Genomic DNA, 144,179 nt, shown 5'->3' on the forward strand with positions numbered 1-144,179 from the left:
AACCGTTTAGTTTTGGCATGAGAGGTAATAACAGATGTTGTAGAGCTACAGGTAATCTCCAAAATTTCCAACATCAACATCGTCTAAAACTCCACCGTTTTCAAACTATGAGGCACCAAAGTACACTACACGAAAACTGAAAAACGTTCAAAGACTTAGAAATATTTCCAAGTTTTCAAACAGCAATACAATGATCTTTGTGATTCAAATTCAAGCATGTTAGGAGCTTAATTAGCCTATGACTCAAAAATAAAAGTTGTTACTCTACTCAAATACTACAATTTTTCTTAAGTGAACACCTCCATGCAAAGTCTCTATGACATAGTTCAAACTAGGTCAAACATACTATATTTAAATGATGACTTACACTGAAACTATGACTTAGCGACCAAATTAGCCCTAGCCATGTATACCAAAGTTGTTCATAATGACACTCTAAACATGTTTAATGTATTCCTAAGGTCACACAAGCACTTTATACATTGGGTACATATTTTACTTTCTAGGTCAACCTACATATCATCACTTAGAAGCTTAATTATGCAAAGTGATCTACATGAACAATGTTCCATTAGCCATCCTAAGCATAGCTAAGGTGTTTTAGTGACTAACATGACCCACTTGCACTCATTCATACATGATCATAAGTATACACAAAGAAAACATGAAATAACAAAGCATGTTTCATATGTTTCCATCATATGTTTCCAATATAAAAGCTTATATATGAATGCCTGATGCTCATGCTCATGCAATGCAAGTCAAATTATGCAAGCCTAATACCTAGGGTGTTACAGCCGCCAGGCCCTCGGGTCTTCAGCAGGGCCATCCGCGCGGCTCCTTTCCCCGCCCAGTTCCGACAGCCGGCCAATCTCGCGAAGTACAGCGGCGAGACCAACCCAGAGCTCTGGCTCACCGATTACCGCCTAGCCTGCCAGCTAGGCGGCGCGGACGATGACCTGCTCATCATCCGCAATCTCCCTCTGCTCTTGTCGGACTCGGCATGAGCCTGGCTCGAGCATCTCCCTCCCTCGCAAATCCACGACTGGCGCGACTTAGTTAGGATCTTCGTCGGGAACTTCCAGGGCACTTACGTATGCCCTAGGAATTCCTAGGATCTTAAGAGCTGCCGCCAGAAGCCGGACGAGTCTCTCCGAGACTTCATCCGGCGCTTCTCCAAATAGTGCACCGAGCTACCCAGCGTCAGCGACTCGGAGATCGTCCAGGCTTTCCTCTCCGGCACCACTTGTTGGGACTTGGTCCGAGAGTTAGGATGCAACGTCCCGCGCTCTGCTGCCGCGCTCCTCGACATCGCCACCAGCTTCGCCTCAGGGGAAGAGGCTGTCGGAGCCATCTTCCCCGACGCCGATTGCAAGGGTAAGCGGAGGGAAGAGGCCCCCATGGCCTCAGCCTCCCACCTCCCAAAGAAAAAGAAGAAGGGTCGCCCAGGGAAGCAGGAGGTCCTCGAGGCCATCCATGTCGCCACAACAGATCGCAGGAATCCCCGAGGCCCCCGTGGCCTCGGGCTATTCGACGACATGCTAAAGAAGCCCTGCCCTTACCATCAAGGTCCGATGAAGCATGCTCTCGAGGATTGCACCATGCTGCGGCGCTACTACGCCAAGCTCGGGCTCCCCGACGACGACGCCAAGCAGAAGGGCGCCGGCGGTCGGAATGAGGACAAGGACGACGGGTTCCCCAAGGTACGCAACGCTTTCATGATCTTCGGTGGGCCCTCGGCATGCCTTACGGCACGGCAGCGCAAAAGGGAGCGCTGAGAAGTCTTCTCAGTCAAGGTGGCCACCCCCCAGTACCTCGACTGGTCCCGGGAGGCGATCACCTTCGATCGAGGTGACCACCCTGACCGTATTCCGAATCCCGGGCAGTACCCACTGGTCGTCGACCCGATCATCGGCAACACCCGACTCTCCAAGGTGTTGATGGACGGAGGCAGCGGCCTCAACATCCTCTACGCCAACACCCTGGAGCTCTTAGAGATCGACCGGTCGAGGCTACGAGGCGACATTGCACCCTTCCACGGCATCGTGCCGGGGAGGCGCACGCAACCCCTCGGGCGCATCGACCTTCCCGTCTGCTTCGGCACCCCTTCCAACTACCGAAAGGAAGTCCTCACCTTCGAAGTAGTCGGGTTCGGGGGAGCCTACCACGCCATCCTGGGGCGACCATGCTACGCCAAGTTCATGGCAGTGCCCAACTATACCTACCTCAAGCTCAAGATGCCAGGCCCTAATGGTGTCATCACAATCGAATCCATGTACGAACATGCATACGACTGCGACGTCGAGTGCATCGAGTATGCCGAGGCCCTTGCGGAGGCCGAGATCCTCATCGCCCACCTAGACCAGCTCAGTGGCGAGGTGCCTGACTCCAAGCGTCGCGCGGGGGCATTCGAGCCCGCTGAAACCATCAAACTCATCCCAGTCGACCCCGCATGCCCCGACGACCGGGCGCTGAAAATCAGCGCCACCCTCGACATCAAATAGGAAGCCGTGCTCGTCGACTTTCTCCGTGCGAACACCGACATTTTCGCATGGAGTCCCTCGGACATGCCGGGCATACCGAGGGAAGTCGCCGAGCACGCCCTGGACATCCGGGCTGGATCTAGACCGGCGAGGCAACGCCTGCGGCGCTTCGACGAAGAAAAACGCAGGGCCATCGGGGAGGAGGTACAGAAGCTCTTGGCGGCCGGGTTCATCAAGGAAGTATCCCACCCGGAGTGGTTGGCTAACCCCGTTTTAGTCAAGAAGAAAAATGGGAAGTGGAGGATGTGTGTAGACTACACCGGTCTGAATAAAGCCTGTCCAAAGGTCCCCTTCCCATTACCTCGAATCGATCAAATCGTTGATTCCACCGCAGGGTGCGAGACCCTGTCCTTCCTCGATGCGTACTCCGGATACCATCAGATCAAGATGAAAGAGTCCAACCAGCTCGTGACTTCCTTCATCACACCATTTGGCATGTACTGCTACGTGACGATGCCCTTCGGCCTCAGAAACGCAGGTGCCACGTACCAGCGGTGCATGACCCAGGTCTTTGGTGACAACATTGGGCAGACCGTCGAGGTCTACGTAGACGACATCGTGGTCAAAACCAGAAAGGCCGAAAATCTCGTGAATGACTTGAGGGTGACCTTCAAATGCCTTAGAGAGAGGGGCATCAAGCTCAACCCCGAGAAATGCGTGTTCGGGGTCCCCCGAGGCATGCTCTTGGGATTCATAGTCTCGGAACGCGGCATTGAGGCCAACCCAGAGAAGGTCTCAGCTATAACTAGCATGGGACCAATCAAAGACCTCAAGGGAGTACAGAGGGTCATGGGATGCCTTGCGGCCCTAAGTCGCTTCATCTCGCGCCTCGGCGAAAAAGGCCTGCCCCTGTACCGCCTCTTGAGAAAGTCCGAGCGCTTTTCTTGGACCGCCGAGGCCGAGAAAGCCCTCGCCAAGCTCAAAGCACTGCTGACCAACCCCCCCGTCCTGGTACCGCCCGCCGAGGGCGAGCACCTCTTGCTCTACGTCACCGTGACAACCCAAGTGGTCAGCGCGGCCGTAGTAGTCGAGAGGCAGGAGAAGGGACATGCTCTACCCGTCCAACGACCTGTTTACTTCATCAGCGAAGTGCTCTCCGAAACTAAGACGCGTTACCCCCACATCCAGAAGCTGGTTTACACAGTAGTCTTGGCTCGACACAAGCTACGTCACTACTTCGAGTCCCACCCGGTGACTGTGGTGTCGTCTTTTCCTCTGGGAGAGATAATCCAAAACCGGGAGGCCTCGGGTAGAGTAGCCAAGTGGGCTGTCGAACTCATGGGGGAAACCTTGTCCTTCGCGCCTCAGAAAGCGATCAAATCACAGGTCCTATCCGACTTTGTAGCCGAATGGACCGACACACAGCTGCCACCCGTTCAGATCCAATCAGATTGCTAGACCATGTACTTCGACGGGTCCCTTCTGAAGACTAGGGCTGGCGCGGGCCTGCTCCTGGTCTCGCCCCTCGGAGTACACATGCGCTACATGATCCGGCTTCACTTCGCCGCCTCCAACAATGTCACCGAATATGAGGCCCTCATCAACGGCCTGCAAGTCGCCATCGAACTTAGAGTACGACGTCTCGACGTACAGGGTGATTCGCAGCTCGTCGTCGATCAGGTGATGAAAGAGTCAAGCTGCCATGACCCCAAAATGAAGGCATACTGCGCGATGGTACGTCGCCTGGAGAACAAGTTCGACGGTCTCAAACTCAACCACGTTGCACGAAAGTTCAACGAGGCCGCGGACGAACTAGCAAAGATGGCATCTGCACGGACCCCGGTCCCCCCGAACGTCTTCGCCAGAGACCTCCACAAGCCATCCGTCGACTATGCCTCAGCGATGGAAGAGGGCCCATCGGCTGAGCCCACCGCAGGGCCCGAGGCCCCCTCTGCCACCGAGACCTCGCTCGCCGAGCCCGAGGCCATGGCGATTGACGCAGAGCCTCCCAAGGTCGACCAAGGAACGGACTGGCGAGTCCCTTTCCTTGATCACCTCGTTCGAGGAGAACTACCCGCTGACAGAACCGAAGCCCGACGGCTTGCGCGACGCGCCAAGACTTACGCCCTCTGCGACGACGAGTTGTATAGGCGTAGCCCATCTGGTGTTCTCCAGCGATGCATCACCACCGAGGCTGGCTAATCCTTACTTTGGGACTTGCACGCGGGAGTCTGCGGGCACCACGCGGCGCCTCGGGCGCTCGTAGGTAACGCCTTCCGCCAAGGTTTCTATTGGCCAACGGCGGTGGCCGACGCCACGAAGCTAGTACGCTCCTGCGAGGGATGCCAGTACTATGCTCGACAGACGCACCTTCCGACCCAAGCCCTCCAAACCATCCCCATCACATGGCCATTCGCTGTGTGGGGGCTGGACATGGTTGGGCCTCTGCAGAAGGCATTCGGGGGCCATACCCATCTGCTGGTAGCTATCGACAAATTCTCCAAATGGATCGAGGCTCGTCTGATCACTCAGATCAAATCCGAGCAAGCGGTGCTGTTCTTTACCGATATCATCCATAGGTTCGGGGTTCCTAACACCATCATCACTGACAATGGGACACAATTCACTGGACGCAAGTTCCTGATGTTCTGCGACGACCACCACATCCGGGTGGCTTGGTCAGCCGTAGGACACCCAAGGACGAATGGCCAAGTAGAGCGTGCCAACGGCATGATCCTACAAGGCCTCAAGCCAAGAATATTCAACCAATTGAAGAAGTTTGGCAAGAAATGGCTTGCCAAACTCCTGTCAGTCATCTGGAGCCTATGAAATACCCCAAGCCGAGCCACAGGATTCACACCGTTCTTCCTGGTCTATGGAGCCGAGGCCATCCTCCCCACTAACTTAGAATACGGTTCCCCGAGGCTACAGGTGTACAACGAGCAAAGCAACCGCACTGCCCACGAAGACACCCTCGACCAACTGGAGGAAGCCCAAGACGTCGTGCTGCTACACTCAGCCAGGTACCAGCAAGCCCTACGACGCTACCAAGCCCGGCGCGTCCAAAGCCAAGACCTGAAGGTGGGCGACCTGGTGCTGAGACGGAGGCAGAGCAACAAGGGCTGCCACAAGCTGACCCCACCCTAGGAAGGGCCGTACATCGTCGCTCAAGTGCTGAAGCCTGGGACCTACAAGTTGGCCAACGAGAAGGGCCAAATCTTCACAAACGCTTGGAACATAGAACAGCTACGTCGTTTCTACCCTTAAATTTCCAAACGTTGTTTACATTGTTCCTCGAAATACAATAAAGAGGCGTTCTTAGTTGTTATAATCTTTCGAGGAACCCCCCCCCCCTTATAGACAAATCGATTGTATAGAACCTAAGGACCGTACGATCACCTCAAAGGCGAAAAGGCTGGCCGAACCGTGAGAACGGCCTACGCCTCCGGGCTACGGCAGCTCCCTCACCACCTTTTTCACCCAAAGGATAGTGTAGGCTCTGAGGAGGCTCTATGCAGAGGGCGGGGCTCGACGTCATGATAGCGCTATAAGGGAGACTCGGCTCTGCCTCTGCAAAGCCGAGCCTCCCTCGGGGGCTAAAAAGGGGAAACCCCCTAAGTCCCGAAACCCCCTAAGTCTCGAACACCGTTTGTTAATGGTCTTTCAAAAAACTTCTACGCCAAACTCTCTCGTGCTCCGATGGGACCTTCACAAAAAACCCAAAAGACCAAAAGTTTGTCTAGAGGCCAAAGGGCCGGTCGAGTCGTGAGAACGGCCTACGCCTCTAGGCTACGGCAGCTCCCTCACCACCCTTCGCCGAAGGACGGCTTAAGTCCCGAGGGATTTCTTTGCGGGTTCCCAAGATCGAGACAGAGGGCATAGGCTTGGAAGTAGAACAGAAAACGGTTAAAAGATGCACATACGCAAATACTTTAAAAGGCCTCAACAGCCACAAAAACGTCACGATACAGCAACTAACTCAATCCGGTTACATGGCCCCTTTTGGCCCAGGTCAAAGCTCAAGGATCGGTGGCCGGCGCGGGAGGGACCACCTCTTCTTCAAATAGACCAGCCAGCGCCGTGCCAGGTGCCTCGGCCGCCTCCAATAGCTTCACGACCTCCACATCAGCCTCCTCGTCATCCTCTGGCAACACATAGCCGTCACTGACAGCCTCGAGGTTGATGGCGTAGTGCGAAGAGACGACGGCCAGGGCGCGCTTGACACCCGTGTGCAACGCCCCCCGGAGCCTCTCGCGGACGCGGCCGCTCAACGCAATCAGGCGGCTCCCAAGGGAGCTGGCTGATTGGACCTCCTTGACGTCCAGGGCCTCGCAGGCGGTACGGACAGCGCTACGTAACACCTCATGCTCCCGGACCTCAGCATCCAGTGCCGCTTGCGCTGCAACGGAGGCCTCAGCCGCCTGGGAAGCTTCTTTTTTTAGATCTACGTCGCAACGAGGGGTCAGAAGTCAAACGCGAACCAGAACAAATGGAACAAGGAACACGGTTCAGCGGAACTTACCCTCGGCCTTGTTCTTCCAGGCTAGGACCTCGACCCGAGAGGCCTCGGCCGCCTTGGTAACCTCTGCCAAGGCGACTCTCGTCGCCTGATGCTCGCTCTGCTCTGCACCCAGCTGCCCGGCTGTGGCCTTCGCAGAGGCCGTCGCTTCTTGGGCCCGAGACCTGAAGGAGTCTCGCTCCTCCTCTAGTTCCTTGATCTTCGCTTCCAAGGGGGCAGCCTGCCCCTTAGCCATGACCAACTCGGCCTGAAGGTCAGCGCAACGAAGGCAGAGGTCCTCCACTTCCGCACTCTGCGCTGACAAAAGCCCCTGGGCATCGGTGAGCAGGCCCTTCTGCCGCCAGAGCTGGTCCCAGATATCCCTCTCCCTTCGTAGGAACACCGATTTCCCAAGGGACTAGGTCTCGAGCTCCTATAAAGGTAAGAAACGCGCGTCAAAACACTGCGAGGGGACTCGAAGAGAAAACAACTCGGCACGGGAGAGGAAGGTACTTACCTGGGTGACACCGGGCAAGTCCCGTCCCATAATAGTCATCGCCGTCTGCAGCGACCGCACTGCCAGTTGGCGGTACTGCTCGAGGGTATCCCACCGCCCCCCCTCTGTGATATCTTCAAGAGCGAACACAGGCTCCCCCTCGGGATCAGCCTGGTTCTGCCAGAAAACATGTGGGAAGTTCCACCCACGGGGCTCGGGCCGTAGCCGGGCAAGGGCCGAACTCCCCTCGGTGGGATCTGGGACCGGCTGCTCCGCGGTACTGGCCTCCTCGACGTCCACCGCCTCCTTCCCTTGGGAAGAATCATCAGACGAGATTGTCTGAACCAGGGGCGGCGCCAAAATTTGCTCCGTCTCCACCTCCATCGCCTTGGCCTCGACGGACCCGGGGGCTCTGGCCTCCGCCATCTCTACCTCGGTGGCCCCAGCATCCACCGCCCTGGCTTCAGAGGTCTTGGGGGCTCCGGCCTCACCCTCAACGGCCTCGGCAATGGTGGATGCCCCAGCCTCCTTCGCCCCAAGACTCGCGACATCGCGAGGCGTGGGCTCCTCCTCCTCCACCCGCTCCGCGGCTGCCTCGACACCCTTTTCCTGGGCAGCCGCCTCCTCCAAAATGGCCCCGCCGACGCCGCGCCACGCTGCACGCCAGCCTACGCCTCCGCTGCCTGATGGGCGGAGGAGCTAACATTCACCTTGAGCGCCTTACGGGGCGCCAAGGGAGGATCTTCCACCAGATGCGTCTGGCTAGAAGCAAAGACACTCCCAAGGTCAGCATGCGACCGAGGGGCAAACAAGAAGTACTACGGACTCCACCAGAAAAAACGCTTACCGCGAACGGGGATGCAGCCGCTTCGACACCGCCAGCCTCCTCTGCAACGGCAGCGGTGGTGGCAGCAGCGCGGCCTCGGTGTCCACCGGTGCCAGCTGGCCTCCGTCGGGCCCCGGCACCTCCTCGACCCTTCGCGGGGACGATGGGGTCGCCCCCACCGTCGCCGGCTCCACCTCCACCATCGAACCCGTCGGGCTGACGGCACGCTCCTCCAACACCCGTGCCTCGGGTGTGTCGGCCTCGGCCCTAGGCTGAGCCGCCACCGGCCCCGGGACACCTCCTCCTCCTGGGAGCGTCAGGCTCCTTGCCGGCGCCCCGGGCACCATCTCCCTAATGTCAGGGAGGTGTTCCAGGCAGGCCGTCCCCACCTCGCGCCCGCCGCCGTCGCCCGAAGAATCCGACATCGACGACGAGGGAGACGGCTCCAACGGGAGACCGTTGAGCTTCTGACGCCGGCGACGGGCGTCTAGCTTTTCGCGCGTGAGGAGCTTCTTCGTGCGCTTCGCCTCCTTGGCATCTTTCTTCTTCTCCTCCTCCTCGGCACGCGCCCTGTTCACGGATCGCCGCCGGGCGTCCTCGGGAACAGGCGGCGGGGAGCCTCGCACGTCTCTTATCCCCTGTGGGAACAACGAAGTAAGACAACAGACAAAAAAGAAAAAGAAAAACGAAAAACAAGAAGGCCGCGAAAGCCTCGACAACATCCAACTTACCAGCGAGACATACCCCCGCGACGGGCGCATCGGGAACGGCATCAAATCGTCAATCTTTGGCTTCCCGTCTACCGCCTCTCTCACCTGACGCAGGATCTCATCGTCGGTAAGGGTGAAGGCGGACATCTTGACGCCAGCGATCGGATCGCCCGGCGTCATCTCGAACAACCGCCACCACCGGGCCATCAGCGGCAACACCCTCCGGCGGTGAAAAGCCGCCACGACCACGGCCGCCGAAAGGCCGTGGTCACGCAGCTTCCCCAAGGCCCTCAAGAGCGGTTCTAGCCTAGGCTGATCGACCTTGACGACGCCATATCCCCATTTCTCTGGTTGACTCTCTACAACCCGCCCGGTATAAGGGGGAAGTCCTCCACCGTCGTTACGGAGGTAGAACCAGCCGTCATACCAACGACGGTTGGATGAGGACAGCTAGGCCAGGATGTAGAGGGACTACCAGTCTTGGCGTACGTGAAGGGTGCAGCCGCCGGCCCTCTGCACCTTCCGAGCCCCCCTCGTTCCCCCCGGCTTGGTGGTGAACGTCGCTCGGAACAAGTGGAGCCACAACTCCCAGTGGGGAGCGATCCCCAAGTACCCCTCACAGACGGCGACGAAGATGGCCGCCTGCGCGATGGAGTTGGGGCTGAAATTGTGAAGCTCCACACCATAGTAGTGCGGGAGCGCCCGCATGAAGTTATCCACCGGCGACCCCGAGGCCTCGCTCGTGGAAGACGACGAAGCTCACCACGTAGCCGTCACGCGGCCTCGGCTCCGACTCGTTCCCCGGAGCAATCCACTCCGGCTCGTCAGGGTCGGTGATCGGGCGAAGAAGGCCGGCCTCCACGAGCGACTATAGCTTCTCCTTGGTGATGTCGGACCGCTCCCAGGGATCCGCCGGGAGGATGACAGGACCACCAGCCATTGCGCGGCGGAGGACGCTGCTACGGCGGTAATCTCTCTCCCTCTCTCTTTTAGTCTCTCGCCCTTCTCCTTCTCCTCCCCGGTGCTCTATGCTCTCAGCAACGGCACGGAGGCAGCAAAGGCGAGTGCGGAAAAGGTAAGAAGGGGAAGGGTGAGGTTCTTCGCGTATTTATGCAGGGATAGGGCGAAACCGCCGGGCGACGAAATCGGGGAAGTTTCCCCCAAAAGATCCGGCGCGGTTATCCAGATCCGGTTTTACCGCCCACGTGCCCACTCCCTCCTCATTAAATCGTGCGTGCAGATACGTCCCGTCGGCAGACACCACGTCACGTCCAACCGCAGCAGCAGCAGGCGCCGTTTCACTGCCCCAAAAAAGTCGCCTCAAAAGACGCGCCTGCCATTGTTAGCCATAGGGAGAGAAATAACCCCCCCCCCATTCCTTTCAGGCAAAGGAACTGGGCACCGAGCCCGCTACGGTCCAGGGGTTCGAAGGCTGGGCCCTTTGGGGTTTCGACAGCCGCCCTAGGGCAACAGAGTCAGGGGCGACTACGGGCGAGCCTATACGAGGCCGAGGCCCAAGCAAGCGAAACGCTTGGGACGCCCTGTGTCGTGTCCGAGACCGGTAGGGAGGTCTCCGAATGGGATCCCACCGTAGGGAGGCATCGAGCCACCGAGGCCCAGCGAACGGCCTCGGCACCCACTAGAGAAACCCTCCGGCACTCTTGGAGCGCGTCTCCGGACCGCTAGCCGACCCCCAGCGAACGGGGTACGGGCCTCCACTCGGACTTACCCGATAACAGCTCACCGGAACTGCCATCGCTCGCGCCCACCGAGGGTAGCGTGGCACATTCCACCCCTCCTTCCGAGTGAAAAGGAAGCGCGAGGGTCGAGTAAAAAGTCAGGAGAATCCCTGACGGCCCTCTTGCTCCGTGCAGAGGCTAAGGGACTCTTCCTGCAAAAAACATTGCCGAGACCCAGCGACTTAGGCTCGCACCCGAGGGGGCTCGGCAAAACAAACCCTCCTTCCGAGCGAAAAGGAAGCGCGAGGGTCATTCAAAAAGCCAGAAGAGCTCCTGACGGCCCTCTTGCTCCGTGCAGAGGCTAGGGAGCTCCCTCTACTAAAGACGCCGAGACCCCGCGACCTAGGCTTGCACCCGAGGGGGGCTCGGCAGACAGACCCTCACACGCGAGGGGCGAACCAAAAAGCCAGGGGGACCTCTGATCGCTCTCTCGCTCCACGTGAGAGACTTGGGGGCTCCTCCTACAACTTTGCCAAGACCCAGCGGCTCAAGCTCGCACACGAGTGGGCTCGGCAAACAGCCCCCCGTCCGAGCGAAAAGGACGTGCGGGGGATGGACAAAACAGTCGGGAGGACCCCTGACCACCCTCTCGCCCCGTGCGGAGGCTCGGGGGGCTCTTCCTACGCCCAAGATAAAGACAAAAGCAACCCAAGCCCGTTACGGTCCAGGGGTTCGAAGGCTGGACCCCCCGGGGGTTTCGATAGCTGCCCCAAGGCAAAAGAGTCAGGGATGACTACGGGCGAGCCTGTACGGGCGCACCCTGTGTCGTGTCCGAGACCGGCAGGGAGGTCTCCGAATGGGATCCCACCGTAGGGAGGCACCGAGCCACCGAGGCCCAGCGAACGGCCTCGGCACCCACTAGAGAAACCCGCCGGTACTCTTGGAGCGCGTCCCCGGACCGCTAGCCGACCCCCAGCGAACGGGGTACGGGCCTCCACTCGGACTTACCCGATAACAGCTCACCGGAAATGCCGACGCTCGCGCCCACCGAGGGTAGCGCGGCATCTTCCACCCCTCCTTCCGAGCGAAAAAGAAGTATGGGGGTCGTACAAACAGCCGGGGGAACCCCTGACGGCCCTCTCGCTCCAGGCGGAGGCTGAGGGGCTTTTTCCACAGCATCGTCAAGGCCCTGCGATCCGAACTCGCACCCATGGGCCCGGCAAACACCCCTCACTCGAAGGAGAAAAAAGCCCCTGAAGAAGTGAAATCACTCCTCCAGGGCCTCGGGGGCTACACCCGGCGGGTGCGCTCGCGCGCACCCACCAAAGCCTCGAGTACAAACACCATCCCAACAGGAACTGTCGAGAGCCAATCCTCGTCAGAACCTTAGGGGGAGTACCTTCACTCCCCCCAAGGCTCGGGGGCTACTGTCGGATGCCGTGAGAAGGGGTACCCTAAGCAAGACCCAAAAAACGACTGCGTAGACTTTGTAAAGATCGAAACCAGCTAAACACCGCTGGCCTTGGCCGATTCTCCGACTCGCCCGAGGCCCCCTCACCACTGACCTCGAGCGACTCCCCGCCAAAGGCCTCGGTCGAGCCACTGACCCTCCGTCTCGTGCGAGGCAGGCTCGGCAGCACTCCGCTGCCTCTTCCTTCTCCCGTCCCTCTGACAAAACGTCGTGTCGCATTAACTCAGCCAACTGCTGCCCCTGACATCGGTCGCATGCTCGGCACAGCACAGCGGAATGGCAGACGGGACAGGAGGCAGGACGGGGCAGGGGTTACCCGCCACTGTGCTAACCGCTATGCACATGGTTGACGCCCATGCCTCACTGAGCTGCCATCTCCTGCTCCAAGGACAACGCAGCATGGGGAGCCATGTCTAGGCTACTGTGGCCTCGGAATCAGTACCCAGGACCAATAACTCCCTCCAAGGCCTCGGTAGTTTGCTTCAGGGGCTCGGCAGCCTGAGGACCCACGTCCGCCAGGGCCCCCCGCGATGGCTTGGCCTCAGCACTTGCAGAGCCACAGCTCCCCACGACGTCATCATACGATGACCTGCACGTCGCCTGGACTGGGCAGGGGTTACCCGCCACTGTACTAACCACCATACACATGGTAGACGCCCATGCCTCATTGTGCTGCCAACTTCTGCTCCGAGGACAACGCAGCGTGGGGAGCCACGTCTGGGCTACTGTGGCCTCGGAATCAGTACCTAGGCCCAATAACTCCCTAAGGCCTCGGTAGTTTGCTTCAGGGGCTCGGCAGCCCGAGGATCCACGTCCGCCAGGGCCCCCCGCGATGGCTCGGCCTCGGCATCTGCAGGGCCGCTGCTCCCTATGACGTCATTGAACGGTGACCAGCACGTCGCCCGCCATGTCCTGCATCAAGCTGTACTGAAGCCCCATGACGCACAAAATCAAGAATGACCGGCGCGTCACTTCTGCACGACAAGGACGGGGCCACTCCATCGACCATACCACAACAGTGGCTGGCTACAGGGCTCGAACACGCCACCCCCTTTACAGAAGCGCTGTGTAGCAATCTATGTACGGTCCCAGGTCTCCCTTGGGGTATAAAAGGGAGGGACCGGGGCCATTTCTAGAGGCGATGAAAAGAGAGGAAAACACACCGCTAGAACTACGCACTCCTACGCTGCTTGGGAACAATGCCTCAAGTAGCTCGCGCCACCCACGCCGAGACCTGGGACTAGCTCCCTCTCTCACCTAGTTTGTAACCCCCTACTACGAGCACTCCGGTGCAAAGAATACGAGATCGATCTCTCGGACTGGACGTAGGGCCTCGATGGCCTGAACCAGTATAAACCTTGTGTCTCTTTGCATCACCATCCGGGATTAGGGGCACGCGGCACAAATTCACTCGTTGGTTGAGGGACCCCTAGTTCCAAAGCACCGACACATGAGAATATGGATGCCACTGCTGGAGGTGCAGTTTTATCACTCATAATCACACAAGCAATAGCTCTTGTGGAGAAGATGTCCTCCAACCAAGGTTGGAATGAAGAACGTCTTCAAACCCGCAAGAGAGGTGGAGGTATGCATCAACTCAAGGAGGTAGACATGCTATCTACCAAGGTGGACCTGCTCATGAAGAGGCTTGAAGACCAAGCCAATGAGAAGCAAGAAGTCATGCACATTCATGATTCCTGCACGACATGTGAAGAATGTGGAGACACTGGGCATTCAAGGAACAACTATCCTAAAACTGATGAGGATGTGAACTTCATCAACAACAGCAATTATCATCCTCAATAGAATCAAGGATGGAATCAGTAATAGAGGCCAAACTACCAAGGTAACTATCAAGGTAGTAATTACAATAATTTCAATAACCAGCCATCTTTGAGAGATTTAGTTTCTAACCAAGCTAAAATTATGGAGGACTTATCTAGAAAACTAGCTTCTAATGATAAAATCTTAGAAAATAGAAATAATAGAATGGATAGTTTCTCATCAGCTATTAAAAACCAGCATAGCTTTAATAAAATAATAGAATCATAAATAGCTTAGCTGGCGGCTATTGTTTCTTTGACTGACAAAGGTAAGATTCTAGGGCAATCAGAAGATCTTGAAACTGCAAATCTTGTTGATATTCACAATGCTATAGGATGCTACATAGAACAATTGATAGGAAGATGGGAGAATTATTCCTTGCCTGTCAAGAAAGGAGATCTAGGAAGACCTATCATCCCCATAGCCATTGGACCTCACATATTCCAAGAAGCTATCTATGACTTCAGAGCAAGTGTTAACATCATGCCAAAAGTAATTTATGATAAAATTAATGGAGATACTTTGTTGTACACAAATATGCATTTTAGCTTACAGATCAGTCACTCTGCTACCCTAAGGGAATTCTTGAGGACATCTGTGTACAAGTTGGGAGTTGTACGTACCCATAGACTTTATGGTTTTGGAGATAGGTAGAGATGTAAGGGCACCCATTATCTTGGGCTACCTTTTCTGAGCACTGCAAAAGCCATCATCTACGCGGACAATGCCAAGATCTATTTCACCATAAAGGATAGAAAGGAGAAGTTCACTTTCAAGAATCATATACATTACTCTCCTAGTCATCCACAAAAGGCGTATCTGCCTAAAAAGACAATAGTGACCAAGAAGAGAAACAATCGAAGAAGGAAGAACAGGGCTAGGCAGCCACAAGAAGAATCAACCAAGATGATCAAAACACTTTGATCAGAGTACGACCACCTGAAAGCTCTAGTTTGGTTTTGGTTAATTAATGAAACCCTAAGTGCTAACCTAGTTTATCAAGATGATTATGAGATAGGTAGCACTACTCCAAGTGATGAAGCAATAGTGAAGATCATGACAATGGTGATGGCATGGTGATGGTCAAATGCTTAAACTTGGAAAAGAAGAAAGAGAAAAACAAAAGGCTCAAGGCAAAGGTATAAAATGTAGGAGCCATTTTGTTTTAGTGATCAAGACACTTAGTGAGTGTGATCACATTTAGGATAGATAGCCATACTATTAAGAGGAGTGAAACTCGTATCAAAATGCGGTTATCAAAGTGCCACTAGATGCTCTAATTCATTACATATGCATTTAGGATCTAGTGAAGTACTAACACCCTTGAAAATGTTTGTGAAAATATGCTAACACATGTGCACAAGGTGATACACTTGGTGGTTAGCACATTTGAGCAAGGGTGAAGAAGACAGAGGTGATGCCAGCGTCGATCGTATGACCGGACGCTGGATCTAATTGCACTGGACGCTGACTGCCTATGTTCGGTCGCGCCGACCTGGTGGCATAGTGCCTAGGGTTAACCACCGGACGCTGGACTATGTCCGGTCAAGGTGGACCAGACGCGTTCGGTCGTAGAAATATGCCTCGGGCAGCTTACTAGAAACGACCGAACGCTGAGGCTTTTGCGTCCGGTCAGTTTTGCCGGAGCGTCCGGTCAGCTTTGTAGCCGTTGAAATCTGACGAATAGCGTTTGAAGCTAGTGACGTGTGGCGTCCATCGGGCGACCGGACGCTAAGGTCCAGTGTCCGATCAGTCTGATCGGAGCGTCCGGTCAGCCCGCGTTGTGCCTAGTGAAGGGGTACAACGGCTCTAATTGTTGGGGCTTCTATTTAAAGCCCCATGGCCGGCTCAAGCTCACTCTCTTACACATTTTCATTGACATAGCAACCTTGTGAGCTTAGCCAAAGTCCTCCCACTCATCTTCATCATTAATTCATCATCTTTGTGAGATTGGGAGAGAATCCAAGTGCATTGCTTGAGTGATTGCATCTAGAGGCACTTGGTATTCGTGTTGCGCTGCGGATTTCGCTTGTTACTCTTGGTGGTTGCCACCACCTAGATGGCTCGGTGCAGCGGTGGAGGATCGGCATGAGTTGGTGATTGTTTGTGGCCACCTTCGGTGATTGTGAGGGGAGTTGTACCTTCCCGGCGGAGTGCCAAAAGGTAACTCTAGTAAATTGCTCGTGTCATTGAGTTACCTCACTTGTGGGTTGGTTCTTGCGGTGTCCTATCATGTGGACGAGGTTTGTGAAACACCTCTTAGCCGCCGAACCACCAAGTGTTGGTCAACACAACGGGGACGTAGCGTGTTGGAAAGCACGTGAACCTCGGGAGAAAATCGATTGTCTCTTGTCTTTGGCATTCTCCCAGTGATTGGCTATATATTCATCTTGTGATTGGTTCATTCCCCACACGTCGGTATAATCACCCTACTCACTTATTTACATTCTTGCAAACTAGTTGATACAAGCTCTTTAGTGTAATTAGAATTGAGAGCTTGCTTTATTATTTACATTCATCTAGTTGAGCTCTTTAGAGTAGCAAGGTTGAGAGCTCTTAGTGAGTAATTACATAGCAAGTTTGTGTGCCTAAATAATCATTGCAACTAGAATTGTTGAATAGGTGGCTTACAACCCTTGTAGAGCTAGAGCAAGTTTGCATTACGCTATTTGTCATACTAATCAAATTGCTCTAGTTGATTTATAGATTTTTAAATAGGCTATTCACCCCCCCCCCTCTAGCCATATTAGGACCTTTCAAGTGGTATCGGAGCCATGGTCACCATTTGATTGAAGGCTTAACAACCTCGGTGTCAAATTATGGCTCAAGTTGTGTTCAACCATGTGGGGGGCAAACCACCGTTCTTTGATGGCACATGCTATGATTATTGGAAGAGAAAGATGAGGATGTATCTTGGTTCAATCAATGATCAAGTATGGGAAGTGACCGGGAATGATTATGCTATCATCGATCCCGACAATCCCACCAACCAAGACAAGACCAACAAGCAATGCAACACAATGGCTCTCAACACCATATACAATGCCATTGATTCCAAGGTGTTTGAGCAAATCAAGGATTGTGAAAGAGCTAATGAGGTGTGGACAAGATTGGAGGAAACTTATGAGGGCACACTGGAGGTGAAGAGTGCCAAGTTATATATTCTCAAGGACAAGTTGACAAGCTTCAAGATGAAAGATGATGAGAGCATTCTGAAGATGTTCCATCAGTTATAAGTAATTGTCAATGACTTGAAGGCTTTGGGAGAAAAGATCAAGAATGATGATGTCTCTCACCGGTTCTTGATGTGCCTACCTCCAAGGTTTGAAATGTTGAGATTGCTCATCATTAGTGGAGGATTGAAGGAGATCACCCCTAACTAAGTACTAGGTGATGTCATGACACAAGAGACATACTATGTGGAAAGGGAGGGGGATGACAAGGAAGACAAGAAGGAAGAAGAAGACAAGAAGAAGAAAAGCATAGCATTCAAGGCTAGCTCCTCATCATACAAGAACAAGGGCAAGTCCAAGAAAGAATCAAGTGATGATGAGGATCTTAGTGATATTGATGATGAAGCTATGGCTCTCTTTGTTCGCAAGATGGGCAAGTTTATGAAGAAGAAGGGCTATGGTGCAAGAAAGAGAAGAGATCACACTAAGAGCAAAGAATATGTGAGAAGATGCTATAATTGCAAGAGCCCCAATCATGTTGTAGCAAATTGTCCTTACAATAGTGACAATGATGAGGATGAGAAGAAGAAGCACAACAAGGATAAGAAAGAAAAGAAGGAGAAGAAGGAAAAGAAGATGACCTTCCAAAAGAAGAAGAAAGGTGGAGGCTATGTGGTCACATGGGATAGTGATGGCTCTTTGGATGATGATAGCTCTAGTGATGATGACAAGAAACATCTCAAGAGAGCATTAGCAAGCATCGCCATCAACAAGAAGCTATCCATCTTCAACACTCCATCAACATGCCTCATGGCAAAGCCTACCAAGGTAAAATACGATGAGAGTGATGATGAATGTGAAAGTGATGCTTGTGGGAGTGATGATGATGATGATGAGTACTCCAAGGAGGAGCTCATGGACATGTGTGAGCAAGTGCATACTTGCTTTGAGATAAAGAGAAAGGAGTGCAAGGAATTGAACAAGAAAGTCAAATTTCTTGAGCAATCCCTTGATGAGCTCAATGCAACTCATGAGAGGCTAATGGAAGCCCATGAGAAGCTTGGCAAAGCTCACTCTAAGCTTGAAAAGGCTCACTCCTCTCTCATTGAGCAAGTCAAAGTGGAGGAAGCCAAGAAGGAGCAAGTGATCATAACATGTGATGTGGGACTAACATGTGATCTTATTGATGAATCTTTTCATGAACCCATTATTGTTGCTCCTACTAACACTTCTTGTAGCACTACTACTTCCACTTCACCCTTGGGTGATGGTCTCACTTGTGATGCCTCACTTATGGTGGAAAATGAAACCCTCAAGAAGGAGGTGAATGAGCTCACTCATGCCTTAGGCAATGCCTATGGTGGAGAAGCCCACTTGCTAAAGTGCTTGGGTAGCCAAAGATTTTCTCTCAATAAAGAGGGATTAGGCTATACCCCAAGAAAGGCAAGGCGGCCTTTGTCACTCCCAAAGCTAGCTTTGTGAAGGGCAATGGTTGGTTTTGCAATAGATGCAAGCAAGTTGGGCATATAGAGCAAAATTGCAAGACTAACAAGAACAAGCTACCTAATGTATCCTCAATCAAATTTGATTCTTGTTACATGCTTTATAAGGGTGCCAATGGTGTGAAGGCTAAGTTCATTGATACACCAATTGTGGGCCCAAAGAAGAAGGCCATTTGGGTACCAAAGACCTTGGTGACTAACCTACAAGGACCCAAGCAAGTTTGGGTACCTAAAAAGAATTGATCTTCTTTTGTAGGTAAATTATAAAGCCGGAGGAAGGCATTGGGTGCTTGATAGTGGGTGCACACAACACATGACTGGTGATCCAAGAATGTTCAATTCAATCAATGAAAGCAAGAGCAATGGGATTGATAGTATCACATTTGGTGACAATGGCAAAGGCAAGGTCAAAGGGCTTGGTAAGATTGCAATATCCAATGATTTAAGCATTTCCAATATGCTACTAGTAGAGAGCTTGAACTTTAACCTATTGTCGGTAGCTCAATTGTGTGATCTTGATTTCAAGTGCATATTTGGTGTGGATGATGTAGAGATCATAAGTGTAGATGGCTCTAACTTGATATTCAAAGGATTTAGATATGAGAATCTATACTTAGTTGATTTCAATGCTAGAGAAGCTCAATTATCAACATGTTTGATCACTAAGTCTAGCATGGGTTGGTTATAGCATAGAAGGCTTGGTCATGTTGGAATGAAACAATTGAACAAGTTGATTAAGCATGACTTAGTTAGAGGCTTGAAAGATGTCACATTTGAAAAGGATAAGCTATGTAGTGCATGTCAAGCCGGAAAACAAGTTGGTAATACACATCCTAAGAAGAGCATGATGAGTACATCCAAGGCATTTGAGTTGATGCATATGGACTTGTTTGGACCAACCATATACACTAGCATTGGTGGAAACAAATATGGATTTGTGATTGTGGATGATTTCACTAGATACACATGGGTGTTCTTTCTTGTTGATAAGAGTGATGTGTTTGCAATATTCAAATTATTTGTCAAGGGCATTCACAATGAGTTTGAAACAACCATCAAGAAAGTTAGAAGTGATAATGGTAGTGAATTCAAGAACACTAGAATTGATGAGCTATGTGATGAATTTGGAATTAGACATCAATTCTCGGCCAAGTATACTCCTCAATCAAATGGGCTAGTTGAAAGAAAGAATAGAACCTTGATTGATATGGCAAGATCAATGTTGAGTGAGTACAATGTGAGTCATTCTTTTTGGGCCGAAGCAATCAACACGGCTTGCTACTATAGCAACCGACTCTATTGTCACCCTATGATGGAAAAGACACCTTATGAACTATTGAATGGAAGAAAGCCCAACATAGCATACTTTTGGGTCTTTGGTTGTAAATGCTATATATTGAAGAAAGGCACTAGATTGAGCAAGTTTGAAAAGAAATGTGATGAAGGTTTCTTGCTTGGTTACTCCACTACTAGCAAGGCTTATAGGGTTTGGAATTTGGCTAGTGGTACTCTTGAGGAGGTTCATGATGTGGAGTTTGATGAAACAAATGGTTCCCAAGAGGAAGATGAGAATCTAGATGATATAAGAGGCACTCAATTGGTCAATGCAATGAAAAACATGGACATTGGTGAGTTAAGGCCTAGAGAGGTGATTGATGTTGAAGATGACAAGAACCAAGTGCTCTCTAACTCAAATATGCAAGCTAGTGGTTCTCATGATCAAATCCAAGCAAGCACTAGTGATGGCAATGTGCAAGATCAACAAATAGCTAGTTCATCATCTCAACCTAGTGATCAATCTAATGCAAGCAATCAAGTGCAAGTGCTTCAACCAACCAATGTTGCAAGAGATCATTCATTGGACACTATCATTGGTGATATTTCAAGAGGTGTACAAACAAGATCAAGATTGGCTTCATTTTGTGAGCATTTCTCATTTGTGTCATCCATTGAACCTAAGAAGATAGATGAAGCTTTGAAGGATGTTGATTGAATCAATGCTATGCATGAAGAGCTAAACAACTTCACAAGAAACCAAGTATGGGATTTAGTTGAGAGGCCTAAGGATCATAATGTGATTGGAACCAAGTGGGTCTTTCAGAACAAGCAAGATCAAGATGAGATAGTAACAAGGAACAAAGCAAGATTAGTGGCTCAAGGTTATACTTAAGTTGAAGGTCTTGACTTTGGAGAAATATATGCCCCAGTTGCAAGATTGGAAGCAATTAGGATGTTGCTAGCTTATGCTTGTGCCCACAACATCAAGTTGTACCAAATGGATGTGAAAAGTGCATTTCTAAATGGGTACATCAATGAGCTTGTGTATGTTGAGCAACCTCCCGGTTTTGAAGATGAGAAGAAACCCAACCATGTCTACAAGTTGAGAAAAGCTTTGTATGGATTGAAACAAGCACCTAGAGCATGGTATGAGAGATTGAGGGATTTCCTACTCTCTAAGGGATTCAAGATGGGAAAGGTTGACACCACTCTCTTCACCAAGAGGCTTGGGAATGACATGTTTGTAATGCAAATCTATGTTGATGATATCATCTTTGGGTCAACAAATCAAGAATTTTGTGAGGAGTTTGGCAAGATGATGGCAAGTGAGTTTGAGATGTCCATGATTGGAGAGCTTAGTTACTTGGTCTTCAAATCAAGCAAATGAAGAATGGCACATTTGTAAGTCAAGGCATGTATATCAAGGATATGCTCAAGAAGTTTGGAATGGATGATAGTAAAGCTATTAGTATACCAATGGGGACAAGTGGAAGCTTGGATAGTGATACTAGTGGCAACATGGTGGATCAAAAGATGTATCGGTCTATGATTGGAATCCTACTCTATGTGACCGCATCAAGGCTAGATGTGATGTTTAATGTATGCATGTGTGCTAGATTTCAAGCCTCACCAAGAGAAAGTCATTTGAAGGCAACTAAGAGAATATTGAGGTACTTGAAGCATACACAACATGTTGGATTATGGTATCCCAAAGGAGCAAGATTTGAGTTGATTGGATATTTGAATTCCGATTATACGGGATGCAAAGTTGAGAGAAAGAGCACATCGGGCACATGTCAACTATTGGGAAGATCACTTGTATCTTGGTCATCAAAGAAGCAAAATAGTGTAGCACTTTCAACTACCGAAGCAGAGTACATTTCGCCCAGTAGTTGTTGTGCTCAATTACTTTGGATGAAGGCTACCTTGAGTGACTTTGGAATCAAGTTAAAGCAAGTACCATTGCTTTGTGACAATGAAAGTGCCATAAAGCTCACCAACAACCCGATTCAACACTCAAGAACAAAGCATATTGATGTCCGCCATCATTTCATAAGAGATCACCAACAAAAAGGGGACATTTGCATAGAGAGTGTGGGCACCAAAGATCAACTTGCTGACATATTCACCAAGCCACTTGATGAGAAGAGGTTTTGCAAGCTAAGGAATGAATTGAACATACTTGACTTCTCCAATATGTGTTGATGCACCCCCATTATATGACATGTCTCTCCTTCGAGCAATCCAAGGTAAAAGTTGATTGGCATGGCATACATCCTTGCTAAGGACATGATTAGTGCATCTAGACATATTTTACATTTGAATAGGCTCATTCATGAAAATCAAATGAATTGGATGCTTGTATGGTACCACTATTGCTTGTATGTTTGAAATGATCTAGTGGTAGCATATGACATGTTTATGGGCTTGCAAACCTAGTGTTTGATTTAGAAAATAAGCTATAAGTGTTTAATTCAACATGGTACAAGATAACCCTTATTTGGAGGTGTGAAGAAGCTTGTCCTTGGATCAAACCGAGTTAAATATCTTTTGCAAGTAATCTAGATTGAACCAAATTGGGAAAATGATCCTCATTTCATATGGTCTCACCCCAACATATCTATAATTGGAGGCCACCTTTTGTACAAATTGTTGACATTATTAATCCTACCCTATCTATACTTTAAGCCTTTGTGGTCATTGATGACAAAGGGGGAGAAATAGTGTACAAAGATAGTGAAAAAGAGGAGAGTTAATATATGACAAAAGAAAGGGATCAATTAAAATTTTGAGCATATAAATAGGGGGAGCAAGCTCACAAACTTGTATGGTGCATTTGAATGAGCATTACATATGTTTGCTTGCATGGCATAAGTTTTAATTTCAAATATCCATGCTTGTGTGGTGTATGCTAGTTGTAGGTTTGAATGTTGAAATGAAAAACTAGCATGCATAGGCTAAGTAACTAGACTTATGTTCATTCTATAGAAACTAGACCCTTGCATGTAATGTTGATCTCATGGGGTATTCTAGTTCTTATATATGTCTAGTTACTAATAGTGCTAAGGATGGTATATTGGTGCACTCCAATTGGTATCACGCTTCAAAGGTCCATCTCTTATACCTTAGCATCATTTAGTAGAAATTGACTCCTATATTTCCTATCTAATCATATGTGCAAAGCTACAATCCAAACTCTTAGCACATATGTAGGGGGAGCAATTGCTACCATTTGGAGTTCATGAAACTTGTCCATATCCTTTACACATGGTAAATATGCTTGGGCAAGCAACATGGATTCAAATGAACTTTAATTCATATCTTTGTATAAGGGTTGTCATCAATTACCAAAAAGGGGGAGATTGAAAGCTCTAGTTTGGTTTTGGTTAATTAATGAAACCCTAAGTGCTAACCTAGTTTATCAAGATGATTATGAGATAGGTAGCACTACTCCAAGTGATGAAGCAATAGTGAAGATCATGACAATGGTGATGGCATGGTGATGGTCAAATGCTTAAACTTGGAAAAGAAGAAAGAGAAAAACAAAAGGCTCAAGGCAAAGGTATAAAATGTAGGAGCCATTTTGTTTTAGTGATCAAGACATTTAGTGAGTGTGATCACATTTAGGATAGATAGCCGTACTATTAAGAGGAGTGAAACTCGTATCGAAATGTGGTTATCAAAGTGCCACTAGATGCTCTAATTCATTGCATATGCATTTAGGATCTAGTGAAGTACTAACACCCTTGAAAATGTTTGTAAAAATATGCTAACACATGTGCACAAGGTGATACACTTAGTGGTTAGCACATTTGAGCAAGGGTGAAGAAGACAGAGGTGATACCAGCGTCGATCGTATGACCGGACGCTACATCTAATTGCACCGAACGCTGACTACCTGCGTTCGATCGCGCTGACCTGGCGGCACAGTGCCTAGGGTTAACCACCAGATGCTAGACTGTGTCCGGTCAAGGTGGACCGGACGCATCTGGTCATAGAAATATGCCTCGGGGAGCTTACTAGAAATGACCGGACGCTAAGGCTTCTACGTCCGGTCAGTTTTGCCGGAGCGTCCGGTCAGCTTCGTAGCCGTTGAAATCTGACGAACAGCGTTTGAAGCTAGTGACGCATGGTGTCCATCGGGCGACCGGATGCTGAGGGCCAGCGTCCGGTCAGTCTGACCGGAGCGTCCAGTCAGTCTGACCGGAGCATCCGGTCAGCCCGTGTTGTGCCTAGTGAAGGGGTACAACGGCTCTAATTGTTGGGGCTTCTATTTAAAGCCCCATGGTCGGCTCAAGCTCACTCTCTTGCACATTTTCATTGACATAGCAACCTTGTGAGCTTAGCCAAAGTCCTCCCACTTATCTTCATCATTGATTCATCATCTTTGTGAGATTGGGAGAGAATCCAAGTGCATTGCTTGAGTGATTGCATCTAGAGGCACTTGGTATTCGTGTTGCGTTGCGGATTTCGCTTGTTACTCTTAGTGATTGCCACCACCTAGACGGCTCGGTGCAGCGGTGGAGGATCGGCACGAGTTGGTGATTGTTCGTGGCCACCTTCGGTGATTGTGAGGGGAGTTGTACCTTCCCCGGTGGAGTACCGAAAGGTAACTCTAGTAAATTGCTCGTGTCATTGAGTTACCTCACTTGTGGGTCGGTTCTTGCGGTGTCCTATCATGTGGATGAGGTTTGTGAAACACCTCTTAGCCACGCGAACCACCAAGTGTTGGTCGACACAACGGGGACGTAGCATGTTGGAAAGTACGTGAACCTCGGGAGAAAATCGATTGTCTCTTGTCTTTGGCATTCTCCCGGTGATTGGCTATATATTCATCTTGTGATTGGTTCATTCCCCACACGTCGGTATAATCACCCTACTCACTTATTTATATTCTTGCAAACTAGTTGATACAAGCTCTTTAGTGTAATTAGAATTAAGAGCTTGCTTTATTATTTACATTCATCTAGTTGAGCTCTTTAGAGTAGCAAGGTTGAGAGCTCTTAGTGAGTAATTACATAGCAAGTTTGTGTGCCTAAGTAATCATTGCAACTAGAATTGTTGAATAGGTGGCTTGCAACCCTTGTAGAGCTAGAGCAAGTTTGTATTATGCTATTTGTCATACTAATCAAATTGCTCTAGTTGATTTGTAGGTTTTTAAATAGGCTATTCACCCCCCTCTAGCCATATTAGGACCTTTCACCACCTCCTCGCTTGACCATTCCTTACCAAGAAGGAAGATCCTGACGTACTGACGATCGAGTGCACAATTGGACAAAGAATCTTCTACAATACCTTCTGCGATATTGGATTGGGTGTCAACATAATGTCCAAGGTAATGTATGACTATTTGTTTGGTGATGAACCTTTGTTCCCTACATATTTGTAATTGCAGATGGAGGACCAATCAATCCAATTTCCAGAGGGAATAGCAAAAGACATCATGGTCAAAATACAAGATCACTATGTCCCTGCCGACTTCATGATTCTAGACATGGGAGAGACAGAAGAAGGCATACCTATCATCCTAGGAAGATCGTTCCTCGACACTACAAATGCTATCATCTACATCAGATCAGGACAAATCCACTTCCAATTCCCTAGACAAAAGGTGCGATGTTATTTCAGTAGTTATACAACTTATGAACAGTCGAAGAAGATCCGATCCAAGAGGAGACGCTGATCGTCCCAACGCCGAAGGAATCAATCCCCAAAGAATGAAGATGAAGATGAAGAAGTTGCGAAGAATGAACTTACCACGTTGAAGTCAAGTCCATAGACCAAGCAGGTGTGAAAGGAAAATGTGACATCATCATCAGAGTCACCATCACAAGAGGTGCAACCATCAAGGTCTCCATCTTCGGGATTGACAGATGCACCCGAAGAATGAATAAGAATGGAGAAAGTCCTATTTGGAGGACTTAAAACACTGAACCCTCGTCAGAGGTAAAATCGGTAGTTATCTATATTTACCTTTTCGCATTGAATGAATTATTTTTACTTTAGCATATTTAATTTTCTGCACGTGTATTGCATTTAGAAAAAGAAAATAAAAATTGCATCACTACATTATAAAATCCTAAGCCCCATGTGAATAATTTTTACAGTGCGTAAAAACCCTCAAGAATATTCATCGTGGTGGCGTAAAAAATAAAAATATCTTGCATACATTTAGTTATATTCCAGTATATCAGAAAATCTAAAAAAATATTAGAAAGACATCCTGCTAAAATTCTTCCAATTCAAGAATATTTTTAGCCCCAAGAACGACTAAACCCTGGATGATTGACTACTAATCCTTTTATCCTAATCTATTTCATGAGCTTTGTTGTTCTTGTTGACATTTTACAGGATGACGCACAAAATTAAGAGCAGGTTCACTCGGTTGTTTCCATCTCACTCCACCTGAAGTACAACCTCCCAAGAGGAACTCAACTTCCTGATGGACAAGAGGGACATCTATTGATAAGACTGCTCTGAGAAGGAAAGACAACTCAACATTCGACCACACCAACAACTAGCTTGGGGGAAGGGCATCCCTATGTATCTAGATAAGTATTTTTCCCTTTTATTTCTAAGTTTGCTTTATAAAAAATGCATAATTAAAAACAAAATAAAAAATTATCTTTATAGTAGATTTCTATATGAGTAATGTGTGATCTAAAAAATAAAAACCAAAATAAAAAGTGTGTGTCTAGTTTTCTGTCTTTAAGAGCTGAATAAATAAAAAGGACTCTGAAGATAATCTCTTGAATGGAAATAATGAATAGTTGCTCTTTTATAATTCCTTTCAAGTACCTAGTTTTCAGCCTTGAATTCTCTCAAGTTTTAGATAAGACTATTTTGATATAAGAATTTACTCTAAACTTGAAACTCATGGGTAGCATATGCTTGATCTAAGTATAGGTAATTGATGGATATGATATGAGAAGGTTTGAGCTGCTGTTTATCTTGTTCCAAGTGATACTAAAGTTATGGAGATTTATCTTTTGAAAAACATAAAAATACTACATGATGAGTTTCTGTATGACAAAGCTTGAATTCCTACCAGAGCCATATATGATATTTAAACTAGGAAAACTTCCACTCATATCTGCTGCTTGTTTTGCATTGAGTTTAGTCAAGCTTTGTTGACCTTTATGAGATGTTTGTCATGCTCTTAAAATTAAGATCACATACACACCACCCACATATGCACTACTCCTACATTGGGGGTAGGCACAAAGACATGCAATTCCATTTAGATCCATCCAGAAATGTTTTACTCCTACATAGGGAGTAAACACCAAAAACATTCTTGATAGGTTTTTTATCCACCAAATAAATGCTCTAAAAGTTCTTGTTGCCATCTCTCAAAAGTTTGTTGCAGAAAAGAAGCTTGGGCTATGCAAAAGTTATTCATAAAAAGAAAAGAAGAAGAAGAAGAAGAGAAAAATGGGCAAGTGTCCGAGATATCTAAAATAATGTGTACTCAGATGCTCGCCTAAAAAAAGAAAAGATGAATAAGATAGCCCATGTTTTCTTGCAAAAATATTTCTAAGTTTTAAAAGAGAGATATGTTTTCAAGGAGTATAATAGAATTAGATTAGCCACCATACATATCCACACATATGCATATCTTGATTTGATTGTATGACTCAACTCTATTTAGATCCGAGGTTTGACTTTACAATATATGTATTGCAAGTATGCTTTTTCATGCTTTATCCCCTCCTATGAGCTCTATATAAGCCTTAGTTGTAGGAAGAGAAAAAGCATAACATCACTATTGCCTTGGTGAGGATCCACAAATACCACATATACTGAGAGACTTGTGAGTGTCATATAATGGAAGCTCTGAGTTTTATTTTGAAAATCTATAAAAAACTTCGGAATAATGGTTGAGCGAAGAACTTGAGACATAGTGCTTTACTTGATTGTTCTATCTTTCAATTGCTCAAGACCCAAGTGAAGGCTAAGAAGCCCCATGGTTAAAGGTAATATGAGTAAGTTTGAAAGTTAGATCAGTTTGCTCTAATATAGAGGATAATTCTTGTTTGAATGCATGTGTACTTTTAAGAAGTTGCTGCAATGTTTTCAAAAATCTTAAAACTCCTAATTCATTGCTAAGTTTAGCATTACTTAGGGATGAGCAAAGGTTAAGCTTGGGGGAGTTTGTTGACGGTAGTTAACAATCATTATAAACCGTCAATATAACTTGTATAAGGGCATAAAATAATCATCAATAAAGGTTTAGTGGTTTAAACTAACAAATTCCATAAGTTTTGGTGAATCTGTGTTTTCAGCAGGGTTTATCTAGAAAACCGTCAAGGTGGACCCAAGCATCAGAATTAATCATAATTATCCATGCCAAAAACAACTCCAGAAGGTTTCAGAGGACACTAGAAGGCAAACCACAAAGAAGACCGTGAGAGATAGCCCCCACCTATAGGCCGGCCGGCCCTTAGGCCCACCTGTCACCCTCTCCTTCCTACCTCAGTTCTTCATCATCTTAGGGTTTGCATCTACGCCATTCTTTAAAGTCGGTTTGATCTGTGGGTTTAGGATTAATACTCCCCCTATATATACCAGCCCCTGCCACCCCAAGGGTATCCTCCATCATTCAAGAAGTCATTCAATCAAGAGATCAAACCCTGATCATCCTTAGAGCTCCACTATATTTTAGGGCATAGCTAGCTAGGCTAGATCTAGAGGGTGGCAAGCTTCGCTTGGATTCCTGATCTTGTCAAGAGCGTGGTTTGGTATAGCCCCTTGTATCCTCTTTTGTATCTTTCATTATTCATATGTTTGCTACAATTGATTCGACATTGTTCTTAATATTATTCATGTTCCTAGTTATCATGTTCATCGTCTGCTTTGATTATATGCTTAGTATAGCTAGATTATCTTTATGTTCAAGCATAAGTTCGTATATCGCTCGCTCTAAAGTACACGGGGTGAGTGGTCGACATTGTGTATGCGTGGTGCTTATACGTTGTTTACCTGCGGATGCACCCTATATTCTGGGTCATGTGGTAGATCGCGAGTGTGACACTCTCATTGAGTCCTTTGTAGTCCTCTCCTTGAATGTAGGTCAAGTAGAATCTAGTTACAAAGGAAGTCATGCTTTGTTCTTGATCTTCCTTAGTAATATCCCTTATGTGTAGATATGGAGTTGATCTTAGCCATGATTATTAAGTGTAATTGGACTAATCATAGTACGCTTTGACTTGTAATTAAGAATGACTTAGGAATTATTTCTCTACTATCTACTTAACCATGCTAGTGCCATCTAAAGGAGTACTATGAGTGTTCATTATCATTTGTCATTTAACATTCACATTTGATTTATCTCTTTACTTACCCCTGTTATGAGTAGAAGCATGGTTATGGTTTATCTCTCCATCATATGTATTAGTTATCAATATATTCCATCCATCGTTTCTTCCCTGTGGTAAAAATATAAATAACGATACCTGGAATACTCCTAGGCGAAATGCTACAATGGTAAATTATCTGTGCGCTTGCAGATCCCTTCATATACATATTTGTATTCTTTCTAGTCACAATAAAATACTTAAGTATTTCTTAGTGTCATTCTAGAAGTGACGCTAAAAAGTACCAACAAGCATTTCTGGCATTCTAGCTAGGGATGACAACTTAGCAAAAGTGATGTTAAGAAATATCAACAAACATTAGGTGGCTACTTAAACAAGTGACAAGTTAATAAATACCAACAGATACCATGCTTTATTGCCACTGGTGTTAGAGAAATGTTGCTAGTTTCATATTTTAGTTTGCTTCGTCTTTGTAAAAATGGAGCCAGGCTTTGTTTTGCGAGGGATTATTTTATTCTAGAATTATTTTATTCACAAAATTAATTAATTCTGAAAATAAATAATATATCTCATTTTCCAACCAACTCTCAAAGCTCATGTGCAATAATCCTACTAAATCTCAAAGGCCCATGCATTTATTTACTAATGGGCTTTAATGCTTATTTAGGTCCATTAGTAAATGTGGAGGGTGTAACATCAGTTAGTATCATATTGCTAGTTGATGTAGATATGGGGAGTTTTCTCCCTATAAATATGTACCAACCTCTTGGGTAAAGCAGACCAAAACTACCATAAGGAGAGCCCTTAATTTGGGAAATCCCTCGTGTAGTAAATAAGATTTTTCTCCTCCTTCTCTCATCGTCGCTGTCGCCATCGCCGTTGTGCTGCCCAACGTCGTAGACCCACCGTCGACCGCAAGAAGGCCCTAGGTGAGTTCACCGTCTTCTCCTCTTGTTCCCTGTGCTCTCAGCTCATCAAACCGTGGCCTCTAGGGCCCAAACCGAGCGCTTCGAGGAGCTTCTCACCGCCGATAATGGAGCTCCGCCGCGCCGGTTTTCCTCTCCGGCCGGTGCTCTCTCTCCCCCTCCTTTCTAATCTAGGCCGTCTAGATTCAATCCAACCGTCCAAGATCGTCCGTACCCCTTCGCTGGGTTTATTTGCAAAAGAGCCCCTACAGTTTCGCGTAATATAACCCGTAGTCCATGGCGCACTTATAGAATACGTTTTCCTATTCCGAAAGCGTAGTTTCTTTCTAGTAGATTCAGAATACGTTTTCTCTTTTAGAAAGCGTAAAATCCCTCTGTTAGATTCAGAATACATTTTCTTCTTTTGAAAACGTACTTTCTTATGTTAGATCCAAAATACGCTTTCATCTATTTACAGTTTTGCCACTAATGTTATTTAGGCCGTAAAATCTTTGTTTTAACTCTGTTTTGATCCATTCAAGTTGCGTTAGATTCGTAATTGAGTAATCTACATGTTCATCCTACTGTTAAATATATTTTCCACTTTTGAAATTCGAGGTTAGATTTAATCTATTATTTTATTAAAGGAAATCTTGTTTAATTCATAACTTTTTCGTTATAGCTCTGATTAGAGTGTTTTTTGCGTCTGTGTGTTCGTAGCGAGACGTAGATTCATTTTACAAACTTTTTATCTTGATTTTATGTTTGGTGTACTATTCTAATTTAGATATATTATTTGCTTCGTGTATGATTGCATGGATGCTTGTGTGGTGCTTTATGATCATGTACAGTCGGTGAGCTTTGCGTTGGTGATATAAAAGAAGTTGGTGATCCAGAAGAAGTCCTTTGGAGGTTACAATTCAATAGAAGAAGGATTTTAGTTTAATGCAAGTATAGCATGGGATCATCCTTGTTATCCTATTCACCTTAATATCATTTTAATCATATGCATGTGTCTACCTTGGTAACCGTAGTAATTTTACTAGCTATTTGATATCCTGGATTCCTTGATTCCTATGGGTTATTGCATTGGGTAGTATGATGCTAATACTCAACTACAACCATGATCTTGTAACTTGACTAATGGTATATGCAATATACATTAAAAGACTTTTTAGCAACATGAAACAAGGGGGCTAGGGCATTGGGCTATTTTATGGTGCTCTAGATTTCACTCCCTAAGGACTTATCTATAAGCGAACATCTGGGACTTACAGTATAGTTGTGAGGGCTATATGGCTCTGGATTTAGCTCAGTATGAGGACATTTTCTAACTTGTTAGTGGTTACCTTTATGGCGTAAGAGAGGCTCCGACATGTATGATCTTAGCCTGCTAAGAAGGTGTACTTTGGTTTCTTGGTATTTTGTTAGTCACTCCTTAGAGGGGAGTTCATGCTTATTGATGGGGAAATCTTAGCGGCCCTAACTTGTTAGACGAACCTTTGAAATGCTTCATAGTGAACCCTATCGACCTTCCTTGATAGTGGGTCAAGAGGTTGGCCGCCTCAGGCGAAAGGGTAAATCACGACTTATAGTGAAAGTATACAACCTCTGTAGATTGTAAAACTGGTATATCAGCCGTGCTTACGGTCACGAGCGGCCTTGGACCCTTACGAAATAGATGATGAACACCGATGATACTGATGATGAAGATGCTCACTAATGATTACTGTTTATGCTATTCATTATTCATGTTTACCTGATCATGTGTTTATGTGGGCTTGTGGATAAACTTGTTGCCACCCTATTGCTAAAATCACGACTCATTAAAAGCTAATCGCAGTTAACCAGTGTCAGCCTTTTGAGCCTCATGAACCCCATGTTATATTTGTTGAGTACGACATGTACTTACACTTGCTTTATTTTTTAAATCTTTGAAAAAATCCTGGATGGGTACTAGATTGCTTGTCTGGAGGAGTTAGGCTTATGATCAACCAGTCAGTTATCCCTATGGATTGGAGTCTTCACCCGAAGATCGGAGTTGTCTTTCCGCTGTTTGCTGTCTAAAGTTATATCCTTTATACTAAGTACATTATATATTGAGCATTGTCTTTTGATATTACCCTTATTTGTAGTTATATGTGAGATTTGACTTCTTGGACTCATATATTTGATATTACCCTTATTTGTATCTGGTTTTGTTCTTAAAACCGGGTGCTACAAATGCTGTCCTCTTTGATTTATTTAAGGCAAAAACACTGTACTGCATGTGTAACTGTGAAAAAATGGATGTGAATACTAATTTATTTAATGTAAAAAATCTGTGGTATACATTGATTCCTGAGTCTAGTTCTCCAACGATAGATATTTAGAGCAACTCCAAGAGTTCATCTAAAATTAATAGCCAAATTCCTTGTTTTAGCCATTGTATAAAATAGAAAGTCTAAAAAAAAGAGAGGACTCTACAACAATCTAGCTATTTTGCCTCTTGTATATTTGAAAACATGTTATTTCTAGACAGCGAGAACAGAAATTCATGCAGAAAGGGGAGCGCCCAACAGAAATTGACGCAGGGAAGAGGAATAGCGAGCGGCCACGGCGTGCTATTTCTAGATAGCGAGAAATATTGGGATACATGGCTTCTTATTTTGGATTCCCGGATACAATACTTGTTGGAGGCCTGTTTTTCCTAAAACAATCTAAATTTAGACTCCAAGACAAATATACGCCATCTGTTGGAGTTGTTCTTAGAGATGGAGGGAGTAGAGCTATATCAAATAAACCATTAAGCTCACCAAATTGATTTTAACATCAGAGCTCGGCTACCCAGCTATAAATAAGATTAAGCCTATCCTACCATGACACAGATAATATCAATTAAATATAATTTTTTTTCCATTTTTTGATACACTTTTATACGAGAAAAATATACTGCTGGACTTCTCAGTTCTCACGTACTCCCTTCATCCAAAATAAGTGTTGGTATGATATTTATGTCTTTAAAACTTTTTAAATTTAACTAGATTTGTAGAAAATATTAGCAATATTTGTATCTCCAAATAAACTTATATTATAAAAATATATTCAACTTTCTAATGATTAATTATGTACTATAGATATTTATATTTTTATATATTTAGTTAAAGTTAAAAACGTATTTTAGGGAAAAAGTTAAAATTATTTTATTATAAGAGCATCTCCGAGAGTTCCCTATTTATCTTCCTAATACTTGGTTTTTAGAAAAATCAGAAAAAATCTCTCTTCAACAGTTCCTAATCCACCCTCCTAATATTTAGGCACTTGGGAAAACTGACTCAATTCCGCGTAACTTTACGCTACTCGAGTCGCACGGATCATCTCCCGCGCGGTTTCCGCCGTCGTAGTCGCTGTAGTTGATGTGCTGGACGGCGTCGGGCCCGACCAGCTCATGCTCCACGTCCTGGTACAGCGAGCCGCCGCAGGCGACGTTGAGCACCTGCGAGCCGCGGCTGATGCCCAGGTAGGGGATGTTACGCTCTAGGCAGCAGCGCGCGAGGCGGAGCTCGATCGAGTCCTTTTCGTGGTCGATGGCCGCTTCGCTCGGGTGCAGGCGCCGCATGGCCTCCAGCTGCTCCGGCGAGAGTGAGCCGTCGGTGCCGGCGTCGGCGGAGTCGTAGAGTGACGGGTCGATGTCCTTGCCCTCGCAGAGGAGCACGCCGTGGATGGGCTCGAACGAGTCCACCAGCGCGTGCACCCCCGCCACGCGCGGCACGATCACCGGCACCGCGCCATAGCCCACGATGAGGTCCAGGTGGTACTCACCTGATGAGGACACAGACAAACAGCGCACGCATGCGCCATGCAGGGGCGTCGTCAGTTGCATACGAGTACCGTCCAACAAAATTCATGACCATTTGTTCTACTGTACGAGGCTAAATTAATGACGAAACCTCTCTGTCTCCGTGATGCCGCCGGCGGCAATCGGAAAGGAAAACTCACCGACGAAGTTGACAAACTTGTTCTTGCGGACTGTGACGTCTGGCGACAGAAAAAAAAAAGCCGTAAAAATATATGTGAGACCCAAATTTGATTTTTTTAAAAGCAATTTATTAGAAACTCTTGGAGATGGTTTTCTTTTTTCTCTCCCAATATTTTTTTTAGGAGTTATAAAACTTCAAGTTTTAGGAGAAAAAAAATAGAAAACTCTTGGAGATGCTCAAAGAGAGGTGAGAATGACACTTATTTAGAACGGATGGAGTACCATCTTTCTTTTTTAGAGCTGCGGCTGCGCCCAAATTGCGGCCCTGAATACATCCGCCGCATTTGCGCCATATTTTGGTATCAAAATCAACTAGAATACGATGGCGAGGCCGTGACCTGCCGCAACTAGCGCAGCTAAACAAACGCACGCCGAAAATGGGGAGCAGAAGGTGCGGTGCGGAGCTGTGCTTCCTGCTTTGCAATTTGCTTACCATCTCGCGGCCTCCTCACTTCCCACCTCGGAATTCGAACTCTGGTTGCCGCACATTAGCCTCCCAAGGGCAGCGCTGTAGAATCGCCACTCGTTCCCGGAAATGGTTAAAGGCAAAGCCTCCCCTCCCACCTGCCTCCCTCGCGTTTTTTTACCCGTTTTGGCCGTCTCGTTCCGTTTCCCCTCCGCCGCTCACCTCTCTCCAAAACCCAGGCCATCGTCACGGGAAGAGGAGGGTTCGAGCGATCCGGCCGCCACATGGTAATCCCGGGCGCCGGCGCCGCCGGCGCCGAGCCGTGCCGCCCGCGTAGTGCGCGGTACGCCGAGAAGGGGTACCCCAACTACGCAGAGGACGACCAGTGCCTCGCGCCTCGCTGGAGAAAAGACGGTACTGGCGGCCGGGCGAAGGCGAACAAGCCGGAGGCCCGACGCGGCAGGAAGAGGGGGCTCGGGGATGCTGCAGCCGAGGAGGTGGTGGTGGCGGCGGGCAAGGCTCCGCCGCCGATCCTGCAGCGCGAGGAGGCGGTGGCGCAGGATCAAGGGAGGAAGCGGCGCATGACGGGCGCCGCGGCGAGCGTGGCGGCAGCAGGAAAGGCGTTTCCTCTGATCGCGGACGAAGACGACGAGAAGGTGGAGGTGTCAGCCACGGAAGGAGGGGGCGACGAGCGTGGCGCCGCTGGAGTCTGCAGCAAGAACCCGAGGCTGCGGGTGATGAAGACGCTGCGGGCGTTCAGCACCAATTACCTTCATTTTGTTCAGGTTTCCCTCCTTACTCTGATTTTCCCATTGAAAGGCAAAGAGAAATCGGAGGGAGTTTGCCAGGCTGGTTTTGGAATTGGGATTTGTTATTAGTTCTCTATCTATTGTCTGTTGTATTCGGTCTATTTTTAGACTGACAGTTTGTGCCACACATGCAGGAGGAGCAGCGCAGAGCAGAGTCTGTAATGCAAGAGCTCAAGGCGTGCGGGACCCTTAAACGAAAGGTGTGTGTTGTTTGTTGTGTTTTGTTAATTAATCATTTAGGTTGTGATACTAAGCTCTGTTACCTAGATTTGACTCAGCAGACTAAGATCTGCGCCCTGTTCGTTTGGGCTGGTTTGGCTTATAAGCCATGACTGAAAGTACTGTTGGCTGGTTTGGCGTGAGAGAAAAATACTGTTCGTTGACTGATAAGCCATGGCTGATAAGTCGTGGCTTATAAGCCAAATACGACCAAGCGAACATGCTGCTGACCCATCGGTTCAGCACGAAATATATACAGGTTGAGTAGGAGCCATATATGTGTGCTTCGTTCAGTTTTTTGTGGTATACAATTAAAAAAGCAGGGTTGTGTAGTTTCATTCAGATTCTTTCATGTGTTTCAACTACAGTTACATGTCAAAGGCCTCTTTGGAACGTGAGAATTTTTCCTGTTTCGCGTGTTTTTCATGTGAAATATCCTGCTCGATTCCTATGAAATTCCTGCTCGATTCTTGTGAAATCTTGCATTCCAAAGGCCCCCAAATTTTAATGACACACTATTATAGCAGCCGCCTTTGGAATGCGGGATTTTTCGATGTTTTCTATGTTTTTTCTGTGAAAATGAACTGATTTTAGTGAAATTTCCTGCGTTCCAAAGTGGCCATAAATCTTAATGACTGTACTATTATAGCAGTCACCGTGTTTGATATTGAGCTACTATGCACCGGCCTGTTGGTCCTAACTAGTTAAACTTATGGGAAAAGATGCCAATGTACTTAACTACTTATAACTCAATAAATAAATACTCCCCTCATGTGCATCCTCACCTCACCTAACCCCAATTTAGAAAATAGGAGTAGGTTGCAATTAATTATTTAAGTTGTGCGAGCTAGGATTTGAACCTGAAACCTTTGGCTCTAGTACTACATTGAACTACAATGCACTAGTTAGTTGACCTTAAAAAAACTTGTTTGGTAGGGAAAAGTGGACATTAACTTATACTTCAACACCTAAGAACATGGTGGCTTAAACTTACAATTACTTGTTTTCTTACATGTGCTGCATCTACTTATCTTATTATGGAATGTGCTATGTACAAAAAACGTAATGAATCATATGTTGCTTGTGCTGCCTTATCTTACTCCAGATTCTAACAAAAATAGATTGATCATAGTATGATTCCGATTTTGCATATGGTCGCACCCCCTCTAATTTGCTCTAGCTTCGCCATATAATCTTCATTTTGAAATGGTCTGGTCGAACTATTTATTTGCTTATAAGGGGCAGATTAGCCTATAAGGCCTTGTTTGGCTGCACATGTATTCACCTTAATCCACATGTGTTGGGGTGGGTTCGGGTGGAAATTAAACTAACTTACGTCCCAATCCACCCCAACACATGTGGATTGAGCTAAATACGAGTGCATCCAAACAAGCGCTAAGTGTTTTTATGTTGTGATCTTTTGACTTGAACGTAACAACCAACAGAATGGAGGCTACCAGGAAGCAAAACGGCCATCAAAACGACCTGATCTGAAGGCACTAACAAAGGCATGTTCCTATGAATGATGTTTTTCAGAATTAATTTTATTCATCTGTATTCTGTTGATTAATGATATTCCTAAAAATAAAAACAGATGCAAAAAAATGGTGCCGTACTTTATCAAGATAAAAGGATAGGGCATCTTCCTGGTTAGTGTATCTTTCATTTTCAAATAAGAAATACATTATTACAGAAAAATGAAGTAGTTTTTTTGCTTGTGTTGGTACTTGCCTTATACCAATTAATTATACAAGGTAAAGGTTATAACTGTCTCCATTCTTATTAGGGACTGAAGTTGGGGATCAATTCTACTCACGTGCTGAGATGGTTGCCCTAGGCATTCACAGCCATTGGTTGAAAGGTATAGATTATATGGGTATGGAATACCGAGATAAGGTAAATTTAGTTGAATCAATATTCATACTTTAGCTGCAGATATATAACAAATCATGATATTGATAGTTATAATCTATGCTGTTACATTGATCCGTTTATATTGTTGTGAAGTATTAGTGGATTTCCCACCTCTTCCCAATCGCTTAAGCTTTTGGGTTCACTTGGTTAGTGCATGAAACCTAACATGATATCAGAGCTAGAGGTTCTCGAGTTCGAGTCCTGGTAGAGGAATCTTTTAAGTCCTCCGCTCCCTTCTTTATTTCCACGTTTGCGCCTTGTTCTGGCTGCACGTGAGTGGGAGTGTTGTGAAGTATTAGTGGATTGCCCACCTCTTCCCAATCGCTTAAGCTTTTGGGTTCACTTGGTTGGTGCATGAAACCTAACATATATATGAGTTGAAATCAGTTCAATGGCACTTGTGAAATTTGATATCAGCAGATAGACTGCTTCAGTATGTACTTGATTCATTACATATTAGAAGGGAAAGTAGGTTAATTATAGGAACCAAGCTTAGTTCTGTTGGTTCAGGGTGTGGATGTATACCTAGACCTCCCAAGTCCAAGTCCTCGTTAGCGCGAACTTGGATGCCAACTTTTTTCTTCTCAAACTACACAGGAGAACTGAATGCCATCTTATTAAGAAGAAGAGAGAAATACAAAGGAAAGAGGTGAAATGCATTTTCCAGACCCACAACACACACTCACACATGAACAAACAAAAGCTCACCACACAAAACAGTAAGCAACTACCAACAGCCCTTCAGTTAAAAACACACACACTTTGATGCCTATTTATGCTTTATTAATTATTAATTACACATGTACTTCCTCCAACATGTGTTTTATTTTTTGTTCCCTTTTTTTATTAAAAAAGGGGTTCAGTATGAACTTAGATACAACACATTCAGCAGTTAGAGGTTACTAGTTCTGAAACTTTTGCATTTACGGCTTATTATAGACATTGACATTAATGAGTTTATTCCACAGTGGTGAATTTGTTTTAGACTTCAAAAGTAGTCTTATCACATGGATTTTGTATATATAGTGTGAATCACTAGTTAATAACTTGTCATTATGTAACTTATTAGTAGTCATGTGCATATATTGTATATTTTTGTCATGTGCCTTGAAAAAACGAGTGCAGAAAACTAGGTTTTTTTTTTTTGAAAACACAGGAGAGCTGCGTTTCATTGTATTAGAGAGAAAAGGAGGGTTCCCATACAACTCCCTCTCATACGGGGACCGGATATGAGAGTCAGGGATCCAGAATAAAAATTCTAGCCTTAAAGAAAACAGAAAGAAACCAAGACTTGACCACACCTAAGGAATTAGGTGACCCTTCCATGGCCCAGACCTTGCAATTTCTTAGCGCCTGCTAAACACCAGAGACTGTGTTCATCCTTTAGCATACTCAAGATTGAGTTAACTGAAGGAGAAACACCCTAAAAAACACAAGCATTCCTATGTTTCCAGATCATCCGAGCACCCAAAATGATTAGGGAATTAACACCCTTTCTGTCCTCTTTCTTCACCCTTTTAATAGTCCTGTGCCACCAATCAGCGAAGCTAGATTCATGCTGACGCGGAACCGACCCAGAAAGATTCAGCGGAGCAAAGTAAACAAACTGAACCAAACTTGTCTTGCTACAACACATGAAGTTAACAGGTGCTGTATCGTCTCCTCTTCTTGATCGCAAAGGGGGCACTTATCTGGATGGGGCAGACCCCTTTTAGCCAATATATCTGCTGTCCAACACCTATTACGGATTGCCAACCACAGAAAAAATTTGCACTTGTTCGGGGCCCAAGATTTCCATAGACATCTCCAAGGTTGAAAACTAGGATAATGGATGGTTGATGTGAAAAGAGCACTGATTGTATTGGCAACGAAATCCATTAAACCTGATAGCTTAATCCTAATGCCTTTTTACTTGATCCTATCCAGTAGAGATCCAATTGATAGTTATAATACACAGGGTCCTCCCTAAATTGGAATATGTTTGCTACAAGTGCACAATGCATTGGTATATAGGGCATGTTTGGCACAGCCTAGCTTCAAAAATTTGTGGCTCTACACTGAGTATATTTGGTTAAATCATCTTGTTTCTGTGTTAGTCTTTTTTTAACACAATGGTAGGAGCTCTGTCTTTCAATTAAGAAGAGAGCAAATAGAGCTAATTATAGGAGTGTTAAAAGGGCATGTGACAGGCTCCCCCAGCCTACCAGAGCAAAGGGGCACAGAGAGCCCAATGGCCAAAATAAGCTGAAAAGACATTGCCTTTACAATACAACAACAACAACAACAACAACAACAAAGCCTTTACAATACCTGAGCAAAAGCCCTCCTTCTCAACATTAGATCCTCCCAGACTTTGGTAGCGACCTGTTGCGCCGTTTGAAGCTCATTGTTAAAGATTCTTCTATTTCTCTTGTTCCAAACATTCCACCAAGTGTATATTACTACTCCATTAAAAGTGCGTTTTTGGTCTTTGGGTATGGTCCTCGCTGCAGCTCCCCACCATTCAGCTATGTTGTCGAAATTTGATTGCTGAGCTCTAAATATAAACATTAAATCACTTCAACTTTGCATACAAAATCGAGATCTAGTGCTGGAGCTCTGCCAAAACATACTCTTAGTTATGTTTTTTGAGCAAGTTAATGTTAAACTATGAGTTAATAAAAATTATTTATAACTTATCTTTTCACGTCGATTCATTCATATGAAATGTAAGTGGCTACATTTATGTTACATTGTCTACAACTTTACCATAAGAAAGTTTTATTTACACTTTACACAATAGTGTTTTCACTTGATTATGCAGAAAGGGTGCGAGAACTTTACGTTCCCACTTGCAATCTGCATTGTGATGTCGGGGGCATATGAAGATGATGTTGATAACGCAGACGAAATTATATACACTGGCCAAGGTGGGAATAATTGGCTTGGCAACCGCCGCCAGAAAGCTGAGCAAACATTGTTCCGTGGAAACTTGGCATTGAAGGTTTGTTCTTATGGTATCTTTGATCTTTTATATAAGAAGTAAAATGCATGATGTCCTTTTATAGTTGCCCTGTTGACTGAGCTCATCTTTGCACTTCCGTTGAATTGATTCTACTGTTGATATATTTGCAATTCAATCGGAATGAATATATCCAAAACTTTTTCTCTCTCCCACCTCCCTCTTTCCTTTTTTAGAGTATTCAAAATCATACTATAACGCTTGATATTCATTATTTTTTTCTAAGCTGAATTAGAAATTTCATTGGCTATGGTTCTATCTTCTCATTAGTGAACTATTTATCCTTAAATAGTCGGTTGATTACCCAAGTGGGACGTGATATGATATTCCTATGTTATAAATTTGTTCTAGAGCCACGTTTCGTTTGGGGTGTTTGGTTTGAGAAATGGGTGGTCTATCATCTTCTCACTCTTCACTTTTTTGTTTTGTTTGTGGAATGGAATGAGTTGATCCATTATCACCTCATCCCTCAAAAGCAAATAATTAGTACAAGCATGAGGAATATGGTCATTCCACTAGAATCATGGAATGAGCTCATGACCCACCACCTCATCTGGAATGAGGCCGTTCCACAAGCCAAAACCTCCCTTAAATTATCTCTCTCTCTCTCTCTCTCTCTGCAAATTTGTAAATATTGGGCTTCTAATTGTCCACAACAACCTTTTTTGTTGACCCTGCAGAACAGCAAGGACAATGGGAATCTTGTACGAGTTATTCGTGGACATATAGAAAAGAACAGCTATTCTGGAAAAATTTACACCTATGATGGGTTGTATAAGGTCTCATCTCCCAAATGATCTCATTGGAGCATATTTGTCTAATGCTAAGTGTTTATTTTTATAATATAAACTAGCTCTCTAAGCTGGCCATTCTATTTTGTTTTATCATGAAATATTTGCATCTTCATCCAACTATTTCTTACATTAAGCTTACCTATTAATCTTATTTTTTAAAATAAAAGGTTAGATAGTACTCCATCCGTTCCAAATTGTAAGTCGTTTTTAGCTTTGCTCAAAATCAAACTTGTCTAACTTTGACCAAGTTTATAGAAAAGTATATTAACATCTATAAAATCAAACAAATATACTATCAAAATATATTTCATGGTGTATCGAATGAATCTAGTTTGATGTTGTAGATGCCTGTGCATTTTTCATAGATAAGTTTGACTTAGAAACTTGACCTGCGGGGAGTAAGACAGGCCCCGGGCATTGCATTAAGAAGAAGACCTTGTCACGCAGGTTGAGAAAACCCTCGAATCCCTGCCCCACCCATACACAGCGGCACCATAGCCCATGTGAGAACGACCGCGACCGAGGCCGGGCCTTAGACCTGTGCTTTGGCATGGGACAGTCGAGGGGATTTTTTAATCCCAGTTTGAAATTCGCTCCCACGGGGAGTCGAACTCAGGACCTGAGGAGTGCTACTCAGACCACCTAACCAACTCAGCTAGAGGCCCTTTCGCATAAGTTTGACTTAAAGACAAACCTAGAACGACTTACAATTTGGAGGGAGTAATATTTTTCTGAACAAAAAGTTTGGATATCAATCTGAAGGTGACTAAACTAATGCATTACTCACTGAAACAAGCAAATCTATAATGTTTTTTGTATCATGCATATGTTTACTAATTCTGAAACTTATCTCATATGTGATCCTTGAGAGTGACTAATTGGTAACTTTCAATGTTACGATAGGTTGTGGACTACTGTCAAGAAAAAGGAGTGCAAGGACATTTAGTTTACAAATATAGATTGAAACGGCTTGAAGGCCAACCACCTTTGACAACTTCTCAGGTATATTACAGCAAATCTTAATTTCAGCCCTTGGTTTCTTGTTGCATTAATATTGTATCAGCATTACAGTGTAGATTGTATTGACTAGAATTGGGTTGAAGATCTGGTTGCAACCATCTAGTAAACCGTGAATTGTTGTATCCTCCATTCCAAAATGTAGGTCGTTTGAACTTTGTCCTAAGCAAAACTTCTCTAATTTTGGCCAAGTTAATAGAAAAATATGTTAACATCTAAAATACCAGATAAATGCACTATCAAGTTATTTCATGGTGGAATGAAATTAATTTGATGTTGTATATGCTGGTGTATTTTTCTATAAACTTAGTCAAAATATATGTTGGTGTATTTTTCCATAAACTTAGTCAAAATTAGAGAAGTTGGACTTAGCGCAAAAATTAAAATAGCATAAATTTTGGAATGGAGGGCATATAAAAAGCTAAATTTGATTAGAATATATTCCCTCCATTCTAAATTAAATGTTACTTTAGCTTTGTCCTAAGTCAAACTTCTCTAACTTTTACTAAGTTCATAAAAAAATGCACCAACATCTACAACATCAAATTAGTTTCATCAAATTCTTCATGAAATGTCTTAATAATATATGCACTGTACTTTCGATGCTAATATGTTTTTCCAGTTTCTTGATCAAAGTTTGAAAAAGTTTGACTTATGACAAGTCACCCATTCGGAGGACGACTAGCACAGCCTGGACGGGCGATTAATCGCGGCTGGACGACGATTAATCGGACGACTAGTTTTCTGGACGGTCTGGCCTATTCGGAGGCCCTGGTCGAGTTGCTAAAACCGTCTAGGACGATTAGTCGCGATTAATCGGACGTCCTGAAAACAGGGTCAGTAACACACTAGTTCTCCATGATAATAATGCTGTTGTGACAAGATATAGCAGGCAGCTCTCCTGCCAGTTTGTTTTTCTAGAAAAAGTGAAGCTAAGGGATTACAGCCTTGAAAGAAGATCCCTCTACAATTCATATAGATTATAATATCCAGTGTGGATTATTGTTACTGTACCAATGTTTCAAATTTCAGTGCAACGTTTGTAAGCACTGATTTCTGTTCCACTTCTTAGTTTGCTTTGACATTATGCTTTTTGTCGGCGTTTTGGACTGGGGATCCTCAACCAACTAGTAAATTTGTACTGCGTGTTCCCAATCCCGGATGGTGATGTAAAGAGACACAAGGCTTATACTGGTTCAGGCAATTGGTGCCCTACGTCCAGTCTGAGAGATCGATCTTGTATTCCTTACACCGAAGTGCTTGTAGTAGGGGGTTACAAGCCAGGTGAGAGAGGGAGCTAGTCCCAGGTCTCGGCGGGGTGATGTGGGCTACTTGAGACGTTGCTCTCAGGCGGCAAGGAAGTGTGCGTGTTAAAGGGTGTTCTTCATGAGTGTCCGTCTCTCCCAGAAATGGCCTAAGTCCTTTCCTTTTATAGTTTGAAGGGAGGACAAGGGTAGTACGCGTGCTAACTATACGGCGTCGTGCGAACAGAGGCGGCGTGTCCGAGCCCTGTAGCCTGTTCCTGTGGCGGTGTGGTCGTCGGAGCAGTCCGTCCTTGGAGCACTGGGGCGACGTGCTGGTCACATCCGATCCTGTGCGTCATGGGAGTTCCAGGGCTGCCTCGGAGCGGGCGCGGCGGTCAGCGTGCGGGTCACTGTGGATTGACTACGCGCGAGGTCGAGGCTCGGTTGGTGCCAAGGCCGAACCGCAGTGGGGGTCTCGGCAGACATGAATCCCGAGATAGCCGAGATCCTGGTGTAGAGTGCCGAGGCCCGGACGGAGCGGTTGATCTGGTATACTGGTTCGGAGGCGATGATGACCCGGGTCAGGCTTCCCATGCCGCGCTGTTTTCGAGGCGGGGATCGCGGGGCACAGTGTAGTGCGGGCGCTGATCGTGGGCACAGCGCCAGAATACAGTGGCCAGTAATCCCCGCCGTGCCTTGTCTCAGCCGTTATGGCGCTGATGCGACCTTTTGTCCCGTCGGCCACTCCACGGTGTCGAGCCGTCGTCTGGCTGAGATTGCGGGAGTGGTTGACGCATTAATGGGACGTGACATGCTGTCGGGAAGACCGGTCGAGGCGAGAGCGATAGGTTATTGACAAGCCAGCCTTGAGCGATACGGAGAATAGCTGTCTCATTCGAGGCTGTCCGCACGGGGCCTCGAGCGAGACGGAGATTGGGCTCCTTGTCGAGGCCTTCCACGAGAGGCCTCGCGCGAGGCGGAGATTTCGTCAGGGCGCCGAGACCTCCCGCGTGAGGCCTCAGGCGAGGCGGAGAGCCGGTGGGCTCGGACGGGGCCGGTGATGAACCCATGGCTTACCTTCTGGCTTCGTTGTTGATGTGATTTAAGTGACTCTTTTGGTGTACGCTCGGGGTACCCTGTTCTATGGTACCCGACAGTAGCCCCCGAGCCTCGGGGGGAGTGTGTGCACTCTCCCTGAGGGTTTGTCGAGACTTGGCTTGCAGCCGCTCCTGTAGGGATTGTGTTTTGCTTATTAAGGTTTCGGTGGGTGCGCGTGAGCGCACCCGCCGGGTGTAGCCCCTGAGGCCCTAGAGGAGTGGAGTCATTCCTCTAGGGGCTTTTTTCGTGTTTTGAGTGAGGAGTTTTTATCGTATTTGCCGAGCCCACAAGCGCGAGTTCGGGTCGCGGGGTCTCGGCAAGGTTGCAGGAAGAGCCCCCTAGTTTCTGCACGGAGCAAGAGGTCCGTCAGGGGTTCCCCTGGCTTTTTGTATGACCCTCACGCTTCCTTTTCGCTCAGAAGGAGGGGTGGAATGTGCCAGGCTACCCTCGGTGGGCACGAGCGTTGGCACTTCCGGTGAGCTGTTATCGGGTAAGTCCGAGTGAAGGCCCGTGCCCCGTTCGCTAGGGGATGGCTAGCGGTCCAGAGACACACTCCAAGAGTACCAGAGGATTTCTCTAGTGGGTGCCGAGGCCGTTCGCTGGGCCTCGGTGGCTCGGCGCCTCCCTACGGTGGGATCCCATTCGGAGACCTCCATGCCGGTCTCGGACACGACTTAGGATGCCCCGAGCGACTGTTTGCTCGGGCCTCGGCCATTCGTGGGCTCGTCCATAGTCGTCCCTGACTCTGTTGTCCTGGGGCGGCTGTCGAAACCTCAGGGGGCCCAGCCTTCGAACCCCTAGAACGTAACGGGCTCGGTGCCCTTTATCGTATTTGTAACGAAACTTCTAGCGCGGGCTTAGGTCGTTTGTCTTTGTCTTGGGTACAGGAGGAGCCCCTGAGCCTCCGCCCGGAGCGAGAGGGCGGTCAGGGGTCCCCTGGCTTTTTTGTTCGACCCTCACATATCCTTTTCGTTCGGACGGAGGGGTTGTTTGCCGAGCCCATTCGGGTGCGAGCCGGAGCCGCTGGGTCTCGCAAGGTTGCAGGAAGAGCCCCGTACCCTCTGCACAGAGCGAGAGGGCCGTCGGGAGTTCCCCTGGCTTTTGTACACCCCTCGCGCGTGAGGGTTTGTTTGCCGAGGCCCCTTTGGGCGCGAGCCTAGGTCGCGGGGTCTCAGCAAGGTTGCAGGAAGAGCTCCCTAGCCTCTGCATGGAGCTAGAGGGCTGTCGGGAGCTCCCCTGGCTTTTTGTACGACCCTCGCGCTTCCTTTTCACTCAGAAGGAGGGGTTGTTTTGCCGAGCCCCCTCGAGTGCGAGCCGGGGTCGCTGGGTCTCGGCAAGGTTGCAGGAAGAGCCCCCTAGCTTCTGCACGGAGCGAGAGGGCCGTCGGGAGTTCCCCTGGCTTTTTGTACGACCCTCACGCTTCCTTTTCGCTCGGAAGGAGGGGTGGAATGTGTCAGGCTACCCTCGGTGGGCACAAAGGTTGGCACTTCCGGTGAGCTGTTATTGGATAAGTCCGAGTGGAGGCCCGTGCCCCGTTCGCTAGGGGATGGCTAGCGGTCCAGAGACGCACTCCAAGAGTACCGGAGGGTTTCTCTAGTGGGTGCCGAGGCCGTTCGCTGGGCCTCGGTGGCTCGGCGCCTTCCTACGGTGGGATCCCATTTGGAGACATCCCTGGCAGTCTCGGACACGACTTAGGGTGTCCCAAGCGTTTCGCTTGCTTGGACCTCGGCCCCGTATGGGCTCGCCCGTGGTCGTTCCTGACTCTGTTGTCCTGGGGCTGCTATCGAAACCCCTGGGGGCCCAGCCTTCGAACCCTTGGACCGTAATAGGCTCAGAGCCCGGTTCCTTCATCTGAAAGGAATAGGGCGGGGGGAATATCTTCCCCATCGGCTCGGCAACGGCTGGCGCGCCTTTTGAGGCGGTTTTCTGGGGAGACGGAACGACGCCTGCTGCCGCAGCAGTCGGGCGCGACGTGGTGGATGGGACATAACTGTTCCCGCAATTAATGAGAAAAAGGTGGGCGCGTGGGCGGTAAAATCGGATCGGGGTTAACCGCGCCGGATCCAGGGGAAACTTCCCCGATTTCATCGCCCGTCCGTTTCGCCTTCTCCCCGCATAAATACGCAAAGAGCCTCGTCCCTCCTCACGTTACCTTGCCTACGTTAGCTCTGCCCCCATCGAGCCGTCGCTAGAGCAGCGGGTGCCGGGAAGAAGAAGGGAGAAGAGCGAGCCAGGGAGAGAGCGAGAAGGAGAGAGAGAGCGAGAGAGAGCGAAAAAAACTCACCGCCGCATTTGATCCCTCCACCGCATCCATGGTCGGCGACATCGTTGTCATCGAGGCGGACCCTTGGGATCCATCTGACGTCACCGCGGAGATGCTTCAGTCGCTCGTCGACGGCGGACTCCTTCGTCCGGTGACGGACCCCAACAGGCCGGAGTGGATCGCTCCGTCGGGCGAGCCGGAGCCGAGGCCTCGCGACGATTACGTCATGAGCTTCGTCTCCTTTCACGAGCGCGGCCTCGGCGTCCCGGCGGATCGGTTCACGCGGGCGCTCCCGCACTACTATGGCGTGGAGCTCCACAACTTCAACCCCAACTCCATCGCACAGGCGGCCATCTTTGTCGCTGTCTGCGAGGGGTACTTGGGGATTGCTCCCCATTGGGAGTTGTGGCTCCACCTCTTCTGGGCGGGGCATACCACTAAGCTGACGGGCATGTCGAGCACGAGGAAAGCAACAAGGGCCGGCGGCTGCACTCTCCAAGTGCGCCAGGACCGCCAGCACCTCTACATCCCGGCCCAGCTCGCGTCATCCAATCGTCGATGGTACACGAGCTGGTTCTATCTTCGCAACGACGACGGAGGACTCCCCCCTACACTGGGCGGATTGTGGGGAGCTGCCCGGAGAGGTGGCGCGCCAGGTAGGGGGCTCTTCGTGTCAGTTTCGTCATCCCAACAAGTTTCGGATGGCAGACCCCGTACGACCGCTGCGTCTCGGCACGGTGGTCTGGTTTGGGAGCCTGGAGTTCATGTCTCTAGGGCATGAGTACGACATGGTACTTCTCATACCCCGAGCCCTGCCTGCCGACGACGACGTCACGCACCGGCAGCCCAGGCGCAGGCGGCGCCCGGGCGGCCGCTCTCGCCGGGCACGACGTGAGCAGGATCACCCCGATGCTACGCGAACCCAGGGCGACTCGCCGCTCTCTGTTGGTATCCTACGACCAGCTGTTGGCGCAGGGTCCCTGGTTGGGGATCTGTCTAGCCTGAGCCTGGACAAGGGAAAAACGCCGGTGGCACCCGGCGACGCCCCGACATCAAGCTCTGCTCCACCACTCCTTGAGGAGCCAACTCTGGCGGAACAGAGCCCGGCGACGGCACTATCTCCATACCCCTTCGGGTTGAGAAATGCCGCCGCCTCTTACGCTTATGCCTACGCTTCCGCTCACGCGGATCTCTCGGAGCGCCGCCAGCGCTTCGCTCTCAACTTCGACACCACCGCGTCGACCCACACCCACGCCGACTCCTCGGAGGAGGACGAGGCATGGGCCGGAGTGGATTTCTCTGACCTCCACGACCGTGAAACCATGCGCCGCTTCTTGGCCGCAAGTGACTATTGCTTTGGCTACTCTGATTCCGACAATGAAGATACTTACGATCCCACTCGTGAGTGCTTCCATGTCGGACTTGGGATGCCAAGCACGGGCGACGAGGACGAGGGGGTAGGCAACCGCACTCCGCTTCATCAGGGAACAGGCAATGCCACGCCTTCACGCATTGTCCCACCGGCAGCACGGAACGAGAACCTTGCCCGCGGACAATTTCGACGCCCGGACCTGGAGCAACTCCGCGAGCTTCAAGCCAAGGTCGAGCAAGATCGACTCCATCTGCAATTGCTCCGAAGCACTCTCAAGCAGGAGCAGCAAGGCCGTGGTGACGGCGGAGGAGCCCGGCGACGGGCTCGCGACGTGCACCACCGCATCAACGATGACGAAGGGGACGATCGTCCCCCAATCTTCAATCGCGCTAGCCAGAATGTCGCGGCTGTGGCGATGCTAGTGCGCGCGATGCTCGAGCCCTCCACCATGGAAGGACGACGGGTTCGCGGCGAGCTCCGAGATCTCCTCGAGACAGCCGCAGTGCAGCAGGCTGAGAGTTCCGCCTCCCGGCGGCACGGTGCCGTCTTGGACCCCCCCTCAGCACCGCATCGGCAGGATAGGGAGGCCTCGGTTCGTCCCGAGCCCGCTCGGGTGCCAACAATCAATAAGGTCCCCCGGTCCACGACCGCCTCGATAACCAACGTGAGGCGAATGGTGACCACGAGGTGGTTGGCCGCCGACGACGCCACGACAGTGAGGGGCCTGCCCGAGGCTACCATCCGCATCGGGGCGGCCGCAACGACAGCGAGGAGGACCGCAGTCCTTCTCCCGAACCGCCCGGCCCCCGAGTCTTCAGCAGAGCCATCCGCAACGCCCAGTTTCCAGCCCGGTTTCGCCAGCCAGCCAATCTCACAATGTATAGCGGCGAGACCAACCCCGAGCTCTGGCTCGCCGATTACCGCCTGGCTTGTCAGCTAGGCGGCGCGGACGATGACCTGCTCATCATCCGCAACCTCCCCTTGCTCGTGTCAGACTCGGCGCGAGACTGGCTCGAGCACCTTCCTCCCTCTCAGATCCACGACTGGCGCGACTTGGTTAGGATCTTCGTCGGAAATTTTCAGGGCACATACGTGCGCCCTGGAAACTCCTGGGACCTTAAGAGCTGTCGCCAGAAACCAGACGAGTCTCTCCGAGACTTCATCCGGCGCTTCTCTAAACAGTGCACCGAGTTGCCCAGCGTCGGCGACTCAGAGATCGTCCAGGCTTTTCTCTCTGGCACCACCTACCGAGACTTGGTCCGAGAATTAGGCCGGAACGTGCCACGCTTGGCTGCCGCGCTCCTCGACATCGCCACCAACTTCGCCTTAGGCGAAGAGGCTGTAGGGGCCATCTTCCCCGAGAACGACGCCAAGGGGAAGCGGAGGGATGAGGCCCCCGAGGCCTTGGTTCCCCGCCTCCCTAAAAGAAAGAAGAAGGATCGCCAGGGGAAGCAGGCCGTCCTCGAGGCCGATCTGGTCACGGCCACAGACTACAAGAATCCCTGAGGCCCCAGGGGCCCCAGATCTTTCGACGACATGCTTAAGAAACCCTGCCCTTACCACCAAGGCCCGGTAAAGCACGCCCTCGAGGATTGCTCCATGCTGCGGCATTACTACGCCAGGCTCGGGCTCCCCGACGACAACGCCAAGCAGAAGGGCGCCGGCGACCGAGACGATGACAAGGACGACGGGTTCCCCGAGGTACACAACGCCTTCATGATCTTTGGCGGACCCTCGGCATGCCTTACGGCGCGGCAGCGAAAGAGGGAACGCCGAGAGGTCTTCTCGGTCAAGGTGGCCACTCCTCGGTACCTCGACTGGTCTCGGGAGGCGATCACCTTTGATCAAGATGACCACCCCAACCATGTTCCGAATCTCGGGCAGTACCCACTTGTTGTCGACCCGATCATCGGCAACACCCGACTCACCAAGGTGTTGATGGACGGAGGCAGCGGCCTCAATATCCTCTACGCCAACACCCTAGAGATCTTGGAGATCGACCGGTCGAGGCTCTGAGGCGATGCCGCACCTTTCCACGGCATCGTGCCAAGGAAACGCACGCGACCCCTCGGGCGCATCGACCTTCCCGTCTGCTTCGGCACCCCCTCCAACTACCGCAAGGAGGTCCTTACCTTCGAGGTGGTCGGGTTCAGGGGAACCTACCACGCCATCCTAGGGCGGCCGTGCTACGCCAAGTTCATGGCAGTCCCCAACTATACCTACCTCAAGCTCAAGATGCCAGGCCCCAGCGGTATCATCACAATTGAGTCCACGTACGAACATGCATACGACTGCGACGTCGAGTGCATCGAGTACGCCGAGGCTCTCGCGGAGGCCGAGACCCTCATCGCCAACCTCGACCAACTCAGTGGTGAGGCGCCTGACTCCAAGCGTCGTGTAGGGGCGTTCGAGCCCGCGGAGGCCATCAAGCTCGTCCCGGTCGACCCCGCCTGCCCCGACGACCGGGCACTGAGGATCAGCGCTACCCTCGACATCAAATAGGAGGCCGTGCTCATTGACTTCCTCCGTGCGAATGCCAACATGTTCGCATGGAGTCCCTCGGACATGCCGGGCATACCGAGGGAGGTCGCCGAGCACGCCTTGGACATCCGGACCGGCTCTAGACCGGTGAAGCAACGCCTGCGCCGATTCGACGAGGAAAAGCGTAGGGCCATCGGCGAGGAGGTGCAGAAACTCTTGGCGGTCGGGTTCATCAAGGAAGTGTCCCACCCAGAGTGGTTGGCTAACCCCGTGTTAGTTAGGAAGAAAAATGAGAAATGGAGGATATGTGTAGACTACACCGGTTTGAATAAAGCATGTCAAAAAGTCCCCTTCCCATTACCCTGAATCGATCAGATCGTTGACTCCACTGCGGGGTGCGAGATCCTGTCTTTCCTTGATGCGTATTCTGGTTACCATCAAATCAAGATGAAAGAGACCGACCAGCTTACGACTTCTTTCATCACCCCATTCGGCATGTACTGCTACGTGACTATGCCTTTCGGCCTCAGAAACGCGGGGGCCACGTACCAGCGGTGCATGACCCAGGTCTTTGGCAACCACATTGGGCGAACCGTCGAGGCCTATGTGGACAACATCGTGGTCAAGTCCAGAAAGGCCAAAAATCTCGTCAACGACTTGAAGATAGCCTTCAAATGCCTTAGAGAGAAGGGCATCAAGCTCAATCCCAAGAAGTGTGTGTTTGGGGTCCCTCGAGGCATGCTCTTGGGATTCATAGTCTCGGAGCGCGGCATCGAAGCCAACCTAGAGAAGATCTCGGCCGTAACCAGCATGGGACCAATCAGAGACCTCAAGGGAATGCAGAGGGTCATGGGATGCCTTGCGGCCCTGAGCCGCTTCATCTCGCGCCTCGGCGAAAAGGGCTTGCCTCTGTATTGCCTCTTGAGAAAATCCGAACGCTTTTTCTGGACCCCCGAGGCCGAAGAAGCCCTCACCAAGCTTAAAGCACTACTCACTAATCCTCCTGTCCTGGTACCCCCGGCCAGGGACGAGACCCTCTTACTCTACGTCGCCACAACGACCCAAGTGGTCAGCGCTGCCGTAGTAGTAGAAAGGCAGGAAGAGGGGCATGCTCTACCCACCCAACGACCTGTTTACTACATCAGCGAAGTGCTCTCCGAGACCAAAATGCGCTACCCCCACATCTAGAAGCTGGTCTACGCCGTAGTCCTGGCCCGGCGCAAGCTGCGTCACTACTTCGAGTCCCACCCAGTGACCGTGGTATCGTCTTTTTCCTTGGGAGAGATAGTCCATAACCGGGAAGCCTCAGGCAGGATAGCCAAGTGGGCCGTCGAGCTTATGGGGGAAGCCTTGGCTTTTGCGCCTCGGAAAACGATTAAGTCTCAGGTCTTGGCCGATTTTGTGGCTGAGTGGACCGACACCCAATTACCGCCTGCTCAAGTCCAGACAGAATGCTGGACCATGTACTTCGATGGGTCTCTGATGAAGACCGGGGCAGGCGTGGGTCTCCTCTTCATCTCGCCCCTCGGAGTACACATGCGCTACATAGTGCGGCTCCACTTCGCCGCCTCCAACAACGCGGCTGAGTACAAGGCCCTCGTCAACGGCTTGCAGGTCACCATCGAACTTGGGGTACGGCGTCTCGACGTCCGGGGCGACTCGCAGCTCGTCGTCGATCAAGTCATGAAGGAGTCAAACTGCCTCGACCCCAAAATGGAGGCTTACTGCAAGTTGGTACGTCGCCTAGAAGACAAGTTCGACGGTCTCGAACTAAACCACATCGCGCGGAAGTACAACGAGGCCGCCGACAAACTGGCAAAGATGGCCTCGGCACGGGCTCCGATCCCCCCGAACGTCTTTGCCAGGGACCTACACAAACCTTCCATTGACTACACCTTGGTAGCAGAGGAGGGCCCACCTATCGAACCCACGACGGGGCTCGACGCCCCCTCTACTGTCGAGACTCTCTCGACCAAGCCTGAGGTCATGGAAGTCAACACCGAGCCCCCCCAAACCGACCAGGACACGGACTGGTGAATTCCGTTCCTTGATTGGCTCGATCGGGGGGAGCTTCCTAGTGACAGGACCGAAGCCCGATGGCTTGCGCGCCGAGCCAAGACTTATGTCCTCTGCAATGACGAGTTGTACAGGCGAAGTCCCTCTGGTGTCCTCCAACGATGCATCACCACCGAGGCAGGCCGAGCCCTACTTTGGGACTTGCACGCAGGGGCCTACGGGCACCATGCGGCGCCTCGGACGCTCGTAGGAAATGCTTTCCGCCAAGGGTTCTACTGGCCGACGGCGGTCGCCGACGCCACCAAGCTAGTACGCTCCTGCGAAGGATGCCAGTACTATGCTCGACAGACACATCTCCCGGCCCTGGTCCTCCAAACCATTCCCATCACGTGGCCGTTCGCCGTATGGGGGCTTGACATGGTCGGGCCTATGCAAAAGGCCCCCGGGGGCTACACCCATCTACTGGTATCAATCGACAAGTTCTCCAAATGGATCGAGGCTCGTCCGATCAATCGAATCAAATCCGAGCAAACAGTGCTGTTCTTCACTGACATTATCCACAGGTTTGGGGTTCATAACACAATCATCACCGACAACGGGACACAGTTCACCGGCAAAAAATTCTTGACGTTCTGCGACGACCACCACATTCGTGTGGCCTGGTCGGCCGTAGGACACCCAAGGACCAACGGCCAAGTAGAGTGTGCCAACGGCATGATCTTACAAGGCCTCAAGCCAAGAATTTACAACCGGTTGAAGAAGTTTGGCAAGAAATGGCTCGCCGAACTCCCATCGGTCATCTGGAGCCTGAGGAACACTCCAAGCCGAGCCACGGGGTTCACGCCTTTCTTCCTGGTCTATGGGGCCGAGGCCATCCTCCCCACCGACTTGGAATATGGCTCCCCAAGGCTACAGACCTATAACGAACAAAGTAACCGCACCACCCGAGAGGACGCCCTCGACCAACTGGAGGAAGCCCGAGACGTCGTGCTGCTACACTCGGCTAAATACCAGCAAACCCTACGATGCTATCAGGCCCGGCGCATTCGGAGCCGAGACTTGAAGGTAGGCGACCTGGTGTTGAGGCTGGCGCAGAGCAACAAGGGTCGCCACAAGCTGACCCCGCCATGGGAAGGACCATACATCATCGCCCAAGTGCTGAAGCCCGAGACCTATAAGCTAGCCAACGAGAAGGGTCAAATCTTCACCAACGTTTGGAATATAGAATAGCTACGTCGTTTTTACCCTTAAAATTCCAAGCATTGTATATATATTGTTTCTCGGAATACAATTAAAAAGCGTTCTTTAGTTGTTCTAATTTTTCGAGAAACCCCCCCGAGCCCATCGTTGGTCTTGACAATATGATGACACTGTAAGGGAGACTCGGCTCTCCCTCTGCAGAACCGAATCTCCCTCGGGGGCTAGATGGGGGATTCCCCCTAAGTCCCACGCACCATTTTTTAGTCGTTTTTCGATAAAATTCCTACGCCAAACCCCTTAGTACACTCTGACGAGTCGGTTGCGAAAAACCCAAGGACCGAAAGCCCGTCTCAGGGCCAGAAGGCCGGTAGAGTCGCGAGACAGCCTAAGCCTCCGGGCTTCGGCACTCCCTCACCACCTTCCGCCCGGGGGACGGCTTAGGCTCCAAAAGGGTTTTTTTGCAAAGAAATCAGATCAGAGGCAACAAGAGGGCAGAGGCTCAGAGATACAAGACAAGCGATTAAAGAAACACGAGTACTTTAAAAAGAAAGGCCTCGACGGGCACAAGCGTTACGATACAAATTTAATTCCTACTCTATTTACATGGCCGCTTGGGCCCAGGTCAAGGCTCAGGACCTTCGGCATCGGCAGACGGTGGGGGAGGGACCACCTCCTCTTCAAACAACGTTGCCAGCGCGGTGCCAGGGCCTTCCGCCGCCTCCAACAGCTTCGTCACCACCTCGTTGGCCTCATCGTCAGCATCGGGCAAGACGTAGCCATCGCTGATGGCTTGAAGGTTAACACCAACGTAGTGCGAGGCGATGACGGCCAGTGCGCGCTTGACGCCCGTATGCAGCGCTCCTCGGAGCCGCTCACGCACTTGACCGCTCAGCGCAATCAGACGGCTCCCAAGGGAGCTGCCTGACTGAACCTCCTCGAACACCAGGGCCTCGCAGGCGGCACTCTTCAACGCCTCGTGCTCCCCGATCTTGGTCTCGAGCACCGTCTGCACCGCGCTGGAAGCCTCGTGTCGGGTATCTTAGAATGGGGTACCCCAAGCAAAACATCAAAATGGGTTGCTAAATCCCCATCAAAAAAGAAAAAGCTAGAAGGTAAGTCGTGGGCCCCTCACCCGCCACGGCCAAGCCCACCGGGTCCTCCCCCTCCTCGCCTCGAGCCTCGAGCAGGAGGTCTCGGCATCCTGACGCCAACTCCGCTTCGCGCGAGGCTCCCCAGGGAAGGCCTCGGTAAAGGAATGTCGTCTCCGCCCCACCCGAGGCTCTCCACGGAAGGCCTCGGCAGGAAGCGCGTCCTCCGCATCGCGCGAGGCCTCTCGCGCAAGGCCTCGGCAAGGAGCCTGATCTCCGTCTCGCGCGAGGCCTCATTCTCCGTATCGCGCGAGGCCTCTCGCGCGAGGCCTCGGCAAGGAGCCTGATCTCCGTCTCGCGCGAGGCCTCACTCTCCGTGTCGCTCGAGGCCGACTCGTCCGCGGTCCGTCACCCCCCGCCTCGGCCGACCCTCCCGACAGCGCGTCACGTCTCATTAATACTTTCAACCACTCCCACAATCTCAGCCAGACAGCGGCTCAATGTCACAGAATGGCCGACGCGACCCGAAGTCGCATCAGCGCCGTACTGGCTGGGACAGGGCACGGCGGGGGTTACCGGCCACTGTGTCTCAGCACTGTGCCCACGATCAGCGCCTAGGACAGGGTATGACGGCTGGGACAAGGCACGGCGGGGGTTACCGGCAACTGTGTCCCAGCACTGTGTCCACGATCAGCGCCTGGGATAGGGTATGACGGCTGGGACAAGGCACGGCGGGGGTTACCGGCCACTGTGTCCCAGCACTGTGTCCACGATCAGCGCCTGGGACAAGGTATGACGGGGGTTACCGGCCACTGTGTCCCAGGACTGTGTCCACGACCCGCCACCCGCCCAAGGCCTCGGCACCGTACACCGGGGCCTCGGCAATCTCGGGGTACGTGCCTGCCGAGACCCCCCCACCGCGGTACAAGCCTCGGCACCGACCAGGCCTCAGCCTCGCGCACAATCTGTCCACCGAGGCTTGCACGTTCGCCGCCACGTCCGCTCCGAGACATTCCCGGGGTTCCCACGACGCACAGGACCTGATGGGACAACCACGCCGCTCCAGTATTCCAAGGACGGATCGCTCCTACGACCACGCCGCCACCGGAATGGGCCACAGGGTTCGGACGTGCCACACCTATTGGCACGATGTCGCATAGTGATACATGTACTACCCTCGTCCTCCCTTCAGCTATAAAAGGAGAGGACTTGGGCCTCCTAGAAAAGAGGAGAAAGAAGAAAGACCGGATAACACAGACACACGCACACATTCCAGCCGCTTAAGAGCAACGTCTCAGACGGCCCACTCACACCCTGCCGAGACCTGGGACTACTTCCCTCTCTCCCTTAGCTTGTAACCCCCTACTACGAGCACTTCGGTGCAAGGAATACAAGTTCTATCCCTCAGACTGGACGTAGGGCGCCGATTGCCCAAACCAGTATAAACCTTGTGTCTCTTTGCATCACCATCCGAAATCGGGAGCACGCAGAACAAATTCACTAGTCGGTCGAGGACCCCCCGGTCCGAAACACCGACAGTTGGCACGCCAGGTAGGGGGCGTCTGCGTGTCAGTTTCGTCATCCCAGCAGGTTCCGGATGGCAGACCCGGTACGGCCATTGCGTCTCGGCACCGTAGTTTGGTTCGGGAGCCTAGAGTTCATGTCCCTAGGGCATGAGTATGACATGGTACTCCTCACTCCTCGAGCCCCGCCGTCCGACGATGAAGTTACGCACCGGCAGCCCAGGCGCAGGCGGCGCCCGGGCGGCCGCTCTTGCCGCGCTCGCTAGGCACGACGCGAGCAGGGCCACCCCGACGCTACGCGAACCCAGGGCGGCATGCCACTCCCCGCCGATATCCTACGACCAGCTGTTGGTACGGGGTCCCTGGCCGGGGACCTGTCTGGCTTGAGCTTGGACAAAGGGAAATCGCCGGTGGCTTGCGATGGTGCCCAGTCGTCAAGCTCTGCTCCACCACTCCCTGACGAACCGACCCCGGCGGAGCAGAATCTGGCAACGGCACCATCCTCATACCCCTTTGGGTTGAGAAATGCCGCCGCTTCTTACGCCTACGTATACGCTGCCACTCACGAGGATCCCTCAGAGCGCTGCCAGCGCTTCGGTCTTGACCTAAGCACCCATGCCGACTCCCCGGATGAGGACGAGGCATGGCCCGGAGTGGACTTCTCCGGGCTCCACAACCCTGGGGCTTTGCGACAGTTCTTGGCCGCAAGCGACTACTGCTTCGGTTGCTCCGACTCCGATGACGAAGGCACTTACGACCCCACTCGCGAGTGTTTCCATGTCGGGCTCGGGATGCCGAGGGCAGGCGAAGAGGATGAAGGGGCAGGTAGCCGCTCCCCGCTTCGTCTAGGGGCGGGCGCCGTCACACCCCCACGCAATGTCCTGCCGGCCGCACGAAATGAGAACGTAGCTCTTACACGACCCCAGCGCCTAGACCTAGAGCAGCTCCGTGAGCTCCAGGCCAAGGTCGAACAAGACCAACTCCTTCTGCAGCAGCTTCGGGACTCTCTCGAACAGGAACAGTGAGGCCGCGGCGAAGGCGGGGGAGCCCGACGAAGAGCCCGCGATGTGCATCACCGCATCCATGACGACGAAGGGAGCGAGCAACCTCCAGTCTTCAATCGCGCCAGCCAGAACGTCGCGGCTGCGGCAATGCTGGTCCGCGTAATGCCCGAGCCTTCTACCGTGGAGGGGCGGTGGGTCCGCGGCGAGCTCCGCGATCTCCTAGAGACCGCTGCGGTTCAGCAGGCTGAGAGTTCCACCTCCCGACGGCACGGGGGCGCCTCAAACCTTCTCACAGCACCGCCTCGGCAGGACAGGGAAGCCCCGGCTCGTCCCGAGCCCGACCAAGCGCCGATAGCCCACAGGGTCCCCGTGCTTCTGGACCACCTCGACAATCGACGCGAGGTGCAGGGAGACCATGAGGTGGTCAGCAGACGACGACGCCACGACAACGAGGGGCCCGCTCGGGGCTACCACCCACACCGAGGCGGTCACTACGACAGTGGTGAGGACCGCAGTCCTTCCCCTGAGCCGCCAGACCCTCGGGTCTTCAGCAGGGCCATCCGCGTTGCTCCTTTCCCCGCCCGGTTCCGACAGCCGGCCAATCTCGTGAAGTACAGCGGCGAGACCAACCCGGAACTCTAGCTCACCGATTACCGCCTGGCCTGCCAGCTAGGTGGCGCGGACGATGACCTACTCATCATCCGCAATCTCCCTTTGCTCTTGTCGGACTCGGCACGAGCCTGGCTCGAGCATCTCCCCCTCGCAAATCCACGACTGGCGCGACTTGGTTAGGATCTTCGTCGGGAACTTACAGGGCACATACGTGCGCCCTGGGAATTCCTGGGATCTTAAGAGCTGTCGCCAGAAGCCGGACGAATCTCTCCGAGACTTCATCCGGCGCTTCTCCAAACAGTGCACCGAGCTACCCAGCGTCGGCGACTCGAAGATCGTCCAGGCTTTCCTCTCTGGCACCACTTGTCGGGACTTGGTCCGAGGGTTAGGTCGCAACATCCCGCGCTCTGCTGCTGCGCTCCTCGACATCGCCACCAGCTTTGCCTCAGGTGAAGAGGCTGTCGGAGCCATCTTCCCCGACGCCGACACCAAGGGTAAGTGGAGGGAAGAGGCCCTCGAGGCCTCAGCCTCCCACCTCCCTAAGAAAAAGAAAAAGGGGCGCCTGGGGAAGCAGGAGGTCCTGGAGGCTGATCTGGTCGCGGCCACAGAGCACAAGAATCCCCGAGGCCCCAAAGGCCCTAGGCCCTTCGACGACATGCTCAAGAAACCCTGCCCTTACCACCAGAGCCCGGTTAGGCATGCTCTCGAGGATTGCACCATGCTGCGGCGCTACTACGCCAGGCTTGGGCTCCCCGACGATGACACCAAGCAGAAGGGCGCCGGCGGTCGGGACAAAGACAAGGACGACGGGTTCCCCGAGGTACGCAACGCTTTCATGATCTTCGGTGGGCCCTCGGCATGCCTTACGGCGCGGCAGCGCAAGAGGGAACGCCGAGAGGTCTTCTCGGTCAAGGTAGCCACCCCCTAGTACCTCGACTGGTCTCGAGAGGCGATCACCTTCGATCGAGATGACCACCCCGACCGTATTCCGAATCCCGGGCAGTACCCACTGGTCGTCGACCCGATCGTTGGCAACACCCGACTCTCCAAGGTGTTGATGGACGGAGGCAGCGGCCTCAACATCCTTTACGCCAACACCCTAGAGCTCTTGGAGATCGATCGGTCGAGGCTCCGAGGCGACGTCGCACCCTTCCATGGCATCGACAAGTTCTCCATGGTCGACATGGTCGGGCCTCTGCAAAAGGCCCCCGGGGGCTACACCTATCTACTGGTATCAATCGACAAGTTCTCCAAATGGATCGAGGCCCGTCCGATCAATCGAATCAAATCCGAGCAGGCAGTGCTGTTCTTCACTGACATTATCCACCGGTTTGGGGTCCCCAACACCATCATCACCGACAACGGGACGCAGTTCACCGGCAAAAAGTTCCTGACGTTTTGCGACGACCACCACATCCGTGTGGCCTGGTCGGCCGTAGGACACCCAAGGACCAACGGCCAAGTAGAGCGTGCCAACGGCATGATTCTACAAGGCCTCAAGCCAAGAATTCACAACCGGTTGAAAAAGTTTGGCAAGAAATGGCTCGCCGAACTCACGTCGGTCATCTGGAGCCTGAGAAACACTCCAAGCCGAGCCACGGGGTTCACGCCTTTCTTCCTAGTCTATGGGGCCGAAGCCATCCTCCCCACCGACCTGGAATATGGTTCCCCGAGGCTGCAAGCCTATAACGAACAAAGCAATCGCACAACCCGAGAGGACGCCCTCGATCAGCTAGAGGAAGCCCGAGACGTCGCGCTACTACACTCGGCCAAGTATCAGCAGAGCCTACGGCGCTATCAGGCCCGACGTGTCCGAGGCCGAGACCTGAAGGTAGGCGACCTGGTGTTAAGGCTAGCATAGAGCAACAAGGGTCGCCACAAGCTGACCCCGCCATGGGAAGGACCGTACATCATCGCCCAAGTCCTGAAGCCCGGGACCTACAAGCTGGCCAACGAAAAGGGCGAAATCTTCACCAACGCTTGGAACATAGAACAGCTACGTCGCTTTTATCCCTAAATTTCCAAGCATTGTATATGTCGTTTCTCGAAATACAATTAAAAAGTGCTCTTTAATTGGTCTTTACTTTTCGAGAAACCCCCCGAGCCCACCGTAGGTCTCGGCAGTACAATAAACACAACAAGGGAGACTCGACTCTGCCTCAGCAGAACCAAGCCTCCCTCGGGGGCTAGATGGGGGACTCCCCCTAGGTCCCACGCACCATTTTTTAGTTGCTTTTCGAAAAAATTCCTACGCCAAGTCTCTAGCAGGTTCTGACGAATCATTTGTAAAGACTCGCCGGACCAAGGTCTGTTTCCTAAGCAAGAGGCCGGTAGAGTCACGAGACGGCCTACGCCCCCGAGCTACGGCACTCCCTCACTACCTCTCGCTCAAGGGACGGCTTAGGCCCCACAGGGGTGTTTTGCAAACGAAATCTGATCAGAAGCAACAGAGGGCAAAGGCTCAGAAACATGAGAAAAACAACTAAGAAACACAAATACGCCAGAAATAAAGGCCTCGACGGCCACAAACGTTATGATACAAAAATAACCCCTATTCTATCTTTACATAGCCCCCGGGGCCCAGATTAAGGCCCAGGGCCTCCAGCACCGGCAGATGGCAGGGGAGGAACCACCTTGTCTTCAAAGAGCGTCGCTAACGCCGTGCCAGGGCCTTCCGCCGCCTCCAGCAGCTTCGCGACCGCCGCGTGGGCCTCCTCGTCATCATCAGGCAGAACGTAGCCATCACTGATGGCCGGGAGGTCGACGCCAAGGTAGTGAGAGGAGATGACGGCCATCGCCCGCTTGACACCCGTGTGCAACGCCCCTCAAAGCCGCTTGCGCATCTGGCTGCTCAGCGCAATCAAGCGGCTCCCAAGGGAGCTGCCCGACTGAATCCCCTCGACCTCTAGGGCCTCGTAGGCGGAAAGGGCAGCACGCTTTAGCGCCTCGTGCTCCCCGATCTCGGTCTCCAGCACCGTCTGCACCGCGCTGGAAGCCTCGGCGGCCCGAATGATCTCCGCCTCAGACTCTGCACCACGGAAAAATGGAATAAGGTCGAGCCAGAGAAGAAACAACCTAAGTTAGGGACGGAAGCCCACGGAGCTCACCCTTGGCCTTCAGCTCCCAGCGTCGGGTCTCAGCCTGACAGGCCTTGGCTTTCTCCTTCAACCGCTGGGCCTCGACCCGAGAGGCCTCGGCCGCCCTGGAAGCTTCACTCCCCAGCTCTGCATCATACAAGGAAGTTAGGGAGCGAACATAAGAGGAAGAAAACAAAACAAGGGGACTCAACTCACCCTCGACCGTCCCCCTCAAAACCACAGCCTCGATTTGCGAGGCCTCAACCGCCGCAAGGGCCTCGTTCAGAGCGCCTTTGGTCAGCCGGTGTGCACTCTCCTCTGCCCCCAGCTGCCCGGCGAGAGCCTTGCCCGAGGCCATCGCTTCTTCAGCCCGAGATCTGAAGGCATCCCGATCGCTGACAGCGCGGGTAAGCTCCTCCTCCAGCTCCTTGATCCGCGCCGCCAAGGGAGCGAGCTGCATCTGGGCTGTGGCCGCCTCGACCTTCGCATCGGCACAGCGAAGGCGGAGGTCCTCCACCTCCGCGCTTCGTGCCGACAGAAGCTCGTTAGCATCGGCAAGAAGGCCCCTCTGCCTCTAAAGCTGGTCCCAGATTCCCCTCTCCCGCCGGAGGAAGACCGACTTCCCGAGGGATCGGGTCTCGAGCTCCTGAGGAAGCAGAGCAGAGGTCGTCGATTGCGACAAAACCAAGGAAAGAATAACGTCGCGCGAGAAAGTAAAACACGAACCTGGGCGACTCCAGGCAGTTCGTCGGCCACCACAGACAGCACCGTCCGTAGCGACCGCTCCGCTAGCTCGCGGTACTGCTCGAAGGTACTCCAGCGCCCGCCCTTGGCCGTGTCCTCGAGGGCGAACAGAGGCTCCCCCTCAGGGTCATCCCGGCTCCGCCACAGTACCCGCGGGTGATCCCACCCGCGGGGCTCGGGTCGCACCCGCACGAGGGCCGAGCTTCCTTCGTCTAGGAGCGGCGCCGGCTGCTCCACGGCATTGGTCTCCTCGGCGCCGACCACCTCCCGCGCCCGGGAAGTGTCGTCGGAGGAGATCGGATAGACCTCCGCCTCCCGGGCACTCTCCCGCAACAACGGCGGGCCCTGTGCCAAGGGCACGGCCGAGGCCTCCGCCGCCTGCATCTCCGCCTCCCGCACAGACGGCCTCGTCGCCATCACGATGGCCGCGGTGACCTCGGGGGCTCCACCCTCTGCAATCACGGCCTCGGCGGTCTCGGGGGCTCCGGCCTCCGTCATTGTGGCCTCGGCAGACGTAGAAACGCCGACCGCGGACACTGCGGTCTCGGCGGTCATGGGCGTAGCGGCCTCCTTCGCCTCAGCCCCAGAGGCCCTGGGAGCCTCGGCAACAAAGGGCACGATGGCCCCATCCGACCGTGCAGGGGCCGCCTCGGCAACCCCTCCTTGGGCGACCGGTTCCTTTGGATCGACCCTCGCCAACGCCGCGCCGCGTTGGATGGCGGCTTGCGCCTCCGCCACCCAGTGGGCAGAGGAGCCGGGGCTCGCCTTAAGCGCCTTAAGGGGCGCCAAGGGGAGGTCGTCCGTAGGCCATTTCTGACTAAAGAAAATTAACCTACAGGGTCAGCGCGAGACCAAAAAAGCGAACAGAAGACACCATAACCCAGCCAAAAATACACTTACCTTGAACGGGGCAGCCCCAGCTTCGCCACAGCAAACCTCATCCGCGACGGCGGAGGCGGCGGCGGTGGCATCGCATCCGTATCTATCGGCGCCGGTCGGTCCTCAGCAGACCCCGACGCCCCTTCGGTCCTCTGCGGGGCCGGTGGCGTCGCCTCCACCGCCACCGGCTCCGCCGCGACCGCTGAGCTTACCAGGCTGACGGCGCGTTTGCCTAACGCCCGCGCCTCGGGCGTGTCGGCCTCGGCCCCGGAGGGGGGCACCGCCGGCCCCGGGTCCGCTTCTCCTCCCCTTCCCGATGGTGCCGGGCTGCTTGCCGACGCCCCGGGCGCCACCTCCACGATGTCAGGAAGGTGGTCTAAGGGGCCTCGCCCTATCTCGCCCTTGTCGTTCCCGTCCGAGGCCTCCGTCGACAACGACGTCGACGGGGACTCCTCCAACGGGAGACCATCCTTCCGTTGCTGACGGCGGCGCTTATCCAGCGCCTCACGCGCAAGAATGTGCTTCGTGCGCTTCGCCGCCTTAGCATCCTTCCGCTTCTTCTGCGCGTCGGCATGAGCGTGGTTGATCGCTCGCTGCCCCGCGTCCTCGGGAACGGGCGGCGGGGAGGAGCGCACGTCCCTCATCCCCTGAAGAAACGACAAACGCTCATAAGGAAACAAGGGATAAAGGGAGATTGAGGAGGTTCAGAGGCTACAGCGGCACTCGACTTACCAGCGAAAGGAACCCCCGCGACAGTCGCATCGCGAAGGGGGTGAGGTTGCCGCCCCTCAACTTCGCGTCTACCGTCTCCCCCACCCGACGATGAATTTCCTCGTCGGAGAGGGCGGAGGAAGACATTCGGGTGCCTTCGACGGGCTCACCCGGCCTCATCTCGAACAGCCGCCGCCGCCGAGCCATCAGCGGCAGCACCCTCCGGCGGTGGAAGGCGGCCACGACCACAGCGACGGTGAGGCCATGGCCCCGCAGCCTCGCCAGCCCCTCCAGGAGCGGCTCCAGCTTGGGCTAGTCGACCTTCGGGACACCCCACTTCCATTTCTCCGGGCAACTGCCCACAATCCGCCCAGTATAAGGGGGAAGCCCTCCGTTGTCGTTGCGGAGGTAGAACCAACTCGTGTACCATCGGCGGTTGGAGGACGCGAGTTGGGCCGGGATGTAGAGGCGCAGGCGGTCCTGACGCACTTGGAGGGTGCAGCCTCCGGCCCTTGATGCCTTCCTCTTGCCCGACGTGCCCGTCGGCTTGGTAGTATGCCCCGCCCGGAACAGGTGGAGCCACAAATCCCAATTGGGAGCGATCCCCAAATACCCCTCGCAGACGGCAACGAAGATAGCCGCCTGAGCGATGGAGTTGGGATTAAAATTGTGGAGCTCCACGCCATAGTAGTGCGTGAGCGCCCGCATGAATCGGTCCGCCGGAACACCGAGGCCGCGCTCGTGGAAGGAGACGAAGCTCACGACGTAGCCGTCGCGGGGCCTCGGCTCCAGCTCGCCGTACGGAGCAATCCACTCTGGCCTACTAGGGTCGGTCACCGGGCGGAGGAGTCCACCATCGACAAGCGACTGGAGCATCTCCTCGGTGACGTCCGATGGATCCCAAGGGTCTGCCTCGACAACGACAACGTTGCCGGCCATGAGTGCAACGGAGGAATCGGGCGCGGCGGTGAGTTTTTCTCTCTCCCTCCACGCTCTCGCTTTTTTCTCGCTTTCTCCCTAGGCTCGCTCTTCTCTCCTCTTCTCCCCGGCACCCGCTGCTCTGGCGACGACTCGACGGAGGTGGCAGGCAAGGTAAGACGAGGGGCAAGACTCTTCGGGTATTTATGCAGGGAGGAGGCGAAACGAACGAGCGACGAAATCGGGGAGATTTTCCCCGTCCGGCGCGGTTAACCACGAGCCGATTTCGGCGGCCCACGCGCCCACGTCTCCCGCATTAAATGCGAGGACAGTTACGTCCCGTCCATCGCGTCGTGCTCAGCCACTATGGCAGCAGGCGTCGTTTCGCCTCCCCATGAAACCGCCTCAAAAGACGCGCCACCCGCGGCAGAGCCGATAGGGAAGATATTTCCCGCGGCCTGTTCCTTTCATAGGAAGGAACCGGGCTCTGAGCCTATTACGATCCAGGGGTTCGAAGGCTGGACCCCAAAGGGTTTCGACAGCCGCCCTAGGATAACAGAGTCAGGGGCGACTGCGGGCGAGCCTGTACGGGGCCGAGACCCAAGCGAGCGAAACGCTTGGGACACCCAAAGTCATATCCGAGACCGGCAGGAAAGTATCCGAATGGGATCCCACCGTAGGGAGGCACCGAGCCACCGAGGCCCAACGAACGGCCTCGGCACCCACTAGAGAAATCCTCTGGTACTCTTGGAGTGTGTCTCTGGACCGCTAGCTGTTCCCTAATGAACGGGGTTCGGACCTCCACTCGGACTACCCGATAACAGCTCACCGGAAGTGCCACCGCTCGTGCCCATCGAGGGTAGCGAGGCACATTCCACCCCTCCTTCCGAGCAAAAAGGAAGCGCGAGGGTCGCATAAAAAGTCAGGGGAACCCCTGACGGCCTTCTCGCCCTATGCAGAGGCTAGGGGGCTCCTCCTACAAATATGCCGAGACCCCACGTTCCGGGCTCACACCTAAAGGGGCCTCGGCAAACAAACCCTCACGTGCGAGGGGCGTACAAAAAGTCAGGAGAATTCCCGACGGTCCTATCACGCAGAGGCTAGGGGCTCTTCCTGCAACCTCGCCGAGACCAGAATGGGCTCGGCAAACTAACCTTCCGTTCGAACGAAAAGGACATGTGAAGATTAGATGAAAGGGCCAGAACACCCAAGACAAAGACAAACAGCCCAGAACCGCGTTAGAGGTTTCGCTACAAACACGATAAAAGGGCGCCGAGCCCGTTATGGTCCAGGGGTTCGAAGGTTGGGCCTCCAAAAGACTTCGACGGCCGCCCCAGGGCAACAGAGTCAGGGACGACATCGGGACGAGCCTACGAATGGCCCAGGCCCGAGCGAACGGTCGCTCGGGGCGTCCCAAGTCGTGTCCGAGACCGGCGGCGAAGTATCCGAATGGGATCCCACCGTAGGGAGGCACCGAGCCACCGAGGCCCGCGAACGGCCTCGGCACCCACTAGAGAAACCCCCTGGTACTCTTGGAGTGCGTCTCTGGACCACTAGCCGTCCCCCAGCGAACGGGGCTCGGGCCTCCACTCGGACTACCCGCTAACAGCTCACCGGAAGTGTCCACGCTCGTGCCCATCGAGGGTAGCCTGGCACATTCCACCCCTCCTCCCGAGCGAAAGGAAGCGTGAGGGTCATACCCAAAGTCAGGGCCCCCCTGACGAACCTCTCGCCCTGCACGGAGGCTAGAGGGCTTTTCTTTTGCAGCCTCGCCGAGACCCCCGCAACCCGAACTTGCGCTTGGGGGCTCGGCAAATGCAATAAGAACTACTCGTTCAGACACAGAAATGAAGAAAGCCCCTGGAGGTGTAACTCCACTCCCCCAGGGGCTCGGGGGCTACACCCGGCGGGTGCGCTCGCGTGCACCCACCAGAACCTCGAAAAAATAAACCCCAATTCTTATAGGGCAGGTATGAACCAAGCCTCGGCAAACCCTCAGGGGGAGTGCACGCACTCCCCCTGAGGCTCGGGGGCTACTGTCGGGTATCTTAGAATGGGGTACCCCAAGCAAAACATCAAAATGGGTTGCTAAATCCCCATCAAAAAAGAAAAAGCTAGAAGGTAAGTCGTGGGTCCCTCACCCGCCATGGCCAAGCCCACCGGGTCCTCCCCCTCCTCGCCTCGAGCCTCGAGCAGGAGGTCTCGGCATCCTGACGCCAACTTCGCTTCGCGCGAGGATCCCCAGGGAAGGCCTCGGCAAAGGAACGCCGTCTCCGCCCTGCCCGAGGCTCTCCACGGAAGGCCTCGGCAGGAAGCGCGTCCTCCGCATCACGCGAGGCCTCTCGCGCAAGGCCTCGGCAAGGAGCCTGATCTCCGTCTCGCGCGAGGCCTCGGCAAGGAGCCTGATCTCCGTCTCACGCGAGGCCTCATTCTCCGTATCGCACGAGACCTCTCGCGCGAGGCCTCTCGCGCGAGGCCTCGGCAAGGAGCCTGATCTCCGTCTCGCGCGATGCCTCATTCTCCGTGTCGCTCGAGGCCGACTCGTCCGCGGTCCGTCGCCCCCCGCCTCGGCCGACCCTCCCGACAGCGCATCACGTCTCATTAATACTTTCAACCACTCCCGCAATCTCAGCCGGACAGCGGCTCAACGTCACAGAATGGCCGACGCAACCCGAAGTCGCATCAGCGCCGTACCGGCTGGGACAGGGCACGGCGGGGGTTACCGGCCACTGTGTCTCAGCACTGTGCCCACGATCAGCGCCTAGGACAGGGTATGACGGCTGGGACAAGGCACGGCGGGGGTTACCGGCAACTGTGTCCCAGCACTGTGTCCACGATCAGCGTCTGGGACAGGGTATGACGGCTGGGACAAGGCACGGCGGGGGTTACCGGCCACTGTGTCCCAGCACTGTGTCCACGATCAGCGCCTGGGATAGGGTATGATGGGGGTTACCGGCCACTGTGTCCCAGGACTGTGTCCACGACTCGCCGCCCGCCCAAGGCCTCGGCACCGTACACCGGGGCCTCGACAATCTCGGGGTTCGTGCCTGCCGAGACCCTCCCACCGTAGTACAAGCCTCGGCACCGACCAGGCCTCAGCCTCGCGCACAATCTGTCCACCGAGGCTTGCACGTTCGCCGTCACGTTCGCTCCGAGACATTCCCGGGGTTCCCACGACGCACAGGACCTGATGGGACAACCACGCCGCTCCAGTATTCCAAGGACGGATCGCTCCTACGACTACGCCGCCACCGGAACGGGCCACAGGGTTCGGACGTGCCACACCTATTGGCACGACGTTGCATAGTGATACATGTACTGCCCTCGTCCTCCCTTCAGCTATAAAAGGAGAGGACTTGGGCCTCCTAGAAAAGAGGAGAAAGAAGAAAGACCGGATAACACAGACACACACGCACACATTCCAGCCGCTTGAGAGCAACGTCTCAGATGGCCCACTCACACCCTGCGAGACCTGGGACTAGTTCCCTCTCTCCCTTAGCTTGTAACCCCCTACTACGAGCACTTCGGTGCAAGGAATACAAGTTCTATCCCTCAGACTGGACGTAGGGCGCCGATTGCCCGAACCAGTATAAACCTTGTGTCTCTTTGCATCACCATCTGAAATTGGGAGCACGCAGAACAAATTCACTAGTCGGTCGAGGACCCCCCGGTCCGAAACACCGACACCTCGGCTGCCCGGGTAACCTCCGCCTCTGACTCTGTACCACAGAAAACGGAATGGAGTTGAGCGAAAGAAAAAACAAGCTAAATAGGGACGGAAGCCTACGGAACTCACCCTTGGCCTTATGCTCCCAGTGTCGTGCCTCGACCCGAAAGGCCTCGGCTTTCTCCTTCAGGCGCTGAGCCTCGACCCGAGAAGCTTCGGGCGCCCTGGAAGCTTCACTCCCCAGCTCTGCGTCACACGAGGAAGTTAGGGAACGAGCATAACAAAAAGCGAATAAAACGAAGGGACTAGGACTCACCCTCGGCCTTTCCCCTCCAAACCACAGCCTCGGTCCGCGAGGCCTCAGCCGCTGCAAGGGCCTCATCCAAAGCGCCTTTCGTCAGCTGGTGCGCATTCTGTTCCACCCCTAGCTGCCCAGCAAGAGGCGTGGCCGAGGCCGTAGCTTCTACGGCTCGAGACCTGAAGGCATCCCGATCACTGGCCGCGCGGGTGAGCTCCTCCTCCAACTCCTTGACCCGCGCCGCCAGAGGGGCGAGCTGCTCTTGGGCCGTGGCCGCCTCGACCTTCGCGTCGGCACAACGAAGGTGGAGGTCCTCCACCTCTGCGCTCCGCGCCGACAGGAGCTCGTTGGCGCCTGCAAGAAGGCCCTTCTGCCGCTGAAGCTGGTCCCAGACATCCCTCTCCCGGCGGAGAAAGACCGACTTCCCAAGAGATCGGGTCTCGAGCTCCTAGGGGAAACAGAACAGGGGTCAATCCCAACAAAGAAAACTTGGAAAAAGACCACCGCATAGGAAAAGAAAGCGCGAACCTGGGCGACTCCGGGCAAATCGTTGGCCACCACGGACAGCGCCGTCCGTAGAGACCGCTCCGCCAGCTGGCGGTACTGCTCGAACGTGTCCCAGCGACTGCCCTCGGCCGCGTCCTCGAGGGCAAATAGAGGCTCTGCCCCAGGATCATCCCGGCTTTGCCACAGGACACACGGGTGGTTCCACCCGCGGGGCTTGGGTCGCACCTGCGCGAGGGCCGAGCTTCCCTCGCCCGGGGTTGGGACCGGTTGTTCCACGACACCGGCCATCTCGGCGCCGGGCATCTCCTGCGCCCGGGAAGTATCGTCGGAGGAGATCGGAAGAACTTCCACCTCCCGGGCGCTCTCCCGCAACGGCGGCGGGCCTTGAACCAAGGGTGCCGCCAAGGCCTCCGCCACCTTCATCTCCACTTCCTGGGCCGGCAACCCCGCCACGATCATGTCAGCGTTGGTGGTCCCAGGGGCTCCGGCCTCTGCCGCCGTGGCCTTGGTGGTCCTGGGGGCTCCGGCCTCCGCCATCGTGGCCTCGGTGGTCTCAGGGGCTCCGGCCTCCGCCATCATGGCCTCGGCGGTCGCGAGGGCTCCGGTGCCCGCCGCAGCGGCCTCGATGGTCCTGGGCGTCGCAGCCTCCGTCGCCCAGGCCTGTGAAACCCCGGGGACCTCGGTCCCGGTGGTCTAGGCGGCCAAGGAAACCTCGGCCGCATCCGACCCACGGGCCTCGCCATCGCGGGGCGGAGGCGCTCCCTCCCCCTCCTGTGTCAGGGCCGCCTCGGCAGCCCCTCCTTGGGTGGCCGGCTCCTTCGGGTCAGCCCTCGCCGACGCCGCGCCACGTTGTAGGGCGGCTTGTGCCTCTGCCACCCAGTGGGCGGTGGAGCCGGGGTTAACCTTGAGCGCTTTAAGGGGCGCCAACGTAGGCACCTCCGCAGGTCGCTTCCGGCTAAGGACAAGACGATCACAAGGTCAGCACAAGACAAAAGAACGAACGGAAGGCACTGCGACCCCACCAAAAATACACCTACCTCGAGCGGGGCGGCAACCGCTTCGCCACGGCGACCCTTGTCCGCAAAGGCGGTGGCGGCGGCAGAGGCATGGCCTCCGTGTCCATCGGCGCCGGTTGGCCCTCAACGGACCCTGGCGCCCCCTCGGTCCTCTGCGGGGGCAGTTGCGTCGCCTCCACCGCCACTTGCTCCACCGCCGCCGCCGAGCCCACCGGGCTGACGGCGCGTTTGCCCAACGCCCGCGCCTCGGGCGTGTCGGCCTCGGCCCCGGAGCGGGCAATTGCCGACCCCGGGTCTACTCCTCCTGGGAGCGCCGGGCTGCTGGCCGATGCCCCGGGCACCGTCTCCCCTACGTTAGGGAGATGGTCCCGGGGATCCCGCCCCATCTCGTCATCCCCGTCCGAGGCCTCCGTCGACAGCGACGACGACGGGGATTCCTCCAACGGGAGGCCATCCTTCCTTCGCTGCCGGCGGCGCTTATCCAGTTCCTCGCGCGCGAGGATCTTCTTCGTGCGCTTCGCCGCCTTGGCGTCCTTCCGCTTTTTCTGCGCCTCGGCGTGCGCCCGGTTGATCGCCCGCCGCCTCGCGTCCTCGGGAACGGGCGGTGGAGAGGCGCGCACGTCCCTCATCCCCTGCAGGAACGGCGAACGCACATAAGGGAACGAGAAGTAAGGAGAAACGGAGGAGGCTCGGGGGCTACAGCGGCGCACGACTTACCAGCGAGAAGAACCCCCGTGACGGGCGCATCGCGATGGGGGTCAGGTTGCCGCCCCTCAGCTTTGCCTCTACCGTCTCCCCCACCCGACGAAGAATTTCCTCGTCGGAAAGGGCGGAGGAGGACATCCGGATGCCCTCATTGGGCTCACCCGGCCTCATCTCAAACAGGCGCCGCCGCCGAGCCATCAGCGGTAGCACCCTCCGGCGGTGGAAGGCAGCCACGACCACAGCCACGGTAAGGCCACGGCCCCGTAGCCTCTCCAGCCCCTCCAGAAGCGGCTGCAGCTTGGGCTGGTCCTCCCTTGGGACGCCATACTTCCACCTCTCTGGGCAGCTCCCCACAATCCGCCCAGTGCAGGGGGGAGTCCTCCGTCGTCGTTGCGAAGATAGAACCAGCTCGTGTACCATCGACGATTGGATGACGCGAGCTGGGCCGGGATGTAGAGGTGCTGGCGGTCCTGGCGCACTTGGAGAGTGCAGCCGCCGGCCCTCGTCGCTTTCCTCATGCCCGACGTGCCCGTCGGCTTAGTGGTATGCCCCGCCCGGAAGAGGTGGAGCCACAACTCCCAATGGGGAGCAATCCCCAAGTACCCCTCGCAGACAGCGACGAAGATGGCCGCCTGTGCGATGGAGTTGGGGTTGAAGTTGTGGAGCTCCACGCCATAGTAGTGCGGGAGCGCCCGCATGAACCGATCCGCCGGGACGCCGAGGCCGCGCTCGTGAAAGGAGACGAAGCTCACGACGTAATCGTCGCGAGGCCTCGGCTCTGGCTCGCCCGACGGAGCGATCCACTCCGGCCTGTTGGGGTCCATCACCGGACGAAGGAGTCCGCTGTCGACGAGCGACTGGAGCATCTCCGCGGTGACGTCAGATGGATCCCAAGGGTCCGCCTCGATGACAACGATGTCGCCGACCATGGATGCGGTGAGGGATCGAATGCGGCGGTGAGTTTTTCTCTCTCTTTCTCGCTCTCTCTCCTTCTCGCTCTCTCCCTGGCTCGCTCTTCTCCCTTCTTCCCGGCACCCGCTGCTCTAGCGACGGCTCGATGGGGGCAGAGCTAACGCGGGCAAGGTAAGGTGAGGAGGGACGAGGCTCTTTGCGTATTTATGCGGGGAGAAGGCGAAACGGACGAGCGATGAAATCGGGGAAGTTTCCCCTGGATCCGGCGCGGTTAACCCCGATCCGATTTTACCGCCCACGCGCCCACCTTTTTCTCATTCATTGCGGGAACCGTTATGTCCCATCCACCACGTCGCGCCCGACTGCTGCGGCAGCAGACGTCATTCCGTCTCCCCAGAAAACCGCCTCAAAAGGCGCGCCAGCCGTTGTCGAGCCAATGGGGAAGATATTCCCCCCGCCCTATTCCTTTCAGATGAAGGAACCGGGCTCTGAGCCTATTACGGTCCAGGGGTTCGAAGGCTGGGCCCCCAGGGGTTTCGACAGCCGCCCCAGGACAACAGAGTCAGGGACGACCACGGGCGAGCCCATACGGGGCCGAGGCCCAAGCAAGCGAAATGCTTGGGACGCCCTAAGTTGTGTCCGAGACCGACAAGGAGGTTTCCGAATGGGATCCCAACGTAGGGAGGCGCCGAGCCACCGAGGCCCAGCGAACGGCCTCGGCACCCACTAGAGAAACCCTCCGGTACTCTTGGAGTGCGTCTCTGGACCGCTAGCCGTCCCCTAGCGAATGGGGCACGGGCCTCTACTCGGACTTACCCGATAACAGCTCACCGGAAGTGCCAACGCTCGTGCCCACCGAGGGTAGCCTGGCACATTCCACCCCTCCTTCCGAGCGAAAAGGAAGCGTGAGGGTCGTACAAAAAGCCAGGGGAACTTCCGACGGCCCTCTCGCTCCGTGCAGAGGCTAGGGGGCTCTTCCTGCAACCTTGCCGAGACCCAGCGGCTTCGGCTCGCACCCGAATGGGCTCGGCAAACAACCCCTCCGTCCGAACGAAAAGGATATGTGAGGGTCGAACAAAAAATCCAGGGGACCCCTGACCGCCCTCTCGCTCCGGGCGGAGGCTCGGGGGCTCCTCCTGTACCCAAGACAAAGACAAACGACCTAAGCCCGCGCTAGAAGTTTCGTTACAAATACGATAAAGGGCACCGAGCCCGTTACGTTCCAGGGGTTCGAAGGCTGGGCCCCCTGAGGTTTCGACAGCCGCCCCAGGGCAACAGAGTCAGGGACGACTATGGGCGAGCCCACGAATGTCCGAGGCCCGAGCAAATAGTCGCTCGGGGCGTCCTAAGTCGTGTCCGAGACCGGCAGGGAGGTCTCCGAATGGGATCCCACCGTAGTGAGGCGCCGAGCCACCGAGGCCCAGCGAACGGCCTCGGCACCCACTAGAGAAACCCTCTGGTACTCTTGGAGTGTGTCTCTGGACTGCTAGCCGTCCCCTAGCGAATGGGGCACGGGCCTCTACTCGGACTTACCCGATAACAGCTCACCGGAAGTGCCAACGCTCGTGCCCACTGAGGGTAGCCTGGCACTTTCCACCCCTCCTTTCGAGCGAAAAGGAAGCGTGAGGGTCGTACAAAAAGCCAGGGGAACCCTTGACGTCCTCTTGCTCCGTGCAGAGGCTAGGGGGCTCTTCCTGCAACCTTGCCAAGACCCCGCGACCCGAACTCGCGCTTGTGGGCTCGGCAAATACGATAAAAACTCCTCACTCAAAACACGAAAAAAGCCCCTGGAGGAATGACTCCACTCCTCCAGGGCCTCGGGGGCTACACCCGGCGGGTGCGCTCGCGCGCACCCACCGAAACCTCAAGAAGCAAAACACAATCCCTACAGGAGCGGCTGCAAGCCAAGTCTCGACAAACCCTCAGGGAGAGTGCACGCACTCCCCCCGAGGCTCGGGGGCTACTGTCGGGTACCATAGAACGGGGTACCCCGAGCGTACACCAAAAGAGTCACTTAAATCCCATCAACAACGAAGCCAGAAGGTAAGTCATGGGTTCATCACTGGCCCCGTCCGAGCCCACCGGCTCTCCGCCTCGCCTGAGGCCTCGCGCGAGGCCTCTCGCGGAAGGCCTCGGCAAGGAGCCCAATCTCCGTCTCGCCCGAGGCCCCGTGCGGACAGCCTCGAATGAGACAGCTATTCTCCGTATCGCTCGAGGCTGGCTTGTCAATAACCCGTCGCTCCCGCCTCGACCGGTCTTCCCGACATCATGTCACGTCCCATTAATGCGTCAACCACTCCCGTAATCTCAGCCAGACGACGGCTCGACACCGCGGAGTGGTCGACGGGACAAAAGGTCGCATCAGCGCCATACCGGCTGAGACAGGGCACGGCGGGGATTATCGGCCACTGTATTCTGGCGCTGTGCCCACGATCAACGCCCGCACTACACTGTGCCCCGCGATCCCCGCCCCGAAAACAGCGCAGCATGGGAAGCCTGGCCCGGGTCATCATCGCCTCCGAACCAGTATACCAGATCAACCGCTTCCTCCGGGCCTTGGCACTCTACACCAGGGTCTCGGCTATCTCGGGATTCACGTCTGCCGAGACCCCCCACCGCCGTTCGGCCTCGGCACCAACCGAGCCTCGACCTCGCGCGCAGTCAATCCACAGCGACCCGCACGCTGACCGCCGCGCCCGCTCCGAGGCAGCCCTGGAGCTCCCATGACGCACAGGATCGGATGTGACCAGCACGTCGCCCCAGTGCTCCAAGGACGGACTGCTCCGACGACCACACCGCCACAGGAACAGGCTACAGGGCTCGGACACGCCGCCTCTGTTCGCATGACGCCGTATAGTTAGCACGTGTACTACCCTTGTCCTCCCTTCAAACTATAAAAGGAAAGGACTTAGGCCATTTCTGGGGGAGACGGGCACTCATGAAGCACAACACCCTGTAACACGCACACTTCCTTGCCGCCTGAGAGCAACGTCTCAAGCAGCCCACATCACTCCCCGCCGAGACCTGGGACTAGCTCCCTCTCTCACCTGGCTTGTAACCCCCTACTACAAGCACTTCGGTGTAAGGAATACAAGATCGATCTCTCAGACTGGACGTAGGGCATCAATTGCCTGAACCAGTATAAGCCTTGTGTCTCTTTACATCACCATCCGGGATTGGGAACACGCAGTACAAATTTACTAGTTGGTTGAGGATCCCCCGGTCCAAAACGCCGACACTTTTATTCTATTCTATCTATTTTTTTTGCTTTCAAATTCTTTTAAATACATATGCATGCAGGTACTATTTGCCCATGGAGATGTTCCCATGCCAATATCTGAATTGCCTGGGTGTGTTACTCAATCACTCATCATATCAATGTTACAGTCTTTACTATTCAATTATCGATGTTTTGTCTTTTGTTGTGAGTTTTAAATTTCCATTTTACTTCTCAAGCTTGCATTTCTTTCATTTTATTGTTTTAATAGGTTGGTTTGTGAAGACATTTCAAATGGTCAGGAGAACTTTCGGATTCCTGCTACAAATTTAGTTGATAATCCTCCTATCCCTCCATCTGGTATGCTACATACCTTAAAGGAAATTTCTTACCCACTGTTATTAGCTCTGTTGCACATTTTTTGAACTTCATTCATTATTAAGTTATGCAATTGTCCTTGTTTTCTGCTACTTGTGTTGGAAGATCGATTGCTTCTTTTAATGTTTGAGGTTATTTGATCTTTTCTCTTCTTTTACTACAACTTGGATTTTGAGTAATAAGTGTTGCTTGGCTGTAACATAAATGTTAAAAACTAATGAACAGAGTTTGATCTATTTCGTGCCTTTCACACATTGTAGGTTTTGTGTACTCTAAGTTGCTGCAGATTCCAAAAGATATCAAGATACCAATTGATAGAACCGGTTGTGACTGCAGAGATTGTTCTAGCTCTAAAAATTGTGATTGTGCTAAGCGCAACGGTTCTGATCTACCTTATGTATCCACGCAAAGGAAAAGTTCTAAGCGCAATGGTTCTAAACATAATAGTATTGGAAGGTAAGATTTCCTGCTTAAGATTTTTGTTGTGTTTTGCTGGCTGGAAACATGTTGACTGAAAACAGTTACTTTCATTGTCTGTGGGTGGTTGGGCCGTGGGCCGGTGTTGCGAGGTGGGTGGGGGTGTTTTTAATTTTTTGGGGGGGGTGGGGGTAGTGCCCTAATTGGATATTAAGTTTTCTTTTTCACTTTCTTGTATCGCACTCTAAATTTTTACCATTTGGTTAACATTCAGGTTAGTGGAGCCAAAGCCTGTTGTGTATGAGTGTGGTACTACTTGTACCTGCCACTGCAACTGTGTTAATAGAACCTCCCAGCAGGGATTGAAGTATCGCCTGGAGGTTATTATTTTCTTTAGTCTTTTGTGTTGGTTATCATGCTTCATTTTTCTTTACAATGTTTAATGAATTGTGAATCCAGGTATTCAAGACAAAATCAAAAGGTTGGGGTGTTAGGACCTGGGACACTATTCTTCCTGGGGCCTTAATTTGCGAGTACACTGGGGTATTAAGGAGGACTACAGAAGTCGAAGGATTGTTGGAGAACAACTACATATTTGATATAGATTGTCTTCAAACAATGGAAGGGCTGGATGGAAGAGAGGTATTGGATGTTTTCTTTGTTTGCTGGTTAAACGGAACTGTTCTATTGGACCCCCTTTTTTGTGGTGGATTTTCTTTTTGGAAGTGAAACCATTCTAACCTTGATTCTCATCTTTTGGACAAATCTTAACTCTTAAAAGAGCCATTGATACTTTGTGATAGCACAAGTACCTGGTCTTATGTTGATTTTGGTTGCTTCACAAGTAATTTTTATTCATTGATATCGACGAAGCAGCAGAAATATTAGAAAAATGCTGAGCTGCTCTGTCCCTGCTTGAAGTTGTCATTATTTTTCTTCTAAAAGGAAAATATTGTCATTCTTTCCCCTTGTTGAAATGCCATGTGGTGTCTGAACACATATAGTTACAATGCTGTTTTTTTTCTTCGAAAACGCAGGAGAGCTGCGTTTCGTTGTACTAGAGAGGTGATCTCAATGCTGTTTAATTGTTTTTTTTACAGCAAAGGGCTGGCTCGGAACTGCACTGCGTTTCGTTGTACTAGAGAGGTGATCTCAATGCTGTTTAATTGTTTTTTTTTTTACAGCAAAGGGCTGGCTCGGAACTGCACATGGCATCACTTCATTCTGAGCATGGCTCGGAGGTGGCATCTCGGACACCTGAATATTGCATTGATGCTGGTTCTGTTGGCAACATTGCAAGGTTCATAAATCACAGTTGCCAACCCAATCTTTTCATCCAGTGTGTGTTGAGCTCACATAGCGACATCAAGCTAGCAAAAGTTATGCTTTTTGCTGCTGATACCATACCCCCGCTTCAGGTGAGCCTTCATCACTAATCACCCCCCCCCCCCCCCCCCCCCCCCCGGTTGAAAATGCCAAAACATGTTTAGAAATTCAGTTAGGATTAAATCATACATGTTGAAGCGACAGCATTTAGTTATTAGTAATTTGACTTAAAAGTAGTAATCATTTAATAATGACTGGTTCATTTATTTCCATGTTACATTCTTTTCTGTTCAACCATGTTTTTTCTCGGCTTTCAAAACATAATGCAGTTGCACTCATATATTAGGCCTGTTGGGCATCGCTCTACCTCCAAGATCCATGGAGATAAAATTAAGTGGTCTAGACTAAGTCCAAAATAAGATTAAATTTGTTTAACAAAACACCTTTAATGTGCCCTGAGCTCCGGCCCTATCCCTATCTTTAGAAATTCTTAGAGCTGGAGTTGTACCAAACAAACACATAAGATACAGTTATGTTACTAGAGGACTACATATGTAAAGAGAAGTTCTTTAAAGAAAAAGAAAAGGTAGACCAAGCTAGGAGAAAATAGTGGTTTTATATTAAGAACAAGATTGGTACCTAAATTCGCCTTAACAAGGACTTCAATCTAGATGGTATGGACGTACATCATGTACACCCTCAACCAAACTGGGCTAGGCTTGTTAAGTAGTAGTTGTTTTATTAAAAAAAAATGCACTAAAAGCCCCCAAACTTGCAAGATTGTTTCACGACCACACCCTTTGAACTTACAATTTCCTTTAACAGGCCCTTGAACTTGCATGATTGTCTCACCTAACCATAGTGAATTGAAAAACATATGATCATGTATCATTTGTGCAACCGGTGTACCATAATATGCCTTCTATCTTCCTGCTGTTGGTTTGCTGACTTTGGTCAAATAAAATGTTTTGCCGATCTAATGTATTCCTTTTCCCCCAGTTTTTTTTAACCAAGATTACCATGTTACTGTTGCAGGAGCTCTCGTACGACTACGGGTATCGGCTGGACAGTGTCACTGGGGCAGATGGCAATATTGTGAAGCTGGCTTGCCACTGCGGTGCATCTGATTGCCGCAAACGACTTTACTAGATTCTCAGCCATGTTGTGTGATTAAACTCAGACACTATACTCCATTATGCCCGTCCTTTTGGATTATACTTCAGTCTTCAGGATGCTTCATAAGAGAGTGTTATGCTCATTGTGCGGCATAGTAGAAGTAATCCTGATGAAACTTCTCAATGCATGCTCTGGGTAGTTGAACATTCTATCCATTGGAATTCCATTTCGATATGAGGCACTCTTGCTAGTTTGCGAACATGTGGTCTTCACTGATGAAACAAATTCGTATTATTTGGTATGGAATTGTGCATTATGGCCTACTACTTTAGAAAACGCAAAGTTTATTTCGTGACAGTCGCGTTTCGTCGCCACCGTGTGACTCCTCTGCGGAGTCAGCCTCTCTCTTCGTCTCCATCTCCAGCGGCTTTAGAAGGGGCTCGGGAGGTAGGCCGGCTTGGTGGTGGGGACGGGAGAGAGGCAGAGGCGGTGGTCGGGCAGGGCAACCATGGCCATGGTGGCGGCGGGAGAGGGGGAAAGGAGGGCCATGGACATGTCTCGCCGTCCCAACCGGCAGCGGCGGCGGCGGGTCGTGAGCTCGCCAATAGTGCGACCCATCGCGCAATAGCTGCGTCCGAAAGAAAACATGTTTTTCTTTTTCAGTTGTGCTTTCGCTGCATATGTTCTAGACATTTTTTGTGTTCACCAGATAACCCGGCCTTCTAGGGTGACACGGTAACCATGATCCATGAACAAAACATTATTAGTATTTTAATGACCGAACTCAAACCAAGTGGATGGAGAATTTGGGAGAGAAGATGTATGCGCATGATCAGATTTGTTGAAGCAACACAAAATCAGAGGCACCCAATGGCCAGCCTCAGAACCATGCACATCAAACCGCTTGCTGCTTGCCTACTTCGTGGACCCAAATTTCCGGTAAAATCCGGGCGGCGCGTCTGCAGGGACGCCGCCTTCGGCTGCCGGCACGGCGCGGATCTCCTGAGACGCCATTTCCTCGTTGACGTTCCTGAGCAGCTTGGTCACGCCGTCCAGGAACTCGATAAGCACCGGGTCTCGCACCGGCGAGGACTGCACGCAGCAAACCCGCTCAACGCCGACCACCTCCCGGCTCCCGGCGCGCGGTCCCTTCGACCACCGCACCGTGAAACTGCACGAGCACCGCTCCTTGCCGTCAACGATCTCGTGAGCCGCCGTCAAGACCTGCATCAGCGTGTCCAGCTTTCACGGTCAACAAACACCAAACACCAGCATTGTCATTTGCATGTGCGTATTTGTGTAAGGATGGAATGAAAGGAACGTACGGACTCGAGGACGGCGTCGTAGAACTTGAGGTCGCCGCCATCGAGCGCGCAGGAGACGCAGAGCAGCGCGCCGGCTCGGAGATCGCGGCACTGGGCGTCTTCCAGGGGCGTGGACCGCGCACGGAACCTGGCGCGGAGCGTGGCCACGTCGCGCGCGGAGGCGGAGGCGGCGGCGAGCGCTGCGGGGTCGTACCACTCGTCCAGCTCCTCGAGGAACCCCTCGTACATGACCCGCAGCGCGCCGCACTGCACCGTCACGCGCGCGTCGTACCACGCGCCGTCCACTGGGGCACGGAACTCCAGGAGGGACGGCGGGCGCCGCCGTGGCTCGGGCTCGGGCGCCTTCCGCTTTCGCGGCGTCGGCGGCATTGCTGCGACGCGGTGGGGTGGGGTGGCGCAGTGGCGGAGACTACTGAGTAGTACTAGTAGCGAAGAAGAAGGAGCGGGGAGCCGGAGACTACGGAGTAGCTAGTAGCGAAGATGAAGGAGCGGGTAGCGTAACTGAATGCTGTGCTCTTTGGAAGCTGCGATCGTAACGCTCTGTTATTAGTCTCGTTTTCAGCTTTGACTCGTGCGGTTCGGTCTAGTTCCTCCATGAAAGTTTACACCTTATCCCATTAAATATTTAAATCCCATTAAATATTTAAATACATAAAGTATTAAATATAGACTAAAAGATAATTAATTATATAGATTACGATTACTTTACGAGATGGGTCTTTTAAACCTAATTAATTCGTTATTTGACAATGAAGTGCTCCCATAAGACATGTGCTAATAATAAGTTAATTAGGCTGATAGATTAATTAGGCTTAATAAATTTGTCTCACAATTTATTGACGAATTCTATAATTTATTTTTTTATTTATTTTTTTATTAGTATCAAACACCACCTAACACCCGCCTCGAAACTTTACATACCGCAACTAAACAAGCCCTTAACCATCTATTCCGTGGTGCAATTAAAGCTCGGAGGAAAACCAGGGGGCAGCCCGGCAGACGGCAGTGGCCCTCAATCTGCAGCTTTGAGGGCACGTACAAGGCGTCCCTTAACCCCCTCCCTTTGATGCAATTTTTACGGAAAACACCCGTACGAGCCTGAAGATGGAGCGGGCGTCGCCTCGCGAGGCGACGGGAACGTCCCGTGCTCCAAGGCGAAGAAGACGGCTCCAGCAGCGATGTACAGCCCGCCTCCTCGACTCGTCGCTGTGCGGATCCCGGGCGCTCACGCGCACGGGGAGGTGCTATCGCTGTTGTGGCGTTGCGCTGCTCCTCGGCGAGCTGCGACGGCTGGACCCTGTTGACGGCGGCCGTGGCCAGGAGCGCCCCGCCGGAGGCCTTGATCGCGGCCCATGGCCGGCGCGGCGGGCGCTAGCGCGGCCATGACGGAGGCCGCCAGCGTCAGGGAGTTGGTTGAGGAGCAGGTCGATCGATTTCTTTCCTCCGAGATGTATTCTTTCCATGATTTACACCTGATGGATTAAAGAGAGCTTGGAATGGAATTAAAGTCTGTGTCTTTTTCTGATGAACTATCTGCTGTCATTCTGGGCTTATCTATCATGTTACCTTGCTAGATGATTCCGTACTATTATGTCCTAAAACTTTTGTTCAGCTAAGCTTCTAAAAATTGGATGGTGTGTTACATTCTTTGATTTACAGTAATTTCAGCTGCTATCTATCTGTGTGAGCATGTGATTGCTATCTGAATGCTTTCCAGTTAATTTTTTGTGTGACCATGTTACTGCTATCTGAATTTCCCGGTTAAATGTCTCACATGTGTAACTGAAGCACTAGTGAGTGTAATCATGTTGCTCTTATTTATCCTTTTATATATTTTCTATCAAATAGTAATATAATGGTATATAAAATTTATTTATAGTTGATCCTAGCTACATACAAAACATTAAACAACTTAGAGACGGATCCTCTGTCTGTGGGTTGTATGACTTATCTTTATACTCGTTCGTATGATAGATTCGAGCTGTTTAAAGACAGACCGGGTCTGGGGGTTGTACACACCGTGCGTCCCATCCATTGCGTCGCCCCCGGCGGTGCCAGCCGACAGCCGTTGCTCGCGGGCGGCGCGCATGCATCCTCTCCGGCCAGCGCCCGTCTCCGTGAAACGCGTGGTGCTCGGTCGCAGACTCGCAGCCGCAAGCAATAGTACTCGGCTACAGTGCTCGCGTGGCCCGACAGGGAAAAGAAAGAAGCACGGCTTGCTCAGCTCGTGATACCGACCCGCACAGAGATCGATCGAGCGAAGCGGCAGTCGGCAGCCGCCGCCTGAAGCCTGACGGCCTGACGGGCGCGCTGCTCCAGGAAGGAGGCTCGGCGTGGAAGGAAAGGCTGTGCGCATGCAGCTGCCAACCGAACCGAGGAGAAGCAGCAGAGCAGAGCTCGAAATCGAATCCACTGCAGCAGCTGGAGCTGGAGTGGGACAGCGCGAGAGAAAAGAGACAACGTGACCCGCGCAGGAGACAGCGCGACATAAATGGTCAATGGAGGGCTGGAGAAGCCATGGAGTAGTGATCTGTGACGGTCTGACCTGCAGCGGCCGCACCAGCCAGCAGCCAGCAGCAGCGCGCACTGATTCACGGAGGCCGGCCCCGGTCTGTCCTGGCGGACGCCGGACGCCCCACGCGCTGGCGCTGCGCGCCAATGGCCATTCGGCCACGGTTGCATGCTGCCGCACCCAGCGACCCACAAAAATTGGCCGTTGCAAAACTTGCAATATTTTCTTCCTGCAAAAAATTGATCACAAAAATTAGATCACCCCAACAAGACCATTTCAGGTCAGCATTTATCCGAGGTGCAGAAGAGAGAATCGATGAGCCTGCTAACGAGCTGTCAGGCTGTGATTTAGACTGAATCCATCGTGCGAGATTGGTAAACCCGCACCATGCAACCATCTCTCCATATGCGCAAATCACCACATACCAAACCATGTTTCAGTTTCAACCCATTCTAAACCAACTCGTTGGCCTATGGATTCAACCCATCTGAGACTTCCCAACCCATGATTCTCCAATCAAATCAAACCGCATGCAACCTGTAAGGCAAGATCCTTCTCTTGAAAATACGTACTGCAATAAAATTGCATGCAACATGCAAGGAAGGTTGTGACATCAACAAGATCGAGAGAGATCTAATTAAACTTCCAAAACTGTTCCGGAAATTCAAAAAAAAATAATGATACAAAGGGGAAATGGTATAGAAATAGTATCAAACCACGACAGCAACAAAAGAGGTATATCATTTATGAGTTTGACATGATACTCCCTTTGTCTTTTTACATGTCACATTACCATTGTTCTAAGTCAAACATTATTATCTTTGATTATCTATTTTAAAAAAATCTTTATAGTTGACAACATATGAATTACGTTATTAAATTATTTCTTATAGAGAATCTAAAACATAAATCTTATGTCAAGAATCTATATATTATTTTTTTTAATCGATGGTCACATATACAAATGTTTGACTTAAAATCAAGCTAATACACCATGTAAATAAAAACGAACGAAGTACATGTATAGTCAATTTGTCGTGTCTACTCCACCCTCCTTGTCCATTTTGAATTCTCTTATTGAACTATGAGCAAATGGACGAACACCATTCTGCTGATGACTGCATGAACGGGACAGGTAAATTGGTTAAAACTTTAACCAAACAATATTGACGCGACTTAAATAAAGGAGCCAAAGTTGACAGACGCGATAGCAGTACATATATGGCCAGACAATGTGCATGGTTGATACACCCGCAATTTGATTCGAGAAGAAGGCAGTAATATACTTGATACCACTAGCCCTCCTCGTCCTCCGGTTCCAGGTATCACTACTACGTAATCGATTTTTAGAGACTGGCTCGTAATTCTTTGTAGGAGCAGTTTGGCCAGCCATTCCTATTAAACTGTCTCTATAAATTATGTATTTATAGGAGCGGTTCTTAGGCCGCTCCTACAAATATCTGTTTGTAGGGGCGGTTCAGTACGTTTTCCCGCAAAAAAAATCAAATTTACAATTCAAAATCGCGTTGTCGAATGCCCCGTGACCAACGTTCCGAACCGCGTTCGCGTTGCCGAACGTCCCGCGACCAACGTTCCGAACCGTGTTCGCGTTCGCGTTACCGAACGCCCCGCGACTACAAGCACAAGAGTATTATATAAACTACAATTACAAGTCTAATTCACAAGAATATATACAATCCATCATTAAATATATAAATTCCATACACATTGTTATCAACGTTCTAGAGCTAGCCTTTCAGTCTCACGAAGGTGTTGGTATTGAGGATTTGTACCTAACTTAGACTCTCGGTAATAGTAGGCGCCTTTGACGTGTACAATCTGGTCCAATATAAATTTTCAAAGGTCGCCGACGAGCTCTAAGAGTTGGTCATCTTTGTATGGGTCTCTTTTCATTCCTTTCTCTTCTCTCCACTACAAGAGAAGTTTCGGTTTAGTATTTCATATCATGTACGAAGTTTTTATACTACGGGTAAAGAGGTTCAAACTTACCTTTAAGGGGTGTCTCCTGTAGGCACCGGTGTTACTCATCATAGAACATATATAGTATCCACAATGTACACTCCCAGGCTTCTGCTTGGGGCACTGTGTGTTTTGCATATAAAAATATTAAGTAATGCTTTTGACAGCCATGTAACGGAGTACTGAAGAAGTAAGTTACACTTACCGTATATAGTATTTTTATAGCCAGCTTTTCCTTCCTTACTAGATCATGTCTTCCGTGATGATTAGTGACATAGAACCTAAATGTCATGTTCGAATTATTTTAGCAAATACAACTTGCTAGTATCCAAAAGTGAACTTTATAAGTACGTATACAAACATATAGGCTAATGAGGATTGTCGATATGTATACGTCTTGAGAATCGATATGAAGTCTTTGTATGTCATCGGGTCCCTATCTATTGAATCAAAGACCCATGCCATGCTCCTCCCGACATCGACGGCTATACAAATCTAGTGGTTGCTGCATGGATTTAATCATAGAACTAGATAAGCTCTTTTGCATCAAATAAAATATATCGAACAAAGCTTTAAGTATAGAGTTGAACTTACTCGAAGTTGTATGGTAGCCATATAGTAGAGTGTTGTTGGAGAGTTTTGAAAGCTAGGGCAATGTATGCCGCAACCTTAAGGGACTCTTCCCTTGGTTTCGCCGTACGGATACGCTCTTTCTCCCGAAGAGTCTTTGCAGCAGCTAGCTCTTTGGCATCTAGTGTCCACTGTTTAGGGTAATTAAAATTTGTTTGGGCTATAGCTTGAGGGTCTAGATACCCGGCTTTCACACTTGGCATTTGTTTGACAATGTGCACTTGCATTCTACAAATCACGGCGTGGGTTAGTTACAACAAAATTCAATGATTACATTCATATCATATCGGAAGGACAAGGACTTACAAGCACCACGTGTGAATTAGATTCATCTCCATTTCTCCCAGGTGAAAGCATGTGTGCATGTCATTGAAGTCAAAGACAATTTTCTCGGTTGGGCTTCCAAATGTGCCGGTGGGGAAGCATGCTTGTATGAGATCTATGCTCGTTGGAAGAACACGCAAGGACCAATCATGGAACCTTCTCATTCCAAGTGGTAGGCGCTGAATGTCCTGGTTTGGTAGGAAGGGCTTGCCTCTTTCATATGTTTTCGGGCAATCCTTTGACCATTTGATAGCATCAATATTTGGATACTGCTTTACAATTTGGTGGAGTTTGCTAGTGACGGCCTCCTCAGAACCCCATGATGGGACTTTTTTAACTTGGTTCTCATGCTTAAACTGGTCATGGGAAAACCACTTGGACATCGACGAGACATCTTTCATCAGAACATAAACTGGCCTTATGGTAATTGGATGCTTCTTTTGAAGTTCTCATTCAGGCATGTCTTCATCTTCTTGTGGATCACCTTCTTCAGGAGACACTCGTTGTTCATATATCGGCTGTGCTTGTTGAGAACACTGTGGCATCTCATCATGCACTTGCTCGGTATGAGCTGGAGAAGGTTGTGGCATCTCATCAGGCACATGCTCGCTAGGAGGCGGGGAAGAATGTGACATCTCAGAAATGTGGTGGTCACGAGACGATGAAAATATCTCCCTGACCTCAACAACTCGCTCCAAATTTGGGAGAGGGGGAGGCGGTGAAGAAGCAGTCAATATAATGTCCCATTTGTGCCAGATGATGAACTACCCCATAACGTCTCTGAGTAACACCAGCCCCTCGGGAGTTGCGTAGTCTATCCTCCACTACATAAACTTAGGCTTCACTGTATGCACCTCGACCCTAGTGTAGTCCGGTGGTATCTTATTATTGTGGTGTAAGCCACCGGGAGGATGTGTCACACCCATTGCCACCTCCATCACAATGTTCTGCTGACCGCTGAGAAACACCAAGGTGCAACTAGTTGGTTCCCGTATGCGATCGACGGGGGTTGTGGCTGCTAGGAACTTTCGGAGGGCTGCCAACTAATGCCAGTTCTTCCGGCGATGTCACTAATATCCGTGGCTCCGTAGATAGTCATTGCTCCTCTAGCGCCTTCGCAACTAGAGCCTTCACTTGGAGCTCAAGACTAGTCTCATGGTCTCTGCCATGTTTCTTGTACATGTGCTTGTCCTCTTCGAATCCTTGCTTCTAGGTCGTCCTTTTCCCTAGCCCCCTGGTGCAGCCTGTGTGCTCCTTGTTTCCCAAGCCAAGGCTAAGCTCGTCCCTCTCTCTGGAAGGATTGAATGAGCCCTTCTCCTTGTCTTCAGCATATTTTAGTATCCTTGATACTGCCTCTTGGGTCTCCGGCTTATCAAACTTAAGATTACTGCCAGATGATTCTGTACTCCTCGCATATATCCAATTCCTTAAGCGTACCTTCAAATTCATCACATCGATAATCCCAGCAGCTATGGTCTCTTCGTCCATCTTCCTAAACTGCTCTTCCTTGGCATAGTAGCCACCAAGGTCTAGATGATGGTGATGTTTGTTCCTCTTCGCTAGCTCGGTGTTACGGGCACTGAGCTCTAATGCCTCCGGTGAAGTCTTCTGAGTCATGAGCTCCTCCCATTGACTAGGAGTTATTTTGTCAAACTCGTTGAAGGGAGTTAACCCCTTTTGGATATACTTCATGTTGAGCTCTGACCTCCAATGTCGGAATGACTCTCCCATCATCCTAAAAGCATTTTTTACCAGTTTGTGCTTACCCTCTAGAAATCTAAAATTAAGCTTCAACTGTCTATCCCATAGTTCATTCTTTTTGTTCTCTAGTACCTCTTTCTAGTTAGAGATTGCTGGGTTTAATTTATCTCTTACTAGGGCCCTGATCGCATTACGAAATCATCCTCTTAATTCCTTTGGCTCAAGGATCTCCCCTACTAGCCCAACCTCCGTTATCACATAGCATGCCTTATCTGGATATAGATTTCCTTTTCTATCCCCTTGTTTCCTCTTAGGCTTGGTAGTCATGGTTGTGTCTTGAGGTTGTGGAGCAGAGGCATCATGATCCATCTCTGTGGTTGTTGCCTCTGCTCTCCTTTCCTCTACTCCATCTTGTCCAGTGAGATGTCGTGGACATCGACATCGTCTTTTCCGAGTTTTAGGAGGGACCTGTATATACAACAGGTCAAAGTGTTAGCAGAGGTAATACAACCAAAGCTTTAGCAAAATTTATAAGCTAAGGCTTTTTCTCTACCTCCTCGTTTGGGTCAAAATCCTTGTCCAAATCTTCCTCCGTTGGCCTCCTTCTGGCTTCACATAGGAAAGGATCCTCAGGACTTTCATATCCCTCTTCTGAGTCATCATCATCATCATCCTCTTCTTCTTCGCCTTCAGTAGCCTCTCCTGCTCTTCCTTCTGCTCCCCCTTCCTCCTCGTCACACTACTCCTGAGTAAGCATCACTTCTAGATCCTTTTCTAACTCGTTATTGAACTACTCCTGAGTTAGCTGGTCCTCTAGTGCTTGCTCATGAGTAAGCATCACTTCTAGATCACTTCTAGGTATAAGAAATAAAAAAGGTCTATAAACCAAAGTAGTCCTATAAAACAACAATATATAAAAAAATGAGTAGTAGCAGTAGTAGAGGCCTCAGAAACATGTCAATCATCATTTGATCATGAACTTAGAGCATCAAGGCATCATAACAGAGAAGAGAGGAGAAGGTAATGTAGGGGTGGCTGCTAATGATGCCAAGTTTCTCACAAGTTCTTGATCATCAACTCATATTCCATATAATGTATGGACTGGGACAATTTCATCATCAGCAAAACAAAGGAGAGGAGAGGGGAGATTCGGCAAAACATATGGAGTTGGAAATTTCATCATAGGCAAAAGAGAAGAGAGGAGGTGAGAGTTTGCCTAAAAAAAGGCAGCTGCTGGTTGCCAAATAAAATAGAGCAGCTGCTAGCCAAACATAGAAGTAGTAGACAGAAGACCAGAAGTAGTAGTAGGGAAGTAGTAGACAGAAGTAGTAGGGAAGTAGTAGACAGAAGTAATAGAAGTATTAGACAGTAGTAGTAGGGAAGTAGTAGACAGAAGTAGAAGTAGTTGACAGAAGATAGAAGTAGTAGAAGTAGTAGATAGTATTAGTAATGAAGTAGTAGAAGTAGTTGAGAGAAGATAGAAGTAGTAGACAGTAGTAGTAGGGAAGTAGTAGAAGTAGTAGACAGAAGTAGAAGTAGTTGACAGAAGACTAGAAGTAGTATACGGTAGTAGTAGGGAAGTAGTAGAAGTAGTTGACAGATGTAGAAGTGGTTGACAGAAAACAGAAGTAGAAGTAGTAGACAATAGTAGTAGGAAAGTAGTAGAAGTAGTTGACAGAAGAAGTAGAAGTAGTAGATAGTAGTAGTAGGAAAGTAGTAGAAGTAGTTGACGAAGATTTGGTAATGCAATTTGCAAAAGACTGGAATTTTAGGCAGAAATCAGTCAAGGTTCCTCTTCCTCAGACCCAAGAACTCAGTCGAACAGGAGGAAGGGGTTGCATGAGTTTTATAAATTACTTGAACAGAGATATAGGTGACTGCTAAAGTTGCACTAGTAGTTCCATTAAACATGACAGAGAACTCGGTGCAAGATGATTTCAGATTATATAATGAAAAATGGAACTAGAAAACATGACTAGAGATTCCTAATTTGAGGTCAAAGGGTGCCACAAAACAGGAGAATCCTGGCAAAAGATGGTACAAAAATTCAGGAGTAGTAAGAGAATAATCTCATTCTCCGCTCAGTTTGCTAGGATGCAAACAACATAATCCCTTGATTATGAACAGCCTAAAAACGATTTTATTTACGAGAAAATCAGTAACAATATACAATAAATTGATTTGTCTGAGTACCACCTAGGGAAAACACAATAAAGGCAACTAGATGACCACAAAAAATTAAAAAAAATTTAAAAATGCAGCAAGACTGGGAACTGGATGACCACAAAAAATTAAGGAAATGCAAGCAAGACAGTACCTACAGGGTATATGTGATGCAATGATCTGTGGCTAACTAAATATGACTGTGTGAAAAGATGTGACAAATAGAACCTAAATCCCATCCTAAGGGGGAATATAAACCACATACAACTCAACCTCCATCTATTTTTAGAAAGTGTTGCCACATACACTGTTAATGGAGTTAGCATGAGATGACATGTATCCTGAATAAACTAACATTAACTCTAGAACTGCTAGACATCGATAATGTTTTAGCTAGGTGTAATGAAGCATAAAAAGTTCTTAGTTGGTCCTATGCACAACAAGGCTATTTGAAATAACTACGGAGATATTATCAATTAGTCAATTAGAGAACAAAAAAATGATAAGATTATACCCATATGTTCTATTTGAGATAACTGCAGAGATACATTACACATACACATGGCTAAAAAGAGAAATTAGATTACCACTATTACCACTAGTATTCCTACAGCTACAGAGTCCATAACTACTACTAGTGGTGGCAGCTCTACCTTCAAGCATACTTAGTTGCAGCACTAGATGAAGCGGATAGGCACACAACTCATGTGAAAAATGCTAAAATGAACCATACAGGATGCATACTGAATCACTGAATGTGTGCATGACCTAAACAAGTTACTTATTTTAACTATGCACTAAATTTGTAAATAATCAGGGCTTAAGTGCCATCTACCTGAACACCCACTTGGAACTTGAATTGTTCTTTTTTTGTAAAAAACATTAGCACAAAATCATTTGTCATACGACATATAGATTCCATCCCAAGAGTACTTTGTTGAGTAGATAAAAACTCATGCTCTCATGCATCATTAAAATGATAAGACCAGACAAACCTAGTCAAGAAAATCATATTTGACCAAAAAACATTAATTCTAGCACATGGCTAAATGAAAAGGCATTATCTGAATAAAGCATACTTCATCATTGTGAGCCTCACACCAGAAATGCAGCAAAGCTTTTCATTGTTTAAGAGCACTACAAGGTCATGCTATCCGGGCAACACAAACCGCTACTACATCTTGAAGGCAGAGCTGCCACCACTGCTAATGAAGCACTATGGCTAGTCAACCAAAATAGATACCTACTGCAGGAAACTGCCCAAGCATGTCTCACACAACCGCCTCATAAGTAGTTGTTTGCCAGTGAAAAGATTAAGAAGATGAAAGCTCTAGTTTGGTTTTGGTCAATTGATGAAACCCTAAGTGCTAACCTAGTTTATCAAGATGATTATGAGATAGGTAGCACTACTCCAAGTGATGAAGCAATGGCGAAGATCATGACAATGGTGATGGCATGGTGATGGTCAAATGCTTAAACTTGGAAAAGAAGAAAGAGAAAAACAAAAGGCTCAAGGCAAAGGATATAAAATGTAGGAGCCATTTTGTTTTGGTGATCAAGATACTTAGCGAGTGTGATCACATTTAGGATTGATAGTCGTACTATTAAGAGGGGTGAAAACTCGTATCGGAATGCGGTTATCAAAGTGCCACTAGATGCTCTAACTCATTACATATGCATTTAGGATCTAGTGGTGTGCTAACAACCTTGAAAATGTTTGTGAAAATATGCTAACACATGTGCACAAGGTGATACACTTGGTGGTTGGCACATTTGATCAAGGGTGGTGAAGTTTAGGTGCAAGGGTAAGAAACTCCACCGGCGGAGCGTCCGCTCGTAGAGTGCGGACAGTCCAACGGTGCCATCCGGTGCCCTAGATAGAAAATTTGGAGGTCACTATAAGTGACCAGACGCTGGCCTTGGTTGGATCCGGAGTGTCCGGTCAGTGGTAGTAGAGGGCGCGTGTTTTGGTCTTCGATCGGACGCTGACGCTAAAAGCGACTGGACGCTGGCAAGGTGCGTCCGGTCAGTGCTGACGTACGCTGACGTAGGGTGTATAGAAGAGAAGTTGAGTGACCGAATGCTAGGGTGAGTCCTGGTCGAGCATGACCGGACGTGTCCGGTCGTGAAATCTCACATTTGGAACCTTACTGGAAACGACCGGACACTGAGTTCCAGTGTCCGGTCACTTTGTAACTAACACGTCCAGTCATGTCATGACCGTTGAGATCAGATGACTCCTGTTGAACGCAGGATGACATGTGGCTTATATCAGTTGATCGGACACTGGGTCTAGAGTCCGGTCAGTCTGACCGAAGCGTCTAGTCAGCCTATAGTGTGCCTAGTGAAGGAGTACAACGGCTCTATTTCGTGGGGGGCTTCTATTTAAGCCCCATGGCCAGCTCAAGCTCACACTCTTGTAGATTTTCATTGACATAGCAATCCTTGTGAGCTTAGCCAAAGTTCTCCCACTCATCTCCATCATTGATTCATCATCTTTGTGAGATTGGGAGAGAATCCAAGTGCATTGCTTGAGTAATTGCATCTAGAGGCACTTGGTATTCGTGTTGCGCTGTGGATTTTGCTTGTTACTCTTGGTGGTTGCCACCACCTAGATGGCTTGGTGCAGCGGTGGAGGATCGGCACGAGTTGGTGATTGTTCGTGGCTATCTCTGGTGATTGTGAGGGAAGTTGTACCTTCCCCGGCGGAGCGCCGAAAGGTAACTCTAGTAAATTGCTCGTGTCATTGAGTTACCTCACTTGTGGGTCGGTTCTTGCGGTGTCCTATCATGTGGATGAGGTTTGTGAAACACCTCTTAGCCACCGAATCACCAAGTGTTGATCGACACAATGAGGACGTAGCGTGTTGGCAAGCACAGTGAACCTCGGGAGAAAATCGATTGTCTCTTGTCTTTGGCATTCTCCCAGGTGATTGGCTATATATTCATCTTGTGATTGGTTCATCCCCTACATGTCGGTATAATCACCTTACTCACTTATTTACTATTCTTGCAAACTAGTTGACACAAGCTCTTTAGTGTAATTAGAATTGAGAGCTTGCTTTATTATTTACTTTCATCTAGTTGAGCTCTTTAGAGTAGCAAGGTGAGAGCTCTTAGTGAGTAATTACATAGCAAGTGTGTGTGCCTAAGTAATCATTGCAACTAGAATTGTTGGATAGGTGGCTTGCAACCCTTGTAGAGCTAGAGCAAGTTTGCATTACGCTATTTGTCATACTAATCAAATTGCTCTAGTTGATTTGTAGATTTTTAAATAGGCTATTCACCCCCCCCCTCTAGCCATATTAGGACCTTTCAAGTGGTATCGAAGCCATGGTCACCGTTTAATTGAAGGCTTAACAACCTCGATGTCAAATTATGGCTCAAGTTGTGTTCAACCATGTGGGGGGCAAACCACCTTTCTTTGATGGCACAAGCTATGACTATTAGAAGAGAAAGATGAAAATGTATCTTGGTTCAATCAATGATCAAGTATGGGAAGTGACCAAAAATGATTATGCTATCATTGATCCTGACAATCCCACCAACCAAGATAGAACCAACAAGCAATGCAATACAATGACTCTCAACACCATATACAATGCCATTGATTCCAAGGTGTTTGAGCAAATCAAGGATTGTGAGAGAGCTAATGAGGTGTGGACAAGATTGGAGGAAACTTATGAGGGCACACCGGAGGTGAAGAGTGCCAAGTTGTATATTCTTAAGGACAAGTTGACAAGCTTCAAAATGAAAGATGATGAGAGCATTCTGGAGATGTTCCATCGGTTACAAGTAATTGTCAATGACTTGAAGGCTTTGGGAGAAAAGATCAAGAATGATGATGTCTCTCACCGGTTCTTGATGTGCCTACCTTCAAGATTTGAGATGTTAAGATTGCTCATCATAAGAGGAGGATTGAAGGACATTACCCCCAACCAAGTACTAGGTGATGTCATGACACAAGAGACATACCGTGTGGAAAGGGAGGGGGATGACAAGGATGACAAGAAGGAAGAAGAAGACAAGAAGAAGAAAAGCATAGCATTTAAGGCTAGCTCATCATCATCAAAGAACAAGGGCAAGTCCAAGAAAGAATCAAGTGATGATGATCTTAGTGATATTGCTGATGAAGCTATGGCTCTCTTTGTTCGCAAGATGGGCAAGTTCATGAAGAAGAAGGGCTATGGTGCAAGAAAGAGAAGAGATCACACTAAGAGCAAAGAATATGTGAGAAGATGCTATAATTGCAAGAGCCCCGATCATGTTGTAGCAAATTGTCCTTACAATAGTGACAATGATGAGGATGAGAAGAAGAAGCACAACAAGGATAAGAAAGAAAAGAAGGAGAAGAAGGAGAAGAGAATGACCTTTCAAAAGAAGAAGAAAGGTGGAGGCTATGTGGTCACATGGGATAGTGATGGCTCTTCGGATGATGATAGCTCTAGTGATGATGACAAGAAACATCTCAAGAGAGCATTAGCAAGCATCGCCATCAACAAGAAGCTATCCATCTTCGACACTCCATTGACATGCCTCATGGCAAAGCCTACCAAGGTAAAATATGATGAGAGTAATGATGAATGTGAAAGTGATTCTTGTAGGGATGATGATGAGGAGTACACCAAGGAGGAGCTCTTGGATATGTGTGAGCAAGTGCACGCTTGCAATGAGATGAAGAGAAAGGAGTGCAAAGAATTGCACAAGAAGCTAAAATCTCTTGAGCAATCCTTTGATAAGCTCAATGCCACTCATGAGAGGCTAATAGAAGCCCATGAGAAGCTTGGCAAAGCTCACTCTAAGCTTGAAAAGGCTCACTCCTCTCTCATTGAGCAAGTCAAGAAGGAGGAAGCCAAGAAGGAGCAAGTGATAGTAACATGTGATGTGGGACTAACTTGTGATCTTATTGATGAATCTTTTTATGAACCCATTATTGTTGCTCCCACTAATACTTCTTGTAGCAAAATCATTACTACTCCACCTATGAATGATACATCACTAATGGTGGAAAATGAGAATCTCAAGAAGGAGGTAAATGAGCTCACTCGTGCCTTAGGCAATGCCTATGGTGGAGAAGCCCACTTGCTAAAGTGCTTGGGTAGCCAAAGATTTTCTCTCAACAAAGAGGGATTAGGCTATACCCCCAAGAAAGGCAAGGCGGCCTTTGTCACTCCCAAAGCGAGCTTTGTAAAGGGCAATGGTCGGTTTTGCAATAGATGCAAGCAAGTTGGGCATATAGAGCAAAATTGCAAGACTAACAAGAACAAGCTACCTAATATATCCTCAATCAAGTTTGATTCTTGTTACATGCTTTATAAGGGTGCCAATGGTGTGAAGGCTAAGTCCATTGGTACACCGATTGTGGGCCCAAAGAAGAAGGCCATTTGGGTACCAAAGACCTTGGTGACTAACCTACAAGGACCCAAGCAAGTTTGGGTACCTAAAAAGAATTGATCTTCTTTTGTAGGTAAATTATAAAGCCGGAGGAAGGCATTGGGTGCTTGATAGTGGGTGCACACAACACATGACCGGTGATCCAAGAATGTTCAATTCAATCAATAAAAGCAAGATCAATGGGATTGATAGTATCATATTTGGTGACAATGGCAAAGGCAAGGTCAAAGGACTTGGTAAGATTGCAATATCCAATGACTTGAGCATTTCCAATGTGCTACTAGTAGAGAGCTTGAACTTCAACCTATTGTCGATAGCCCAATTGTGTGATCTTGGTTTCAAGTGCATATTTGGTGTGGATGATGTAGAGATCATAAGTGTAGATGGCTCTAACTTGATATTCAAAGGATTTAAAATATGAGAATCTATACTTAGTTGATTTCAATGCTAGAGAAGCTCAATTGTCAACATGTTTGATCACTAAGTCTAGCATGGGTTAGTTATGGCATAGAAGGCTTGGTCATGTTGGAATGAAACAATTGAACAAATTGATTAAGCATGACTTAGTTAGAGGCTTGAAAGATGTCACTTTTGAGAAGGACAAACTATGTAGTGCATGTCAAGCCAGAAAGCAAGTTGGTAACACACATCCTAAGAAGAGTATGATGAGCACATCTAAGGCATTTGAGTTAATGCACATGGACTTGTTTGGACCAACCACATATACTAGCATTGGTGGAAACAAATATGGATTTGTGATTGTGGATGATTTCACTAGATACACATGGGTATTCTTTCTTATTGACAAGAGTGATGTGTTTGCAATATTCAAATCTTTTGTCAAGGGTATTCACAATGAGTTTGAAACAACAATCAAGAAAGTTATAAGTGACAATGGAAGTGAGTTCAAGAACACTAGAATTGATGAGTTATGTGATGAATTTGGAATTAGACATCAATTCTCAGCCAAGTACACTCCTTAATTAAATGGGCTAGTTGAAAGAAAGAATAGAACCTTGATTGATATGGCAAGATCAATGTTGAGTGAGTACAATGTGAGTCATTTATTTTGGGCCGAAGCAATCAACATGGCTTGCTATTATAGCAACCGACTCTATTGTCACCCCATGATGGAGAAGACACCCTATGAGCTTTTGAATGGAAGAAAGCTCAACATAGCATACTTTCGGGTTTTTGGTCGTAAATGCTATATATTGAAGAAAGGCACTAGATTGAGCAAGTTTAAAAAGAAATGTGATGAAGGTTTCTTGCTTGGTTACTCCACAACTAGCAAGGCTTATAGAGTTTGGAATTTGGCTAGTGGTACTCTTGAGGAGGTTCATGATGTGGAGTTTGATGAAACAAATGGTTCCCAAGAGGAAGATGAGAATCTAGATGATGTAAGAGGCACTCAATTGGTCAATGTAATGAAGAACATGGACATTGGTGAGTTAAGGCCTAGAGAGGTAATTGATATTGAAGATGACAAGAATCAAGTGCTCTCTAACTCAAATGTGCAAGCTAGTGGTTCCCATGATCAAATCCAAGCAAGCACTAGTAATGGCAATGTGCAAGATCAACAAATGGCTAGTTCATCATCTCAACCAAGTGATCAATCTAATGCAAGCAATTAAGTGCAAGTGCTTCAACCAACCAATATTGCAAGAGATCGTCCATTGGACACTATCATTGGTGATATTTCAAGAGGTGTGCAAACAAGATTAAGATTGGCCTCATTTTGTGAGCATTTCTCATTTGTGTCATCCATTGAACCTAAGTAGATAGATGAAGCTTTAAGGGATGTTGATTGGATAAATGCTATTCATGAAGAGCTAAACAACTTCACAAGAAACTAAGTATGAGATTTAGTTGAGAGGCCTAAGGATCATAATGTGATTGGAACTAAGTGGGTCTTTCGGAACAAGCAAGATCAAGATGGGATAATAATAAGGAACAAAGCAAGATTAGTGGCTTAAGGTTACACTCAAGTTGAAGGTCTTGACTTTGGAGAAACATATGCCCTGGTTGCAAGATTGGAAGCAAATAGGATCTTGCTAGCTTATGCTTGTGCCCACAACATCAAGTTATACCAAATGGATGTAAAAAGTGCATTTCTAAATGGGTACATCAATGAGCTTGTGTATGTTGAGCAACCTCCCGGTTTTGAAGATGAGAAGAAACCCAACCATGTCTACAAGTTGAGAAAGGCCTTGTATGGATTGAAACAAGCACCTAGAGCATGGTATGAGAGATTGAGGGATTTCCTACTCTCTAAGGGATTCAAGATGGGAAAGGTTGACACCACTCTCTTCACTAAGAAGCTTGGGAATGACTTGTTTGTAATGGAAATCTATGTTGATGATATCATCTTTGGGTCAATAAATCAAGAATTTTGTGAGGAGTTTGGCAAGATGATGGCAAGTGAGTTTGAGATGTCCATAATTGGAGAGCTTAGTTACTTCCTTGGTCTTCAAATCAAGCAAATGAAGAATGGCACATTTGTAAGTCAAGGCAAGTATATCAAGGACATGCTCAAGAAGTTTGGAATAGATGATAGTAAAGCTATTAGTACACCAATGGGAACAAGTGAAAGCTTGGATAGTGATACTAGTGGCAACATGGTGGATCAAAAGATGTATCGGTCTATGATTGGAAGCCTACTCTATGTGACCGCATCAAGGCCGGATGTGATATTTAGTGTATGCATGTGTGCTAGATTTCAAGCCTCACCAAGAGAAAGTCATTTGAAGGCAACTAAGAGAATATTGAGATACTTGAAGCATACACAACATGTTGGATTATGGTATCCCAAAGGAGCAAGATTTGAGTTGATTGGATATTCAGATTCTGATTATGTGGGATGCAAAGTTGAGAGAAAGAGCACATTGGGCACATGTCAACTATTGGAAAGATCACTTGTATCTTGGTCATCAAAGAAGCAAAATAGTGTAGCACTTTCAACCGCCGAAGCAGAGTACATTTTGGCCGGTAGTTGTTGTGCTCAATTACTTTGGATGAAGGCTACCTTGAGTGACTTTGGAATCAAGTTCAAGCAAGTGCCATTGTTATGTGACAATGAAAGTGCCATAAAGCTCACCAACAACCCGGTTCAACACTCAAGAACAAAGCATATAGATGTCCATCATCATTTCATAAGAGATCACCAACAAAAAGGAGACATTTGCATAGAGAGTGTGGGCACCGAAGATCAACTTGCCGACATATTCACCAAGCCACTTGATGAGAAGAGGTTTTGCAAGCTAAGGAATGAATTGAACATACTTGACTTCTCCAATATGTGTTGATACACCCCCATTATATGATATGCCTCTCCTTCGAGCAATCCAAGGTAAAAGTTGATTGGCATGGCATACATCCTTGCTAAGGACATGATTAGTGCATCTAGACATATTTCACATTTGAATAGGCTCATTCATGAAAATCAAATGAATTTGATGCTTGTATGGTACCACTATTGCTTGTATGTTTGAAATGATCTAGTGGCAGCATATGACATGTTTATGGGCTTATAAACCTAGTGTTTGATTTAGAAAATGCGCTATAAGTGTTTAACTCAACATGGTACAAGATAACCCTTATTTGGAGGTGTGAAGAAGCTTGTCCTTGGATCAAACCGAGTTAAATATCTTTTGCAAGTAATCTAGATTGAACCAAATTAGGAAAATAATCCTCATTTCACATGGTTTCACCCCAACATATCTATAATTTGAGACCACCTTTTATGCAAATTGTTGACATTATTACTCCTACCCTATCTATACTTTAAGCCTTTGTGGTCATTGATAACAAAGGGGGAGAAATAGTGTACAAAGATAGTGAAACAAAGGGGGAGAGATAATATATGACAAAAGAAGGGGATTAATTAAGATTTTGAGCATACAAATAGGGGGATCAAGCTCATAAACTTGTATGGTACATTTGAATGTGCATTACATATGTTTGCTTGAATGGCATAAATTTTTTAAATTTCAATATCCATGCTTGTGTGGTGTATGCTAGTTGCAGGTTTGAATGTTGAAATGAAAAACTAGCATGCATGGGCTAAAGTAACTAGACTTATGTTCATTCTATGGAAACTAGACCCTTGCATGTAATATTGATCTCATGGGGTATTCTAGTTCTTGTATATGTCTAGTTACTAATGGTGCTAAGGATGGTATATTGGTGCACTCCGATTGGTATCATGCTTCAAAGGTCCATCTCTTATACCTTAGCATCATTTGGTAGAAATTGACTCCTATATTTTCTATCTAATCATATGTGCAAAGCTTCAATCCAAACTCTTAGCACATATGTAGGGGGAGCAATTGCTATCATATGGAGTTCATGAAACTTGCCCATATCCTTTACACATGGTAAATATGCTTGGGCAAGCAACATGGATTCAAATAAACTTTAATTTATATCTTTGTATAAGGGTTGTCATCAATTACCAAAAAGGGGGAGATTGAAAGCTCTAGTTTGGTTTTGGTTAATTGATGAAACCCTAAGTGCTAACCTAGTTTATCAAGATGATTATGAGATAGGTAGCACTACTCCAAGTGATGAAGCAATGGCAAAGATCATGACAATGGTGATGGCATGGTGATGGTCAAATGCTTAAACTTAGAAAAGAAGAAAGAGAAAAACAAAAGGATCAAGGCAAAGGTATAAAATATAGGAGCTATTTTATTTTGGTGATCAAGACACTTAGCGAGTGTGATCACATTTAGGATTGATAGTCGTACTATTAAGAGGGGTGAAACTCATATCGGAATGCAGTTATCAAAGTGCCACTAGATGCTCTAACTCATTGCATATGCATTTAGGATCTAGTGGAGTGCTAACACCCTTGAAAATGTTTGTGAAAATATGCTAACACATGTGCACAAGGTGACACACTTGGTGGTTGGCACATTTGATCAAGGGTGGTGAAGTTTAGGTGCAAGGGTAAGAAACTCCATCGGTGGAGTGTTCGCCCGTAGAGTGTGGATAGTCCGACGATGCCACCGGCGCCCTAGATAGAAAATTTGGAGGTCACTGTAAGTGATCGGATGTTGGCCTTGGTTGGACTGGAGTGTCCGGTCAGTGGTAGCAGAGGGCACGTGTTTTGGTCTTCGATCGGACGCTGGCGCTAAAAGCGACCGGACACTAGCAGGGTGTGTCCGGTCAGTGCTGACGTACGCTGACGTAGGGTGTATAGAAGAGAAGTTGAGTGATCGGATGCTGGGTGAGTCCTGTCGAGCATGACCGGACGCGTCTGGTCATGAAATCTCACGTTTGGAACCTTACTGGAAACGACCGGACGCTGGAACTCAGCGTCCGGTCACTTTGTAACTGACACGTCCGGTCATGTCATGACCGTTGAGATCAGACAACTCCTGTTGAACATAGGATGACACGTGGCTTACATCAGTTGACCGGACGCTGGGTCTAGAGTCCGGTCAGTCTGACCAGAGCATCCGGTCAGCTCGCAGTGTGCCCAGTGAAGGGGTACAACATCTCTATTTCGTGGGGGCTTCTATTTAAGCCCCATGGCCGGCTCAAGCTCACACTCTTATAGATTTTCATTGACATAGCAACCTTGTGAGCTTAGCCAAAGTTCTCCCACTCATCTCCATCATTGATTCATCATCTTTGTGAGATTGGGAGAGAATCCAAGTGCATTGCTTGAGTAATTGCATCTAGAGGCACTTGGTATTCATGTTGCACTGCGGATTTTGCTTGTTACTCTTGGTGGTTGCCACCACCTAGATGGCTCGGTGCAGCGGTGGAGGATCGGCACGAGTTGGTGATTGTTCGTGGCCGTCTCCAGTGATTGTGAGGGAAGTTGTACCTTCCCCGGTAGAGCGCCGAAAGGTAACTCTAATAAATTGCTCGTGTCATTGAGTTACCTCACTTGTGGGTCGGTTCTTGCGGTGTTCTATCGTGTGGACGAGGTTTGTGAGACACCTCTTAGCCGCCGAACCACCAAGTGTTGGTCGACACAACGAGGACGTAGCGTGTTGGCAAGAACATGAACCTCAGGAGAAAATCGATTGTCTCTTGTCTTTGGCATTCTCCCGGTGATTGGCTATATATTCATCTTATGATTGGTTCATCCCCTACATGTCGGTATAATCACCTTACTCACTTATTTACATTCTTGCAAACTAGTTGACACAAGCTCTTTAGTGTAATTAGAATTGAGAGTTTGCTTTATTATTTACTTTCATCTAGTTGAGCTCTTTAGAGTAGCAAGGTTGAGAGCTCTTAGTGAGTAATTACATAGCAAGTGTGTGTGCCTAAGTAATCATTGCAACTAGAATTGTTGGATAGGTGGCTTGCAACCCTTGTAGAGCTAGAGCAAGTTTGCATTACGCTATTTGTCATACTAATCAAATTGCTCTAGTTAATTTGTAGATTTTTAAATAGGCTATTCACCCCTCTCTAGCCATATTAGGACCTTTCAGAAGACCAGAACATAAATTCAGTAACACAACTTGAACTGACAGAAATTTTCACGAAAGATGGGTAAAAGTAAATAACTTACAAAATTGGTAACCAAACTCTTGGTCAGTACACCACAAAAAAAGGTATCAGAATTTTGTTGAAAATGGGCAAGCAGGATGCTGTGAGTTGTGAAAGTATGGCAGGTGCCAATACGAACAAACATGGCACAGCATGGCAGGTGCCAATGCGAACAAACATGCTTCCATGATCAGCTCAGTGTGATATCCGATCCATTGCTTTCTAGTTCCTATAACTAGTATATTATGTTTCACAAAGAATAAAGAATTATCTTTGCACCCATGAGTATTTCCAATATATAAGAAAAAATAGTGATGGCATAGTTAATCTGAAGCATTAGCTGAATCAAAACGGAAAAGAGACTAGCATGATAAGCTCTACAAAACAAGTAGCATTCATGCTCTATTTTTGCAAGAAATACAATCACTTGTGCATAAGTTATAGCAGAAAAAGGAGCACTCCAACACTGGATACTGACCTGATCATGTAGGTGAGAACTCGATGCCATCTCCTCCACTCCTCCAGCGCAAGGGCCACGGCCCACGTCTTCGCGCCGCTCTCCTCTAGTACCATGGCCGTACCTAGGCGACGGAGTCGCGTCGCTGGCTGGTCGGAAACCCTAGCGCCGCCGGCCGGTCGAAAGCCCTAGGGCGGGGAGCAGGCGCGCAGGTGTGGGGAGGGGGCGCGGGCGTCGGGACAGGTCCGGGAGGCGGCATCGGTGGGGCAGCCTGACAGTGTCGGAGGAAGAAGAGAGCGCCCAACAGACTAACACCCGTGCGCCCTTGAATTTATACTCGGGACGATTTCTAGGGCTGGTTCCTGATCCATCCACCCCTACAAATGCATTTGTAGGGGCGATTTCTGATCCAACCGCCCCTACAAATATTTTCTATTTTTTAAATTATTAATTCTATATTTTTTATATCATAAAAACACAAAGTAATATAAAAATAATTATGTATATGCACAAATATAATATTTTGTATTATTCTATATATAAAGAAATATATATATATATAAACAATTGTAGTCAAAACAATATAGAAAACAAAAAAAAAATTAAAAATTTGAATTTTAAAACTTCGACTATAATTTTATGACATTAAATGAAATAAAATGAAAATGTTGTAAACATAAAAGATGTATAACTCATCAACATGTACAACTTTTATTTTGGTCATCTTGTCATGTGACTTTGTTTGAACGATTCAAAATTTGAAATTCAAACAATTTCAACTTAAAACAATATTTTGAAAGAGTAAATGATTTCAGATGAAAAACTCATGAATACCAAAGTTGTATAACTCATCAATATGTACAACTTTTATTTTGATCATATTTTCATTTGACCAAATTTGAATAGTTGAAATTTTGAATTTCAATAAATGACAACTTCAAACAAGATTTTGAAACCTTAAATGATTTCAACAATAAAAGTTGTTGAACTCATCACTATCTACAACTTTTATTTTGGTCACTTCGTCATGTGATAAAGTATTAGTAAACATTATTCATAAATTCACATATGACTCATAGTTTCATGAACTATACGAGAAACATGTTGATTTGTGAATAATATTTACTATCACTTTGTCAGATGAAGAAATGGTCAAAATAAAAGTTGTAGATCTTGATGAGTTATACAACTTTGGTATTCATCACTTTTTCAGCTGAAATCATTTAATGGTTGAAAATCTTATTCGAACTTGTTATTTTTTTTAAATTTGAAAATTTGAAGTGCTCAAACTTTGTCAAATGAAAAGAATGACCAAATCAACACACTAACTTGATAGGGCAAGATTTTAGAAAATTTTAAGAAAAAATCATCACATTTGAAGTTAGTATGAGGGAGAAAGACTAGTTACAAATTTGAAGTGTTAAGTGATTTCATAAAGTTTAAGTAGTAATAGAGTGGATGTTCAAATAGAGTCATCTAGATATTGCAAAGGATAGTCTCACACACATGCATAAATGTAGTCTCACACACATACAAAAATATATAGTATTACACACGTACATAAATATATAGTCTCACACACATGCATAAATGAAATCTTACAAACACACACTTACACAAACACTCCACGTTCAACAACTAGCTAGCCCGCTGTAATGACTTTTCCCTTGACACCTTTTCGTTCCCATGGCAATATGTCTTTGGGAAGGTTCTTTTCCATAACTCTGATCTTCTTAGGAAAATCTATGAATAGTGGCATCTCATCGTAGTTATTGTAAGCTTCAACATTGTCCACGCCATCAACTCCAATAATGTGTTGTTTCCTGGAGGCAACCACGTGCTTTGTCTTTTTCTTCGGGGGGAAGTTACTTTATGTGTCAGACATATAGAAAACTTGTGCGACATGTGAAGCGAGCACCCAAGGGTCATCTTGGTAGCCTAGATTCTAGAGATCCAGGACTCTCAATCCGATCTCATTCAGTTGGTGTTGTTTGATCCAGCGGCATCGAAATAGGGCCACCGTTATATCCCTTCCATAGTCAAGTTCCCATATCTCTTCAATAATACCAAAGTATTGCATCTTTCGCCCCAATCCATCGAGAGCCTCTATTCGAACGCCGCTATTTTGGTTCACATATTTACTATCCTTTGCATGGGTATAGTACATATACCCATTGATGTCATAAGCATTCCAAGATGTCACTTGTTTCGATGGCCCCTCCACCAACCTACTGATAGTAATAGAGTCTATGGTTTCTCCAGGCGGTATGTTTTGGTCCTTCAACCATGTAGTTAGTCGTTGCTTGTGTTGTTTCATGACCCAATTATCCGAACAACCATTTCTCTCCACCATAATGATAGCTAAGTATTCATCAATGTACGATTGCATCAGTTGTGTACTTTGCAAGACACTATAATGCGCCCAACTCACCTCTTTGTAATCATGGTCGATGAACACTTTTCTACCACTGGTGCCCTTCCTAGCTAGCCTACCCTTGTGATGAGAATAAGGTTTACCAATGTCTTTCTGTACTTTTAGGTACTCTTGATAGCACTCGACGACTTCTTTAGTACTGTAACTCTCTATCATGGAGCCCTCTGGGTATGCTCGATTATGCATGTATCGACTTAGAACCGACATGAACCGCTCGTAGGACCACATTTCATGTAAGTAGCAAGGGCCCAGCACCTGTATCTGATAAACCATGTGAATCATGAGATGTGGCATTATATCAAAAAAGCAGGAGGTAAACACATCTCCAGTTGGTTTTATGTCTCCACCACAAATTCATATAGGTCACTCAGCTCTTACTTGCCAATCATCTTCTGTGAGATCTTCGAAAAGAAGTAGCACATGCGGGTGATGGCCATTTTCAAGAACTCTGGTTTTATAGCCCTGATTGCAATAGGTAGAAACACTGTCAGCATCACATGGCAATCATGAGCCTTGCAATGTGTTATTGACAAGTCCTTCATCGACACTAGCTTCTTCACTTTTACTGAAAACCCAGTTGGGACTTTGATCTCCCTTAGGAAAGTGCATATAGCTCTCTTCTCGTCTGATGTTAAGTTGAAGCATGACGCGGATAGAGTGTATTTTCCATTAGCCTCAGGTACCGGGTGAAGCTGTGGCATCACCTTTAGCTGCACCATGTCTTTCCATGCTTTTAGACCATCCTTTGACTTGTCTGTGTCCATCAAGGTAGCAATGAGACTCTCAAAGATATTCTTCTACACATGCATAGCATCAATGGCATGGGAGACCTCTAAGTCTGGCCAATAAGGCAAATACTGAAAGAAGATTGATTGTTTCTTAAAAGGTACGCCTTCGACAGGAGGTGTGCTTCTATCTCTATTCATCCCATCTGGAATCTTCTTTCCATAGACGACGCGTATGTTTTTCACCATTCTTTACATGTGTTCTCTGTTATGACGTCTCTCCAGAGGGGGTTCAATCTCTGGGGCGTTGTCATAAAATTTAAAGAACAATTTGATGCGGTACTTGTGACTTGTCTTTAAGAAGCATTGGTTCCTTAGGTAAACTATATTCTTGGATGCATCCAGGTACACCCATGTAGTACCATCCAAGCAAACCAAGCATCTCGTCTTTCCTTTGATCTGTCCAGATAAAACAAATAGCGCGGGGTAATCATTGGTAGTAACAAATATTATTGCTCTACATATGAAGTCCTCCTTTCAGAACGCATCATACTTCTGCTCCCCATGCCTCCATAGCCTCTCCATTTCTTGCATCAAAGGCTCAAGGGACACGTCTATATCAATGCCTGGTTGTTTAAGGCCAGAAATAAGAATAGTGAGGAGATGGTACTTTCTCTTCTGACACAACCATGTTGGGATGTTGTATATGGTTAAGATCACTGGCCATGTGTTGTGGTCGCTCATCCTCTCATTGAAGAGATTCATTCCATCGGTGCTCAAGCCAAACCGTATATTCTTTGGGTCATCGTTGAATTCTTTGTGCTTCTTATCAAACCTTTGCCACTGACTACAATCAGCCGGGTGTGCAATCTTATCATCATCCACCTAGCGCTCATCATCCCACCATGTCATGAGTGCGACTTCTTTAGGGTTTAGGAAGATACGTCTCAAGCAGTCGGTCACTGGCAGGTACCACATTACCAAGGCAATAATTCTTCTCTGCTTTGCATCGTTGCCTAATGGAGTGTCCTCTAGGGTCTGAGATTCTTGTACCACCTTTTTTGTACCCTTCTTATTCTTCTTTATCCCCATGGAGGCTTCGTCCCCACCATAAAGATCATTGTTCTTGTACCGGCTAGCCCCACACCGGGGACATTTATCTAGTGACTTGAATGTTTCGCCACAAAAAAGTATACAGTGGTTGGAGCATGCATGGATTTTTTCAACCTCTATTGTCAATGGACTTATGACCTTCTTTGCTTGGTATCTATTGGCGGAAACTAAGTTTGGTTGTGGCAGCACCCATGACAGGAGATGCAATACATTATTGAAACTACAGTCTGACCAACCGTACTTAGCCTTCAGGATGAGCAGCTCAAGCACAAAATGTAGCAATGTCCAATGTGTCAGACAACCCTTTTTAACAGCATACATAATCTCCTTCGATGCTTTTGTCACCCTTTCCAAATTTTCTAGACCTTTTGGGCTATTAAGTAAAATCTCAGGTCCAAGGGCTTGAATCATGTCCTCCAAATTATCTTCATCCCCGACACGTGCTCCACCATCATTATTGGCACCACCTTCGTCGTTACCATCCCAATCACTAGCATCACCACCTTGTTCATTGCCAAACTCAAAATCCATTCGTGCATTAAGCTCTACTGAATATTGGGACAGGGATTCTATGGTTTCGTCATCGTATTTCTCCTCATCCTCATCGTTAACAATAACCGTTTCACCATGATGAATCCACACTATGTAGTCCTCAATAAATCCTTGTATAATCAAATGTGATCTGATGATAGTCACATCTGTCCATGACATATAGTTCTTGCAATCTTTACAGGGGCAAATAATTGTATCCTTATTCTCTTTCAATGTTGTTGCATGCTTCTTTGCGGCTTCAATAAATTTATCCACCTCTTCACGGAAACCTGCCTTGAACCTTAACGAACCATACATCCAAGAGTTCATGTACTCCATCTTTTACAACAACAACAACAAAACAAACATTAAAGGACTACTTATTTAGATATATATAAAAATGAATCAAATTAATAATTACTTGAGAATAATTGTATATACTTCAGATATATATGAATATAAATCTAATATAATTACATGAAGCATACAAACACATCATGGTAGAGAAAAATTAATTAATGGCCCATTTATCCATAAATAATTAAAATACATATTTATTGATTATAATAAACAATTTCAAAGACAACAATTAGCAACAATTATACTTTACCCAATATCTTTCATACAAACCCTAGTCCAATTTCATCAAACATAAATTTACAAAAATAAAATTAATAAAAAAAACCAAACCATAGATCTAGATCCACATGCACATGAAACATCCATAAAAGTAACTACTTGTTCACTAAAATCAAGAAACATGTACCAAATAAGGGTATGATCTTGTTCCCCTCCCTAATTTACCCTAGTACATTTAAAACTTGGGTCTAATTTGCTTCATAAGTAGCTCAAGCACCATAGAAGAGAGAGAAAAAGAAAACTCTAATTACCCACTAACCATTCATTAAAACTTCAAAAAAAGTGTGGAATAGTATTTTCTTACCTTCTACAACCTCTCCACCAAAGGATTTGAGATCAAAACCTTCCCTCCTTAGTAGAGCAATTTTTGGGAGGTGCCTAAGGCCTCCCCACCTTTCTTTCACGGGTTGGAGTGAGTGACCCGAGGAGGAACAAGGTGTTGCAGCTGTTTTGTATGTGGGTTATTTGTAGGGGCGACTGGTGATTGAGCCACCCCTACAAATCGGAGCTATTTATACAAGGGCATTTGTAGGGGCGGCTCAATCACCAGCTACCCCTACAAATAGCAATGCCGGGGGCAGCTGGTGAGTGAGCCGCCTCTACAAATCAGACTCCATTTGTAGGGGCGGCTCGTATCACCAGCCACCCCTACTGTTCCATTTGTAGGGGCAGCTGGTGTTTGGGCACCCGAGCATGCCACTATAGGTGCGGCTCTATCACCAGCCGCCCCTACAAAAAATTCAAACTATTGCTAAAAATCATTTTTACGTGGTGTATTGACCAAAAAAATGAAATTTTGGTTAGTTTACCAAAAAAGAACTTGAGCATGTGTCTTTGCTTGACTCCATCACTTGAAATTAAGCAAATGTTTTGAGCACTCGGGCCATTTTTTAATTGCTATTTGCAAGCCTCATCCATCCTCCTCCTTGACTCCTTGGCCCTCTTCTTAAAGCCAACTATCCTACCATCAACAATAATCGAGTATCACATCTTCCAAATTACCCATACATGATATGCTATCTTTTTTTTTCTTGGGCTTGGACATTTGAATACTCAACCTCATGTGAAGAATTTGAGGTTTCTTCACCATCATCGTCGCTCTCTTCTTCTTCACTTACCTTGATTCTTGCCCACCTTGGCTCGTTCTTGCTCTTGTGCTTGCTCGTAACGGCCAAGCTCTTGATGCATGGAGTTGGTGAAGAAGTGTTCTTGATGCCCATTCAAAGCTCATGAGCAATGATCTTGTCGTACTTGATTTGGTGTTATCTCATCAAGAGATGATCATGTTGTACTCTTGCTTTCGAACTGCTTGAATGATCTTCTGATTGTACAAGTCATCAACAATGTCCTTCATGCATAAAGCATTAATTTCATTGACAAGAACATTTAGGCATGAGAACATTTCTTGTGCATTCTCATGCTCATTTTTTTAAAACTATTGAGCTTTTCAATGAGAACATGATACTTTTGATTTTGCACGTCCTTTGTGACTCTATTGTTCTCATTGATAGCATTCCAAAGCTCATGTGCATTTGTGCAAGCAAAAACACGATTGAACACACTATCACCAAGAGAGAACAATAAAATAGACTCCGCAATAACATCATATTGTGTCCTGGCCTTGGTCTCATTCTTTCTACCATCATCGGTGACACGCCAAACATCAACCCTCCTAGCTTGAAGGTGTGCTTCCATAAGCACTTTCCAACATGGAAAACTCATGCCATCGAAGTGTGGAGCCCTATCTTTATTCATCTCATCCTATGCTCACTTGGTGGTGAAGCCAAACGGTTCTAAATGATCACTACTACAGAAAAGATTTTCAAAGATGGGTGTTCTTTTATTTCTAGAGGCAGGCAAGCCAGTCGCCTCTAATAAATGGTCCTTGTCGATGTGCCATCTTTGTTGTTGATATAACAAATCACCAATGCCTGGCGAAGGCATCATTGCCAGGCATCATCACTAAGTCCTAATTTTCCACGCTCGCTTGGGTTATCATTGCCGAACCCCAATTTTTTCGATAATCGACTTGAGTTTCGTGAAGGCAATCTCATATCAATATTGATAAATGAACCCAAGCTGCATTTGTTAGGTCCGAGGAGGCATCTATGAGGGCCACTAGCTGATCAATAAGTATTAACATTTATGATGCATAATTAGTATCATTAGATAAATTGTTGAATATATTTTTATAATAAACTTATTCGGAGATATAAACATTGCTAATATTTTCTATAAATCTAACCAAACTTAAGAAAGTTTAACCACCACGAGTCCCATAGCGACTCTTTTTATGGGACGGAGTAGTATCTCCGTGCGGTCTTTATGAGACACATTTTAAATGGCAAGGCTAGTGCCCGGACGTCGGCCCTAGGCCCACATCCGAACGCAGCTCCCTTTCGACGCACCTGCTATGCCACGTCCTGTCCCCGACGCCCACGTAATATGAGAGCCTGCCTGCCGCGCCCACGTCACCATGCCGTGATGGCTCCCACGTGACGACGATGGCGTAGGCGAGCAGGCTGTTGATCAGGAGTAGTGTGATGAGGACCCACTCTAGGGCCGCGTATGCTAGCGCAAACACCTGCATGTCCTCCGTTGGAGCGTTGCCGCTAGCTTAAGCTCCCGCGCTAGCTCTCTCTTCCTCGCTCGGACACCCAACATCGAGATCTACTTTTGCAACACAAATATGAAAACAACTGCAACATACGGTTGAATCAGATAAAACATTTGGAACATACACTTGCAACATAGCCATTGTAACATATGCAACATCCAGATAAAACACTTGCAATATACGTCTGAAACAGATAAAACATTTTGAACAAACTCTTACAACATATCTCTAAAACACTTGCAACATCCTGATCTGCTTTTGGAACATCCATATGAAATAATTGCAACGTACCTCTAAAACAACTAAAACACTTGAAACATACATTTGCAACATAGGGGATGTGAAGGTCGGGACCAGTCGATTCCGGTCGTCAGGGTGGGATCCGGTGGTTTGCGAGCACCACCAGCACCAGCACCATCGGCGGCGCACGGGCACAACCACTACCAGCACCACCAACATAGCCCTTTAGCTCAGCCGGGCAGGCGACGCGCGGCCGGAGCGAGGAGCGAGCGGTGCGGGTGGGGGTGCGCGACGGGTGGGAGCGAGGAGCGAGCGGCGCAGGTAGGGTGCGCGACAGGTGGGAGCTAGGAGCAAGTGAGGGAGTGGCGCGAGTGAGGCGCACGGTGGGAGAAAGCAACAAGGTGGATTGAGACGCGCGGCGTCCGGAAGGGACGGTCGTCCGTGGCCAAGCATTATCAAATTTTAATCTCTAAAACTATGGTTTTATAGGACGGAGGGAGTAGGTCATAAGATTGAGGACCTATATTGATCTCTCTCTCTTTTTTTTTTGCGTGTCTATGACCACCTCAATTAGGGTTAATGCTGTAACATGTGAAGTCAACTCTTATTGGCTTAGGACCCTTATCAGGCTTAAATGTTTTACTTTACCCTTTTATGTGCAACGACTATTTGTAATATTTTAACGGGGCATTGTGCTCCTGTTTTTATACATATTTTTTCTTGTGGTATTATTCACAATATATTTTTGTTATTTCTAAAAAACTAAAATTACTTGTGGTCTTAATTAATAATATCCTTTCATCTTTCCTAAAAAACCGAAATTGATTGTGGTCTTAATTAATCAACAATATCATGGGTTACATATATTCCTGCGCCCAAACACCTCTTATCATATGTTCCTACATTTTTCCATTTCTTTGTTTTGACGCTTCAGTCCTTACGTTTTCTACCTTTCATGTGTTTTGTATTCTTTTGATCAAACAAGCCCTGGCGGGAAACTGCATCTATGGACTATGATGTTACTACCTGCATCTTAAAAAGAGTACAGTTCTAGATTTTAATTAAGTTATTTTTTCAAACTTAAAAACATTTCACTCATCAAAATTTAAGGGATGAAGTGAGTCTCTCTAGGTCTAGAGAGAGTGCAATTCGAGGTATGAATTTAACGTCGTGTTAGTTGGAATTTTGGGCTACTGTAGCACTTTCGTTTTTATTTGGCAATTAGTGTTTAAACATGGACTAATTAGGCTCAAAACGTTCGTCTCGCAATTTCCCACCAAACTGTGCAATTAGTTTTTTTCGTCTACATTTAGTGCTCCATGCACGGGCCACAAACATTCGATGTGATGGCTACTGTAGCACTTTTTGAAATTTTAGGTTGAAACTAAATATGGGCTAAACAAATCAAAATTTTTTGTTGCGAGAAGTCTTGTCTATATTTATACCTAGATTTTTTTTGAGATGGAGTGAGTAGAGGTTAATTTTTTATATAAATTTGATTAAAATAAATTTATTGACTTGTTGCAAAACAAGAATTACAGTTTCATTTTTAACAGAGGACAGCCTGTTCGTTTGCTCATAAACGATCGTAAAATTTTAGCCAACAACAATATTTTTCTCAAACACCAAATCAACCTACAATAAATAATCCACCCCTTCCGGGATAGATCGGAATAATCCACCCCTTCCGAACAGGATAGATCGGGAGTGTACTGGTACCTTGACAAAGTCCCCCGCCTAGCATCCAATTCCTATCCTACTACTAGTAGTAGCCATAGCCGCGTACAGTACGCAGCCCTATCCCTAGCCGGTAGCCCGAGCCCCTACCCCTGCCGAGCAGTGGAAAAAAGAAGGACCTACCCTGCCGCGCCATTAACCGCCGCAGCAGCAGCCGGCAGCGACCCCGTCGTGTTCGGTGTTCCGTTCCCGACCAGAGAGCGCGCATCGCATAGCCCAGCGGCAGCCGGTACCGCCACTGCGAGTCGCAAACACGGATCAGCTCGCCTGCGCCGTGCGCGCGCTGCCGCCGATCTAGGCGGCAACTAGGCTGCCGTCCTAGTGCCAGCTGACGCGCAAACATGTCCTGTGCGCAGCCGGGCGCGCGCGCCGCGGCGCGGCAGCAGCAGAGGTCCAGAACAGAGCAGTCCAGCCAGCGCCGCGCTGCACGCCTGGACTGGACCTGCACCTGCCCTGCAGGCGGCGGCAGCAGAGGCAGAGGCAGCCGCAGCGAGCCAGAGCTCCCTGCCTGCCCAAAGGGCAGAGGCCGGGTGGCGATCGATCCCGCACCGCGCAGAGGAATTTCTCAGAGCCGGTCCCCACGCGGACGATTCGATCTCCCTCTCGTCCGGTCCTTCCTTCTCCGTTGATGCATACTCCTCCTAATCTATGGAAAAGCATGAAGAAAAGGACAGAGGAAAGTACTCCAATTAAGCAGCTGACCGCGCGTAGAGAGAGAACGGTGAGACGAAGCACACGTGTTCAGATTAAAAAGTTAGAATTGGGTTTTTTTTACGGAAGGAGTAGGTACTAGTACGACTCCTAGGCCTCCGTCGTATTTAGGGGGTGTTTAGATCCGTTACAGTTTGGAAAATAGACACTGTAGCATTTTCGTTTGTATTTGATAAAAATTGTCTAATTATGGATTATTTAGGCTTAAAAGATTCGTCTCGTCAATTACGGGCAAACTGTGTAATTAGTTGTTCTTTTTACCTATATTTATTGCTCCATGCATGTGCCGCAAGATTCGATGTGACGGAGAATTTTGGAAAATTTTGGATTTTGGGTGGGATCTAAACACCCCCTTATGTTTAAAGTTAGAATTGTATTTTTTTTCTAATTGGAGGGAGTAGCTAAGCAGGGTCAGGTGTAGCCTCTAGGTCTTTTGAGTGCTCCCGCAACTAGACGGCGATTCTTTATAGCGGAGGTGATGCGAGGGAGGGAGAAAGGGGAGTGTAGGCTCCATTCAAGTGGAGGTAGTACGTAGATCTTGCGCTTTCTAGCTCTCCTTTCGCGTAGCCTAGACGACCACTGTGCTTGATCCTATCTGCTCAGCTCATCAGCTCCGCACCGCTCCGCTCTCCACGAGTAAGCGTGGCGTCGTCGTCGGGTCGGCGCTTCCCGTCGGACACCACGGCGATCGCGGGCTGGCTGCCGTCGCCCGCCGGCGCCGGCCGGGGGGACGACCTCTCGCTGGGTTTCAATGCCGGCGCCGTCTCGGCCTCGTCCGGCGCTGGTGCCTCGCTGGCGGCAGGGCTCTGGGGGGCCGCGGCGTCGCGCCACCAGGCCGCCGCCGCCGCCGCAGCGGCGCTCGGCTACGGGGCGGTAGGCGCCCCCGGTGACGTCGGCATGCTCGTGGTCGCGCCCGCGGGCTCGTTCCATCACCACCACCACCGGGCGGCCGCCGACGACCCCGTGCTCCCGCTCATCACCGCGGCGCAGCGCACCCTCGTCGACGCTGACGCCGCCGCCTCCGGTAACGGCAAGCCGGCCGTGTCGTCCGCTGGCGCCATCCAGTTCTGGCACCAGGAGTCGGCGGCCGCGGATGGGTCCCCCGGCAAGAAGGCCCTCGCCATGATGGACCACGGCCGCGGCGGGTCCGGGTCCGGCGCAGCGACGTGCCAGGACTGCGGCAACCAGGCGAAGAAGGGCTGCACGCACAGCCGCTGCCGCACCTGCTGCAACAGCCGTGGCTTCGAGTGTGACACCCATGTCAGGAGCACCTGGGTGCCCGCCGCGCGCCGCCGTGAGCGCCTGCAGCTCCCGGGTGGCGCCTCCCCTCCTCCCCCGACGCCCGCCGCGACCAAGAAACCCCGCCTCGCGTGCCCGACCCCCACGGCGACGACGACGACCAATTCTCGCGCCTCCACCTCCAACGCCACCACGCCTCGCAGCTTCGACACCTCCTCGAGCCACCAAGGTAACCGCATCGCACGCACGCATGTTGGCATTCCAATTCCATACGCACAATTGCACGGCGACACAATTGAAGAACGATCACTCAGCCATTGATGATTTCCTCGTCCTCCGCAGACGCGTCGTTCAAGGACAGCCTGCCGCGGCAGGTGCGCGGGCCGGCGGTGTTCCGGTGCGTGCGGGTGACGTCCGTGGACGACGGCGGCGCCGGCGGCAGCGGCGAGGTCGCGTACCAGGCGGCGGTGACCATCAACGGGCACCTGTTCAGAGGCCTCCTGTACGACCACGGCGCCGAAGCCGACGGCCGCGCCGCCGCCTCCGCCGCCGTGATGCCCACCGCGTCCGACCTCAACCTCAGCAGCGCTGCCGCGGCCGCAGCGGGCCCCAACCTGTACAGCGGCGCCAGCGCCCCGTTCATCCTCGGCGGCCTGGGCTACGGTAACACACCATGAACCGATCGGTCGATGATAAGCAACACACAGCAAGACCGAGCAAGGGTAGTGCCATCGTCTGTCGTTCGCTAGCTTCCTTTGTTTCAGCTCATCGTGACTGTAAGCAGTAGCATTATAGTAGTGCAGTAGCTCAGGCCTGGTTAGTTCCACCCCAATTTCTAAAAAGGTGCTATAGTATATGTCACATCGAATATTTACGGCCCGTGCATAGAGCAAAAGAAAAACTAATTGCACAGTTTGGTGGGAAATTGCGAGACGAATGTTTTGAGCCTAATTAGTCCATGTTTAAATACTATTTGTCAAATAAAAACGAACGTGCTATAGTAGTCCCAAAATTTAAATTCCCCTAACTAAACAAGGCCATGTCGTGCCAATGGAGTCCTTGTTACCATCAGGCGGAAAGTGCATCTTTGGAAAAACTGGAAGTGGGAGCTCAACACTCAGTCACAGCGCTGGGGCTGTTGGCCTTTGGAACAAGTGAAATTTCGAAGGATTTTCATGGAGCCTAGTATTCGACGTACTAATGCACAAATTTCACATAGCCTTTTACTGAAATTTGTGCTACTAGGAACGAGCCTAACTTTGATTCCGTAGGAACTAGGAACGGGCCAAAGAATTTCCCATGAACGGGGCTCTAGGAGCAGTTCTTTACTGACTAGTAGTACTAGTACCGGAGTGGTGATACTTGTCTCTTAATGACGGGATGGATAATTGGTGTTTGGTTTGCCAGCTGAAAAGTTTGACTCTTTGATCCCATGCTCACCAAATGCCGTGACTTCAGTTACTGTCGCTTGCGTGCTCTGGGCTCCATGCGCCGATATATTCTAAATTCTCATGTTACCTTGTTAAGTAAGCTACACTGCTTTGACAGTTTGTTTGACACTGCCTACGGTGGCAGTTCTATCTTGCGTGTTTCGTTTGCCTGCAATAGCATACGACTAGCATGCAATGGTTTTTGCCTGCCTGATTTAGGGCTTCTTAAATCCAGGGTGTAAAATTTTAAGGTGTTACATCACGTGTTAGGATGTCGCATGGGTATTCGGATACTAATAAAAAATAAATTATAGAAAATTCACGAATTTATTAAGCCTAATTAATCTATCGTTAGCACATGTGTTACTATAGCACTACATTGTTAAAATTATAGACTAATTAGGCTTAAAAGATTCGTCTCGTAAGTTACAAACTGGATAATTAATTATTTTTTAATTTATATTTAATATTTCATACATGTGTTCAAACATTCGATACAATAGATAGTAAACTTTAGGAGAGTAAACTTTAGAGGAGTAACTAAACACGGCGTTGTTACAGATGTGCTGTTAAGCATCTTATCTATGCATCGGAACTTGTACCTAAGACCTACTAAAAGGCCAATGTGCAACGCATGTGCTGATAAACATTTCTTAGCCTCAGTAGTAGTACACTGATACTCATCCCATTTGGGAATCACTATAGGGGCGAGTGGCAACAAAAAAGAGTACTACAGTACGTTTGATGATGAATACAGTAACACCATTGCATATGGAAATCCAGGTATAAAGCGTTAATTGGGCCATGTTTAGTTGGCCACCGGATTCGGCGCCGCCGGATTCCTGGCGTACTGTAGCTATTGTAGCGTTTTGTTTTTATTTGGTAATAATTGTCTAACTGTTGATTAATTAGGCTCAAAACGTTCGTCTTGTAAAGTACAATCAAACTGTGCAATTAGTTTTTTATTTTGTCAATATTTAGTACTCCATGCATGTACCACAAGTTTGATGTGACAGAGAATCTTCTTTTTGCATAGTGCCAAATTCAGGAATTGGGAGGAACTAAACATGGCCTTGTAAATAAAGATCGTTTTAACCTTCTCTGCTGTGTCTTAATTAGTATTTGTTTAGGATTTCAGGGGAACTTTGACTGAGTTGTTAAAATTTTTCATTTCGGTAATTTCTTCATCGATGAAAAGAGAGTGTGCTGGGCATACAATATAGTGGCCCCGTTCGGCTTAAAAAAAACGACATTATTCAGCTTGTTTTTTTAGTTGGAACAATTTTTTTCTTATACAACATTTAGCTGAAACAGTATTTTTTAATCAAATTCAGCCAGCCGAACGGCTCCGGTATCTGCACATTTTACACGAGAATAAGTGAGGCCAAGTAGGCATTTCACCGATCTTATCCCAACTCTAATCGAGTGCATATCGCAAAGGTGGTGTGGACTCAAAGGACTGTGTGTATTGGACGCAGAAACTTGTTCATGGACATTTGGGACCTCCTGTTTTAGGTTGGAGCAGTAATTTGTCTTGTCTGTTTCTCACCTACTCGTGTCGTGTCCAATGATTGATCCCGCAGCACGAACGCAAAATAGTACTCCGTTCTTTGTATCACATGCATTGCATTGCATCGCCCAAGCGAACAGGGCAAGACTTTGGAGGAGTCAGTAGCTAGTGCAGTGTGATCTATGGAAAATTTTCTGCTGCGGGCCAAACGCCATCTTATCAATTGTCACCGTCAGGCTCACACTGGTGTTAAGCATTATTGAATGCGTGTTGATGGGGGCTAACCATTTGTTTGTTTGTTTGGTCCCATGCGGCGGTGCTCCAGCGCTGCCTACCTTCGGGGAGCACGGCCACTGTTCAGGGCGATTCTTTTTTCGATTATTTGATGCAGTGGACCAACAGCCACTGCGTACGTTGATGCATTCACTAATCTCTGTCTCTGTCTCTACGTCTAAAAAGACCAGAAGGTCATCGGCTGATTAGCGACTAATCGCTTCGCTCGGCTCGTAATCGCCCTGCTAATCCCCTACCCCGCACTAATCTCCTTGCTCTGCAGTCCGCACCGATGCCCGCGCTCGCCTCCCAAAAATATACCACAACCACTCCCACGTCCCCAAGGAAATCGCCTCTCCCTAGACCACGCCGCCACCCGCGTGTCCAGTCGAACGCTGCTCCTCCCTAAAGTCGCGGACCCTCATGGCGAAGCGGTTTTAGTAGAGAAGCCTGCAAGCTCGCGGCCGGCAGCGGGAGCGCGGTATCGCGGCACGGCGCTGCATGTTTACAGCCGGCGGCGGGCGTGGGTGTGGCGGCTAAGGGATTTGCTCGGCCCGCGGCGGACGGCGGGAGCCTCGCAGGCGGCGGGTACGAGCTTGAGGCTGACGCAGTGCGGGTGCAGCCGGCGCGCTTCCCCCAAAGGCTCCTGATCTTCCCGAGCACCGAGACACTAGGGGTGTGTTTGATAAGGTGGCTGAGGCCGGCTCGGTCCAGGGACCTGTCCCAGGCCAGCCAAGGCCCGGCCCAAGGTAGCCAAGCACTCTTGTTTGGTTTGCTGTAGGAAACCTGTAAGTGTATCTAGTCCTTTAGTGAGTTTTGGTGAATTGAATGACAACATAATCAAAGGTCTAACAAGTTTGCTAAGTGTTGAATAAAAAATTAAGGTTATTGCATACACTTATGGATTGTGTAATCAGAAGTATATCAAAGGTTCAACAAGAAGGTAACTTGATATGTCACATAGTGTTGAAATGAAAGCCAAATTGTATATTGTTGTATTGGAAGATTATGGAAACAATCTAGTTCAAGCAAAAGACAACAATGCAAATGGAATCAATGAAATGACTTTTATGTTGTGGGATATCATGGCATCATGTGAAAGCAAGCATATTCAATAAATGGCAAATGAGACATGACTTGATGATTTTGGATTGGTCTCTATAATGACTTGCTTTGCATGAACAAAAAGAGTTTGATAATGGATTTGCTTTGATCAAGGATTAAAGAATGAATCAAGAGTGTATAAGTGAGGAAATGTTAAGCAAAGGTGAAATGACAAAGGATACAATGTATAATGGATATAAGATGTTCTCTACATTGGTTTGCTTGTATGGATAAAGATTTTAAAAATCACTTTGCATTGACTTGATCAAGCTAGAAGTATGAAGATAGATATTGAAGTGAGTATTAGGAGTGTCAAGCCAAAATGAAGTGGATATAAGGAATCGTGAATTGGCTTGGCCATATTGATGTTGATTCATATATGTCTTTATGTGAATCAAACTAAAGCTTGATTGATCTCAACATTCATATCTAGATGATATTCAAGCAAGGGTCATATTACTGAAGAAATAGCTTTTTAATAGATGCTTAATATGATGTGACTTGAGTATGGCTTGATAAGGTGAGGATAGCAAGGAAAGGGCTTCGAGGGACTAAGCAAAGGTGAAGGGCAAGCGATGGCTTGAGAACTGAGGTACCATGGCTAAGGTGAAGAAGAGAATACTTGCATTGAATCGAGGAACTAATCAAGCTATGAGGAGTCATATTGTGTTGAGGATCAAATCATTAGTGAAAGTGACCTGAAGCCATTGAGGTGAACTCATATGTAAGGAAATGGTTCAGGTCACATGCTCACACTACTAAAAAAGTGCACATCTGAGACGATCTAATAATGTCATAGTAAACGCTAAAAGCATCATGGAAAGATATTTGTGACGAAGTTATGATGAAATTCTGTTCGTCATCTTTGTAGCGTCACAAATGTTGCACTGTGACGATTTGTCGTGTTTCATCACAGATAAGTTTACATCCGTGACGATTTGGGCACCGTCACTGAACTATTTCCGCAGGCATTGTAGTGGACACGTGTATGACGGTAATGTTGATGCATTTCATTCACTTAGGACGACACGTGTCTTAAGCTAAGGTTTACACGTGTGTGACTATGAGTACGGCACGTGTCCTAAAATAAGGTCGACACGTGTTTCAATATGAGGTCGACACGTGTATGTTTTGTGAGGTTGACACGTGTATTTCTAAGAGGTTGACACGTGTCGGTGTTTCGTACAAGCACCGGCAAGTAAATTTATAGTAATGCATGTTAGGCTCGGATGGTGCGCTAAAGGACACAAGATTTATACTAGTTCGGGCTGAATATCCCTACGTCCAGTTTGTTGCTGCTCGTGTTATTAGCACCGTGAATGGTTCGTAGTAGGGGATACAAACGATCGAGAGAGGGACAGGTCCCAAGTCTCTGATGAAAGGGTCGAAAGGAGGCCAAGAGCTTGGTAGCAGCTTGACTGTGTGTGTGTCTTGTGTCGTTCGGTCTCTCCCTCTGTTGGAGGAAGCGTATCCCCTTTTATAGATGAAGGGGTGGCTTTACAAGGGTGAGGGCTTAGGATGCGTACTCTATCTAGTCTTATGGCTCACGTCTACCCAGCCTAGTTTCTCATTCTGATGGGTGCGAAAGGATGATAAGTGCCTACAATACTGTCGATGCCCCTGTAGAATGTCAGGATGGTTATAGAATACTGCTCTGCGTAGGGTATGGGCTGCAGTACAGTGGTTTTGACTTATGAACCTCGCCCAGCCTTGCTCCGCACGCCTTCTGACTCCTATGAGTCTCTGTCGGAGGGACGCGGGGTCAGGGTCCGGAGTAGTGCTGTGGGCAAGGTCCTTTGATTTGGTGGACCCGAGGGGTCGGGAAGCGGGCGCCGCTCCCTTGGGTCCATAACGTGGTGACGGCATGTCCGTCATTCGTGGAGATCACAAATCTTTTTCGGATGGTGCGCTAAAGGACACAAGATTTATACTAGTTCGGGCTGAATATCCCTACGTCTAGTTTGTTGCTGCTCATGTTATTAGCACCGTGAATAGTTCATAGTAGGGGATACAAATGATCGAGAGAGGGACAGGTCCCAAGTCTCTGATGGAAGGGTCGAAAGGAGGCCAAGAGCTTGGTAGCAGCTTGACTGTGTGTGTGTCTTGTGTCGTTCGGTCTCTCTCTCTGTTGGAGGAAGCGCATCCCCTTTTATAGATGAAAGGGTGGCTTTACAAGGGTGAGGGCTTAGGATGCGTACTCTACCTAGTCTTGTGGCTCATGTCTACCCAGCCTGGTTTCTCATTCTGATGGGTGCGAAAGGATGATAAGCGCCTACAATACTGTCGATGCCCCTGTAGAATGTCAGGATGGGACGCGGGGTTCGTATATTCCAGGAACTTCATAAGATGAGGATGGTATTCCAGATCCGCCACCAGTTCCAACAAATCTAGCGGATGTTATAACCGCACTTGTCAATGTGACGGCCAAAAATTCTCGTTTGCTTCATGAGATAGCTCAGAGTAATCAGAATCAGATGCACAGAAACTATGGTCGCCATCATGATAGATAGGAGGCCACATATGTTGATTTTATAGACACAAGACCACCGGTGTTCACCAAGGCAGATGAACCATTGGAGGCTGATGACTGGCTTCAAACCATGGAGCAGAAATTTGATCTTATCCCATGCATGGAGTATGAGAAACATGTGTTTGTCGCTCAGCAACTTAGAGGAGCAGCAAGTGCTTGGTGGGCAAACTTAGTGGCTATGCAACCTGCTGGCATTCCAATAACTTGGGCTAAGTTCCATACTGCCTTCAGAGCCCATTATATCCCTGAAGGAGTTATGGCTATGAAGCTAGATGAATTCCTTGCTTTGAAGCAAGGAGATCAAATAGTGATGTAGTATGTGGGAAGATTCAATCACCTGTCACAATATGCATCCGAACATGTTAATACTGATGCCAAGAAGAAGAGGTGGTTTATGAGAGGTCTGAATACCAAGCTGTAGACAATGATGACAACTTGTACTAATGTTACTTATCATGAGGCAGTAAATATTGCAATTGCTTCAGAGTCAAAGTATCGGCAGCATAAGGAGCTCAAGAAGAAAAAGAGTGTACCGTCTAGATCCTTTAGGGGAAATCAGAAGAGGCAGAGGGTGATTTATCATCCAGTACATCATAATCGTCCTCCTTATCGTCTGCCGCAGTCTCAAGCCGAGCAACAGTCAAATGTCTGTCATGCTATAACCTACCCGAGTTCACAGTCGACCAATGCTCCTGGTGGTAATGCTCCAATGTCCCAAGGTCACAATTATCTGTGTTACAATTGTGGAAGGACCGGTCATTTCTCCAGGGAATGTCCATATCCCAGGCAGGCTAATCAAAATTATCAGAAGGCCCCTACCAATCAATAACAGGGTCAGGCACCAAACAAAAACCCCAATCAGAATGCTCAGAAGGGCAAAGATGAGAGGAAGACAGGACGGGTGTTCTATATTCAAGCTGGAGAAATTCCGGAAGGGGAGCCAGTGATGATGGGTATGTTTCCTGTTGCCAATCACCCTGTAGTTATACTTTTTGATTCGGGTGCATCTCATTCATTCATCAATAGAACATTTGTGGTAAAGCATGAAATTTCAATTGGGGCAACAAAGGAAAGTTTCTTTATTCAGTCGCCCGGGGGACGTCTGTGTACTAAGGAAATGGTATACTAGGTACCCGTAAACCTGGGTGGGCATATTTTTCCCACTACCATGATTATCCTTAAGGATCATGATATAGATGTAATCTTGGGAATGAATTGGATGTATCAGCATAAGGCTATTATAGATACTTTGAATAGGACATTAAGGGTGAGTTTGCCTGATAGTAATTCTCAACTTCTCATCCAACTTCCAACCTTAAGAAGATCAGTGGGCAAGATTTGTGCAACTGCTGTCAAAGAGATTAGAGATATTCCGGTAGTGTGTGAATTTCCGGATGTGTTTCCTAAAGATTTACCCGGTCTACCACCTAATAGGGATGTCCAGTTTAACATAGAATTGCAACCTGGAACAGCTCCGATTTCTCGAAGAGCTTATAGGATGCCACCCAAGGAATTGGCCGAGTTGAAGACTCAGTTACAAGAATTGATTGAGAAGGGGTTTATCCAACCTAGTTCATCACCTTGGGGATGTTCGGCAATTTTTGTGAAAAAGAAAGATGAGACCCTAAGGTTATGTGTTGACTATCGTCCGTTGAATAAAGTGACCATCAAGAATAAGTATCCCTTACCTTGGATAGATTTGCTTTTTGATCAATTGGCCAGAGCCAAAGTTTTCTCCAAGATAGATTTAAGGTCAGGATATCACCAAATTAAGATAAAGCCTGAAGATATTCCCAAAACGGCATTTACCACAAGATATGGGTTATATGAATACTTGGTAATGTCTTTTGGATTGACAAATGCTCTAGCTCATTTCATGTATCTGATGAATTCAGTATTCATGCCTAAGTTAGACAAGTTTGTATTGGTGTTTATTGATGACATCCTAGTATATTCCAAGAATAAGAAAGAACATGCGGAACATCTTAGAATTGTTCTGACCCGCTTGAGAGAACATCAACTATATGCCAAGTTCAGCAAGTGTGATTTTTGGCTTAAGGAAGTACAATTTCTTGGACATGTCTTGTCAGCTGAAGGTGTTGCAGTTGATCCAAGCAAAGTGAAGGATGTGCTTGATTGGAGACCGCCAACCATAGTTCATCAAGTTCAGAGTTTTCTAGGATTGGCGGGGTATTACCGTCGGTTTATTCCAGATTTCTCTAAAGTATCAAAGTCCATAACCGAGTTGTTGAAGAACCGAGTCAAGTTTGTCTGGTCAACTGATTGTGAAGAGGCTTTCCAGACCTTGAAGAGACTGTTAACCACTGCACCAGTATTAGCCCAACCTGATATCGAGAAGCCGTTTGATGTTTATTGTGATGCTTTAGGTATTGGTATTGGATGTGTGTTGATGCAAGAAGGCCGAGTCATTGCCTATGCATCCAGGCAACTTAAGCAGCATGAAGAACACTATCCGACTCATGACCTAGAGTTAGCAGCTATGGTTCATGCTCTGAAGATTTGGCGGCATTACCTGCTTGGTAATACGTGCCATATGTATACGTACCACAAAAGCTTAAAGTATATCTTTACTCAGTCAGAGTTGAACATGCGACAGAGAAGATGGTTAGAACTGATTAAGGATTATAACTTGGAAGTACATTATCACCCCGGTAAAGCAAATGTAGTTGCAGATGCCCTCAGTCGCAAAAGTTATTGCAATTGTCTGATAGTGAGAACAATGGGTTTGAATTTATGTCGAGAAATGGAGAAGTTAAATGTAGAAGTAATTCAACAAGAAAGTTTGACCAACATAATTGTTGAAGCCACTATTTGAGATCAAGTTATTGCTGCTCAAAAGGAAAATAAGGGTATAGCCCATATCAAGGAAAGAGTCAAGAATGGAAAAGCAGAATGCTTCAGCATAGATGATGAAAGTGTGTTATGGTTCAAGGATCGTCTGGTGGTACCAAAGGTTCCTGAGTTGCGGCAGTCAATTCTAGAAGAGGCACATGCTACTAGGTTATCTATCCATCTGGGAAGCAACAAGATGTACCATGACTTAAAACAAAGATTCTGGTGGACTAAAATGAAAATAGAGATTGCTAGATATATAGCAAAGTGTGATACTTGTCAAAAGGTGAAAGCTATACATTTGAGGTCTGCTAGTGAATTACAACCATTACCTATTCCATCTTGGAAGTGGGAGGATATAAGTATGGATTTTATTATTGGTCTACCCAAGACATCAAAGGGATTTGATTCAGTATGGGTTATTGTAGATCGACTAACCAAATCAGCACATTTTCTTCCAATTCAGAATACATATCCCACTATATGGTATGCCAAGATGTATTTAGAGCGAATTGTGAGTCTCCATGGAGTACCCAAGACTATTGTGTTTGATAGGGGTACACAGTTTGTCTCCAATTTTTGGAAATAATTGCATTCTTTATTGGGTACCAAACTACTGTATAGTACAGCTTATCATCCGCAGACTGATGGACAAACTGAAAGAGTCAATTAGGTGCTTGAAGATATGTTAAGGTGTTGTGTCCTTAACTATTCCACTAAGTGAGATGAATGCTTACCTCTGGCTGAGTTCTCATACAACAATAGTTATCAGGAAAGCATTAGAATGGCTCCATTTGAAGCACTCTATGGTCGTAGATGCAGAACATCGCTGAGTTGGTCTGAGCCTGGAGAAAGAAGATTCTTTGGGTTGACCTTGTGAAAGAAACAGAAGACAAGGTTAAGCAAATACAAAGTAATTTGAAGATAGCTCAATCTCGACAAAAGAGTTATGCGGATAGACGACGTAGACCATTGGTGTTTAACAAAGGAGATTTTGTATATCTAAAAGTATCACCAATGAAGGGAGTTACCCATTTTGGTGTTAAAGGCAAGTTGGCACCTTGATATATTGGACCATTTCAAATTTTAGAGAGGTATGGAAAAGTGGCATATCGCTTGAAATTATCAGAACATCTCGCAGCTATGCATGACGTGTTCCATGTTTCTCAATTGAAGAAGTGTCTCCGAGTGCCTGAGCAGAATGTTGAGGTTGAAGGAGTGGAACTTGAACCAGATTTGACTTATTCCGAATATCCTATCCGAGTTTTGGATCAAAAAGATCGTGTTACTCGAAAGACAATCAAGTTCTACAAGATACAATGGAATCAACATTCAGAAGAAGAAGCTACTTGGGAATCAGAAGATTACTTATTAGAAAAATTTCTAGAGTTTCTTGCGTCAATAGAGAGTAATGTTAGTTGAGCTCGGTTGTTACCAATTGTGTTTTGTAAAGGGACCTCAACTGTTTTATGGATAGATTTTGTATGTGTTCTTGCAACACATTTCCTTTTCCATTACTTACCATATGGCTTTGAATCTCGGGGCGAGATTTCTTTTAGGGGGAAGGATTGTAACACCTCGGGTGTTTAAATATTAAAAACAGGACATGTCATCATATGCATTGCAAGGCATTGGTCATATTGCAAACTTTGATATGCATTCACTAAAACAAGTTTACATTTATGTTATGAGTGTTGAATTGAATTGTTTAAATCAAGTTCAAAAATTTGGTTTGGATTTGGAATTTTCGAGACAACCCGGATTTTTAGCATTTAAATTCTACCCTGAAAACTCATTTCAAAATCTAAGCATATGTTGGGGTTGAGCCTTAAAGCAAAAGTGTAGAGCTTGTCGAGATGTACAAAGTTGGTATTTAGAGTTTTCAAAGTTGTTTAGTAAAAATTGAAGTAATTTGAAAAGGCGAAATTCTTTAAATGTCCCATTTTTTTATTCAAATTTGCATTTCAAAATATAGACCGAATTAGGGGTTGGTTATAAAAGCAAAGTTGTAGAACTTTGAATTTTGAACAACTTTTATTTTTGGAGATTTTTGAGTTACCATGCAATTTTGGGAGTAATTTGAAGATTTTGGCGAATGGCAATTCTGTAATTTCGACGAACAGTAACCGCGGAAGCCAGTTCACCGTCGGTGATCTTCGATCGTCTTCCAGTCATCGCGGTGGCTGCCTTCGGCGTCGCGCTAGCGTGGAGAAGCTGCTGGGTGTCATCTCTGTGTGCCTTGACCGCGTTATAAAGGCCGGAACGCCATCGCCGTCGCTCTTTCTCCTTTCTTTGTTTTTTTTCCGACGTCACCGATCATCTCCGTCGTGCCCGCGCCATCGCCATAGTGCGTCACCATCACAGCCAAGCTTGTCACAGCTTTGCCTTGCCCTTGCGCCTCAATTGAGCCCAGCCTAGCTACTGCTACCGGCCAGAATCGCCTTGTTTGCCGGAACGCCGTCGCGACGTCGGTGCGGACTGCCATGAACGCCGCCGTCATCGGCAGGGAGCTCCAGCACGTCTCGGCTTCATCTAGTTAGCCGCTCAAGTCGTGGTGAGTCTCTTCATGCCTAATCCAGCTTCATCTTGATCAGTTTTGCGCCATAGTCGCCATTCCAGCGTTGCGCCATCGTGGTCAGCCGTGTACGCCGCTGGTTGCCGTAGGCAGGCAGGTCGGGGTCATCCCAGGCCACGCCAAGTCCACCTATCTGTGCGGCCAAGTCTTGCAATGATCTTGCGCCACCTCACCACCATTTTTACTACCTTGATCGGCCAGCAGCATCACCGCCGTGTTCCTTGCGCCGTTCGGCTCACGGAGGAAGACGATGACACTGTTGTGGGTGTGGTATGAAAAAGTCAGTGATTATTTTAAATAGTGCCATGATTTGTTATTTTTGTATAGAATTAAATAGAGCTCCAAAAATTATGAAATTTTTTGTGTAACCTCTCTATGATGTGTACTATTTAAGAAAAATATGAACTGTTGATTTTCAGTACTTTTTGAATGTGATAAAAACTGCTCAAATTAATTAATAAAAGAGTTTTCATAATTTTTATAGGCCAAAATAAATATCCAGTGACCATGAAACTTTTATTGTATCTGTTTATTGTTAAAACTTGCCTCCACAAAAAGTTTGGGATTAATTTGATGATGTTTAATTATACTCTTATTTATGTGCCTTAATTATTAGTTAATAATTGTCAAAATGATAAACATAGATCATAAGATGTCCTGATTGATTTTTGGAGTTGATTATAGATCATGAAACACTCCACCCCTGCTGTGTCATGGCCAAGTGATTACCTTCTTGATATGTTTAGGTTCGCCCTTTAGTTAATAATTCTAAATGACTTAGTTAAGAATTTCGTTAGTAAATGCATGTTAAGAAACTTGATTGCTTCTTAGATGCAACCTCTTGGGTAAAAAGTAAAAGTTATACATTTTCTTGTATATTGTTTATACATGTCTTTTCATGATGAGGCTTTAGTTGGTAAGCATGTACAATAAGTGAACCTTTGACTTATTAGAAGAACGACTAAAAATGCTTTATGATAATTATTTGTAACTGTACCGCGAAGGAAAGTTGTATTCAAGTTATTAACTTTTGCATCCATCATTGAGCATCATGTTTTATATCTCGCATCATGTTAAACATGGCATTGTTACTACGTGTAGTGAATGAAGGTGAACACATGGTAGTTAATCAAGTGGTTGAGGAAGTTAATCCGTCTGTTGAGGTTGGATCGAATACTTGTGGAACGTTGCAGGAACCGGACTTTTCCATCAACGAAGGCAAGCCCCGGATGCATACAACCCTACCTTGTGTTTTACAAATTAATTTCGCTTTTGCTTTCCTGTACTGCATTAAGTGATTAGAAGTCAAGTGGAAACCTAATTGGTGCATTACCAACCTTGTTTTTCCATATCTACCTTGTTACCAGTTTTACTTCGTAAATGACTAGTTATGCTTAGTCATGCTTAGTCGGGTGATTATCTGTCACCTGCGAGTTTTAAATGGATCTTTGGTTACTTATGTTATCATGAAATATGAGCATGTGAAGTAATAAATCTAGACCGGGCGGACTCGGTGTGTGTGAGCCACAAGACATGGAGGTCTTGTGAGCGGATTCTTTCCGTCTGTGTCGGTTAAGGTCCGTACCATTGTTGAACTGTGTGCGGTGAGACTTTGTAGTACTAACTACATACTCCGGTAAGCCTTAACTTGGCTATTCTATTACAAGAATGGCTACTCGTGCACTGGGAGTGGAGAGATGGCGGGAATAGCATGTACCCACGTGGCAATGGACTAGATTGGTGGAGTACTGTATTCTCGAGTGGCGCGGACCCATTCTTGTTTTAGAGGATCTGAGGGTAGGTTGGTATATGTAGGTCGGGGACCTGCATATGTCGTGTGGTCTGGAATTCCCAGCTGGGTTTATAATCGGTTCAAATCGTCGTTGCTCCTCGGTTTTGGAGACTCACTTCTCTGTTCATCATCGTAGTATAATAACTGGAACTTGAGAAAGGTTTGCAAAAGAGATTGATATGAAGTTCATGATCTCATTATGGATCATGGTAGATTCATATGTGGTACTTATAAAGTTTTACATGTTAAAGTAAAGAATTTTGTTAAAGAGCTTTTAAGCAAAAGAACTTTGATTATTGCTAAAGCCATACCTTGAATCCCTAAGCCTGCATTCCTGAGTCTTCTCAATTTTATTTCGGTTAAGTCTTGTTGAGTACTTTTGTACTCAGGGTTCGTTGACCCTTATTGCTAGTGAGCCTCATGAGTAGATCTGTTTTGGATCGTGCTGCATGACTATTGTTCGATCTGACGATGAGAAGTAAATGTGTGGCCCTTGGGTAGGGCAGTTCTATTATGTGTTTTGTATTATGTATAATGCCACTCCACTACTACGTTTTGTATTAACTATTGAACTTAGTTTGTAAGGTTTGAAATCACTGGTTTGTAAACTAAGTTATTGTAAGACTTCCGCTATTTTTACTTTGATGTATATATTTGAATAAATGTTATAATACTGCAATGACTCTGTAATGTGATCCTGCTCGAAAATCGTGGATGATTCGGGGTTCCCCGGGGACACCCGACAGACTTCTTAAGTTACCAGGAACATATGCATAGTCATCATAGGTCATTGGACAGTGACAGGTGCATGTGGGTCCTATAATTTAGGAGGTTCTACTGCACCTAACTGGGGCTTGATCGTGGATCAAGACCCCAGTAATGCTTGCGCCCTTGATTTTGGATCGTTCGTGGACCCATCCTTAGTTGGGCCGGTCGCCGAGCTTCTAGGCCCTAGGTGGGCCAAAGAGAAAAAATCTTCGTGACCTGCGTTCCCCAGGTGGGAAGAGAGTCTGGATTCACCTGGGGAAGGCGAACTGTCCACCGTGATTTTTGGTGGGAGAGGATAGGGACTGCGAGCGCATGTCCCATGACATGACACGGCGGTGCGTGTGGCAGGCCCAGAGATCGAGGTGGACAGTTGCCCTTCTCGCGTCCATCGCCCCTATAAAACCACGAGGTTCGCCCCCAAGGTTCCGTATTTCACCCCCTTGCCTTTGCATCTGAAACATCTGCTGCCAATCGCCCTAGCCTCCTACGCCTGCACCGCCACCGTCGACCGGCTTCCATCCGTGTTGTAGCCACCATCAAGCTTGCACTTGCCTCATAGCCGCCGTCGAGCTCACACCCACCTTTCTCCCCAATTGCTTTAATGGAGTTGTGGGGTAGATCTAGCATCACCTCTCGGCGTTTGGAGGGCCTCATCCGCCATGGCCTTCTCCATCCACTGTCCACCATGCAGGAGTGGCTGCTGCCTAGTGACGAGCATGAGCCGACGCTGCCCGAAGGGTATGTCGTGTCTTTCGCCATCTTCCATGAGCGGGGATTTGCCGTACCCACGCATAGATTCCTTCGGGGGTTGCTGGATTATTATGAGGTGGAGCTGCAGCATCTAACTCCCAACGGGGTTCAACATATAGCGGTGTTTGTTGCCCTATGCGAGGGCTTCCTAGGGATCGATCCCCATTTTGATCTATGGCGGTATTTCTTCACCGTCAGTTTGTCGAAGAGGCGGATCGGGGGGAAGGAAGTGAATGTGCCGATGGGATGTGCCAGCGTTCATCTGCGCCATACCCGGTCGAGGGGTTACCTGTTCATGCATCTGGCGACCTCTAACAAGGGATGGCACTCGCAGTGGTTTTATGTCAAGGATGATGTGAGTGCCACCCTACCGAGGTACACCGAGCACCTTATTGAAGAGGCTCTAGAGTCGTGGACTTGGGGCGTCCAGCTCAAAGACAAGAAGCACCTTTCTGACCTTATTTCCGCCCTCCAAGCCCTGAAGGAACAGGGCATAAAGGGGGTAGAGATTATCGGCGCCTATCATGCAAGGAGGTTGGCACTGCTGATGGCGCGCGCGCTTCCCCTGCATCAGATGATGCCCGGGATGTCGTTCGAGGGGACGGTGCTTGTTGACGAGGTGCTCCCTTTCTTGGAAGTGGCGCAGCGCATTAAGGAGGCGACGAAGCCGATGAAGGATTCCATAGGCAGCGTCCTCAACATTGTGTATTCGGTGCCCGGACATCCCCCAATGCGGCCAAAACCTGGGTTCTTTGAATTCGTAAGCCTTCTTCTCCTGTGCTCTTTCTTTTTCCTAAATCTCCATATTTTTGATACTCGCTTTTGCGACATTAGGACCAGCCGGGGGGGGGCTAGTCTTCAAAGATAGTCTGGTTCCGCTGCCAAGGAACAAGGCCCTGGCGGCGGTGAATCACCTCGCGGTCGAGCAGGACAAGAAGGCAAGGGAGCAGATGAAGGAGGAGAGACGACTGAAGTAGGAAGCACGGGATCGGGGAGAGGACGTGAGCAGTGATGATGATGATGATGATGATGACGATGACGATGAGGTAGCCATCGACATGGATTGGGGCGTCCTAGAGGACGAGGACACGCTAACAAGTGCCCACCCATCTGTGCAGGGACCCTTCCCGTTCCACGCAGAGGGAAGTGAGTCGGTGAGGTCGGTGGAGGCCAGAGAGTTCGTCGCTTCACACGGCGTGCCGGCCGAGGATCGATGGATGGGGGAAGGCAGGCCTACCGCCACCGACCCTGAGGTGATAGTGGAGGGGAGTGGCTCTGGTGCCGCGCCTCATGAGACGATGTAGGGGAGCGGCTCTGGTGCCGCGCCACATGAGATGGTGGAGGGGAGCGGCTCTAGTGCCGCACCCCATGAGGTAAGGGAGATGAGCCCCCCTGCCTCAGAGCAGGGGGCAGGCTCAAAACGGTCCTGCCCAGACAAGTCATGGCAGGGATTTGGGGATCTGTCCCCAAAACGCTTTCGCCGGCCGAAGGCGTCAGCGTAAGCCACTGATTCCCCTGTTTTTATCCTTTTCTCTTTCTATTTTGACCTAATGTCTTTTACCTTTGTGTAGGTTCTTGCAGACGGGCCACTCCCTAGGGCTGGCGCCCATGAAGAGCCTCACCATTCAGGTGGGATGGATGGCGCTACCCGGTGTGGCCCCTATTTCGGGTAGGGGTGGTGCTGATGTTGGAGCCATGTTGGCCGATCCAGCGGCGCCTGTGGTGGCACCCGTGCCCTCGGTGGTTGCCGAGCAGGCGGCATCCTTCGTGGTAGGCATGGTACAGCCGACCGAGGGTCACATATCGCCGGTGGAGGTGGCCGTGACTGGACCAAGCCAGGATCAGCCGGGCGTAGCCATGGTGGTGCTCGATGGCGTAGTGCAGTCTGCGCCACCGGGGGCCTAGGTGGATCCACCCATGGCGTGCGAAGCGGCCTAGATGGAGGAGGATCCGGTCAGAGGGCCCTTGGGCGTCGTGGCGGTGGCGTGGAGGACTAGGAGGGAGTTGCCTCCGCCCCCTATGTCCGGAGGCAGCCGCTCCCCTGCACGGGGCGAGCCACCGCTTTAGTGGATGGCTGCTCAGGACCCAACGTCGGCTCTCTTCACGCTCAACAACCATGCTGAGGGCATGGAGCGGGAGAGTCTTGACTTCGGGCTTTCGACTATGATGAATGCCCTGAACCAGGTCAAAGGGACCCTGCGTGAAATTGTCGTTCCTACTAGCTAGGTATCTGCTCGTTCTTCCTTGTTTTCCTCCTTCTCCAAGTATTTTTGTGTTTTCGTATTTCTGACACCGGTCTTCTTTTTAGGTCATTGTTGCTCGTAGTCGGAGAAAATCCTAGTTCCTCCACGAACAGAAGGCGGAATGGAATCGCCTTGCTAAGGAGGCCCGGTTGCGAGGAGATGTGGGTGCGTAGCTTGCTGCCGCTCAACAGTGGGAGGTCCAGGCGCGTCAGGACATGGAGGATGCCCACGGGATGTTTGAGGACTTGTCGGCGAGGACAAAGCTAGATGAGGAGGAGATCACCAGGCTCCAAAAGGAGCGAGACGAGCTACTGCAGAAGAATGCCATGGCCAGTGAGAAAGCCAGTGAGCTCCTAGCGGAGCTATAGACAGAGCAGGACCTCAAGCTGAAGGCTAAGGAGAGGTCCACAACGTTGCAGGAGAAGGCGAACCAGGATGCCGTAGTGATCGAATGGATGACTCGAGAGCGCGACGAAGCGCGGGAGGCCAAGGCATGCCAGGTGGATCTTGGAGTTGAGGTGACCCAATGGTTGGATGTCGAGGAAGTTTCTGCCGGTTTGCGCACCGATCTTGCCGAGGCGCGGAGGCTTCTTCAAACTTAAGTTGATGAGTATGATCGCCTGTCCCTTGCCATTCTGGCGGTCTATGACAACTTGCAGGTGGCACAAGAGGAGGGGTCCAGCTCGCTTGTGACCCATGCCGCTGGTATCACAGCTCGAGTAGGTGAAAGGTCCTAATGGCTAGAGGGGAGGTGAATAGCCTAATAAAATTTCTACAACAACACTTAACCAAAAGGTTAGACAATTATGAAGTGAAGCAAGTGTTGCGCTAGCCTACTCAAAATACAAGCCACCTACCACAATTCTAGTTTAGAGAGTGTCAATTCACACAAGAGCAATGACACTACCCTATGTTAGTGTGCTCTCAAAGGCTAACTAAGGAGCCACACCAACCAAGCATGCAAGCTCTCACAACTAGCTACACTAAAGAGCTTGTCAACTAGTTTGCGGTAAAGTAAAGAGAGTGATCAAGAGGGTTATACCACCGTGTAGATGAAAGGACCAATCAATCACGAAGATGAATAACAATGAAGACCAATCACCTCAGAATCAATGATGAACACAATGATTTTTACCGAGGTTCACTTGCTTGCCGTCAAGCTAGTCCTCGTTGTGGCCATTCACTCACTTGGAGGTTCACGCACTAATTGGCTTCACATGCCAAACCCTCAATAGGGTGCCGCACAACCAACACAAGATGAGGATCACACAAGCCACGAGCAATCCACTAGAGTACCTTTTGGTGCTCCACCGGGGAAAGGTCAAGAACCCCTCACAATCACCACGATCGGAGCCGAAGACAATCACCACCCTCCGCTCAACGATCCTCGCTGCTCCAAGCTGTCTAGGTGGCGGCAACCACCAAGAGTAACAAGCGAAATCCATAGCGAAACACAAACACTAAGTGCCTCTAGATGCAATCACTCAAGCAATGCACTTGGATCACTCCCAATCTCACTATGATGATGAATCAATGATGGAGATGAGTGGGAGGACTTTGGCTAGGCTCACAAGATTGCTATGTCAATGAAAATGGCCAAAGATATGAGCCATAGCCGGCCATGGGGCTTAAATAGAAGCCCCCACGAAATAGAGCCGTTATACCCCTTCACTGGGCACACTACGCTCTGACCGGACGCACCGGTCCAACTGACCGGACCCTGGACTCAGCGTCCGGTCCACTAATGGACGCCACGTGTCACTAGCTTCAAACGCTGTTCATCAGATTTCAATGGCTACGAAGCTGACCGGACGCTCCGGCAAAACTAACCGGACGCTAGAGCCTCAGCGTCCGGTCGAGTACAGTAAGGGTCTAAAACCGGTTTTCCTCGACTGGACGTGTCCGGTCCACCTCGACCAGACACAGCCTAGTGTCCGATGGTAAACCCTAGCCACTGTATCGCCAAGTCAGCATGACCGGATGCAGGCAGTCAGCGTCCAGTGCTTTTGGATCCAGCGTCCGGTCACTTGACCGACGCTGGCATCTCCTCCATTCTCTTCACCCTTGCTCAAGTGTGCTAACCATCAAGTGTATCACCTTGTGCACATGTGTTAGCATATTTTCACAAATGTTTTCAAGGATGTTAGCACTCCACTAGATCCTAAATGCATATGCAATGAGTTAGAGCATCTAGTGGCACTTTGATAACCGCATTCCGATACGAGTTTCACCCCTCTTAATAGTACGGCTATCAAACCTAAATGTGATCACACTCTCTAAGTGTCTTAATCACCAAAACAAAATACTCCTATGGATTATACCTTTGCCTTGAGCATTTTGTTTTTCTCTTTCTTCTTTTTAAGTTTAAGCCCTTGATCATCACCATGTCATCACCATTGTCATGTTATGATCTTCATTGGCTTCTCCACTTGAAGTGTGCTACCTATCTCATGATCATTTGATAAACTAGGTTAGCACTTAGGGTTTCATCAATTCACCAAAACCAAACTAGAGCTTTCAATCTCCCCCTTTTTGGTAATTGATGACAACCCTTATACAAAGATATGAATTGAAATTCAATTGAATCCATGTTGCTTGCCCAAGCATATTTACCATGTGTAAAAGGATATGGACAAGTTTCATGAACCCCAAATGGTAGCAATTTCTCCCCCTACATATGTGCTAAGAGTTTGGATTGAAGCTTGCACATATGCTTAGATAGGAAATATAGGAGTCAATGTCTACCAAATGATGCTAAGGTATAAAAGATGGACCTTTGAAGCGTGATACCAATCGGAGTGCACCAATATATCATCCTTAGCACCATTGTTAGCTTAATACCACTTGGAAACATACTTTAGAAAGATACCACTTATAAAGACTTACTTGGAAATGAAAGTTATCTAGTGATTTCATTTCATCATTCAATCTTACAACTAGCATATATCACACAAGCATGGATATTTTGAATTTTAGAACTTGTGCCATGCAAGCAAACATATGAAATGCATATTCAAATGCATCATACAAGTTCATGAGCTTGCTCCCCCTACTTGTGTGCTCAAAATTTTAGTTGATCTCTTTCCTTTTTCATATCTCTCCCCCTATGTCATATGTCGAGAGATATCTATGTTTCTTTCCCTTTTTCACTATCTTTGTTTCTCTCCCCCACATCTTTGTTTCTCTCCCCCTTTGTCATCAATGACCACAAAGGTTCTAAATGTAGATAGTATTACTTGTAGGGTCAAGATTATCAATGTCAATCAATGGGGTGAGGATCATTTTTCCCAAATTTGGTTCAAACTAGAATATATGCCAAAGATATTTAACTCGGTTTGATCCAAGGACAAGCGCACACCTCCAAATAAGGGTTATCTTGTACCATGTTGAGTTAAACACTTATAGCTCATTTTCTAGATTAAACACTAGGTTTACAAGCCCATAAACATGTCATATGCTATCACTAGATCAAATCAAGCATAGAAGCAATAGTGATACCATATAAATACCAAATTCATTTGATTTTCATGAATGAGCCTAATAAAATAGAACCACTTGAACGATCCTAATAAGATTGAAATTATGACTAGATGCACTAAACTTGTCCTTAGCAAGGATGTATGCCATGCCAATCAACTTTTACCTTGGGTTGCTCGAAGGAGAGGCATGTCATATGAGTGAGGGGTGCATCAACACATATTTGAGAAATTCAATATGTTCAACTCATTCCTTAGCTTGCAAAACCTTTTCTCATCCAATGGCTTAGTGAATATATCGGCAAGTTGATCTTCGGTGCCTACACTCTCAATATAAATGTCCCCTTTTTGTTTATGATCTCTTATGAAATGGTGGTGGACATCAATGTGCTTTGTTCTTGCATGTTGCACCAGATTGTTGGTTAGCTTGATTGCACTCTCATTGTCACATAGCAATGGCACTTTCTTGAACTTGATTCCAAAATCACTCAAAGTGGCCTTCATCCAAATTATTTGTGCACAACAACTACCGGCGGATATGTATTCAGCTTCGGCGGTTGATAATGCAACACTATTTTGCTTCTTTGATGACCATGAAACAAGTGATCTTCCCAACAATTGACATGTGCCCGAGGTGCTCTTCCTTTCAACCTTGCATCCCACATAATCCGAGTCGAAGTAACCAACTAGCTCAAACTTTGCTCCTTTGGGATACCACAAACCAACATTTGGTGTATGCTTCAAGTACCTCAATATTCTCTTTGTAGCCTTCAAATGACTTTCTCTTGGTGAGGCTTGAAATCTTGCACACATGCATACACTAAACATGACATTCGACCTTGATGCGGTCACATAGAGTAGGCTTTCAATCATGGACCGATACAACTTTTGATCCACCATATTTCCACTTGCATCACTATCCAAGTTGCCATTGGTTCCCATTGGTGTGCTAATGACTTTGCTATCAATTATGCCAAACTTCTTGATCATGTCCTTGATATACTTGCCTTGACTCACAAATGTACCATTCTTTAATTGCTTGATTTGAAGACCAAGGAAGTAACTCAACTCTCCAATCATGGACATCTCAAACTCATTAGCCATCATCTTTCCAAACTCATCACAAAATTCTTGATTTGTTGATCCAAATATGATATCATCAACATAGATTTGCAAAACAAATAGATATTTTCCAAGCTTCTTGATAAATAGAGTGGTGTCAACCTTGCCCATTGTGAACCCTTTAGAGAGTAGGAAATCCCTCAATCTCTCATACCATGCTCTAGGTGCTTGCTTCAAGCCATATAATGCTTTCTTTAACTTGTACACATGGTTGGGCTTCTTGTCATCTTCAAAACCAGGAGGTTGCTCAACATATACTTCTTCATTGATATAACCATTGAGAAATGCACTCTTGACATCCATTTGATAGAGCTTGATGTTGTGGGCACAAGCATAGGCTAGCAAGATTCTTATTGCTTCCAATCTAGCAACCGGGGCATATGTTTCTCCAAAGTCAAGACCTTCAACTTATGTATAGTCTTGTGCTACCAATCTTGCTTTGTTCCTTACTACTATCCCATCTTGATCTTGCTTATTTCTAAAGACCCATTTGGTTCCAATCACATTGTGTCCCTTTGGTCTTTCTACCAACTCCCATACTTGATTTCTTGTGAAGTTGTTCAATTCTTCATGTATAGCATTCACCCAATCAACATCCCTCAAAGCTTCATCTATCTTCTTCAGTTCAATGGATGACACAAATGAGAAGTGTTCACAAAATGATGCCAATCTTGATCTTGTTTGTACACCTCTTGAAATATCACCAATGATAGTGTCTAATGGATGATCTCTTGCAATACTTGTTGGTTGGAGCAATGGAACTTGATTGCTTGCACTTGCTAGATCATTGGGTTGAGATGATGTACTAGCCACTTGATCTTGATCAATGTCATGAGAGTCATTTGCACTAGCTTGATTTGTATCATCTTGCTCATTTGAGTTAGAGAGTACTTGCACTTGATCATCTTCATCATCAATCACTTGCCTAGGCCTCAATTCACCAATATCCATGTTTTTCATGGCATTTGAAAGTTGAATGCCTCTAACATCTTCCAAGTTCTCATTCTCTTCTTGTGAACCCTTGGTTTTATCAAATTCAACATCATGAACTTCCTCAAGAGTACCACTATCCAAATTCCAAACTCTATATGCTTTGCTTGTAGTGGAATAACCAAGTAGGAATCCTTCATCACATTTCTTATCAAACTTGCCCAATCTTGTACCTTTCTTCAAGATATAGCATTTGCAACCAAAGACCCAAAAATATGCAATGTTGGGCTTTCTACCATTCAAGAGCTCATATGGTGTCTTCTCTTTCAATCGGTGACAATAGAGGTGGTTGCTATAATAGCAAGCCGTGTTGATAGCTTCGGCCCAAAAAGATTGACTCACATTGTACTCACTAAGCATAGACCTTGCCATATCAATGAGTGTTTTATTCTTTCTCTCAACAAGGCCATTTGATTGAGGTGTGTACTTGGCTGAGAATTGATGTCTAATTCCAAATTCATCACATAACTCATCAATTATAGTATTCTTGAACTCACTACCATTGCCACTTCTAACTCTCTTGATGGTTGTTTCAAACTCATTGTGAATGCCCTTGACAAATGATTTGAATGTTGCAAACACATCACTTTTTCCACTTGAAAGAATACCCATGTGTATCTAGTGTAGTCATCCACTATCACAAAGCCATATTTATTTCCACCAATGCTAGTGTATTGAGTTGCCCCAAACAAATCCATGTGCAATAACTTAAATGCTTTACTAGTGCTCATCATACTTTTCTTAGGATGGGTGTTTCCAACTTGTTTGCCGGCTTGACAAGAGCTACAAAGCTTATCCTTTTCAAACACAACATCTTTCAAGCCTTTAACTAAGTCATGCTTAATCAATCTATTCAATTATTTCATTCCAACATGACCAAGCCTTTTATGCCATAACCAACCCATGCTAGACTTAGTGAACAAGCATGTGGACAATCTAGCTTCACTAGCATTGAAATCAACCAAGTATAGATTCTCATATCTAAAGCCTTTGAAGATCAAGTTAGAGCTATCTACACTTATGATCTCTACATCATCTACTCCAAATATGCATTTGAATCCAAGATCACATAATTGAGCCATGGATAGCAAGTTGAAATTCAAGCTCTCTACTAGCAACACATTGGATATGCTCAAGTCATTGGATATTAAATCTTACCAAGCCCTTTGACCTTGCCTTTGCCATTGTCACCAAATGTGATACTATCATAACCATCATTGCCATTGGTGTTGATTGAGTTGAACATTCTTGCATCACCAGTCATGTGTTGAGTGCACCCACTATCAAGAACCCAATGCCTTCCTCCGGCTTTGTAATTGACCTACAAAAGAAGATCAATTTCTTTTAGGTACCCAAACTTGCTTGGGTCCTTGAAGGTTAGTAACCAAGCTCTTTGGCACCCAAATGGCTTTCTTCTTTGAGCCCATCCATGGTTTGTCAATGAACTTAGCCTTCACACCATTTGTACCCTTAACAAGCATATAGGAAGAATTAAGCTTAATGGAGGATACATTAGCATTTTTGCTTTTGTTGGTGCATTCATGCTCTCTATGACCAACTTGCTTGCAACTAGTGCAAAACTGACCATTGTTCTTCACAAAACTTGTCTTGTGAGGAGCAAAGGCCACCTTGCCTTTCTTGGGGGTATAGCCCAATCCTTCTTTGTAGAGAGAAGCTCTTTGGCTACCCAAGGCCATAAGCAAGCGGTCCTCACCACCATAAGCCTTAGCCAAGGTGTGAGTGAGCTTAGTTACCTCCTTCTTGAGGTTCTTATTCTCAACCACTAGTGAGGCATCACAAGTGAGACCATCACTACTAGAAGAGGTAGAAGTGGAAGTGCCACAAGAAGGATTAGTAGTAGCAATAATGATAGGCATAGATAGTGATTCATCAATTATATCACAAGTTAAACCTACATTGTAAGTTTTAACATGCCTCTTTTTATTTTGCTCATCAAGTAAAGAGGAATGAGCCTTTTCAAGCTTTTTGTGAGCTTTGCCAAACTTCTCATTGGCTTCCTCTAGCCTCTCATGAGATGCATTGAGCTCATCAAAGGCTTGCTTAAGGGCTTTTAGTTCCTTACGCAAGCTTTTGCATTCCCTTCTCTTGATATCAAAGTGTTCTCTAGCATCTTCTAGCATGTCAATTAATTTGTCCTTAGTAGGTTCATCATCATCATCACTATCACTATCATTTTTGTTTTCATGTTCATCATCATCAACATGTTCTTCATCACTTTCATCATCACAAGATTGTACCTTAGTGGCCTTAGCCATGAAGCATGATGAAGATTCGAAGAGAGAAGGCTTCTCATTGATGGCAATGCTTGCAAGAACCTTCTTCTTGGTGGTCTTGTGATCATCACTATCATCATCATCATCACTTGAGGAAGCATCACTATCCCAAGTGACTACATAGGAACCACCCTTCTTCTTTTTGAAGGCCATCTTGTCCTTCTTCTCTTTCTTTTCCTTCTTGTCCTTCTTCTTGTTCTTCTTGTTGTCATCATCATTGTCACTATTGTATGGGCATTGAGCAACAAGATGATCTTTGCTTCCACACTTGAAGCACCTTCTTGACTCTTCTTTGTTCTTGGATAAAGACTTCTTTCTTCTAGCATGGTAGCCCCTCTTCACCATGAACTTGCCAAATCTCTTGACAAATAGAGCCATCTTCTCATCATCATCATCATCCCATGATTCATCTTCTTCACTTGACGTTTCTTGCTTAGCTTTGCCCTTAGATGATGTGGCTTTGAATGCAACACTCTTCTTCTACTCATCCTTCTTCTCATCTTTCTTCTCCTTCTTTTCTTCCTTCTCATCATCATCTCTATAGGTATCATTGGTCATTATATCTCCCAATACTTGGTTTGATGTCATGGTGTCCAAACCGCTTCTCACTAGAATGGTGACCAATGTACCAAATCATGAAGGCAAGCATCTCAAGAACTTGTGGGAGAAGTCCTTATCCTTCACCTCTTCTCCAAGTGCTTTGAGATCATTGATAAGCACTTGAAGCCTATGGAACATCTCCAACACACTCTCATCATCCTTCATCTTGAAGCTTGCAAACTTCTCTTTGAGAATGTATGCCTTTGCACCCTTCACGGCTTGAGTGCCCTCAAATGATTCTTCCAACTTCTTCCATGCCTCATGAGCCATCTCAATATTCTTGATTTGCTCAAATGTTCTCTCATCAATTGCATCATGAATAGCACTTAGAGCAATGCCATTGTTTTGGAGAAGCACTTCTTTGGCGGCGGTGGGATTCTCTAGATCACCAATCTTAATTTTGGTTTCTACCACTTTCCACACTTTTCTATTGATTGACTTGATGTGTGTGGTCATCTTTGACTTCCAATAAGGATAATTTGTACCATCAAATTGGGGTGGCTTCTTGGTGTTGTTGATTTGAGCCATTTTTTACACCGAAGGTTGTTAAGCCTCAAATAATGGTGACCTCGGCTCTGATACCACTTGAAAGGTCCTAATGGCTAGAGGGGGGGGTGAATAGCCTAATAAAATTTCTACAACAACACTTAACCAAAAGGTTAGACAATTATGAGGTGAAGCAAGTGTTGTGCTAGCCTACTTAAAATGCAAGCCACCTACCACAATTCTAGTTTAGGTAGTGTCAATTCACATAAGAGCAATGACACTACCCTATGTTAGTGTGCTCTCAAAGGCTAACTAAAGAGCCACACCAACCAAGCATGCAAGCTCTCACAACTAGCTACATTAAAGAGCTTGTCAACTAGTTTGTGGTAAAGTAAAGAGAGCTATCAAGAGGGTTATACCGCCGTGTAGATGAAAGAACCAATCAATCATGAAGATGAATAACAATGAAGACCAATCACCTCAGAATCAATGATGAACACAATGATTTTTACCGAGGTTCACTTGCTTGCCGGCAAGCTAGTCCTCGTTGTGGTGATTCACTCAATTGGAGGTTCACGCGCTAATTGGCTTCACACGCCAAACCCTCAATAGGGTGCCGCACAACCAACACAAGATGAGGATCACACAAGCCACGAGCAATCCACTAGAGTACCTTTTGGTGCTCCACCGGAGAAAGGTCAAGAACCCCTCACAATCACCACAATTGGAGCCGGAGATAATCACCACCCTCCGCTCAATGATCCTCGCTGCTCCAAGCTGTCTAGGTGGCGGCAACCACCAAGAGTAACAAGCGAAATCCACAGCGAAACATGAACACCAAGTGCCTCAAGATGCAATCATTCAAGCAATGCACTTGGATCACTCCCAATCTCACTATGATGATGAATCAATGATGGAGATGAGTGGGAGGACTTTGGCTAGGCTCATAAGATTGCTATGTCAATGAAAATGGCCAAAGATATGAGCCATAGCTGGCCATGGGGCTTAAATAGAAGCCCCCATGAAATAGAGCCGTTATACGCCTTCACTGGGCACACTGCGCTCTAACCGGACGCACCGGTCCAACTGACTGGACCCTGGACTCAGCGTCCGATCCACTAATGGATGCCACGTGTCACCAGCTTCAAATGCTATTCGTCAGATTTCAACGGCTACGAAGCTGACCGGATGCTCCGGCAAAACTGACCGAACGCTGGAGCCTCAGCGTCTAGTCGAGTACAGTAAGGGTCTAAAACCGGTTTTCCTCAACCGGACGCGTCCGGTCCACCTTGACCGGACACAGCCCAGCGTCCGGTGGTAAACCCTAGCCACTGTATCACTAAGTAAGCATGACCGAACGTAGGCAGTCAGCGTCTAGTGCTTTTGGATCCAGCGTCCGATCACTTGACTGACGCTGGCATCTCCTCCATTCTCTTCACCCTTGCTCAAGTGTGCTAACCATCAAGTGTATCACCTTGTGCACATGTGTTAGCATATTTTCACAAATTTTTTCAAGGATGTTAGCACTCCACTAGATCCTAAATGCATATGCAATGAGTTAGAGCATCTAGTGGCACTTTGATAACTACATTCCGATATGAGTTTCACCCCTCTTAATAGTATGGCTATCAAACCTAAATGTGATCACACTCTCTAAGTGTCTTAATCACCAAAACAAAATAGCTCCTATGGATTATACCTTTGCCTTGAGCATTTTGTTTTTCTCTTTCTTCTTTTCAAGTTTAAGCCCTTGATCATCGCCATGTCATCACCATTGTCATGTTATGATCTTCATTGGCTTCTCCACTTGAAGTGTGCTACCTATCTCATGATCACTTGATAAACTAGGTTAGCACTTAGGGTTTCATCAATTCACCAAAACCAAACTAGAGCTTTCAGTAGGCTAGCTTGAGGAGAGTGCTTTTCACGCTAGGATCACCCAGGCCTTCACCGTCGCCCATGCTCATTACGAGAAGGAGATCAACCTAGCGGTGATGAGCGAAGGTTTCCTACCTACTTATGAGGATGATGAGCTAGAGGCAATTGAGAAGGTGGTGGCTCCTCTTGCGAAGAACCTGGCGGATAATCTGAAAAAAATAGTTCTCCCTTTGTGGGAGTAGCTAGTCGAATAATTTTGAACAAAACTTATATGTAATATGTGAACAAGTCTTGGTACTATCGAGTCTGGAAGCAGTTTTGTGATTTTGCTTCGTAATTTTGTTTTGTTTGATTTTTTGTGATCTTACCAATATGTTCCCTCGAATCTTGCCGCTGGTCTTGACGCGAGGAGGGAATCTGATGTAATGATTGTTTCAAAAAAAGGAAGGGAGGTAGCCATACCTTAAGCAGCCCCCAAGTAAGGTCTGACCCCCTACACTTGCTGGGGTCGGGTGTTATTGGAGACCGAAACGTTCAGATGGAATCCCATTTCGTGGTTTTTGTGACAGGGTCGGCGAAGTCCTTGGATGGCGTTGCAATATTCCCCGCCCTATCTTCCAATAGAACTCCCCAAATGGGGACTCTATGGGCTCGGTAAGGGAGGGCCTTTGAACCTATGTCCCTATATTGAGTGGCTCGAGCCCCCGGGCCTTGTCAGGGTCTGATAGGGGTCGGCCATAATTTGCGTGTTACCCCGTCCTCAATTTTTGCAATCGGAGGGGCTGAGTAAACGATACTTGCCTCGATGGCTTGAGTATTGTGCTCAATGAGCTTGCTAACAGGTATGTTCATGTGGAATCTAGGTCCATCATTTGCTGATGGGGTCGGCAGAGCCCTTTGGTGGCACTCCACAACTTCTTAACCCGCCTCTCGGTAGATGCCCGAGCCATTCGATAGGCTCAGGCGGCCCGATGGCCTCTCCTTGATGGAGATTCTGTGGGTTTGGCTTAGGGTTAGAATTGAACAAGAAAAGGTTGAGATGTCCCTGTCCATTTCTAAGCAGGGTCGGGCAAGGCCGCTGGGGCTCGTCTCAGTTATTTCTCCCTGGCTCTTGTTTGGCACGAGGCGGCCTCAAGCCCTTTGTGGGCCGGCCTTCGAACCTCGGCCTGCTGCCACCTATATCGAATGAGGCAACGACCGTTTCATGATGTGACACAAAGCATTGGGATGCAACGTTTTGCATATGTAATGTTTGAATGTATAATTTAATCGAAATGAAGGCAGGGTCGGTAACGTTACCTTGGCAGCATGAGTGATGGAAAGCTCCTACAAGATGTGTTCATGCGGGGTTCGGGCCCTGATGTTTGCGATGAGGTTGGAGTAACCTGCATAAGAATCACTATTCTTTGTTTTGTATCTCGGTGGTGGTCCGAGCCGTTCAATTGACTTGGGCGACCTGACAGCTTCTCCTTTGGGGGAGATTCTATAGGTGGACCCCTCTGAACCCTTCTTGAGAAGGTAGATGTCAAAGCTAGAGACATGGGGGGCATTGAGTATGATTATTCTGGTGAACAGAAACACCATAGCCATCGGGGCATAGGGTCTGCTAGTTCGTCTAGTTTTACTCAAAGTTCTATGCCCGTATTCCGCGCCCTTGGTTTCAAGCGTACGGAGGGGTCGGGTGAGGAGGATGTCTAGACTGGTAGACACCCTCGGTAGCCCCCGAGTGATGTTCGTGTCCCTGCCGTTGCTGGGGTCAAAAGCTCGGCAAAGAATTCAATACTCAAAGTAAATAAACAAGGGTGCTTATCTTACGGCTGGTCATTCATTGTTTTGCTTGGGCCGACCGATCAACCCAGGGGGCCCGTTGGGCTTTCCCTCGAATGGAGGTTCCATTGTTGGATCATCCCTAGTCCTGCCAGGTGGCGTCCCGTCGATCAGAGCGCGTCTCGTCATTTTCGGCGCGTCACCTCATATTCCTGTCAGCATTGATTTCGCATTTGTATTGAATAAGGGAGGGCAGAGATCTTTTTGGCCGAACCTTTTGCCTTTCCTCAATTTCTAAGCCCCTTCTTTAAATAGGGGGGGGGAAGTGTTTTCGTCCCACCTCCTTGCCAACCTCTGAGCCGCCACCCCTTTTCCTCGTTCCTTTCCACCGAATGCCTCGGTTTCTAAGTAAGAGAGGGTGATGCCAGGGGGAGAGAAAATTCACAGATCTGCTCATGAATCTAGAGCATGATGTCAAGCCAGAGGTCATCCAACATAGATGAGATGGTATGAGCCGCCCTTGCTAAGGAGTCGCTGCTGCTGAAGGAGAAGGAGCGCTGGAGGGCACCGTACGTTGTCGACTTTGCCGTCGTTCGCTGTGTCCCTCCTTTGGCGGGAGGCATCTCCT

The 144,179-nt window shown here is 48.3% G+C and overlaps 4 protein-coding genes across 6 annotated transcripts; 2 read left to right on the forward strand and 2 right to left on the reverse strand.

Annotated features, from left to right (window-relative positions):
* Positions 1-33,454: 33,454 nt before the first annotated feature.
* On the reverse strand, positions 33,455-34,830 carry LOC136515722 (putative glutamine amidotransferase GAT1_2.1). Its single transcript, XM_066509238.1, has 2 exons — positions 34,809-34,830; positions 33,455-33,963 (listed from the first exon to the last, which is right to left on the reverse strand). The coding sequence occupies exons 1-2, from the start codon at positions 34,828-34,830 to the stop codon at positions 33,455-33,457; spliced, it is 531 nt and encodes a 176-aa protein (XP_066365335.1).
* Positions 34,776-78,399, forward strand: LOC136517701 (histone-lysine N-methyltransferase, H3 lysine-9 specific SUVH4-like). 3 transcript variants are annotated; one of them, XM_066511342.1, is made up of 15 exons: positions 34,776-35,371; positions 35,530-35,595; positions 37,060-37,122; positions 37,209-37,263; positions 37,401-37,510; positions 40,332-40,511; positions 41,210-41,308; positions 42,227-42,325; positions 74,976-75,025; positions 75,164-75,252; positions 75,531-75,726; positions 75,962-76,067; positions 76,147-76,329; positions 76,872-77,105; positions 78,049-78,399. In XM_066511342.1, exons 1-15 carry the CDS (start codon positions 34,871-34,873, stop codon positions 78,160-78,162), a joined length of 2,145 nt encoding a protein of 714 aa, XP_066367439.1. In that variant the 5' UTR covers positions 34,776-34,870; the 3' UTR covers positions 78,163-78,399. The 3 variants fall into 3 exon arrangements, with proteins under 3 accessions (XP_066367439.1, XP_066367440.1, XP_066367441.1); XM_066511343.1 differs by lacking the exon at positions 41,210-41,308; XM_066511344.1 differs by lacking the exon at positions 78,049-78,399 and having other exon boundaries at positions 76,788-76,899.
* A 645-nt stretch (positions 78,400-79,044) lies between these two features.
* LOC136514961 (uncharacterized) lies at positions 79,045-79,836 on the reverse strand. Its single transcript, XM_066508659.1, has 2 exons — positions 79,455-79,836; positions 79,045-79,353 (listed from the first exon to the last, which is right to left on the reverse strand). The coding sequence occupies exons 1-2, from the start codon at positions 79,821-79,823 to the stop codon at positions 79,045-79,047; spliced, it is 678 nt and encodes a 225-aa protein (XP_066364756.1). The 5' UTR covers positions 79,824-79,836.
* A 32,805-nt stretch (positions 79,837-112,641) lies between these two features.
* On the forward strand, positions 112,642-114,721 carry LOC136518673 (protein LATERAL ROOT PRIMORDIUM 1-like). The gene is made up of 2 exons (XM_066512350.1): positions 112,642-113,339; positions 113,453-114,721. Exons 1-2 carry the CDS (start codon positions 112,769-112,771, stop codon positions 113,785-113,787), a joined length of 906 nt encoding a protein of 301 aa, XP_066368447.1. The 5' UTR covers positions 112,642-112,768; the 3' UTR covers positions 113,788-114,721.
* The last annotated feature ends 29,458 nt before the right edge of the window (positions 114,722-144,179 follow it).

This window comes from Miscanthus floridulus, chromosome 17 (assembly GCF_019320115.1).
Source record: "Miscanthus floridulus cultivar M001 chromosome 17, ASM1932011v1, whole genome shotgun sequence".
Lineage (NCBI taxonomy): Eukaryota > Viridiplantae > Streptophyta > Magnoliopsida > Poales > Poaceae > Miscanthus > Miscanthus floridulus.

What these genes read in the sequence shown, in the direction of transcription:
- LOC136517701 (XM_066511342.1), top strand. Translation starts at nt 34,871, where the DNA reads ATGGTAATCCCGGGCGCCGGCGCCGCCGGCGCCGAGCCGTGCCGCCCG. An exon ending in CCAATATCTGAATTGCCTGG is followed by an intron (nt 75,026 to 75,163) that starts GTGTGTTACTCA and finishes TTGTTTTAATAG; the next exon opens with GTTGGTTTGTGAAGACATTT. An exon ending in AAACATAATAGTATTGGAAG is followed by an intron (nt 75,727 to 75,961) that starts GTAAGATTTCCT and finishes GTTAACATTCAG; the next exon opens with GTTAGTGGAGCCAAAGCCTG.
- LOC136515722 (XM_066509238.1), bottom strand. Translation starts at nt 34,830, where the DNA reads ATGGCCTGGGTTTTGGAGAGAG. An exon ending in GGCCTGGGTTTTGGAGAGAG is followed by an intron (nt 33,964 to 34,808) that starts GTGAGCGGCGGA and finishes TGTCCTCATCAG; the next exon opens with GTGAGTACCACCTGGACCTC.
- LOC136518673 (XM_066512350.1), top strand. Translation starts at nt 112,769, where the DNA reads ATGCTCGTGGTCGCGCCCGCGGGCTCGTTCCATCACCACCACCACCGG. An exon ending in CACCTCCTCGAGCCACCAAG is followed by an intron (nt 113,340 to 113,452) that starts GTAACCGCATCG and finishes CGTCCTCCGCAG; the next exon opens with ACGCGTCGTTCAAGGACAGC.
- LOC136514961 (XM_066508659.1), bottom strand. Translation starts at nt 79,823, where the DNA reads ATGCCGCCGACGCCGCGAAAGCGGAAGGCGCCCGAGCCCGAGCCACGG. An exon ending in ACGACGCCGTCCTCGAGTCC is followed by an intron (nt 79,354 to 79,454) that starts GTACGTTCCTTT and finishes ACGCTGATGCAG; the next exon opens with GTCTTGACGGCGGCTCACGA.